The following is a 144,179-nucleotide window of genomic DNA, read 5'->3' as shown; positions in this document are numbered from 1 at the left end:
AAAACAAGAAATGGTAAGTGCATAAAACATAGAGAAAGGAAGAATTGTCAATTAGGCAAAGCAGAGTTTATTCACAAAAAGAAATGTGATTTATAACTCCAAGGACTAAAGCACAAGAGGGGATAACATAGTATTCACCTTCCAGGACTTCTTTAAGGGTTAATTCATGTGAGGAAAGTGCTCTGAAACCAAGGTCATAAGAACCACTTAAATGCAGTCTCACCATGGCCGCCTGCTGCATTGTGTAGCTACTATTTTTAGCCTACATTCATGCTGCTCTGGGTCAGGATGCGGGACATCTGTGGTGAGAGGAATAAATTGCTTGCAGCAAGACAAGTTTTGATGAATAATTACTTTGTTATAATGTGCAGTCAGGGCCAGCTCCATTCCACAGACTGAAAACTAAGACTTCCAGGAAGTAATCATGGGTAGGTCCTTGGTGGCTGTTTACTGCTTCCAGCACTAATGGTACTTGGCAGGGCTGCCAGGATGATCAAGGACTAATTGATTTGTTGTGAATCCTACTAGAGGTTAGCATCACGGCTGATGTTATACAATGCAGTTACATCTTCAAAGCACTTCATAATCATTATTTTTTAGTCCCAGTGTTCCAGGGAAGTAAGTTAAAAATACTTTTCCTTGTAATTCTAATGCTCTTTTCAACTTTATCTCTCTAAACCCTAGATGTTCTACTAAGTGCAAAGGCTCTTTCACAAATTTCATGTTTCAAGAGCTGGAGTAAGTAAAACTTCTCCTCTTTTATTTAGTTAATTTTTTTTATAAAACAGGCACCAGGTTTCTTCCTTCTTCTACTTTCCTATAGCCCAATGGTGCCAGCACCTGATCAGCCTTAACCATAAGTTACTTCACCTTTGAATCTGGATCCAGTTTTAGGGAAGTCAGAGTCACAACTGTCCAATTTTCAAAAAGAATATAGAGAAAATATGAAGTATTCAGTACTTCCTGGGCTAATAAAAAACTGTTCCTCTCTAGACAGCAAAAGACTCAAAGAAATGGCCTCAGAGCAAGGATCAGAGCAAGAGCACTACCAGTAAACCCTGGCTTCAGGATAAAGTTCGTATCTAACGTGTGACTGTGAGACTCTCTGTTGAGACAACAGAAATACTTAAGTTGCCTTATAGACCTTCTCAACTACTCAGAACAGCTTCTAAAAATCTTAAGGATCCTGTCCCATGATACCTTGATTCTCAGCCTAAGGTAGAGAGGCTTCTTACAAAGAATGCCTTTGTCTTATGGATTTAACCTCAATGAGATTCATAGGAAACCCACAATGTTTACAAAAAATGACATCACTGGAAGCACTGTGGGCATGGACTAAAAGGGACACAGACAGTTCAAAATTAAAACATTTCTTGGGGGCTTCCCTGGTGGTGCAGTGGTTGAGAGTCTGCCTGCCGATGTAGGGGACGCAGGTTCATGCCCTGGTGTGGGAAGATCCCACATGCCACGGAGCGGCTAGGCCCGTGAGCCATGGCTGCTGGGCCTGCATGTCCGGAGCTTGTGCTCCGCAACGGGAGAGGCCACAGCACTGAGAGGCCCGTGTACGGCCAAAAAAAAAAAAAAAAGAACACATCTTGGAGAACCCAACCTTACAGGGTAAGAGCTACCCTAGTTAAGTGCAAAGATGTACCAGTTATGGAAAAGGGAGAATGACTCAGAGGATGGAGCTTTGAGAGCATAGGTTAAGAACGAGCATAGGTAAGAGGGTCAAAGAATCATTACCAAGTAGGAGTACTGGGCGTTAATAAAGGACCTGACAACAAGTGTCCATCTGTATTTCAGAATTGCTATGGAATAGTGACCTCTATATATGCATTTATCTATAAAAATATCTTGATACCAACATATATAGGATCCATAATAACATCTGAATCATTAGCAAATCAAGTAACTAGCATAGGCAAATTAATTAACCTCTCACTTCACTTAATTCATCTGTAAAATGAGAATGCTCTGATTTAGTGGTAAGTAAGCACTAGCCCATTGTGCACAGGCCATAAATGCTCTGCTCAATTTAACAGTGGGAATCTCATTTCAGGTTGGAAGATTAGAAAGCTATCTCCATGTGTCCACTTCTCAAAAGCATGTAGAAATTAACATTTTATTCACTAAAGTACAACAAATTTGCAAAGGATACTCTTCTATTCAGTAAAATAGATTACTTGTTATGTAAGAAAATAAAATCCTCCACCACCACTGCCTTGCTAACATGGAACTCAATAAAACAATTTTCATTTGGGAAAGCTTTTCAATTAAAAAAAAAATTTCATTTTATTCACCATGATCTATACAGTTTCCAACTTTCGTTCTATTCTACTATAGGAATGGCAATTCACGACACTCCTCTGACCCTTTTTCTCTCCGGTATCTCTAGCAGATGTCACTAACTGACCATAGTACTATTTTCTACTAGTCCAAACATGGCCTCATGATCTTTCTCAACACAGCATTCCAGGCAGTTTTTGCCTAACAATCAGTTGTCACACATACTGACATTTATTTACCGTTATTTTTCTATGATGTGTGTGTTGTTTGATCTCTGTGATCCACATAACTTAATATCCCAGAGAGCAGAACAAAGTATAGACAGAATTTGAAATCTCAGCTCCACTACTGAAAGAGACAGTAAACCATAGTTTTTGAGATCATGATCCCTGGAGCAGATGATGTTGACTTTTATCATCATTCTGCCACTTAGTAGCTGTGTGACATTGGGCTATTACTCTTTGTATCTCAGAGTCCTCATCTATAAAATAGGGATGGTAACATTATCTACTCTGAAGATTAATTATAATTATTAATTGAAAAGATATATAATGAAGATTAATAAAATATATGTAAAGTACTTAAAATAATGACTGGTACCAAGCTGTGTACCAATGTTAGTTATTATTCCATCTTCATTATTTTTATCTTTATTACTCCTAGCTCCATGACTTTGGCAAATTTCATAGCCCTACTCTGTTTGTGGGTTAGAAGTTATTTGTCTAGCATACATGTCAACATTTAACTACTTATACATGTGCAATTTAACACGACACTTGGGAGTTTAAAATAATTTTTATTGAAATAGAATGTATAGAAAAGTCTAAAGGATGCTACATATTTCACTATCTTGTGAACAGTGTATGCCAAACATTTCAGATTTTCTTTATCTGTCAAGGTCAACAATTAGTGTGCTATAACCAAATATTTTAGAGAATATTAGCTTGCCTTTTCACTACATGATCCACAGGACACAGCAGCATTTCATTTTCTCTGTGCTTTTGGTGTTGACTTGGTGCTTCTCTCAAGGGCTGGCAAGGCGTATTGAACTATTTATTCAATAGCCCAATGTACGTTTTTCGTAGCCCAATGCTACGTTTTTCTTACCTCCCTCTTCTAACCAGATTTCTTCTTGCTATCATTGGTTCTCTGTTTTTAATCTCCCTCTTTCCAATTTTCTCTTAACTTTTCTGAACTTTTGCTCTACTCTCTTACACTTCTTGCCATTCACTAGAATGGAACTCAGCACAGCTCCTTCCCTTCAGGTTAGACTTATAAATCAGACAATGGGAATTACTACGGTTTGCCTATTTTCCACATTCCTCACAGACTGATGAATCTTCATTTGTTGTGCACCTCTTGGTTTATTCCAGCTTACTGATTTTGCCAAAAATCTCTTCTCCCAATAAATTAGCAACATTATTTATAATATGTAACATATGTTATAACTAAAGAATAAACTTAGGTTAAGATTTTTAAAGATACAATGCTGTTCACTACAAACAGAAACTCGTGAGAGGGATTTCCACTTGGATTCTATTCAAAAGTGTTTATTATAGAGATGCCAAAGTAAATTCCTCTTTCAATAGCATAATAAATAATCTTAGGATAAAAACACACTAATATCACACTGTTCCAATATAGTTGTTCTCAAAGTGTGGTTCCAGGATCCTATAGAAATGCAAATTCTCGGGCCCTATCCTAACCTTCAGAAGTTCTAGGGATGAGGCCCACCAATATCCGTTTTGACAAACTCTTCAGATGACACTGATCCACACTCAAGAATCATTATGATGATGTTTGAGCAGATTTGTTAATTAGGGTCCTACTTGCATCTTGCTATCAAGTTTAATTTTCTTGTTTGAATGACAATTTATTACAGGTTTTAATACTTATCATTTCGAAAAACACAAGTTTTGTGGGTTCTTTTTCAACCATAACCTCTTCTCAAGGATCCACATTCTCCTGAAAATGTCACATAGTAGCTACCATAATCAAGACATAGGTTTCATATTAATGAATTTTTCTAGTTCTTAACGGAAGTACAGCAAACAGCTGAGAGCTACCAATAAAAGGAATTAAAAGAGCATTCTGAATAACTGATGGACTGATTCTTCTTCCGTTTGCAATTACTTTTCCTCATATATGGTTTGGAGAAATTATTGGAGATGATTTAATTTACTTGTTATCTGGTGTTTGCATAGTTGGAGAGATGAAACAGAGATGTCATTTGCAATAGCAGGCTTGTCACCTTACACAGGTGGTCCTTACAGGCTGTGTTTTCTTGGTGGAGTAACCTAGTTATAATTCCCAGCTCTGCAATATAAGAAGTAGGAATTTGTCCATATACTTTGGGTTTATCAGTCTCTTGGGGATTGACCAGCTCTAATGAAACCCACAAGAGAACTTGTATTAAATAGAATAGCAAATTATTCATTGATACTGAAGAGATTTCTAAATTCAATCACCACAATATTCAAGTTTGCTCTACAAAGCAGTCTCTCTGACAGCATATCTCTTAGAAACAAAAATACTGACCAAAAATCTCCCTTGTCTTCTTTCTTAGATGGACAAGTGACTTCTGTTCATTGTTAACTAATCTCAGCTATGTGCTGATTTTACAGAGAGGAGTCTTCACCAAAAATCCTTAGAATATCTTACTTTAAAATAAAATTTTAAAATATAACAATGGGAAAGCACACGCTCTCCAGTAAAATCTCAGTGACCATGTTAGAAATGACACCATGTATCAAAATGCCTCATTTCTTACACTTCATAATAAGTCTGGATCAAGAATAGTTCTGAACACAATGAATTAAAAAAAAACTTATTTTGTCAAAAAAAACCCTGTTTTCTTAAATAAATCTAGAAACTGACAAAATACATAATAAGCTTAACATAAAGAAACCCTACTTGCTTTGTGCTTTGGAAGTAGTATAAAAGTAACAAAATTTGTTAGCATTAATAGAGACACATCCTTATCAGCTTTTTCTCCAATGGACAAGAAGTCAGTTACAGAAGTGCTTGAATTTTAATACATCTAATTTCTTGCTGGGGAGCCAGATTCTATTGATTGCTCCCATAGCAATTTAAATCAAGACATACGGTGTCACTTTCCTCAAAAACTAACGAGGTATTTCTGAGACTTTTAGGTTACTAAGTTGAGTATTTGTTGAGTACTTACTGTCTGCAGAATAAAATAAAAAACTTTTTCAATAAAAGCTATTGAGAGACATAAAGACCAGACCTCTGTCACCAAGGGGATAACAAAAACACAGGAGTTCCATGGACACAGTACCATATTTCAACCAGCTTTGTCCAGAAAGACTAATAGTATTTAAATATCTAGAGTTTGTGATCTATTGCAGGTAGCTGACCCAGACTATCTTGCACATACCCATGCAATTAGAATGCTAATGAAGTCTAAAGACCACGTGCAATAAAAGCAAGATTAGAAAGAAGAAAAAGTGTCAGGTAGGGTTTAGGGTGTATAGAAGATTAAAGGTATCAATAAAAGGAAGGAAAACAATGTATTACTGGGGAAGAAAATCTCCATAGTCCTGGAGAGAAGAGAAATACGTGATACTTTTAAGTTTTATTGTTTTAGTGCCACAAACAGAAAAAAAAATTCTCTTTTATGGCTTAGTTGTATTACCTTTCACTGTAGAAAAAGAGGTATCTCTCTCCTCCTTTAAGTAAAATAATACTTTTATTAGTATTCAAATATGTGACTTCCATTGAATTTAGGAAAAAACCCCACTAAGTTAAACTTTGTCCAGATTATACCCCTGAATAAAAGTTCTAGTATGGCTTCCCTGGTGGCGCAGTGGTTGAGAGTCCACCTGCCGATGCGGGGGATACAGGTTCGTGCCCCAGTCCGGGAGGATCCCACATGCCGCGGAGCGGCTGGGCCCGTGAGCCATGGCCGCTGAGCCTGCGCGTCCGGAGCCTGTGCTCCGCAACGGGAGAGGCCACATCAGTGAGAGGCCCACGTACCGCAAAAAAAAAAAAAAAAAAAAAAAAAAAAAAAAAAAAAAAAAAAAAGTTCTACTGGTAGTTAATGAAAGAAGTTTAAAATGCTTAAAGTGTTATAAAGAAACAAAACTGTATGGAATATTTTGTTTTTGGACATTGCAAATTACATATACAATTACAGAAAGATATGCACAGAAACTTCTGATCCAATTATTTTAATCTAATACCTACATAGTGGTGAAAGGAAAAGGTACAAAACAAAATTTAAGAGCAGGGCAAGTTAGACAAGCTGAAAAGAATTACTGGTTTTACCAAACTTGCTTGAATGTACAACTTTCAGAGTCTTATTGTGTGTAGCTCTGAGATGTTGGTTGGCAAATATTAACTCAATGAAACAAAGGTATTGGAAAAATTAATAACATTGAACAAGCACTGTCAAGTGCTGCCCCTTACAGGGACAGCTTTAGCCTTGAGGGTATTATGCTAAGTGAGATAAGCCAGACAGAGAAAGATAAATTCTGTATTATTTTACTCTGTAAACATAATTCTGTATTATGGAAGCTTAAAAAAAAAGAACAAACACAATAAAACAAAAACAAACTCTAAATACAGAGAATAGATTAGTGGTTACCATACGGGAAGGTATTTGGGGGGGAGAATGGGAGAAGGCCATCAAACATATGGTAACAGATGGTAACTAGACTTGTGGTAATCGCTGTGCAGTAGGTACACATGTCCAATTATAACGCTGGATACCTCACACTTACATAACAAAATATAAAATAAAGCGCACTATTTTAAAAAAATGGCTTTACTATTATTTTATACGATGCATAGTGTACACTCCAGTAATGGCTTCCAGTAACAGAGGAACACTTCCTCCTCCACAAAAGGCAAAGTAGTTAGATTACACTGGCAACACACAAGGAGAGGGCAGTAACCATCCACTCTTCCCTGTGCGTTTGTATTAAATATTAATTGGGATTGCATCTATATTTTATTCAGGTTCACGAAAACCTACAGGAGCAGAATAATCACTTTGAGTTCAGAGACTGAATGATATTCAAATAGAAGTGTTCTCACCAAGAGTCCTTTATACGATGTACTATAGGAGCACTAAGTTAGGCTTTGGAGTCAGATCAGGTTATTGCAGTCTCCACTAATCATCCGGCTAACTTTGAAAAATTATCTAACTGCAGAACTTTGGCTGAAAAGTGAGGATTGTCCAATAAATCAGGGGTCCCCAACCCCAGGGCCGCAGCCTGTTAGGAACCGAGCCGCATAGCAGGAGGCGAGTGAGTGAAGCTTCATCTGCTGCTCCCCATAGCTCCCATTTCCCCCTGAACCACACCCACCCCCCATCTGGGGAAAACTCGTCTTCCATGAAACCAGTCCCTGGTGCCAAAAAGATTAGGGACTGCTGCAATAAACCCCTGATGTTGAGACGACGTGTGTAGAGTGCCTAGAAAATGTGTTGTGTATGATATCGCAAAGTAAACAGTAGTAATTATGATATTGAAAGGTATTATTTTATTACTATTGTATCTCAGGATATTAAGGCAAATATTAAACCAATTAAAATATTTATGTAGCTCAAATAGTCACCTATGATTAGCCCGATAAAACTCTTGCTTTGCAATATAAGCAAAAGAAGGTACATGTACAAGAAGACTATCTACTTGGATTTTAGGATTAGAATACCTAAGAAAAAAGGTTTTATGGATTTGATACTTCTGAAGCAGTTCATGGAAATGAAAAGGATTTTCAAAAGGTACTACCATTTATTAGAAGATGAAAATTAAGAGAAATGAAGCATGCTGTAGTTAAGATGTTTAATGTTGGTTCTATTCATCCATCTTTTTTCCTAGCAATGACCTGAAATCACTAGTCAGATTTTATATGTGTTTTGGATTTCTCTTGTTCTATATACTTCATAAGGCCAAGGTATTAGTATAGGGCTTAAGTCCTAACTCTGCTCAACTGCTAAATAACTCTTAGACATTGGGAAGGGTATTTAATCTCTATGAATTTCATTTCCTCATTTCCACCAAAAGAGAGTAATGGTAACTACCTGCATTAGTGGTTGTGGGGATTAAATAAAATAATGTTTGTAAAGTGCTCAACTCATAGTGGGGGCTGAGAAATGTGTTTCCCTTCCCTTCTACTTAACCAGGGGAGAAATATTTATGAACTCAAGAGACCAGGAATGCTTGACTTTGGAAGTTTTGTTTTTGTTTTTGTTTTTTTACTAAAATGGTCCCATACGATTGTATAGAAGGGATACTTAAGAATGAAATTGATTTAATCATTTAAATAATATTTCTTGAGTGGGATTTTGGATGGGAAGGGGGATAGAACTACAAACTAATTTATACAACTTCAAAAAATATTTACTATTTGATATTCATGTAAAACTAAGGAAAGAAAACCTGTTTCAAGAATTTTAGCAATCTTATGAAGGACAAGTGAAGGTTATAAAAAGACAACCTACTCTTTCTTGAATTATAAATAATGATTTCTATTTTTAAGAACCACCAGTGGCTTTAGGAAAATCCATTGTTCCTGGTGCTGTGTTGGATGAAGCTATTAACGGCAAGATGAGGGATATCTCTTCCCTTGTCTTCAGTTCTTCCATAGACTTTCGATGTCAAGAAGTGTTCATTTGGTTTGCCGTTCATTCTCAAGGGAACATTAGCATACCTAAGGCTAGACCATCCAACAAAGGCAATCTGACATTGGTCTAAGGACCTGAGGATTAACGTATATTTTCCAGGGTTTCAGGGTGTGGAAGAGTCCTCCTGAATACTCTGCTATGTGGAAATCACAGTTGTTTCTGACTTTGGGCAACACAGTGCTCTAAGTTGACAGGAAATGAATCCCCTCGTGCTAAAAACACTAGAAATGCTGGACAATGTGCAACAATAAAATTAAATTAATATCTGAACTAGAAAAAAAGAAGAAAATATATGCCTGTGTACCAGGAATATGTTGGGAATTCAACTGAGAGAGGTGGGTTGAATCTGGCATTGCATTGTCCCTTCAATGTATTCAATTGAACAGACACAGGTTATAGAGGCTGGGGCTAGGATTATAATTCCATTGAAGGTGAAATAAAACTTGTGATCCTGGGTGCTAGAAAACTTACTGCCTCTTCCCGGAAAACTCTACCCACTGGCCCCAAAAAACAATGAAAAGTTTTTCTTTTACTCAAGGCTGTAGTTTAAAAGATAAAGTCATTTATGGTAAATCAAGACCCCCAAGCTTTTATCATATACATGGGTAGAATTGCTTATGTGGATGGTGTATAAAACCTAAATTGAGAAATTAGTATAAAAACCAGTTCTGGTCTAGTGAGCCCCTATGCCCCTTTTGTCCTGGCAAAAAATGTTGTATAGATACAATTTCATGGCCTAAGGCACATGGAACCAAGATAGGAAAAATATCCCCTACTTAGGGGGAGTTCACAATCACAAAAGCAGAAGGAGGAAGAGGAGGAGGAGGTGCGGGGGGGGGGAGATATAATAAGGGCAAGATGGAAGTGTGGGAGAACTGAAAGAACTGGAGAGCACACAAGAATCTCAAAGAGAACTATAAATTAGTATTTTAAATGAATTAGAGACTAAAAGAGAAAATGCAAACCATAATGAATTAAAAGGATACAATAAGGGGAAAAAGCAATAAGCAGATTTACAAAAACCAAGTTGAACTTCCAAAAAAGTAACTGATTAGAGCCAGCTAAAGAAATTTATAAATTGAAAAATAAAGTACTTAAATTCATAAAACTCTGTTCAAAGATTCAAGATGTTTCAGAGCATGGAGAATAGGAAGTTAAGATCCATATATGCAGCAGGAATTTTAGAAAGAGAAAAGAGCAAGAATGGCTGTCGTTCAAAAAAATGTCCCAAGGTTGCAAAAAAAACACCAAAGTTATTATAGCATAGACAGGATAATCTGAGCAGGGTAAAAAAAAAGCAGATCTGTACCTATGCCCATCATTGTTAAAGTTAGTAGACAAAAGACAAAAAAATTTAAAACCACTCATTAAAATGGAAAGATTTGACAGCAGGTTTTTCATCAGCAACTGGCTCTTGCCCAAGTTTTCTCTAGCTCATTAAGTGGTTGACAAATTTCCTAAGATGTTTAGGGCCCAAACCTCTGAGTCATGCTTCAGTCCCCTATTTACGATGTTATTCAATCATCAGAATAAGTCTGCTTGTCTACAACTTCTAAATGTCTCCTGAATCTGAACACTTCTGACCACATCCAGTGCCCTTTCCCTAACCCAGTACCTCATCATATTTCATTTAAAGGACTGAAATCAACTTACAACTGATCTCCCAGTGCCGTGCCTAGCCCCTATGATTAAATCATACCACGTACCTGCTGAAAGCATTCGGTGGCTTCCATCTCATTCAAAGTCCAGTCCAGGTTCTTTTCCACAGCATACAAAATGCTACATGACCTTGCACCTTTATCTCTGACTCCTCCCGATTTCCCTCTTGATTAATCATTTCTAGCCATACATTCCAAACTCAATCTCACCCTCAGGGCGACTGCTGTGGCTGTCCTCTCTGCCTGGAATGATACTCATCCACATCGTAACATAGCCTGCTCTTTCATTGTACTTAGATTTATTCTCAAAAATCTCTTCAGAGAAGACTTAACTGACCACTTTCCTTAACAATTCTTTATAATCACCTTTAGCATTTAACACGATGTGACATAATACTATATGTTTATTCATTTGTTTGCCTATCCCTAAACTAGAAAAAAGGTTCCATGAGTACTTGTATGACACTATACTTCCCAGTGCCCGAAACAGTGCCTGGCATATAATAGTTCTTCAATAAGGTATTTCTTAAATAAACTTGTTTCCAGCAAAGAGAAATAGTACACAATGTTTTCAAACACTTGTGGAATTATTTACAAGAATTTGCCTGACAATCAGGCACAAAGGAAATTCAACCAATTCACAATTTATCTCACACTCATGAAGAAGCAATGTATATGCCCATTTAAACCTTTAAGTTACAAAACCAACAAAATTTCTCTTATAAAACAAATGTCTTCTCTCTAACCAAACAGAATCTAGTATAAATCTAACTGCCAAAAAAAATATAATAATCTGAGACTCAGTATGTCACTCATTCAGGAAAGAATTATTCGGTATCTACTGTTTGCCTGGAGGGAATTTTTTTTTAAAAAAACAATTTGTCTAAAGTGACTGAAATTGAGTAAGGGGAATTATATAAAAATATTGCACATAAGATCAAATTTAGTGTTGCAAAGTTTGTAAAGTCAGAAGACCAGTTTGGCTGAAGAAGTGACTCTTGATGTGGGACTTAATCGATGGATACAATTTAGATGGGCAAGGAGAAGAAATTCCAGATGGAGAGGTTGGCAAGTGCTTATCTATGAAATCAGGGAAGTGTACATTTTTAGAGAAATAGCAAGTCATCCAACTTGGTGGAAATATAGACTGTAAGTGGTAAAGCTATACAGAAGGCAAATTCTGGGAGCGTTAGAAGCTGAGCTAATGAATACAGACCTTAATGGGCAGGTGATAAGGAGAAAATAAAACAAATATAAATCATACTTCAGAAAATTTTATTTGGCTGAAGATATTTCTATGCTCAGAACGGGGCCCATGAACAGGAGTTCATGGAACACAGATGGGCAAGTTGTTCTGAAGGAGAAGAGTGAGCACTGTCATGTAATGGGCTACTATAGGAGGACATCAGCTTTAGTTTGTGTGAGGGAGCTGGCCACTGTAGAGGTGGGCATAGATAATGTCACTTATTGGTTGCAGGCAGAGAATGTGGTCACTGAAGCATTCTCTAACCTGAAAAATAAAATTAGAAAAAGAAAAAAAAAATTAGAAAGAGAGAGAGAAGGAGGGAGGGAGGGAGGGAAGGAGAGAGAATATGAGGGAATTGTCTCTTATACAGGCCTTCTGTCTAAAATACATTCCTAAATTCTGATAAAGATAATCCATGTTATGCATTCCTGCCTACATCTCTGTGGCAAAGAGAAAGAAAGTTCAGAGTCCCTTGTGATTGTACTAATTTCCAACCTATTAGAAGAGCTGGAGTGTGGGAACTCTTAGCTTAAAAGTAAAGAGCTCCTGGCTTCCATCACTGAGAAGAAAAAAACTCTTTTCACCGCTGAATGGGAGGTCACTAAGTGAGATGAATAATGCTCTGCAATTACTGAGCCATGCAAGGCATGCTGAGTAATATATTTATGTGCAATTTTCACAACTCCTTAATTAGTTTTAAATATCAAGCTTATCCTAGCTGACGTCTAAGCTTCATTATCTGATTCAAGCTAAGTATGTGGTTTTGAATTTGCTTTGCAAATAGTATGTTCTTCAGGGTTGCTTACGCAGCAATATTCTGATCACAGTTGCTACATGATCTGTCTTAAGAGTTCTGACCCGATAATTCTACTTAGCCACAAAGGTGGAACATAAATCTCTGAATAATGGCTCCAGAATATTCTATTTATCTGACTTTTAAAACTTCTAAATACCATTTCTGGGTTATGATGGCAGGTCAAATAAATATATGTAATTTATCTTCCTCCAGAAAACACACACACTCATTTAAGCTTTTGCAAAGGAAAGTTAAAAACAAAAAAAAAATTTCACAAGGATGAGGTAAACACAGCAGGTGAGCCTGTGCTGACAATGACCACTGTGTATGACAGAGGCTGGGATGAGGGCCAGTGGGATGTAAAATCCAGCTCTTCACTCTATGCTCACCCAGGGAGACCTGTGTATTTTGGAGAAACGCTTTTCTCTAATTCACAAGAATAACTGGCTTAGCACACCCAAGAAGGCCAAAATTAAAGTCGGGAAAACAAAGAACCAACACAATTTGTATTTCAAGAAGCACCATGGCAGCAGCACTAAGTGTGAAAGTGGGTAATAACTTAAAGGACTACAGTGAACACTGTTTGAGAAGTTGGGTCCCTCTCTCATACCACACCTCAGGGGAATTGAACAGAAGTTCACCATCCCCAACAGAAGTCTGCAGGTTTAGTCTCTGGCCCAGAGGAAAAAGAGGGTCTCTGTATTGGGAGCTCCAGGTGGATCTTGGAGGATGTATTTCTGCAACAGGAGGATTAAGTGACCACTGACATTGCAAACATTGAAGGCAAAAACATCCCCATTGCGCCCCCTTCAGTTGGCTGCCAAAACTTCGGAACTCAGAACCCTGAACAATCTCACTGTCCCAACATATTGACCCTAGAGTTTCCTCAGAAAACAACCCACTCAGAAAAGCTTAGAGAGCAACTTAAGTCATATAGGAATTCCGGTCAATTTTTTGCCTCCCACTCTTATCCATGAGCACAATGCCAAGTCTTGACTGACCTTTGAGAGAAGAGATGCCTTTAAAGTGGACTATGATGCTGTGAGCAATCAAATAAGGGACAAAAACAAACGATATCATTCACATATGCACAGATATGAGAAGATATTGCTTAAATTGCTTCAGGTTGCTTTTATAAAATAGACTAGTAAGAATGCTTAGGAAAGGACAGCAAAAAGACAAAGAAATTGTAAGAAAAAAATTAAGAAAATTAGAAGACCAGACCAGGCAGTCTGACATCCAACAGCCTTTTCACATCCTCTTTCTAACATATTTTACTACTGACAGGAAATGACATGTATTCTCTTTTGAAGAATCCTTGAGTAACATATTTTGTTTTGGATAGCAATAATCAAAGTTTGGAGGACCATCAGCCCAGTGAGTTATTCATTAAGGCCAATGCTAGTCTTCACATACACCCTAAATTATTATACACACACTACATCCATTAAAAAAAACAAAACCATCCACACTGCAAACCATCACCTAATCACATATATGAACTTCCTTTCTTCATAAGCACATTATCTGCTGCCAGAGAGCAGGAGCCATCTCTCTCTGATTCACGGCTGTGTTCCCACATACAAGCTTGTATCTACTGGCATACAGTGAACACCTACTAAAATTTTACTGGATAAATGTTGAGGGAATTCCATAAACTTTTATCTAGTAAAGGGGCATGTTTTCCTCTAATATATATAGAGATGGCAAGTGACTCAACGTTGGCAGCTGCAGTTAATTAAATAATTTTTCCCCTCAATGTCTCTGGCGAGGCCATGGCAATGTAGTCACAAAAATAAACAAACAGCAACCATCTTTTATAGAATAAAATTCTGCAACTATCAAGTTGCTCTATGATGAGTGCATTCAGTGTTAAAGAACGTGGAAATGCCACACTGGTCAGTCTCTAATGTGAAACTGTCCCTGGCATTGATGAGGCCTGGAAACTCCTTTAATTACTTAGTTACTGTGTGTTAAAATAATCAAGAGAATCCTGAGGTCTGCAACAAGTTCTTATGTTGACGCTAGGAATAAAGTATTATTGAAATACGTTAGCCCCAGAAGGGACAGCAATTCATCCTTAATGGAGTTGACACCTGTTCTGGATATGACTTTTCCTTCCTGGCTTCTAGTGACTCTAACAACATCAATATGGGACGCTTACAGAATGCTTGGTTTACTAGTATGAGTTCACACATAACATTGCCTCAAAATAAGGGACCCATTTTATAGTAGAGAAGTTGAAAAACTGGACACATGACCAAAGATTCTACCAGTGTTATACTCTGGCAATTTCTGAATAATCAATTGCAAGCAGGGGTAATCTGATGGTATCTCACCTCAACTGTACCACAAGTTGGTCACTTGTCCTCCTGCTTCTCTGCTACTACCACATGGAGGCATGCAAGAACTTGCTGAGCTATTCTGACGCATATACAAGTCAGGAAATTTATACCTTATGAGGGAACACTTGACTGATAGTGGGTGAGAGTTAGTGAATAAACAGTGCTTTATCCCTTAGGCAGTTAATTTTGAGGTGCATTATACACAGGACCTTAAAATGTCTGTAGTGTGGACTTTCAGTTGTTCACAGTTATGATCAGCTCAGTAACACACTCTTGGAATGGCTTTACCTCCTTTCTTCTTCCACTCTTTCCACTCATCCCCTCCAGCTACTTGGAATCTTTGAGCAAAACAAACTACCTTCATGCAAGCCTTTTTCTCTTGCTATGCTTTCTGGGGGCATAAATTAAGACATTAGGACTCCCTGATATATATAACAATTAACCGTAAACCTAAATCATTCCAGATAATTATAGTTCTTTAAAAAGGAAAAATATATTCCGTTTAGAAATAATAAATTCAAAATGAAGGGAGAGTCTATTACCTGATTTGTTCTATCAGTGGTCTTACAGATAATTTTTAGAAGAAAACTAAATTGTCATATTTTGCCAGTAAATTATTAACTGATGGTGGGGCCTAGAGTATTTCTTGGGCTAATTTAACATATTAATAACACACGTTTCTGAACAGTTTAACTGGTTTTTATTTCAATACAAATTCTAACCACTTTTTATTAGTATTATAAATGCTAAATTCCAGAGAAACAATATTGTTGACAGAAATACCTAAAATTTAATAAGTAAACTAATGTGACCAGAAGTAACGGTAAAAATGTTGCAACAATTAAGAATGCTAAATATTTTTTTTAAATTTCTCATGTACACTATTCATCTAATGGGATAATGTCTGTTTTTCTACATGTCTAAAAATGAACTTTTATACTTCTAATTTATATCCCTCCTTATTACTGGAAAATAAATGGAAATAATTTTGCCATTCTTAAATATTCTACAGCAAAATAAGATAACTATGACCATAGGATATTTTTTCTGTCTAAATTGCATAGGTACCAATCATTAAAGATTGTTATTTGAACTTCCCTGGTGGCGCAGTGGTTGAGAGTCTGCCTGCCGATGCAGGGGACATGGGTTTGTGCCCCGGTCCGGGAGGATCCCACATGCCGCAGAGCGGCTGGGCCAGTGGGCCATGGCCGCTGGGCCTGAGCGTCTGGAGCCTGTGCTCCGCGACAGGAGAGGCCGCAGCGGTGAGAGGCCCGCATACCACAAAAAAAAAAAAAGAAAAAAAAAATTGTTATTTAAACATGGAGTAAAAAGGGAAAAATGTGTTTTCAATTGTGAATTATTAGAATGGTAAAAGGGGAAAGAAGTACAATATAATCACATCACACATATTGTTTGATTTTTCCACATGATACAATGGTCATTTGCTACGAAAACACTATTAATATGATGTTTAACCTGAATCTGATTGTGGTAGGCAAGTTCTGAGGTGGCATCCAAGATTGCCACCCCTAAGTGTGCTCCCAGTGTAATACCCCAGTCCTCGAGTGTGGCAGGCACTGAACGTGATGCAATTCACTCCCATGGTAGACAATATGTACAACAAATGAATCATACTAAATCACAAAGGTAAAGGGATTTTTCCGAACAGGTAGGGTCCCAAGTTAGTTACTTTGAGGCAAGCAAAAAGGAGACTACCTTGGGTGGGCTTGACATAGGCAGGTAAGCCTTTAAAAGAGACCCTGCCTTTTCTGAAGGAAGAAATTCAGAGTGAGAAAGATTTTCATGTTGGCCTCCAAGAAGCCAGCTTCCATGCCGAGAGAGGATGGGACCACGCAGCAAGGACTGAGGGCAGTCTCTTATGTTGCTGAGAAAAGTTCCATGGCAAAACTAGCAAGGGAGAGCTTCAGCATATACTTGCAAGGAAATGAATCTGATGATAACATGAATGAGCTTGGAACAGGACTCCAAGCTCCAGATAAGAAGGCAGCCTGGCTGAAACCTTGAATGTAATTCTGTACAACTACAGCAGAGAACTCAGCTACTCTGTGCCCAGACTGCCAATGTTCAAAAACTGAGAAAATAAATGGATATTGTTTTAAGGTACTAAATTTCTGATAATGTGTTACACAGCAATAGAAAATGAATATGATTAACTAGAATGAAATATGTCCTTTTATTTCCAGTTAAATTTCAGCAGCATAGGCTCTAAAACAATAAAACAAAAACACTACTGTCGAGTCTGAAAAAAAACTGAACATAATTTCAGTCTTTGTATTCTCTTAAAACTAAACAATCTAAAACAAACTGACTTGAGTCAATTTATGAAAATAGGCAAGATGAAAAATGTTGCAATGTCCGTTTGAAAGTTTCTTTAAAACAAATATATGAAATGATGTGGAGTGGTGAGTTTATTTTCCCTATTTTGGGAATAAATTTTCTTGCACATGATTTTGATTTTAAAAAGGCTACAGTGGTGTTAGCCTTGGGTGTTAGACATTCAATACCCACTATTGCAAAAGAAAAAATTGAGGATGCTGAGTAAATAAATGTAATCAGTTAAAAAATAATTCTAAATACACCAGGGAAAATAAAGGAAGTAACATTTTTGAGCACTTGTCGTATGCTTGCCACCATGCCACTTGCTTTACATATACTGTCATCTATAGCTTACAAAAATTCTTAAAAAAGTGATATTTTAGATATTCAAGACCTTGAAACACAAAAATTCAAGTAATTTATGCAATGTCATATAGCTCGTAGATGGCTCAGCTAAAATTCTAATCTTTGTCATTCTGAATGGAAAGGTTCCTATCACATTTAGTTTAAATTCAAGTTCTTTGTTTTTTATTCATCCACAAGGTTGAAATCATCACATACTATGGACTACAACTTCCAGATACCTAGTATTTTACGGGACAACTGGAGAACAAAGGCAATATTTTGAAAGATACAGAAGCATGGAACATCAAGGTAAAGACATGTTTATTGACTTATGAGTCCTCTTAGAGTGCAGATTCCCTTTTCAGATAGTTCTGCAATGTATGAAGGAACCTACTGCTCTGACTTGTTAATAAGTGCCTGAGAAAATTCTGAAAATTTGATGAACTTTGAAGATAATCTTAGAGATTGAGAAATATGGCCTAAAATAACCAGAGCACACATCCCATCTGTGAATCTTCATTACACAAAAGTTAGTGTCAACCACGTTTTACGTAGTTGATTGCTCTGTCCCATAGGGGACACTGTCAGCTGAGATCCCCCATCTTCTTCTTCCTAAGCAGGTGTGATCACTCCTGAGTCCTGTGTTGCTTATTATGCTCGATGATCATTTTTTCCTTCCAAAGACCTCATTTAAATTATCAGGCACAAAAAGACATTTCTGAGAGTGCAACAGGACCTTATTCATAACTTTACTGGAATTATCTCAAGCAAACTGGAACAAAAGACAACTCTTCTTTCTGGTCTTTTTACTCTCTCAGTCCTATTGAACACGTTCTCCACTACCATTAATTAAGTACACCTGCTCCTTACCTATTTTCCTAGCTTAATTTCTTTAATGCTTTTCTTGTCTCCCTATTCAGCCTGCATCCCTATGACCAACTAAATCAACCAAACTTTCATGAACACTCTATGACATTTTAACTTCTTTACCTACCCCAGTCGATGCCCCAAACTGAGATGATCTATAATTTATTTTGTTTTCTATTATGTGCAAAATTCTTAGTCCAAAGTTTTTGGTTGCTAATGAACAAAAGACATTAGTAAATTGAGAACGTTTTAAGGTTCATCCCATCCATTTTCACCTTAGTCTTTTCTCCCTTCAAAATCAATTTAGTACCCCACTGCTGTTATTTCAGATTGCCCCCATTTTACTCACATCCAGAAATCCATCCTTTTTGTCTTGTTAGTCAGCAGATGATCTTTCTACCCACTTGTATGAGAAGATGGGTAACAGGTGATTCCCATAACTACTCTCCCAGTACTTGTAGGTTATTCATACAGTTACAAGACATGTTACTTATAGCAAAAGAAAAATTATAAAGACATCACAAAAGATAAATCCTGCCTCTTATTTCATATTTCCTATTCCATTTTCCTGAAGTCACCAATGTTAGTATCCGTCAAACTTCTATGACTTCTTCCACATCTTCTTACCAAAAAAAATTTAAAAATTACTATATACATTTGGAGACTTATTTTTATTTTAACTAAACAGAATCACTTTTAGCAATCTGAACAGCACTCTGAACCTAATTTTCCCTTAAGACCTCTTTCTCTCAAAAGTATTATATGGGGGGCTTCCCTGGGGGCGCAGTGGTTGAGAGTCTGCCTGCCGATGCAGGGGACACGGGTTCGTGCCCCAGTCTGGGAAGATTCCACATGCCGCAGAGCGGCTAGGCCCGTGAGCCATGGCCGCTGAGCCTGCGCGTCCGGAGCCTGTGCTCCGCAACGCGAGAGGCCACAACAGTGAGAGGCCCGCGTACCGCAAAAAAAAAAAAAAAAAAAAAAAAAAAGGATTATATGGGGATTCCCTGGTGGCGCAGTGGTTGAGAGTCCCCCTGTCGATGCAGGGGACACGGGTTCGTGCCCCGGTCCGGGAAGATCCCACACGCGGCGGAGCGGCTGGGCCCGTGAGCCACGGCCGCTGAGCCTGCGCGTCCGTAGCCTGTGCTCCGCAACGGGAAAGGCCACAACAGTGAGAGGCCCGCATACCGCAAAATAAAAGTATTATATGAATACTGTTGGGCTGCACCCCCGCAGGCCTGCAAGCCCTGTACTCGGCCAGCCTCAAGACGACGAATACCTTGAGTAACAGAGACGTCAATGGTTTAATGGATGGGGTAGCTTACTTGTCTGAAGCAAGGGCCCGGAGGGACTTCTCAACGTGCACAGCAGACGAGGAGGAAATGGCGGCAGACTTCACTCGCCCGAGGGAGGCGGGGGAGGTTACCATTTATAGAGGGAATTGACGCCGGGTTGGCTTATTGGTTACCAGGGAAACAAGCAGAGGGTCCCGCCCCTCACCGCCCCTTTGATAAGCTATCAGGTGGAGATGTTCTGAACTCCAGGTTAGAACAAGCATTAGCTGGGGCTGAGGCAAGTATGCAGGAATGTCAGTCAGGTGAGCAGGGTGTAGGTGAAGCAGGCACTGTTCCAGCAGGGGATGTACAGAGAGCAAGAGAATGGGCATCTTGGGTGGCCTGATCATACAAATACACACATACTAATACACACAACAGTAGTTTATAAAGGCAATCACATAAGATGCTGGGAGATTTTAGGGAAATACGTTATTCGTTCAACTTTTTCTTGAATGTCCTTCCATCTTTCACTTTTCTCATTCCTCTCCCTGAATCATCCCCCCACCCTCACCTGATTCATAGTAACCCATGTAAACAACCTAGCAAGCTTATATCAAATTTCATTAACTGTAAATAAACACATGTATATAAAAATGAAATATATATATACACAAAGGTATATTAAAAGATGTTAAACAAAGTTTCCTGTGGGATACCATAATACAATGGACATAAAATTTCAAGTTTAAGGGCATACCTTTTGAGGAAATTTCAAAGAGATGAGAACTAGTAATATGACCTTGAAAATTCACCACAAAGAGGCCATAAAAAATGAAGAGTGTGGAAATAGGGTGAGAGTTTTTTTTTTTTTTTTTTTTTTTTTTTTTTTTTTTTTTTTTGCGGTACGCGGGCCTCTCACTGTTGTAGCCCCTCCCGTTGCGGAGCACAGGCTCCGGACGCGTAGGCTCGGCGGCCATGGTTCACGGGCCAAGCCGTTCCGTGACTGAAGACCATTTCATAACCTTGGGTCTGTCAAGAGAGGCTAAAACACTGCCATATGGCAAGCATAATGTGTTCTCTGAGCTAAGCAATGAAATAACTGGTGTGTGACTCACCTCAAAGAAAACTAAAAGTAGCCTGGGGCAGCAAATAGGGCTGCTTCCGAGAAGACACGGAATCCCCTCCAATGGTGAAAAGGGCACGGTGTGCATGTGAAAGCTACAGAGGAGATGGTAGACTTGGAGTTATTTTGGCTTCTGTCAGAGAGTACAGCTTAAAAAGGCAGTGTTCCCAATATTACCCAGAAAACCAATATAAAACTTGAGGCTAGGAAGACTGCCTCTCCCTTGAAAAATAAGTTGTAGTCTGAGGAACCCCTGAAGAGCCCAAGAAAGTGCCCTAGAAAGAACCAGATTCACACATGGACAGGCTGAGAGAGCACAAAGCTGCATTTGACAGCACCTGTCAAGTGAGAACTTTTTTCTATCCTTCCCTTCACCATCTCCCTTGGTGTTACAACCCTGAACAAATCAGTAAGAACAGCAAGCCAGCACGTAAGAAGCAACCAGCCACAAATGAAGGCTCTGTCCTACAGCTCATTCCTGCTGAGGGAAGTATTTATTACAAATTTAACTCCCTTCTAGCTGCTGTGAGTCCAGGATTGGCCTCTCTCCACCAGCCACTGCCCAGGAGCACTAGCTCCTTGAGAACAGGTCAGCAGCCAGCCTGAGCCCCCAGCGCATCCACCTTGCCCCCCCGCAGAGTATTTTTTGAAATGGTTCAATTGCAGAGGTGGGTATCTGGAGGGCTGGAGGGGTGAAGGAAGAGGTGGTGGAGATGGGAATAAGGTGAAGAAGATTCACCCTCTGTCACTTGTCTGCCTGGCTGTCACCTCATATCTCAGCAGAAAAACCAATGATGGCCATTCGGTCTTATAAAGCGGGTTTTGGTTTCTACAAAAAAAATGTCTTTTAATTGTTTTCTAGAATTAAATATTCATTGTTGAGTTGTTCCTGACACAAATCCAAGGTAATCATGATGTGAATTTAGAGGCAAATAATGGCAATGATGTCACAGAATTATTAAACATGTTCCTTTATCTTCAGTTTGTTCTTCCTGAGCACCAAGCTTTTTTTGGGGGGGGGGGGGGAGTTGCCTGATCCAACAAAGCCATAGATCTGAGGTAGTCAGTGGGATGGATGGTCCATGGGTTTCTCTTTCTGGATTTCAGGTGCATTCATTAAATAATGGCATCCTGGTACCAAAAGCATGAACGGAATTTATCTTCGAAAATGACTAATTTGACCCTAAAAGAACACATTCCAACATGGATTAAATAGTCATTGTCAAGATTATCCTAAAGATGTTTGCATTAACGTGATCTTAGGGGCAGGAATGAGTTTTCATGCAGGGGCAGAGGATGGGCTTCCTAGAATTAATTAATGTTAAGGAGCTATTAAGAGATTAAAATAAAATTGGGTTCTGATTATATCCCAAGAATCATTCTTCTTCATGGTACTTAGATACAATACATATTTAATTAATTAATTTAATGAATATTTATTGACTCATTTAGTACCAGGTGTTCTTCTAAGCTATTGGGATAAATAAATTAGGGAAACCAAATTAAGATCCCTGGCCTTAAGACAGCAAATTCTAATGGGAGGAGAAACATAATAAACATAACAAAATTATAAATTATATAATATTTTATATGGTGGTATTTTACATGGTGATAAGTACTGTGAAAATAGTGTAGGGTAAGGGGGACTGGAAATGTTGTGATGTGAGGGTGGGAATCATTTTTAAATAGGGTCTTCAGGGTGGGCCTCATTTAAAAGAAGGAATCTGAGCAAAGTCTATAAACTAATCATGGAGATAGCCTCCGAGATATCTGAGGGGAGAGTGGTGCTGGTAGAGGAAATGGCCAGGCAAAAGACCCTAAGAAAACATGAATAACAAATCTGAGGAACTGTAAGGAGCCAGTGTCATTGAGAAAACTGAGCAAGGGGAAGAGAAAGAAGTAATGAAGTCAAATGGGTTATTTGGCAAGAGCAACTGAAAGGATGAATTGACATTAAATCAGGTGGGGAAGGGTACACATAGAAACAAGAAGATAACTAGTTTTGTACATATTGATTTGTGATGTGTATTACACACCGAAGTGGAAATGTTAAGTGGGCATTTGGATATCAAGCCTAGATTTAGCCAGAGATAAAAATTTGGGAATCAGTAGTGATTAGATGGGATGAGATCACCAAGACTGTGCATATAGCTGGAGAAGAGGTAGAAGAACTGAACCTGGGGGCAATTCAGGATAAAGTTGTTGGGGAAAGCATAAGGACACAGCAAACGAGACTGTTAAAGAGTAGGGAAGGAGGAGAAGAGTAAGGGAGGAGGAAAACTATATGGTGTCCTAGAAGGCAAGTGAAGAATGATTATCAAGTGAAGAGGGGGATTGCCTGTGTTAAGTGTGACTGAAAGACAGTAAAATGTGGCTGAGAATCGAATGTTGGATTTAGTGACATGGAAATTTGACCAAAAATACTGGTACTCTGGTGGAGTGCAGAAAGTTTGATTCAGTTAAAGTTTAGAAGAGAAAGAATTTCAGAGTATATAAACAAGACTACAACTCACAGGGGAAGTGAAATGAAGATATTTTTAAAAATGGAAAAATATAATAGCATGTTTGGATACTGATGTGAGTGATCCAGTAGATAGTGAAATAGTGGTAATATAGGAGAGAAAGGGAAATTTCTGGAAATATATCATTGAAGAGATAGAGGGGATGTGTCCCAGTGCACAAGTAGAGAGTGCACTTTTAGATATTCAAGACATCATCTACACTAAGAAGTAGGAAGAGAAGTTATGGGACTGCAGATACCCTTTTACTTAGGTTTTGCTCTTTTAGACATAGTGCTCTTTATTTCCATTGTTATGGGTTATGTATTATTTTTCCATGCTATTCATGATTACCTTTCCATTGTTGATGCTTATTTAAAAATACCCTATCAATATGTATGAAAACATATACCAACTATTTCCTCCACCAAAATTCTCTATTCCCCTGGGATATCCCACCCATAAAAGATGAAAACTCTAGAATACTCTTCTCCTTTTCCAGCCCTCCCTCCCCTGCCACCCCCTGTTTTTTCCTTTGACCCCTAGGGGAAACTTTTGGAATCCTTTTACTTCTCTTTTCTTAACATGAGTCTAACCCAACTTTTGAATTTTACTGAAGAAAACTGAGACTTTCAATTCCAAACTGTTATTAGAATCTCCCCACACAATTTGTCCCGTCTATTTCAAGAACCTTTATTAAGGTGTCTTGTAAACTAGCAGGCTTTCAATCACTGCCTCTATCATTGTCCATTCAGATGTAAACAGGCATTGTATGGCTCCTGGCTTACCACTCTTCCTATACTCTTCATCTTTCTCCGTCTTGACTATACTCATTTATCTGCTCTTTGGGTAGATAGCTTCTTTTTCCTGAGATTAGGTAAACAGTGATATATTTTCTAAAAACATATATATCTGCAAATATTATCATTCCTTCGCCTTGGCACACAAATAGGAAATAGGACTGGCTGGGCATAGGATTGGTAGGGCATAGGATTGGCTGGACATAGGATTTATAGATTGCATTCCTTTTTCTCCCAGTAGTGTATAGATCAGATGGCAATGCTAGCTATTTATTAGAAACACCTGGGGAGCTAAACGATCCCAATTCCTTGTTCCACCCCCAGATATTCTGATTTAATTCATCTGTGATGGAGCCTGGTATCAGCATTTTCTGAAGCTCCCCAGCTGATTCTGAACTGCAGCCAGGGTTGCAATCTTGTGGATGCTATTCTACTGCGATTGTTTTCTGCTGTTGACAGTATTGTACTGTGGTCTCTAGCGTGGGAGATGAGAAGCCCAATCCCATTCTGACATGCCTGTCTTTGTAATTTACCTGTTCTTTCTATTTGGAAATCTTAATATGTTCTCTTCATGCCCCAGATTCAGGGATTTTTACCTTGCTTTCTTATAAATTCTGACTAGAACCTGGAAAGTCCTTTAAATTGGGCTTCCTTTAACTCAGGGAAGTTTTTCTGTTATTTAATTAACGTTTTAACATAATCTCCCCTTTTTTTCTTCTTCTGGAATTCCCATTTGTTGACAGTTTCCTAAATGTCACTTAACTCTTCCCTTACAATTTTTATCCCAGTGAATTTTACTCAGTGATATTTCCTGCACTTTTTCTTCTAAGCTACTAATTCAGTAGTCACTTGTAAATATCTTCTCTCTCTATTGACACGCTGAACCTCTAAACTTGAAGATGGTGTTATTGAAGCTCCACTAAGTTGCTTTGGATTGTACTTAAATTTTCTTAAATGCTTTTATCATTTCTACATTGAAATGTCCAGCAGGTGTGCCGTATCAGGAACCTGATTGGAGGCGTTGATCTGTTCTCTTCTCTATTTGATGGGCCCCTGGAGGTGAGTTGTAATTTTCTGGGTTCTGCTCATTGCAGCTAAAATCCAGCTGCTGTGGAACACTAAATGACAGTAGTCCCACAGGAAGTAGACTCTGTACATGTGGGCTGGCCATGTTGCAGGTGCCAGGTTGTCCTCCCTTGCAGCAGGAAGTCTTTCTGTTCCCTGGTGTCCACAGGCCTCTCATCTTCAGGGATAGAAAATACAACCTACAACTCCAACTACTTCTCCACTTGTGAAAACCCAGAGAAACGAAGCACACTCAGGGGGACTCATCTTGGTCTCTTTATCCTCACTCTCACACATACACCCTCATCAAAACAGGATCACGTTAAGCTAAGTAAAGGACTCACAGCCTTCAGATATTCACCATGGGTTCTCTAACTCTGACTTCTGCCTTTTCACCCAACTTGGAGCTGCATCTGTCATGGCTCTGAGAGCCCAAGGCTCCCGCTTTTAGTCTCTACCTGTCCGCTGGTTGCGGCGGCAGCTTGGATGGGTTGGAGTTAGAAGTAGAGGAACCAAGATGCACGAAGTCAGTATATTACCAAGAACCTTGCTCTTCGGGTTCTAAACTTTTAAGAAATTGGCATTTGTTTGGCCTCGTCCCAGGATACTCTGCACCATGGTTCTCAGTTAAGGAGCTGTTGACTGACATAGGACCTGTTTACCGATTTCCTGTAATGCCACAGTAAGTAGGACACTTTCTAAGCAATAATTTGCCATAGTTTTCAGGATATAAATTCATTTATATACATCATCAGATATAATTAATCTGTGGTTTGGCCTGTGCCTTGATATGGTTTTCACAGCTCCCCATGTGGTTCTGATATATAGTCAGGTTTGAGAACCACTGATATAAATGGTGGCTAGACCTTTTAAAACTACTGTTTATAGTAGTGTTTACCAAAGTGAGGTTTGAGAACTGTGGAAATCAGAACACCTAAGGGTGGGCTATTTAAATCAAGTCCCTTAGACTCACATAAATCTAATGAATTCTTGGGTAGACAGCTTAAAATTGGCATTTTTACCAACTATTAAGATGAATCTTATGCATACCAAAAGTTTTGAGAGCCACAATAAAAGATGTGGTTGAATTCCCTGTGAGGATAGAGACCAAGAACATAGGAGGTACTTGTTAGTTACAAGTGAAAAGCTCCTACTCTTTTAAATTTTCCTCAAGGCCAGGTGGTCTAAGATCACCTTAACTGACGTGGCATAGAGAGGTGAGATATTGCCACTAAATAGTTAATCTGGAAGCTCTCTTGTTCTTTAGTTACTAATTTGTATTTGGGGAAGGAAGGGAGAGAATGGAAGACTCAAGAGAAGAGAAGAAGGCAATGTGCTCCAGAGTGCTTTTAGACATGGTCTTGCCTGCCGACTGCTCACACATGCGTTAGACAGCGTAAGCTATGTTACATACAAGTAGCAAATTAACCTCAAGATCTCAAGAGCTTCACAAAATCAGTTGGCATTTCTGGCTCATGGTATATATCCAACATGGGTAGGAGGATGGTTATTCTCTACATATTAGTCAGGAACCCAGAAATAACAGAAGCTCTGCTGTGTTTCCATACAACCATATCAACACAAGTTTTCAGCATTTCCTAGAGAAGGGGAAATAGTGTGGACAATTTACATCTGATCTACCTGCCTCTACCCTGAAGCTATGTATGCTACTTCCTCTCAAAGTCCGCTGGCCAAAATTAACCATATGGACCCAACCTAATTGTGTGGGAAGTTGGATGTCTTCTCATGAGTACAGGAAGGAAAGAATTGGATATGATGAGCTCTAGCGATCTCTGCCACACAACTATTTACTGTGCACATACTATGTGCTAACTACTGGGCCAGAAAATAGGAATTAGCGTTCAGATAAAACAGTTACCTTCCTGCTTTCATGGAGCTCATGAGACAATGAGGAGGAAATACAGATATTCTACTTATATAATAACAAAAGACAGAGTTGTAACTCACATGAAATACAAATTTTACCCAGCATCCAACTTTTCAAATTATTAGAAAGAAATATCAACAAAATATGCTACAGCGATATCTGGCAGACCTAAACCCATCAGATGCAGCCTCTTGTTTTCTGCACTATGATGAGTTTTGGTTTTGGAGTGAAGGGTACTTACTTTGCATGGCTTGAATTAGCAAAGGGAAGCTTCTTAGGGTTTGTGGTCTCACCGCTTATACATATCATCTCACAGTCCAGTTCTAGCCATGTGATTAATTTGTATTCATCAGCACAGCTGCTGTTAATAAATCCATAAATTACAGATACATTTACAACAAACATGCCAGACAGATCCGGTGCATTTTGTTAAAAGCATTCCTAGCTCAGTATTCAAGAGCTAGTAAATTTCATCAGTTAATATTTGCAAGAAGGTGTGGTGGGGTTAAAAGAAAATACTATCTCAGGCGTTTCCAAGGCAGAAAGAATATGTCACAGACCCACTGTTAACATTTTCCTTTTCGGCACATGATCAAACAAGCACATAAAGTAAACCTACCACAGTGGTGAGCACCCCAGGGGAATGTGCATGCTGCTATAAAGGGGGAAATGACACGTCAGGGGAGTCAGAGGTTGACATGAAAAAGTGGTATTTGAACTGAGAATTGAAGGCAGAGTAAGGGTTAACTACGTGACAGAAGGAGAGAGAGAATTCTCCAGGCAGAGGTAATAGCATGTGGGTTGGGAAGGAGCAGGCTTGCTTGAGAAACTGAAATACATTGGTGAGGCTGGACTAGAGGAACAAGATAGAAAACAGGGGGAAAATTATTCCAGAGAGATCTGAAGGGGTCAAACCATGGGCAGAGCAAGATAGATAAGTTATTTTTATTTCAAAACCTGAGAGAAGTGTCGCAATAGTTTTAATGGGGGTGCACAGAGAAAGACAGGAGCATTAGAGGTGAGGAGAGTGCGGAAATACGGGGGTGGGTTAGATAACTACTGGAGACATCTTAGCAGAGAGGTGATGATATGAATTAGGAATGTGTCCTGGAAATAATGGAAAGTGGTTTGATTCAAGAGGTGGTTAGGAGGAAAAGTAACCTGAATTGGTAAACGATTGGATATGGTGATCTCATTCAACATTAATGGGGGATGTAAGATGCATTTGTTTTATTTAATTAGGTGGTTCCTTTAGTAATCAATCACAAAGAAAGTCATAGCTAAGGGAATAAGAAAGAGTAGGAAGGTTTTCCCATGTACTTGTCAAAGCTTTGCCATACCCTCAGTTCTAGTTCCTCAGCTGCCATCTAATAGCTGTGTGATTTGGGGCAAGTTGCTTAATATATGCCTCCATTTTTTCACCTTTAGAATTAATAATAGCTGCCCTACTCACATTAAATGAAATGGTGTATGAAGGTATTTTTTAAACTGTAAAGCAGGTTTATATTTATATATATAGTAATTATATATACCATATAATTATAATATTATATTATTACTGTTAAATATAATTATGAAATCTCGTTTTTCTGAGCCAAAGCCCTGAAGAAGCTGAGGGAATGAATAGTGATGAGGCTCCAGTAGTAAACAGAGAAGGGTAAATTCACGGTGGGAAATCTACATAAGGACAAGCAAGGTAAAGTCAAGACTGACGGTTTGTTTTAGAAGGTTTTACTGTAAGTGTATGTGCAGAAAAACTCAACTTTCAAGCAAATAACAATAATCATATAATTCTCTTGCCAAGAATAAAATCTTAGAGGAGGGGACTTCCAAGTTTTTCCTTCTTTCCCAATTGTAGTTTTTTTTTTTTGTCTTTTTTTTTTTAAGGTGTAAATTCTGGGACAGCATTCAATTTCCCATGAATTGTGCAGAGCAAGTGTGTGATGACCTTTTTCTCTCTCAGATTTTGATCTAGTGGATATTCCCATGGAGTCTGCAGGAATACAGACATCTACAGCTGAGCCTGAGAGTCATGGAAGACGTTAGAGAAAGATGCGTGTGTCGTGAATGTGTGATATAGGTCTTCTAGAAAGGGTGGGGGAAGGGAACTTATGCATGTTCACTCTCATTTCTAAGATGCAAGATTTTTCATTTTTTAATAGTTCTGAAATTGGGATGCAATTTATGACTATTTAATGCAGTATTTATTACACACATACACCCCTCTGTCAATAAAATCTGTTGTTAAATTCTTGCTACATCTGGCACTGAAAACATATTTTTGCAAGGAAATACAATATGTTAACTTAGAGTGGTCACAATTTTTAAACAATCTTGCCAGTAAAAAACAAAACAACAGGGGCTTCCCTGGTGGCGCAGTGGTTGAGAGTCCGCCTGCCGATGCAGGGGACACGGGTTCGTGCCCCAGTCCGGGAAGATCCCACATGCTGCGGAGCGGCTGGGCCCGTGAGCCATGGCCGCTGAGCCTGCGCGTCCGGAGCCTGTGCTCCGCAACGGGAGAGGCCACAACGGTGAGAGGCCCACGTACCGCAAAAAAAAAAGCAAAAAAAACCCCAAAACAACAAATAACTCTTCTGTAGAAATTGTATCGTTTTAGCAGGGATTATTCAATCTTCATTCATTCATTCATTCAAACAACTTTAGTAAATGCCTACTATGTGCTGACCCTATCTCAGAAAAACAAGTCCCTAGATTCTGAGAGGAGAAGGTGAGAAAACCATCGTATGCAGAAAGGCCACTACTCCCAGGTAGCCCTGGATTGCCTCTGTCATGTTCCTCTGCCCAGGAATTTGCCCAGGAGGTACCTCTTTCCATTCCCTTTTATTTTCTCCTCTAGGCCTTTAATTCTTCAGACTTGGCTCATTTTAACACCAGCTACTGAAGATCCTGAAATCTCTTGGAGGAAACTCTTGACCCACTCTTGCCCAAGGTGAGGTGGAGGTCGGTGATTCTGACCCTCCACTCAGGAATCGTGCCCATTAGAGGGTGTCCTTCTGTAGGAATAACAATCTGCATTCCAGAGGATCCCAAACCAACTACGTAGTCATCAGTTGACCCCAATAAGGTGAGGATTAAGTATTCAAGAATGAAATCCATAAAAATTGCCTCAGATATAAGGAATAAAGTTTGGTTTCTTCATCATGGCATTCAGAACTCTAAGAACATAGGGTGAAACAATATTCTCAACTCTTCCTTCCATTTGCCTACTAATCCAGTCTAGTCAAACTGGTTTAATGGTGATGAATTGGGAGATTGGGATTGACATATATACATTAATATGTATAAAATGGATAACTAATAAGGACCTGCTGTATAAAAAAAAACAAACTGGTTTAATGTCTGTTTATTTGCTTATTACTGCCTAAGGCCTTTAATCATCATATTCTTCTAATTTTTAAAAATGAAGAATAAAGTAAATACAGTTCAGTGTACAAACTACTCAGTTTTTATCTAATATATGTAAATGCATGTACTTACCACGCATACCAAGGTACAGAATATTTTCAACACCCCATAAGGCTACCTCATCTGTCTTTCCAGTTATCACCATCCTCAAAGAGAATTATTTTCTGAAGTGTATTACCATAGGTTAGTTTCCTGTATTACAGTTTGACTTAATTATCTAACAAGAGTGAGAAAATGAAAGGGAAGCATATATTAGTTCTTTCTGACTGGTTCCCTCTTTCACTAGCCACTCCACCACATACCAAGAACCATGAGTTGAGCCTGGGTTACCACTTAGCTATTGCAATGTCCCAAATTAATAAATATTGAATCCATAGTTTCACTGTTATCTTCATGTCTTCCATTATTTTCCCAGTAGTGTCTGCAAAATAGGCTGGCCAACATGTGACCCAGGAAAGAAAAGAAGTATCACACTGACTTAGAAAGTATCTTATAAAATGATCTATTTTGTTTCACATAAAGATATGAAGATATAAAAGAATTTTCTACTTTAATAATATATACTGTGCGCTTTTAAACGATGATACAAACAAGTCTCTAGAATGCTGTTCTGATTTGTGTAACTCCAGTAGAGAAGTTTCAGAATGGTGTCTTCCATTGAGCCAGTGATCAAGAGACTGAGAATCTAATTGTTCAGTGAGCTAAAAATCTACCTAACCATGCTATCACTGAGCTCATGTTTCTTTTATTATATTTAAGGATATGACATGACAATTCATTAAAACCAGATGTATTATATCTATGACATCCTCTGACTGCCCCATATAGTAATCCACAAAAAAAAAAAAAAGAAAGAAATGAGATGAGTTTGAAAAAAAACAATGTTCTCACCAATTTCCTACCAAACTTACCTCGTGTCTTTTGACAATACCATTTGGTGACAGCTACGTGTAGGGAACCACACTAAACAAGAAATAGAAAATAATTCCATTCTAAAGTCAATTACAATCTTCGGTAGGGAAGATAAAAATATGAAAATGACTAGAGTCATGTCAAGATGAAGACATATTTCTCTTTGAAGAGAGACTGCAAGTGGAGAGAGTGAAAGTTTAGGACAATTGTGCTGGTGGCCCTCAACAAGAGAAATAGGATGTAAGGCCATTAGCTGGGAGCGTGAGAGGCCAAAGAGAGTCTTTTTGGCAAAGGTACCAGGGAGCTTTAGGTATCCTCAAAACCAAATATCTAGAACTGAAAAGTGTCCAAACCCTTCTATATCTACCATCAAATCTATTATCACTGAAGCTCAGAGAAAATAAGAGGTAATAGCCAATAAACGCTGTCAGAGCCCTGTGTAGAAATACAAGGAGTCTGATCTCTAGGGTCAACAGACATAGCAGGAAATAATATTCCAAATGTTACAAGACCTCTTTTCCCTTTGACCAGGAAAGAATGTTAGAAATAACACAAGTCCTCTTTTCCCTATGGTTGATAGGAAGAAACTTAGAAGTCATCCAATCTCAGTTAATATCAAATCAATCCTTATTAATAGAAAAATCCAACTCAGCATTTCATTTTCATTGGTCTGAAAAATGATGCCCAGCACAATCTGGCTAAAATTTGAGTTCAGCTTCTTTGCTTGTCTCTAGGTTGAACAAATGTTAGTCTTGTGATGTTAAGCAAAATTATAATTAAACACTGAAGAGGTTAATCTACACCTACCCCTGATGTCTTAAATGCACATTTTAAATATATTTTGTAAGTGTTTGTCAAAGAAATCTGCATATACATCCACATATCTCATTTCATCTACTGCATGATAGAATAGTTTGTATTTGCTCAGATGGTTCTTAATTCACAATGGAAGGGGGAAAAAGATTTGCCAGTTTTTTCAACCTATCTTTTTATATATTTGGTGGATATATAACATTTCTAAATGATTCAGACAAAGAAATGGTATTTTTTGCTCATTTTCCTAACTTAGCTGATCATTTTATTTTTAATGTTTGAGCCAGTCATCTTACTTAATCTTAGTCAGTGGAATGGAACTCCCTTGCCTTAACTATTTATTTTACAAGGCACTCCATTTGAATTTTGAGCCACTCATTGTTAGAATTTTACTGTTATGAAGCCCGAACGAAGAAACAAATCACTGGTCCTAATCTGACAGCTGAACCTGAACAGAATTAGTTAAAATGCCCCTTGCATATACAAATTATATTCAAATATATAAATGTTTAGGAAACCTAAATGAGAAGCTTGCTTTTTGTTGTTGTTGTTAGTTTGTTTTGGTTTGATAACAAAAATGTCCAGGGAATACAGTGTTTTCTTTGTAGAGACAGAAATGCCAATCCTCTTCTAGTTTTCCACTGAGTGCTAATGAAAATTTTTTGACTCATATTTCCCATTTGAACATCTATTTCCTCCCAACTCTAGTCTTTACAAATAAATACAAGACAGGATGATTACATTTTAAAAAGTCAATTTAGTTCATCGCTTTTCTAGCAATAAAAGTAGTTCACATATTAGAAAACCGGAAATATCTGATCAGCTAGGAAGAAAAGATGTGTGACTCTATAGGATTTTTGAGCATTTTGTAAAAATTAAGGAAAAAGGCACTTTTCTTTAAATATCTAACTTAAATTTCATGTCCTCTGTGAATCTTTCCCCTCCCTCAGTTTTCTTCAACCTTCAGTTATCATCTATTTACCTTTAATGCTTTACTTGTGTCATGGTCATAGCCCACATTTGTATTTTGGTTCAGGGTGTACAAATCTGTCTCCCAGCTAGATGGTAGGCTACTGGAGGAGAAGAAAATTAGCCATTTATTGTATCTCTTGGGCCTGGAAAACTGTGGGAGATCCATAGATATTAATTGACTTGAATTAGAAGTTGAATTAACACCACTTCCCAAAGACAAGCTGAATAGATTCTATTGATTTGTTCCAAGGTCACAGATGTTGATGGTTTAGAATGAAGCTGATTCAGCTTTCCTTATCTCATTTAGACAGGCTGATTTGGTACACACAATTCATGCATTTCATGAAAATGTGTTCCTAAGAATATCTATCAAGCTTTCATACTCACAATATGTATAACATTTGTATTTTACAACTTATAATATGGAACACACTACGTCTTGTGGATGGCCACACATTATCTCTATGAGTCATTTTTGGCAGAATCCTAGACACAATTATTCATACAACTTTCAGATTCATACAATCTTTAGATTCATACAATTTTTAGTCATACTTTTTGATTGCCTGAATATTTTCTCAGGATTTTTCCTAGTTAGGCAAAGAGACAACTATAAGCTAACTGAAATAAAGCAAGCTGATTCTATTGTACTAGAATGGTTTTATAATAAATCAAAACTGTCATTCTAGGTTGAAAATGAGCAGACTAATAAAAAAATACCCAAAGAGCAAAAGTAGGTATTCCTGGGTTAGATTATACACCAAGCTCACAAAATCGAAAACCTAGAACAAATTCAGAAGATGGCGGTGTGGGAAGATGTGGAGTTAGCGTCTCCCCACAACTAGGGTGCCTGCCGGCCTCTGATGGGGGGCTCTGATGCCCAAGGAGAAGGGAGGAACCCCAAAGTGAACTGGTAGGACATAGGGGGACTGAGGGGGGAGGAGAAGTGGAGGCCAGACAGGATCGATACCCCTGAGGCTGGGGAGATCAGGAGTGGCAGGCAGGAGGAGCCGTCCAGGAGTAGCGGGGGAGGAGCAGAGGGTGATTGCCCCGCCCACTCAGGCAGGGGAGCCTGCTGAGCTCCCAGACCAGTCCCCTGCCCTCCAGAGGCCCCTCCAGGCCACAAAGGTCCTTGGGAGCATAGGAGGGAGGCCAGGGAGATCAGGAGAGGCAGAGTGGAGGGGCCCTCCCAGACCAGAGCAGCAGGAGAGGAGAGGAGGGCATTTGCCCCACCCACTGGGGCCCAGGAAGTTTGCTGGGCTCCCAGGTGAGGTCCCCTGCCCTCTGAGAGCAAGGGTAGAAGGCACACCTGGGCCCCGTCTGTTCCTTGAGCCTAAGCCCCACCCCCCACATCCCCCACGGCCTTTTCCAGCCCTGTGGGTCCTGAGCATTGGCCCCACCTACTGCCCAAACGTCACCCTCCACAGCCAAGACCTTTCCCCCCCTTTTACTGTTTTTCTTTTCCCTCCTCCTCTTTTTTACTATTGTGGTACTGATGTACCTTCTGGTTGTTGACTCATCTATATTTTTATTTTTATATTCTTCTAAGATATCTGTTAGTTTCCTAGTCTAATTTTATTTTTCACTTTTTTTTTCTTTTCTTGCCACCACAGGTGGCTTGTGGGATCTTTGTTCATGAACCCAGGGTCGGGCTGAAGCTCCTGATGTGGTAATTCTGAGTCCGAACCACTGGACTAACAGAGAACCTCAGAATAACCCAGGGAATATTCATCAGAGTGAGGTCTCATGGAGGTCCTCATCTCAGCACCAAGACCCAGCTCTACTCAATAGCCTGCGAACTCCAGTGTTGGAAGCCTCAGGCCAAACAACCAGTAAGACAGGAACACAATCCCATGCCTTAAAAAAAATAAAAAAAGAAGGCAAAAAAATATCTCACAGATGAAGAAGCAAGGTAAAAACCTATAAGACCAAACAAATGAACAGGAAATAGGCAATCTACCTGAAAAAGAATTCAGAGTAATGATAGTAAAGATGATGCAGAATCTCGGAAATAGAATGGAGGCATGGATTGAGAAAGTACAAGAAATGTTTAACAAAGATCTAGAAGAACTAAAGAACAAACAAATAGAGATGAACAACACAATAAGTGAAATGAAAAATACACTAGAAGGAATCAATAACAGAATATCTGAGATAGAAGAATGAATAAGTGAGCTGGAAGACAGAATGGTAGAAATAACTGCTGAGGAGCAGAATAAAGAAAAAATAATGAAAAGAATTGAAGACAATCTCAGAGACCTCTGGGACAACATTAAATGCACCAACATTCGAATTATAGGGATCCTGGAAGAAGAGAAAAAAGAAAGGGTCTGAGAAAATATTTGAAGAGATTGTAGTGGAAAACTTCCCTAACATGGGAAAGGAAATAGTCACCCCAGTCCAGGAAGCACAGAGAGTCTCATACAGGATAAACCCTAGGAAAAACACACCAAGACACATAATAATGAAACTAACAAAAATTAAATTTAAAAAATTATTAAAAGCAGCAAGGGAAAAACAAAAAGTAACAAACAAAGGAATCTCCATAATGTTATCAGCTGATTTATCAGTGGAAACTCTGCAGGCCAGAAGGGAGTGGCAGGATATAATTAAAGTGATGAAAGAGAAAAACCTACAACCAAGATTACTCTACCCAGCAAGGATCTCATTCAGAATCAATAGAGAAGTCAAAAGCTTTTCAGACAAGCAAAAGCTAAGAGAGTTCAGCACCACCAAACCAGCTTTACAACAAATGCTAAAGAAACTTCTCTAAGTGGGAAACACAAGAGAAGAAAAAGACCCACAAAAACAAAACTAAAATAATTAAGAAAATGGTAATAGCAACATACATATCAATAAGAACCTTGAATGTAAATGGATTAAATGTCCCAACCAAAAGACACAGACTGGCTGAATGGATACAAAAACAAGACCCATACATATGCTGTCTACAAGAGACCCACATCAAACCTAGGGACACATACAGACTGAAAGTGAGGGATGAAAAACGATATTCCATGAAAATGGAAATCAAAACAAAGCTGGAGTAGCAATACTCATATCAGATAAAGTAGATTTTAAAATAAAGACTGTTACAAGAAATAAGGAGGGATACTATATAATGATCAAAGTATCAATCCAAGAAGAAGATATAACAATTATAAATGTTTATGCACCCAGCATAGGAACACCTCAATACATAAGGCAACTGCTAACAACCATGAAAGGAGAAATCAAAAGTAACACAATAATAGTAGAGGACTTTAACACCCCACTTACACCAATGGACAGATCATCCAAACAGAAAATAAATAAAGAAACACAAGCTTTAAATGACACAATAGACCAGATAGATTTAATCGATATTTATAGAACACTCCACCCAAAAGTGGCAGAATACACTTTCTTCTCAAGTGCACTTGGAACATTCTCCAGGATAGATCACATCCTGGGTCACAAATCAAGCATCAGAAAATTTAAGAAAACTGAAATCATATCAAGCATCTTTTCTTATGACAACACTATGAGACTGCAAATCAATTACAGGAAAAAAACTGTACAAAACACAAATACATGGAGGCTAAACAGTGTGATACTAAATAACCAAGGATCACTGAAGAAATCAAAGAAGAAATAAAAAAATACATAGAAACAAAAGACAACAAAAACACGATGACCCAAAACCTATGGGATGCAGCAAAAGCAGTTCTAAGAGGGAAATTTATAGGAATACAATCCTACCTCAAGAAACAAGAAACATCTCAAACAATCTAACCCTACACTTAAAACAACTAGAGAAAGAAGAACAAAGAAAACCCAAAGCCGGTAGAAGGAAAGAAAGCATAAAGATAAGAGCAGAAATAAATGAAATAGAAATGAAGAAAAAATAGCAAAGATCAATAAAACTAAAAGCTGGTTCTTTGAGAAGATAAACAAAATTGATAAACCCTTAGCCAGACTCATCAAGAAACACAGGGAGAGGATGCAAATCAATAAAATTAGAAATGAAAAATGAGAAATCACAACCGACACTGCAGAAATACAAAGGATAATAAGAGACTACTACGAACAACTATATGCCAATAAAATGGACAACCATGAAGAAATGGACAAATTCTTAGAAAGGTACAATTTTCCAAGACTGAACCATGAAGAATTAGAAAATATAAACTGACTTATCACAAGTAATGAAATTGAAACCATAATTAAAAATCTTCCAACAAACAAAAGTCCAGGACCAGACGGCTTCACGGGTGAATTCTATCAAATATTTGGATAAGAGCTAATACCAATTCTTCTCAAACTCTTCCAAAAAATTGCACATGGAGAAACACTCCCAAATTCATTTTATGAAGCCACCATCACCCTGTTACAAAAACCAGACAAAGATATCACACACAAAAAAAATTATAGACCAACATTATTGATGAACATAGATGCAAAAGTCCTGAAAAAAATACTACCAGACAGAATCCAACAGCATATTAAAAGGATCATACACCATGATCAAGTGGGATTTATATGAGGAATGCAAGGATTCTTCAATATATGCAAATCAATCAATGTGATATACGACATTAACAAATTAAGGAATAAAAACCATATGATCATCTCAAACGATGCAGAAAAGCTTCTGACAAATTCAACACCTATTTATGATAAAAAATCTCCAGAAAATGGGCATAGAGGGAAACTACCCTAACATAATAAAGGCCATATATGACAAACCCACAGCAAGCATCATACTCAATGGTGAAAAACTGAAAGCATTTCCTCTAAGATCAGGAACAAGACAAGGATGTCCACTCTCACCACTCTTATTCAACAGAGTTTTGGAAGTCCTAGCTACAATGAGATATCACCTCACGCTGGTCAGAATGGCCATTATCAAAAAATCAAAAACAATAAAAGCTGGAAAGGATGTGGTGAAAAGGGAACCCTCTTGCACTGCTGGTGGGAATGTAAATTGATACAACCACTATGGAAAACAGTATGGAGGTTCCTTAAAAAACTAAAAAATAGAAAACCTTCCTTAAAAAACTAAAAAAAGAACTACCGTATGATCCAGCAATCCCACTACTGGGCATATACCCTGAGAAAACCATAATTCATAAAGAGACATGTACCACAATGTTCACTGCAGCACTATTTACAATAGCCAGGACATGGAAGCTACCTAAGTGTCCATCAATAGATGAACGGATAAAGAAGATGTGGCACATATATACAATGGAATATAACTCAGCCCTAAAAAGGAACAAAATGGAGTTATTTGTTGTGAGGTGGATGGACCTAGGGTCTGTCATACAGAGTGAAGTTAAGTCAGAAAGGGAAAAACAAATACCATATGCTAACACATATATATGGAATGTAAAAAAAAAAATGGTACTGATGAACCTAGCTGCAGGGCAGGAATAAAGAGGTAGACATAGAAAATGGACTTGAGGACAAGGGGTGGGAGGACGAAGCTGGTGTGAGGTGAGAGTAGCATCGACATATATACACTAGTGAATGTAAAATAGTTGGCTGATGAGAAGCAGCAGCATAGCACAGGGAGATCAGCTTGGTGCTTTGCGATGACATAGAGGGGTGGGATAGGGAAGGGGGGAGGGAGAATCAAGAGGGAGGGGATATGTATAAGCATGTGGCTGATTTGCTTTGTTGTGCAACAGAAACTAACACAGAATTGTGAAGTAATTATACTCCAATAAAGATCTATTAAAAAATAAAATAAAACCTGGAACATTGCCATAAGACACTGGTACCATTAGGTGATCAAACATATAGCATTTGACTAGCAAAATCCTGAAGTCATCTCAAGAAACACATAAGCAAAAAGATGAGGCACAGACCTGTAGGTCTTGGGCATTTAATCTATGCCTTTCATCCCTCTGTTGATTAGTGGATTCCCACATTCCCTTCCTTTCTGCAGAGAAGTGAAATATGCCTCAGGATGTCCATATAGCTGCTAAGTAGACTCAAGGAAACAATCAATGTAGGAATAGATTCCAGTGGTGTTAAACCGTTTCTATCTTATCGCCCATCACTATTCCTATTGATTTAAGGACTGAGTCCCAAAAGACCAGTTATTTTAAGGGACATTAAATACATGAGAACATGTACTGCATTCTGAAGTATATAAAGCAGGATGCTTTGAAACTCTGTGTCCAACTAAGCAGCCTTTTATATCTTCTGAACTTCAGTTTCCTAATCAGCAAAATTAAAGGATGGAATTCAATGATCTCATCTAGCTCTTTAAATAATAAGCAGATTGGAATCAACTTCATCTATTTAGCTCCTCCTATACTTTTCAAACGATTTTTCCATACCTGAAAACAAAGGGACACAGCTACCAGTGAATGAAACTAAATAATCAGCATCCTTATCTCCATCACCATCACCATCATCATCATGTTTTCATTGTTATTATTGTTACCATGCTCATGACAACATAGTAGAAGGTTTCTCTGAGTTCCATTCTCAGTTTCTTAGAACAGGCAATTTAGCTTACCTGGGGGTTACTGTCTTTGACCAGTACAAAGGAAATAATTCATTCTTATGACCAAATGCTTACATAACTTTAGGTGAAGAGTTACTTGTACATTTATCTTTGCTGTATACTTCTTAAGCAAGCCACCTTCTTAACACCTCTTTTATCACTTAACACTTAAGATAATGATTACTATATATGTATGGTAATAATGATATTTATGATGAAAAAGTTTAATAATTGGTAATTGGCTTTTCATGATATTTCACTCAACTCAACTTTCTACATTTTTTTGCATTCTTTTTCAATTAGAATGCTTTACATGAAGGAGGGCATTCTAGACCTTTCTCCAGACTTTACTGATATATGCCAGATGCCAAAAAACACCAGAGTACTCTGGAACTCTCTAAAGAGGCCATATAGAATATTAGTGATTCTTTTCTCTGTATTCCTTGTAGGAGGTAATCTATCATTGTCACATTTGAGTTTTAACTCAGGTTTTCATAGTTGTATTATATTTTAGATATGAATATGAGGTCATATTATAAAGAAGTGTTAAACACAACCCTCTACCATTATTCCAGCTATTGAATCAAATGCTGCCAACTAATGTAATATCTAATATAAATGTGATTTCCTTAGTCATTTACATCAACATTTTCACAGTGACACAAAAGTAATCTTTCTAAAATGCAAATCTGATTGTGATGCTGCCTTCTCTAAAATACTTCAGAGGCATCTTACACTTCAGTGTTGAAGTTAAAACTCCTTAGCGTGAAATACAAGAACATTTGTTATTTTGCCCCTGCTTATTGCTTCATTCCTTGTCCCTTATTGCCACACCCCACCTTCCTTCTCTTTGTCTTACAGTGGAGGTTGCAGCCTTCCTAAACTACTTGCAGTTTTCAAAACATACCATACTCCCAATACCCATTCTTGCCTCTATTCATGTTGCTTGGGCTGCCTAAATACCCCACCTCCACCTCTTCACTTCCCTAACTGAATCAGAGGTTTCATATTTGTAAATGTCAACCATCCAGAATACTGGGACTACCATCTGGGATGAAATTTAATAGGTCCCCAAATAAGCTAAAATCAATGTTACAAAGACCAAAGAGAGACCTAACTTAGAGCCTGTTAACTCTAAGTTCAGACAAGAACTATTACATGGTTTCTATGGCTATAACAGATTAGAAACAGCAACTTTGAAAAAAGAAGCTGACAGATAAGCCCTGGTTATCAGCAAGAGTTGAAATATAAAAAGCTGGGTAACAGAAAATGAAGAGACCAGGAGAGTTTTTAAACTTTTGTAAAAGGTTAGAATATAGAGCAACCTACACCATTCAGAAATAGTTAAATTAAGGTTAGAGTTTACTTAGTATACATTGGCAGGAAATGTTATAAAATATTTTAGAAAGAATGTGATAAGATGTTTAAAAACCATGAAAGAAATGGTTTATAAAGAACGAGACTTTATTATCTAAACAGATTAAACTTATTTAGAATTGCATAATTCTAGATAAGTATAATATTACTTTATTTGGAAGTCTTGACATAAAAAAAATAAGTTGTTCTATAGTGGAAGATTCCAAATCCCCAAGAAACATATATTTCTTTCTTAATTGTACTGAATTTTGACAATACCTTTTCAAAGGAAAAATAAATATATATGACATTAATAACTTTTATCCTCAGCTATACCAATTCATAATATTTGTATTTAAAGAGAGGCATAGGGTCAGGTATCTATATATGATAACAGTTCTGGTTTGCTTAAGCTATATTCTAAAATCCGTAAATACCTGTACGGCTACTGAGGCAAGAAAATCAGGAAAATGGCGACTTCCTAGGTGCTCTGGTAAACTGGAATCCATGCAGTTGTAAGAATGAATGATAATTAAATTGACTGAAGGAAATGGTGGCTCGAATGAATGATAATTAAATCGACTGAAGGAGATGGTGGTTCAGAAGAACAGTCCATGCCCCATCATAGTTCCCACAAAAGACTTGAGAAAAGGGACGTTTGTTTTCATTAATGCACATTTCTGTTAAAAAAGGATCCACAGAACGTCTTGCATTGTGTCACAAGAAAAGGAGAAAACGTTCTCAGTAATGAAGGGTCACTTTCTCTCTTAGCATTAACTATGATATCACTACTCATTTCCTTCCAAGCTATAACTGGAAAAGCCCTTTTATTTCACTGCCTATTACCTAGTAGGGGGGAAAAGTAAGTTTCTTCTGAATATTTCTGATTCACACTCTCCTTTTTGATTTCTCCGTTGGGGCCTGCTTACATATAACACATTTCTGTGATTTAAGGTTCTTCTTTAGTTCTTTTTTTTAGCATCCCCCCCCAAAAAACACCATTTTGTCTACCTTTTATATACATGATGAAATATACACATTGAAAGAGAGTGAAAATACATATTCTTTGCAGCAACTTACTATTTCTCTTCCTAATATAATGAATCTTTAAAAAAATTAATTGGGCATTAACACAGCAAACATATCTAGTACATGACTAGAGAATTTATAAGTTCAGAAAATAATCTTCTTATAATAAGTCCTCAATCAATAACTTAATATCATGTGTCTTTTCTACTAATCCCTACAACTATCTGATGTTGAAAGAGAGTTGGGAGCCTCATTGCATATGAGAAACACTGAAGTAACTGTAGCTGAGGCAAGGCTGTCCAAAATGGAGCCTGAATCAGGGTGGGGAGTCCCTTTTTCAAAACTATCTTATTCACACAATCCAAACAACATCTGGGAGCAACAGCATCCTTGGACAAATTTCAGCCTTTCGTAAGAACACTCTCCAAATGTGGTTCTGCTTGAGTGAGAATCCAAAGACTCAAGTTTGATTCCAAGGTCTGCCACTTTAATTTTACAAGCTGTGTGACCACGAGCTATTAACTTAACTTCTCTGTTTCAGTGTCCTCCTTGGTAAAGCACATATGATAATAGCACCTGCACCTCATTGGTAGGTACTATGCACATTAAGACACTTCATTTAGTAGAAATGCCTGGCATACAGTTACTGCTTGATAAACTTTCATTATTGAAACATTTCAATCACTAAGGTAAAAAAAAGAAGGCATTGGTAAAAATTGAAAATCCCTTGTGGAATCTATTTCATTACCGTTAACTGATAACCTTAGAGAGTACAAATTATATCCTTACTCTCCTTAGCCATATATGTTTTCATCAGGATCATTTCAGGAAGAGGTCTGGATATTTTTTATTTTTTTAAGCCAAGGATAACAAAAGAAAATACTTGAGTTCCAGAAATGCCGTCACTGATGACAGGCTATCAGATGCTTGGGGCCACTCTCTAGCCATTACTCTTCTGAGACCAATGCCACACTAAGAATACAGACAGAACCATGATGTAAAAATAGAAGTCAATTATCAGTTCTGTGTAGTTTCCTTTCACTCAAAAATAGTACTGTTTGTTCTTCCTTGTAAAAGGCAGCACAAAAGAGGCGATGGAAGCTTTTCAAAGATTTGATTAGTTTTGTGGATTAGTGAGCCAGCTGAAGTGAATAAAATGATTGGTATGGGACTAAAAAGGAAACACTAACTCAGTTTGGATTCTAAATCAGATTTCTGAGATCACCTGACTCAGCTCAGTGAAAACCCTCTTCATTCAAAATCCTTTTACACCAAATAACTTCAGAAATTTGAGTAACTATAAAACAAAACAAAAACTTAGATGTTGGAAGGATATGTCCACAGGTGTTAGCAAAGGGAAGTTGTGATCCTCACAGAAACAAAATGTTAATAAATGTGGACAACAGGGTGGGGTGGGGAAACAAACACCATACCTCTTTAAATTGGCTGGGCTGCATAAAAGAACTGTGTGTGAATCTGTTCTGCTCAGAGCAGTCCTCTCTCTTGACCAGCTAAAGTCTTGGGTTTTTATTTCAATTTTTTGAGATCTGAATTTCCTCTTTATATTTACTAGAGAATAATAGTAAAATATTAAATATCACTATTTTGAAATGCTGCTGTTTATTTTATCAAAAGAGAGGAAAGGGAAAGGTGATGGGAATATGGATATCTTCAATTCTGTGTGCCACACACATAGATGACCCTTTTTGATTATTTTGCTAAGTACTTTACATGAATTATCTTGTTAATCCATACAATAATCCACTGAGGTAGATCTATTTTTTCCTATTTTACAAATAAGAAAATAGTCTCAGAGAAGTTATGTAATTTGCCAAAATAAACTCAGTAGCTTATAGGAGGCAGAGGCCAACTGAGATCCACCTGCCTGTGAACCTTTGCTTATTGCAGTTTACCACATTGTACAGTCAGCTAGAGAGACCCTGCATAAACTCCTCTGGGATCTCATTCCTACAAGGACCTAATGGCTAGCCCTCCAATAGATGCTGCCTTGCTTCTAGAGGGGAAGGCATTGACCATTCTAGACAACAATGGTGGGCAGTAAGCCTCTGCTCCAGGCTTACTTCCTTCTTTTGTGAGGGTTGAATGATTCCTCTGGTTCAACCTAAGAAGCATAAGACCATTGCCTCACTGAGCGGGAGATCAGTAATGAGCATGCAGAAAGATTCCTGGCAGAGAGGATTAAAAAGTAAATAGCATGTTTGGAAAGAGTGTTTGAGCTTTAGAACAGAATGGAATTCATACTTTTAAGTGGAGGAATGTAACATTTTGGCACATAACCTTCTTGCTTAAGAAAGAAGTTATCAATCCGTGCCCCAAGTTGTAAATAATTAAGCGAGATTCTTCCCAGAACCCAGAGCCTTCCGGCGTTGGTGATGAAAGCACTCAGGACTTTGTTATTCCAGTCTGTTAACTAGCACTGACGATAGCTGGGAAAAGACTAAGATAACAAAGGACACCGGGACTTAGCTAAGTTCCCATGTTGTTCATTGAATCATTTTTGTTTCAGCTCAAGCTCCAATGCTGCTGTCTCATCCCCCATCTCCTAGATTAGTTATAAAACTCACCACCTAGCTCTTCATTGACAGAGCTTTATGTGTATTAGTAATTATCCTATGTACTTTGTTTTTTATATCTCAACTGCATGCTAACTCCTCAAGGCCCAGGACCAAGAGCCCAGGTCTCTTCTATCCTGGGATGCAATGAAATAGTGTAAAAGTACTTTATATGCAATAAACCAAAATAAAGCATTTGGTATCATAAGCTTTCACAGCCTACCATGGTTCTGGGCAAATTGAATCAGAGCATTTTATCACAGCTTAAAAAGAGCTAGGCCATCTCACATTTGCAAAGCACTGTTCTAAGGGCTATGCTTGTACTATTTTATTCAGTCCTCACAAGCACCCTGTAAGGAAGGGATGAGAGTCTGCCCCACTCTGACCTCAGAAGCTACTTCCTAAACATTCTGCTGCTTTGCCTCCTACTGAGAGGACCCAGAGCTAGGAAGAATTTCAAGTCTTCAATTTACAGATGAAGAGGTAAGATGCAGAGAAGGTAACTAACTGTCTTGCTTATGGTCGAACTACTATTAAATGGTAGAACTGAGCTAGAACCTAGTTTTCTGGTCCTAAGCTCAGACTTCTTTCACTATAACATACCTCCCTGTATGGGAGGCAATCCATATACTATGTAATTTGTATGCAATTTTAATATTTTCGAGGAAAACTGTAGTGATCTTGAAGTTTCTCAGTCCCTGGTATATTCCGTTCATGGCTTATGAGTTATCCTTTATAAAACAGTAATACATAACAACCAATTGTTTTCAAGGTAGCATCCTTATCACTGTATGTTGAATGAAAGCGTATTTTTCAACTACCAAGTGGAGAGGGTAACCAAGAGTGGTGAGTGATTTGAGATTCCGCTTAGTGAAGCATTTTAAGCAAGATTCTGCTTGATGAGGAATTCTGCTAGGATTTTTCCTAGCAGAAAAATAGGAGTTTAGGCTTTCCTTTGTTTTTGTTTTAAATTTATTTTTACTTATCTAGTATTTCAAACACAGAGTACAGAATATATTGTTCATGCAAGCATCTATATGCAGAACTAGATTAAATGCATGCTAATATGTTGCTACATATGGTTCAAAGCTCCATTTAGAAAAAATTAAAATGTAATAGAAACAGCCAATGCCCCACTATTCATCTGTTTCTTCCTTTCTCTAAATGTGATCGCTCTTCTGAATTTGCCATGCATTCCCCCATGCATGTCTTTTATACTTTTACTACCTATGTACACATGTAATCATAAATAATATATAATTTTATATATTTAAAGTGTATATGAAGGGCTACATACTTTATGAATCCTTTTTTGACTTACATTCTTTTCTCTCTCAACATTATGGGTTTTTTTTTAGCTTTTAGTTAGAAAGCATTGTCTTTAGGTATATAAATTATATACTTAGGTGTTCAGGCATATGAGAAGTATGAGCATAAGATATGATTATAAATTCTTAAAAAAATATTTAAATAGCAGAGCCCCATAAGGCAAAGTCTATTGTATATCTTAAATTATATATTTTGTACTCTTTAATGCAGGTGGTATACTTCTAAAATAAAAGATGAGAAATTAACATAATAAAATTGGAGTGGAGATGTAGCAGTAGCATTATGCAGAGAATCAGCTGTAAAACATCATTAGAGAATCTAGGATAAGGGGGAACCACCAAGAAGTGTAGAAAATTCCAAGTGCTCTCAGATCCCAGTCCTGCTCAGCCCTTAGGCTTATCACCCACTCACTGCCTGTGCCTCTACATTTACTCCTGTTCCCACCTGCCTTCATCTGCTGTGCGTACAAAGCCTCTTTATCTTCCCTTGGCACAGTTCTGAGTTTTAGCCCTGGCAGGAGATGCCAGTGGAAGCTCCTTCTCTTCCTTTCTCTTGAAACCTTGCCACCCAACGAAACCTCCTAACAAGTCCCCCCACCTGCCCAAGAGCTCTCCTGCAAACATCCTCCCTTTAATGACAAATTATTTTACACTTCTTACTTGTTGCCTCATTCATGTTTTTGGTCTGACAAAACTCCTCAAAACACTTTATTCTTTAGGAATGACCTGCCTTTCTGGGTGATGAGCTTTTCAATACTTACACTGTTGAAATAAAATCTGATGATCAAATAGCAGCCTTCTTTCAATTGTAAGTTTTCTGATCCATGCTTCCAATGAGTTATGATATATTTTCTGGGTAAAGCGGTTCTAATAATTATGCCCAATATGAATGTGACTGATATTCACACAAATTGCTCTACCAGTGAATTTATCCAACCCTCTTGGAAATCATGGCATTGATCCAGCACCAGACAAGAAGCATAAAGAGAGAAATTTCAATCTATCATTACTACCAAAAGGAAGACATCATGACAATAACAAGACTTCAAAGTAGGTATTCTATTAGATTTTTTTCATAAAGTGCTATGAACAATAAAAAGTATGCTTTTGTATGGAAAATAAAATTGTTTATATAAATAGCCTATTAAAACATCAAAAATCTATTGTACTACAGATTTCCATTTAAAACTTGCTATAGTATGTAGACAGATGGGAATGGGCTGTCCTATAGTATAATCCTATATAATGTATAAGTTTAGATAATCAATTCATAGATACGCTTTGATAGTCTAAAGTTTTATTTGTTAGAGTGCTTTAGGGAGACATATTACATTGACCCTTCTTGCTCCAGAGATTCTTTCCAAATACCTTATCCAATGTCCCAGAAAGTATTTTTTATATCCCAATCATTAAAATGTTTATTTTTCTTCTAAAGAGAGGAAAAATTGTCAAAGTCACACCTTCACAGTTAATTATAACTGGGCCCTTCCCAAGATCTTTTCCTGTACAAAGTACTTAGTCACAGGATTATTTCTACTTGAGCACTGTTTAGGCAGGGCTACAGTTTTTCCAAATCGTTTTAAACACTGGAATATTTTGGAAATACAGTCTCCCTTATTAATGTAAGAGCCCTGCCCGTAAACTTGAGTTAATTCTGTTGAGTCAGGACTTACATAGATTCCTGAATTTACCCAGAGCTTTAAATGTTGTGTTCCAAGTGCCCTTTGCTCCCAAGGAATCCAGGAGTGCATTAATGTAGCTGTCACTGTAATATTTAATAAGGAACCTTGTGTAAGATTTTAGAAACTTTCCATTTGAAGGTGTTTTTTGCTTCTAAATAATACAGACACTATCAATATACAAATGGGGCTGAGAAGGCAGGAAAGCTGGTGGATTGTACTTATTCTGCATTCTCAGCACATAGAAAAATGGAATTTAAGAAGTAGGTAGTCCAGAGAGAAGTAAAGTCTTCCAAGTCCGCTGTTTTTACTATGTGCAACAGTTGCAATTAACTGTCGAATGAGCTTTGAATCTAGCTAAGTATAAATATAAAAAAGAACAACTTATGGTTAACACAAGCATATCTGTTATTATGCCACAGACCACAGGAGGAGCAACAGGAATGAACTGCAGTAACGATGACAACCAGTCTCGCTACTTTTCACGTTAGTATGTTGTGTAAATACTTTAAGATAGTAAACATTCATTCAAGGGCTTTCTACATGTCACTTCAAGTGTTGACCAACTGTTTTTTTCTGCTATGTCTATAATTATTTGCTTGCATGTCTAGTCCTCCACTAGACAGAAAATGATGTCAGAATACAAAGATTTTCTTTGCTTGTGTTCCATGCCCTGCATAGTACTTTAGACATGATAGACAAGCAATGAACATTGTTTTCTCAGAAGTAGATACTTCATATATTGTTCCAAGAGTAATAGGTCTACTTCTTTTTGACAATGAGAAAAAAAGAATAGGAGGATAAGGAGGAGGAGGAGGAGGAAGAGAATGAAAAATAAGCAGAGGAGACTGATCCTGACAAGACGGTCATAATAAAACAATAAATTCCCATTTAAATTTATTTGGATCATTTCTCACTCATATGGTGCTTGACTTAGCACAAATTAGTGTTCCTTGAATGCTAATTAATAGTTTGGTTGATAACTGTAACCATATGAAGTCATGATCATGTTCTAGGTAACCTTAGAAGGATTTCCAAAAACCTTTGCAAAGATCACAAAGTTAGACACAAAAGCTTTTCAAACCTTCTTCATGTTTTAAACTTAATGTGCAGAAGAAATCAATCAAGATGGCAGAGTAGGAGGACATGGAACTCATCTCTCCCCATGAACACATCAAAAAAGCACCTACATGTGGAACAATCCTCACTGAAAACTAACTGAAGAACACAGAAAGACTTCTGCACAACCAAGACTGTAACTCACCAAAATGGCCAAAACCCTCACCTTAAACACCAACCCAGCCCTACTAAACACTGACTTAGCAACTAAGTACAGTTAAGTAGGAGGATGGAAAGGGGAAGAAGGTCAAGCAGCTGCAGCCATGCTGGGGTGAATTGATCACCTGAGGGCCAAGTTACCTGGGCAACCAACGCCTCACCCTCAGAGGCACAGAGCTGAGGGCAGCAGAAGCCTGCAGAAGTGAAGCTGCTGAGGTTGAAGGCCTACGCTTCCATCCCCACTAGTGGCTCACAGTTGAGCCTGGAAGCTGGACCTTTCAAACAAACCCCCAGGTAGGAAGGGAAGAGAAGTGATCAGGTCAGGACCTGTGCCCCTGGGAGGAGGCTCAGAGGAAAAGGGAGGTTACATGGGCAGAGATCCTCCCTGGGGGGTGAGCTGTTTGAGCCACTTATTGGGTGCCCCGGCCCTGGGGTCCTATACAGGGAAGAAAAGCCCCCTATGCTGGTTGGCTGGGACTAACAGGAGGGTTATCAGAAGGCTGGGCTTTGCTTGTGAGGAGCATGTGCATGCTGTCTTGCTCCTGAGGTAGGACGGACAGGGCAGATTGAAGACAGCTCCAGTGGCTGCTTGGTTTCCAGTGACGACCCTGGCACATGCCCGAGCCTGAGCAGAATGAATGGTCAAGCCCCATCACTCCATGTCCCAGCCCTGCACTGTACCTAGGCTGCCAACACCAGAGAGAGAGCTCGGCTGTGGGATGCAGAGGCGACTTGGACCCAGAACAGTGTCTGGGTGGGGTAGGGGTGGCAACTGCTGGCACATACTTAGGCAGTGCATCAGAAGCAGCCTGGAATTCTGATGGTGGCTGGTCCACCATAACCCACACCCTGATAAATACTGAGACCATGTGGGCCCCACCTGCACTGTGATGAGACTTCACAACAGGGCAGGGACGGTGGAGATTGGAAGGAGTGATCAGCTGTGTGTAATAAAGGGGACTCAAATGTGAGGCTGAGTCTAAACCAGGTGAAGGCAACAATTGCTCATGCCTACACAGGTGGCACATTGCAGGCAGCTTGGACCACTACAGCTGACACACCATAGCCCATGCCCCATCATGAGAGCACTTGCATGGGCCCCTCTGCTTCAGCACCGCTCCCCTCTGAGCCAAGAGTCCCAGTACTTAGAGAGGAGATAGCACATACTTAAAGGGAACAGAGCTAGCTCAGACTAGACCCTCAGGGCTTCTGCTCCAGCAACTTGGGATCTGCCCTGTCCCCAATAGGATGGTTACAGCCACTGAGCAGAGGGGAAGCCCTGCCTCAAAATCAGTTCCAGCTCTAGCCACTGTATCTCCAGCCCCACTGCCTACCAAGGTGATGGGTGTAGGCATAATCTGAGGAAAGACATGACTTGCATCCACATCAAATCTAGCTTTCCAACCAAAGAGACTGGGCACAAGCAGTCTCTATAGGGACACACCTACATAAGAACACCCTTTCAAATCTGCAATGGGTAACCGTTTAACCTAAATTCATAGAGATAGAGAAAGTTAAGCAAAATGAAAAGGCAGAGGGACTGGTCTACAGATTTCAGACTCACCAACCCCCATAGTTGCCTTAGCCACTTCCTTAAAAAAAAAAAAAAAAAAAAAGACCCAATCAGAAATGAAGAATTCAGTAACTAAAATAAAAAACGTACTAGCAGGAATGAATAGCAGACTAAGTAATACGGAAGAATGCATAAGTGATCTGGAATAATGGAAATCACCACCAATCAGAAGAGCAAAAAGAAAAAAAATTAAATGAAAACAGTTTAAGAGATTTTTTGGATAACATCAAGCAAAGCAATATTTGCATTATAGGGGTCCCAGAAGAAGAGAGAAAATTGATGATTGAAAATGTATTTGATGAAATTATGGCTGAAAACTTCTCAAACTTGAAGAAGGAAACAGATATCCAGGTACAGGAAGCACAGAGGGTCCTAAATAAGATGAACCTAAACAGACCCATGCCAAGACAAACCATAATTAAAATGACAAAAGTTAAAGATAAAGAGAGAATTCTAAAGGTATCAAGAGAAAAACACAGTCATATAAAAGGGAACCCCCATAAGGATATCAGCTGATTTTTCTGCAGAATATTTGCAGGCCAGAAGGGAATGTCATGATATATTCAAAGTACTGAAAGGGAAAAAACCTGCTAGTCAGGATAATCTACACAGCAAGACTATCATTTAGAATAGAAGGAGAGAGAAAGAATTTCTCAGACAAGCAAAAACCAAAAGAGTTCATCAATATTTTTATGAGTTCCTCATTTCTTTTAGGGTAAACCTACCCTAAAAGAAATGTTAAAAGATCTTCTCTAAGTGGAAAAGAAGTAAGAATCTATAAGAAAGGGAAAATCCCACTAGGAAAGGCAAGTATAGAGTAAGGCCTGAGGATCAACCATTTAAATAAGCTAGTACGAAGATTAAAAGACAAAAAATTGTAAAAGTAACTATAAGTATAACAAACAGCTAAGGGATAAGCATGAAGATGTACAATATGACATCAAAAACACAAAACATGGGAGAGCAGAATAAACAATGTAGATCTTTTAGCATATGTTTGAACTTAACTGACTACCAGTATAAAACAAGTAGATATTGTTATAGGTCAACACATATGAATCTCATGGTAACCAGTAATCAAAAACCTACAACAGATACACAACAACTAAAAAGAAATGAACACAAGCATACTACTAAAGAAAATCATCCAACCACAAGGGAAGAAACAAGAAAAAATAACAGAGAAGAACTACAAAAACAACTCGAAAACATGCAATAAAATGGTGTAAGTACATACCTATCAATAGTTAATTTAGATGTCAATGAAATAAATGGTCCAATCAGAAGACATAGGGTGGCTGATTGGATAAAAAACATGACAAGACCCATCTATATACTGCCTACAAGAGACTCACTCCAGAGCTAAAGACACACATAGACTGAAAGTGAGATGATGGGAAAAGATATTTCATTCAAATGGAAACAACAAGAAAACAGGAGTGGAAATATTCATACAGACAAAATGGATATGAACATAAAGGCTATAACAAAAGACAAAGAAGGGCATTATATAATGGTTAAGGGACCAATACAAGAAGGGAATATTACACTCATTAACATGTATGCACCTAATACAGGAGCACCTAAATATATAAAGCAAATATTAACAGAAATAAAGGGAGAAATTGACAATAATATAATAATAGTAAAGAATTTTAACACCCCACTTACATCAATGGACAGATCATTCAGAGAGAAAATCAAAAAGGCAACAGTGGTCTCAAATGCCACAATAGACCAGTTGGACTTAATGGATATCTATAGGACATTCCATCCAAAATCAGCAGAATACACATTATTTTCAAATGCACATGGAAAGTGCTCCAGGATAGATCATATGCTAGAACACAAAACAAGTCTTGAAACGTTTAAGAAAATAGAAATTATATCAAGCATTTGTTTCCCAACCACAACAGTATGAAACTAAAAATCACGAAGGCTAAACAACATGCTACTAAAAAAAAAAAATGGGTCAGTGAAGAAATCAAAGAAAAATCAGAAAATACCTTAAGAAAAATTAAAATGGAACCATAACTTTCCAAGATTTATGGGATTCAGGAAAAGCACATCTAAGAGGGAAGTTTATAGCAATACAAACCTTCCTCAAGAAAGAAGAAAAATCTCACATAAACAATCTAACCTACCACCTAAAAGAATTACAAAAAGAAGAACTAACAAAGCCCAAAGTCAGCAGAAGGAAGGAAATGATAAATATCAGAGTGGAAACAAATAAAATAGAGACCAAAAAACAATGGAAAATATCAATGAAATCAAGAGCCGGTTTTTTAAAAGAAAAACAAAATTGATACATCTTTAGCCAGGTTCATCCAGAAGAAAAGTGAGAAGACCCAAATAAACAAAATTAGAAACAAAAAAGGAGAAGTTACAACCAATATCACAGAGATACAAGAGATCATAAGAGACTATTACAAATAGTTACATGCCAACAAATTGGACAACCTCGAAGAAAAGGACAGATTTCTAGAAACATACAACCTGCCAAGACTGAATCAAGAAGAAATAGAAAATTTGAACAGACAGATCATTAGTAGTGAAATTAAATTTGTAATTAAAAAACTCCCAGCAAAGAAAAGTCCAGGACCGAATGGCTTCACAGGGGAATTCTGCCAAACATATAAAGAATAGCTAATACCAATCCTTGTTAAATTACTGCAAAAAACTGAAGGGGATAGAACACTCCCAAATTCATTCTCCAAGGCCACCATCACCCTGATACCAAACCCAGACAAAGATCACAAAAAAAAAAAGAAAAAAATTACAGGCCAATATCTTTGATGAATATAGATGTGAAAATCCTTAACAAAATATTAGTAATCTGTATCTAATAATATATAGAAAGGATCATATATCATGATTAAGTGGGATTTATTCCAGGGTTGCAAGGATGGTTCAATATTCACAAATAATCAATGTGATACAACACATTAACAAAAGGAAGGATAAAAATCACACAATCATCTCTTTAGTCACAGAAAAAGCATTTGACAAAATTCAACATCCATGAAAAGATGCTCAACGTCACTAATTATTAGAGAAATGCAAATCAAAACAACGATATCAACTCACACCTTTCAGGATGACTATCATCAAAATGTCTACAAATATCAAATGCTGGAGAGGGTGTGGAGAAAAGGGAACACTTGTACACTGCTGGTAGGAATGTAAATTGATACAGCCACTATGGAGAACAGTATGGAGCTTCCTCAAGAAACTAAAAATAGAACTACCATAGGATCCAGCAATCCCACTCCTGGGGATATATCTGAAAGAAAAAAAATGAAAACACTAATTCAAAAAGGTATGTGCACTCCAATGTTCATAGCAGCACTACTTACAATGGCCAAGATATGGAAGCAATCCAAATGTCTATCAACAGACAAATGGATAAAGAAGATGTGGCATATATATGCAATGGAATATTACTCAGCCATAAAAAGAATGAAATTCTGCCATTTGCAACAATGTGGATGGACTTATAGAGTATTATTCTTAGTGAAATATGTCAGGCAGAGAAAGACAAATACTGTATGTTATCACTTAATGTGGACTCTAAGAAATAAAACAAATGAATGAATATAGCAAAACAGAAACAGACTCACAGATATATAAAACAAACTAGTGGATGCTGGTGGGGAGAAGGAAGGTGGGATGGCCAAGATAGGGGTATGGGATTAAGAGATACAAACCACTATGTATGAAATAGATAAGCAACAAGGATATATTGTATAGCACAGGGAATTATAGCCATTATTTTGTAATAATTTTAAATGGATTATAATCTATACAAATACAGAATCACTGTACACCTGAAACTAATATATTATAAATCAACTATAATTCAATTAATTAGTTAATTAAATGTGCAAATGATTATGCCTAACACTGGTCTTTATAAACCAAAATAACCACTTTGACAAATACCCTTCCCATAAACTGCTCAGTAAAGTCGCAAATTTTTTTGACCATTGTATCTTTTTGACTGAACTGAGTTAATAATTGGTGTGCTTTGTAGTCAGAGAAACTGATAATTAAGTAATACACTTACAGATAATCATTTCAAAGATTACCCACATCAAAGTGGCATGAGTTTTATCAGGTCTGGTCCTCAGCCAAAACTGTAATTAGCAAGGTTTGCATTCATTATCTCTCCCTATCACCTTCTGCACTGGTACTTACTTTAAGTTTTGCCCTTTTCTCAAGACAGTCTGTCCCCAAGTCAGTGACACATTTTTGGTATTCTGCATGTCTCCCTTCACCTATAAAAATATCCCATGTCCTTCACGAACAAAGGTTTAACTATTGTGATTGTTTGAGCTATGGTGCAAAATGCCTGATAATGATTGAAAGTGATATCCTTCCCAGTTGCCACTTTTATTTTTAGCACTGTCTTTCAGTGTTTTATACCTGGGGTGACCAACTGTTTCAGTTTGCCTGGGACTTTCCTGGTTTCAGCAGTGGAAATTCCAAGTCTCAGGAAACCCCTCAGTTCCAAGCTTATTTACCCTAATTGCCCTGAAAGGACTGGAAAAAATGACAGCTGGGGAAGACTTTTTAGCCTTCTCTCTCAAATGCAGTTCCCAGTTGCAGTTCCCAGTTGCTGCTGCTTCTCTCAGATCTCTCTTCAGTATGATGTACTTGACCCCCTCAGGATATCTTCTCTTTCCTCCCCACCACACTCTTCAAGACAGATTTCCCAGATTTGCTCCTCGTGCTTTCTGGGTGATCTAAGCCTTCCATTATTTTAGTTTGCTCAGTAAAAGACATTCACCTTCCTAGGCATCTCAGTGTTCACAAAAAAAGGGTCCAGATACATGTCATAATCCTTACCCACAACACTCTGCTCTTTGTCTTCACGTTGCCCACCTGTAGAAAGAGCATTCTTTATCTAAAGCACTCAGATCCTATAATAACAACAAAGAAAACCCAAGGGAAACCATCTATGAGTATGTTTATCTACACCAATATTTTTCATTAGTTCTAATAAGCAGAATTTGATGATGTGTCTTGCCTGAAGTAAAAGGGCAATGTAGTGAAAAGGTTCCAGCTGTCTAGGTTTGCCATCTCAATATAATTCTATTCATTCTGTGGCTCTGGAACATCCATCATTTCTCAGGCATCTATGATTTGCCTGTGATAGAGAAGCAAGGAAGAAAAATTTTTTAAAGGCTCATTGTGGGATTGTTTAAAATACATTCAAAGAAAGTAGATGATTTCACTAAATTAAAAAAAATTTGACCATATCATTTCTGTTATGGATTTATGGCTGGATGTGTCCCCCCAAATCCATATGTTGAACTCCTAACCCCCAATGCTTAAGAATGTGATTAGATTTGGTGATAGGGTCTTTCAAAAGGTTATTAAGTTAAAATGAAGTCACTAGGGTAAGGCTTAATCAAATATGAGAAGAGATTAGGACATAGACACATGTACCAAGATAAAACCGCATAAAGACACAGAGAAGATAACCATCTACAAGCCAGGAGACAGGCCTAGAACAGGTCCTTCCCTCATGGCCCTCAGAAGAAACCAACCCTGCCAAAGCTTTGATCTTGGACTTCTAGCCTCCAGAACTGGGAGAAAATAAATTCTTGTTGTTTAAGCCACCCATTTTATGGTACTTTGTTATGGCGGCACTAGCAAACTAATAAAATTTTCTGGTGGATAAATACAGAAATACTAAGTGATCAAAATGAACTCATTAAATACAGATTTAGAACCTTGCTCAAGGCAAGAACCCAGGGCGTATGGATTAATTACTTGTATGGGTTTGTAGCTCTCACATCAGTACTTGGACTGTTATCCCTAGGCACACAGTAAACTTCTCAGCAATCCAAATGGAAATAAATAGAAAGGTTCTCTTAAGAGTATGGATTTTTTTCTTCCAACCTATCAGTGAAACCTCTTGAAAATAGCTTTAGGAATGTAACATCAAGCGCTGTCTCATCTTCTCATGGATAACCTTGATCAATCATCTTTTATTTCACCACAACCCACAGCATTCCACTCCACCTGAAAAACAACAGTATGATAGTCTTTCCTGAAGAGCATTTCTCCACTCAGAGTAAATCATAAGTATAACTGAACACATATTAAACACATATTATACAGGAACTATGTATTAAGAAAGAAAATGTTTATAGGTTCTTAAAAATGGACAGAATGAATTGTATAATATGAGCTTTATCTTAATAAATTTGTTCTGTATATAGAACAAGCAAATAAATACACCACCTTTGTCAGTGTATCCCTTTTGTGTCATTTTGTCCTATTTTTCACCGATGTCTTAGAATCATCTAATTTACTTTGCTGTTCTACTTTCCCCTTGGGCAGCATTTAGAGGTTATTACTGATTCAAAAGTGGAGATAAAGGTCTCCAATGAAAAGTCAGATGGCTGACAAAGATAGAAATACCCCTGACCTTGGACTTCCTTTCATAATTTCATTCAGAGAATGTTCAAAGGATTGTGCTGTGATTTTTTCACGAGCAGGTGATACCTGCCACTCAATCTTTACAATTTTCTCAATCAGGCACTCTGGGAGCTCCTCCTCTATCCCTCTCTCCCAGTCAGCTTCTTTCTGGCAGCAGCTGAGGTGCATTGACTAGGTTACAGGTCCTGCTTGAGACCGAACAATTAGGAGCAATAGGAGATCTACCGCTGGACCTCCTGGGTCAGGTGAATTCACAGTCTTGATGGGGTTTTAGATGGCTCTGTCCTGTCATCAGCAATTTATAAATTGGTATGTAAAGGGTAGATTGCCGGTGAGGTTTCACTTACTTAGCGTTTGATTTAGTGCAGAAGTTTACAGAAGCAGGCCCACTGCCCAGTCTCGTGAGAAGGACTCAGATGACTAGATTCTTGAATTACACTTGAGGGAAAAAGTTTTCCTGGTATAGGAAAAATAGTTCTGAGGTTATCTCACATCACATTTTTAATGGAAAATTGTTGTTGACGTCCCCAACACCAACCTCCTCCCAATTCCAGGAACAGATCTCAATTTCACCTGGTGACCAGTGACTCCCAAACCCAGTGGTTTGAATGAGGGGGGAGGTTGTCAAGGAAGGAGCTTGTGACCCAGGTCTGACCAGTCAAAGGATTGCTGGTTACAGCCCTTAGTGACTGGCTGAGGGAGAAGCACAAAACCTAAACTGGTCTAATCAGAGGCACTCTTCTTCTGGGGTTATAGGGAAATATTCAGTATTGCCCTACCTATCAATCAAAGTTTACTCAGAAAAGCAGGACCATCAGCAATGATATACAATAAGGATTTATTGCAGTGATTTGACCTGACACATATGTGAGAGCTGGTCAAAGTCTTGGCCTGGCGGTTTCTTCTGTCTCTGGTGTGGAGCCAGAAGTCATAGGTCAGGCTGAGGGAAAGAAAAGATGAACACCTGACTGAGGAAGAGCAGGGACAACTAGAATCTGCCTTTGTCAGTTACTCGCACCCTTGTTGGTCCCTCCCTGTCTCCAAGCCCGCAACCTTGCTGCTGTGGATAACCCTCAGGACAGGTGGTGCTCTGGCTGCAGATGCCCACCAACAAGCTGAGTCAGAAGCTGCTATGGAGCCTAATCTACATCCACCTTCCAAGAGTCACAACGGCTATTGCTCCACAGTGACCTTCCAAATCTTCCACAGATTTCTCTTGTAGCTAACCCTACCCAGAAATATTCAGTGAAGAGAATTCTGGGAAACATAGTTTAGTTTAGCCAAGTCGACACATTACAAAGCCACCACAGCCTGAAACTGGAACATGGAGAAATATGAGGTGGGAGCTGCTGCAGTCATCTTGCCCCAGAGAGAGCCCAGAGCTGCTGGGCTGCTTTGTGGAGCCCAAGGATTAAACTAATATAATCAAAGTCAGAGAAGAGTGAAAAACAAATGAGCAACTTGATCACACCCTTCAAGCCCTGAATCCTGGAATGCCTGAAACTACCCCTGGAGTTTTCAGTTGTGAGACAATAAATTCTTTGTGCTTAAGCCAGTTTGAAATAGGTTTTCTGACACTAGCTCCCGAAAGACTGCTAAATTACAATCTTAACGTAGGGCTGCTGTGTTTGCTCTTGCTGAAGTTTCTTAAGAGTTTTAAGGAACAGTCTTTAGCAGCATTAAATCCATCCTGGAGGAAACCAAGCAACAGTTAATTTGTATCTTATTATTAATCAGATAAGGAGAATCAATGGAAGATATTTTCCGTTTTTAAAAAGACCAGCAATAAGAGAGAAAGTTTCCATTGTTCCTTTCATTAGACCACAATCAAATTTTTTCCTATCTCTCCTTCACACTTTCCTTGCTTTCCACCATGATGTAAGGAGACTGAGTGAGCGCTGAGTACATATTTTCTGGAGTAAAAGAGTATATTTTCCTCTTATAATGGATTTTTCTACTATACTAAGAAAGAGTGTGGTAGATAATTCTATTATGCCATTTAACATAATAAGTGTAAGGTCAACATTATACCAAACTTGTCAACCCCAAATTCTGCTTAAATGACTGACTTTGGTAGAACCAGTTTAAGTAAAATGAGTAATATCATCATGGCTAAGTTTGATTTTCGACTACTAATCATATTTATATAAATACGTTAAATGTCTCAGCACATTCCAAGGGCTTAAGTGTCAACTTATATATTAGGAATTTAAATTTAAAATCTGCTTCCAAGCCCAAAAGGAGAGTCTCAAATGTATCTAAGAAGGAAAAAATAAGTCATAAATCCTCCTAGTCACCCAAAGAAGAACAATTAAAAAGAAAATTTTGGCAGAGGATGAGATATGATACATTAATGTCAAAGTGAGGCTGCTCAGCTCATCACCCCTGTCAGAGTCACCATCCCTTTAAATGTGTAATTCCTCATTGGAAAGAGAACATCTCTCTACCTTATTAACAAGTGCCTGTGATCACTCTGTAATTCTACAAAGAAGGTGAGGCATAGAGAGAGTTGTACTGACCACATTAGAAACATTTTTTGTTTCCAATGGGGAAAAATTAATTTAACAAGACATAAGTGATGGGCCAGTAAAAACAAGGCTTTCTCCAAAAATATTTTATAGAAACAGTGCATATATTTTGCAAAATCATCTTAACACACATTAAATGTCTCAAATTATTAACCTATTTTTACTCAAATGTGTTTACATTTTAAACGAGATGTAGAGATGTTAATTATTTTAATTAGTTTTATAATAAAAATTATTCTTCAAGCGTTTAGGAAGTCATTATGAAAAAGTTCACTTTATATATATAAATGGAGCCATTATATAATCTGATTTGCAGGGGTTTTTTTGTTTTACAATTTAAAAACTATTTTTTTGATGGAATGACATAAAAATTTGTTACCTAGAAGTAAGGTTTTCTGGTTTAGCAAAGATTCCTTTATTCTTATAGAGATGAAGGAAATTAATGCTGTGGTACTCAAGTATAGTCCCTGGACCAGCAGCATCTATATTACCTGAGAACTTATCAGAAATGCAAATTCTCAGGCACCACCCTAGACCTGCTGAATCAGAATTCTGGGGTGGAGCCCAGAAGTCTGTGTTCCAACAAGCCCTCTAGATGATTCTGCTGCTGCTAAAGTTGAAGAACCTCTGTAGTAGAGGTTGCTTGGTCTAAGGCCTTTGCAATGAGACTGGAGCATGTCTGACAATGTGCTTTGGGTAGCTCCTAGTAAAACCATTGCTGACCTTCTAACTCAGTCCTCATACTCATATTTGAGTTTGTTTTCAATAGCTGGTGGTTTTCAACTATTCAAAATTGTGCATATTGCATAACCAGTTTCAGTAGGCTACATGAGTAATAAATGAGATACTATCTGTAAAGTGATTAGTGTGCTTATGTGTGCATGCTATGCCTCACACAGAGGGGACCTTATTTTAATGTAAGTAATTGATATTCAAACTATTAGTCTTAGTTCACATTCTTTTCCCTCACAGCAAAATAAATATACAAAACCCACAAAATATCCTACTCATTATACATTCATAGACATTTAAGCCTAAGAGGAATTTCAAGATTACCCAGTTCAAGCCCCTCGTTTTACAGATGAAAAAACTGAAGCCCAGGGAGGCTGAATGACAGGTCAAAAGTCTCTTAGGAAGTAATGGGCAAAGATTAGAAGCCACAGCTTCAACTCCTGGACTAGTATCTTACAGAAGAAGCCATTCAGGTTGTACTCACTACTACAACAGCAGTGCTTACTCTGGAATTTTCTCCTTTGCCCTTACTAATTATTATCCAGTACTAATCTCTCCTTCTGCACTCCCTCATGTATAAACTATTATTCAGAATTGCAAAGCTATTAGATTTAAAGCTTTCTGGCCTACATAAGCCTAGATATACATAAAAACAAAAGGTAAAATATGCATGCAAAAGCCACAAATTTCCATAACATTTAGTGAAATAATAAAATATTGTAGTGTATACATAGTCACTTTTTATTTTGTATTGTGGACTAGTAAATAAGCATGCAAGAAACCAACTTTCAACAATTATGTTATTTTGAAGAATGTCTTTGGGTTGACCCCACCTCTTTAGAACTTTGGAACTCACTAAATTATACAGCAGCACATGAAGGAAACTTCATACAGAAGAGGGGGGAAGAAGTATGCACATATAAAAAGAAAAGAAATCTATTTTAATTAGAAAAGGCTTCAGAGACATACTTTTTATTATTCTCCTTTTCCTTTATAGTGCCTTAAATATTCCTTGGACATTAAAAAATTATGGAAAATATAATTTACAGTAGCACAGTATGAAAATTCATTCTGAAACTTCTAATTATGTATAGCATCGTATGATTTTGAATGTATTTTCTTTATTGTATTTCCTCTTTCTTTCTTTTTTTGTTTATTTATTTTTGGCTGGGTGCACGTGGGCTTTCTCTAGTTGCAGCGACCGGGGGCTACTCTTTGTTGCAGTGCGTGGGCTTCTCATTGTGGTGGCTTCTCTTGTTGCAGAGCATGGGCTCTAGCCACGCAGACTTCATTAGTTGTGGTTCACGGGCTCTAGAGCGCAGGCTTAGTAGTTGTGGCGCACGGGCTTAGTTGCTCCGCGGCATGTGGGATCTTCCCGGACCAGGGCTCGAATTCATGTCCCCTGCCATGGCAGGGGGATTCTCAGCCACTGCACCACCAGGGAAGCCCCTGTATTTTCACATAACATATTCAAAGCTATTTAGTAGCAGCAAAATTTCTTAGACCAACACCATCCATTAATGTAATGCATTCTGTTCCTTCCAGAGACCTGGACATCCCCAAGTTCAAAACTTAATAAGGTATTTTCTACATTACAGGACATGAAAGTGTGCTGTATTCATGACTGGCATGAACAGTTAATGACTCACTATTGCTTGCACCTCATTAATTGGCTTTCATATTAAGGCTTTAACAGAAGGAAGCGGAGGCTCTGTGGCTTACATAGAAAAATTACTACACTGCAAGCTGAGCACTGAACAAAAATCTCATCCTAATGCATCATTAGGGGAAGAGCCTGAAGAACTGAAAGAACCATCTATGCTTTTTCCAGTTTTGAAATGTTTAAAGAAGTTTTATATTAATGGCTTTTGATGCTTTTAATGATGTCAAGGATGGGATTTAAGTGCCTTATTAATTCCCTTGATTTGCCACCAAATCTTAAAAGGCAATTCGTGATTACTGAGCTAATCTTTTCTGATTATGAAAATCCATTATAGGAAGAAAAATATAAAATTCAGAAAAGTGGAAATGATTTATAAAAATGTTAGAATATATTTAAAAGAACAGAATGTTTGGACATGGGTTTAAAATTCCTCTGAAAGGATTTGTTACAAGATTATAAAATATCTTTGTGTATATTAATATTTAAACTGTTGTTTCATCCTTAAATTACACAGATCATGCTGTTCATTTTATAAACTCTTCTTAAACTTCCCAACCACAATCACAACAGATGATGCGATAAACCTGAAGTGATTTATAAAATCTTACTGCCCTAATCAGCTAGCAAAATCTCTGTCATCTCAGATCTCAGAGCCTGGAAAAACCCAGTTATTAATTCTTGATTATCCTTTCCCGAAATTCTCCGGTTTGCTGATGTGCTAATAAGATTCCAAGAATGTTCTAAAAAAAGAAAAATCACTACTAAAAATGATTGTGTTCTGAAGTCACAAATTGTCTTTTTTCTTCTCCCTGAATTCATTTTCAACTAAAATAAATTCTGTCCTTGAATGTGTGTACATAACTCCTTGGGCAGGCTATATTCTCTTATCATCAAATATAAATATTAAAAGTCTTAAAGATCTTAAACCCTAATTCAAATTACCTTTGCCAGCATACCAAATACCCCAGGGTGGGTTTATTAAAAGCTCTAAAAAGATTCTGCTTTTACTTTTTAGCCAAATGGACATGTTTTATTCAGGATCCCTAAATAAAATCCTTATTCAGCTCATCCACATTACCTTTGAGGATACGTCTTTCCTTCCTTCACTCCTTCACCCTTTCCAGCCCTTCATCCTGGCTCCCTGCATCTCCTGGGCTCTCCTCCTGCCTGAGGGCTTCAGTGCATTGAGGAACTGCCTCTTCCAACCTCCCCAGACCAGAAGCAGTGTCTAATCTTCCTTCAGGCTCATCCTTTCTTTACCAGGGAAAACTTATCTGATCTCCCTGATCTATATGATGTCCCCCAATATCTATATCTCTTAGCTTCCCAGCCTTTCCATTGCAGCAGGTATTGCAGATGCCATTTTAGATTTAACTGTGTATTTTTTTTATTATTGTCTCTATCACTTCAGCAGAATTGAAGTCAACGATCATGCTGTTTTTTCCCCATTATTAACCTCAAACATCTATGTGTCTGCCACAGAGTAGGTACACACACTCCATCTGCCAACTGAATGCCAATAAATGAATGACTGTCTAAAACACATAAACACTGGCACGCGGCAGAGGATTGAACATAGGAGTAAGCACAGACTATCTCTTTATCAACTCTCCAACAGTTAGCATTTATACTGGCCCAAATTTCTATATCATCTTTGTCTTCCAAAAGCTTTAGAAAACACTCTGGTGCACACAAACAAACACACACGCACGTGTTTACATGAACACATGAGCATGCACACACACAGTTATCAGTGGTTCTAGTGGTTAAGACTACTGCACTCAGCAGTGATAAATCAGGTTTTTAAAAAATAACTCTTGTTTTTAAAAATCTTTGAGAGTTAAAGAACTACTCTGCACTATGATCCTGAAGAAAAAGTCCAAAACTTAGGCAGGATTAGCTAGGTCTCAAGATGCTGGAGGAAGGTGGTGAAAACTCCAGCTAGTGGGTACAGACAACAGATTTCTGATAAATCATATGTTCCTTCTGGCAGTCTTTCAAGAGATGGTACAAAAGAGCAGTGAGCTCCAATGAAAATGAAAGCATTACCATTTCCCTATAAGTTTTAATATGCATTTTGATTTTTTTAAACTATATTCCTATGTTCTATGTTTTCTTAAAAATCCAGAACCAAGTTCTGCAAACAGAAAACCTCCTTCACACTGGCTGTAGAGCCCTGAGCATCCTCTCCAGTCCTTAGTTTCTTCACATGAAAAATGGGAATAATGCTGGCAAACACCACTGAGAAATAAAAGCGATCAGGCATAGAAAGCCTGTAGCCCTGTCCCTGGCCACAGAGTATTGTTTGCTTCTCCTCTCTCCCTACCTGTCTGCTGGCAAAATTCCAGTGTTCACATTGAGAGTCTCTAGATTACCTACCTGGGTATCTGTGTGATGTAACTATGTTAGTTGTCATTTGTTTTAACCAAAAGAAATTAAAAGTAACTTTGAAAGGGAGAGAGGGCTTTTCTTTCCCTTCTCAGCAACAAAGCATCTTAATGTTTGCATTTGAAACATAGATAAAAATGCATATTTGATTATAAAACACATCCTTGGATTTTGTGTTAGGCTGTGCTTTCACCAGGAAAAAATACTTTTTCAAACATGAAAAAAAGTAATCCTTTTCTGAGTTTCTTTCTCTTTCACACACACACACACACACACACACACACACAACCACACATACACACCCCTTTATTTTCCTTTCTCCCCCTACTCCCTCCTCCAAAACATACTCTTCAATTCTATACTTCCTCAGAAGTGGAGAATGTAGTTGCTCTCAAAACCTCTAAAGAATTTACTAGTATTAAAGCTCCAGTTAAGTCTCGCCTTTGTTTGGTCACAGGGTTTTTCATTCTGTCCAAAGCTGATTGAAGGTCTTGTAACACATCTCTGTAACTATTTCCGTAGTGAGCACTCCAAGTATAGAGAAAATCACAGGCAGGTTTCCACATCATCTATAAAGAAAAAAACATTAAACTGGAGTAGTTTGGAAATAAATCAGAGAGGAAAATAGATGCTTTAAAAAAAGGTTTAAAAGCCTCTTAAAACTTAAGAAGAAAATGGAATACCAATTACATATATACTTATTTAATGTCACAGAAAACATGTTTTAATAACTATCACTCCTCTGTTATATTCCTGTTTCTAAACCTCAAGATTTAAAAAATAATGACCAGAAGTAGGGCTTTTTTTTTTCTTGATTCATGATCTAAACATTGTTCATTGTCTTCGTAGGAATACAAAATTCCTTGTGCAAGTTTTTTATTGTAACAGATGTTATTGCGATAAACTTTTTGCTCTCTGACAGACTTTTAAGGTTGAAATAATAACTCTTTTATTGTTATGTGTCTGTGGAGATCTTTACCATACCACATATAACAAGAAGGAAGTATACAGTATATCTAATGATTTAAGTCATTTTATTTGACAAAGTCTATAAACGAGGAAAAATGTAGCTTCACGATCAAGTCAAAAGGAAAGCAAAAATATAATTCTCTAATTAAAAAATAATTTAATGATACATTTTAATGACCAAAAGAAAGATAGATATTCAATACTTATTATGCTTTCCCTAAGCACCTACCCATACCAATGACCTCATTGTTTCCATAGAAATAAATGTACGCCAAAGAGGAACCTCACATACAAGGGTGTATGTAATGGTAACCAAGGCAACCAGGCTTAGCGAGAATAGAGACAAAGGCCGACCAAATAAGACAAACTGTGGAAAACACACACACACAGACACACACCCAGGTTAAAATACATTTTCTCTAGGAAAACAACAAAACGATCTCTGCACTTGTAACTGGAATATTTGGAATATAAACTTTGTTACTTGCTACTTATTTGGGTTCACTAAACTAATTCATTTGTGATTTTATCACTTTCAAAGTGCAGGAACACAGATTGTTAGCTACATATTATACAGAGTTGCCCTCTTAAAACAGAGACTCAATTAACAGTAATATCACATGATAAAGGGCCTTGGGATATAATCCTTCACCTTCCACTGATACCCCATATACCCTACAATTGAAGTTAAAAGAATGAAAGACCTAAATAAGGAGTTCTGTTATGTTTCAATTCAATCTATATGAAAGGCTATGCATCAGGCTCAAAGGATAATTTGATGTTATTTATCCAATTAGCATTCCTGGGAAGCCATGAACACCCATATTTTCACCTCTCTAGACAAAGCTCGAGTCTTCAAGGTATTGAATGGAAGATAATTATCAAAGTTTAACCCTATCTATGTAGTCATAATGCAGCAACAGAAATCATTCCATATTTCTGTATATAAGCTTTATCCTCACTAAGCTGATTTATAAAGAACTGTGAATGAGGTGTTCTCTCATCTATTTTTCTGAGTATTCACACTGAAACCAAACCTCCCAAAGAGTAAGTCCCACGAATACTCTGCAATGGAAGATGAGGTGAGGCATATTAATAGAGCCTTTTGGCAGATTCAATCTTGCCTATCACTGCTAAGATGCAAAAAAGCACTAAATGAGTAGATTATTCTGTAGTGGGAATAATCCCGTGACCCACTGTAAAAGCTTTGAGACCTGTATTCTATGTTGCATTCATTTAAAATTCCCTGATGCTCAACTAGCTGTTACATTATTTTTCAACTTGTTATATATTGTTTAAAATAATAGTGTTTATAGCTAAAGGCTTCTAAGACTTTATTCTAAGCCCCTTAGTGACTGAGTCTGATAAAAAGATGTATTTGAAGATATTTTATGATAAACAGCAACTGAGAGCATTTCAGTACCAAGATAATGGTACAGTATCACTGAAAACAGATGTCTCTTAAGAATTGCAGATGGTTAATTTACAGGTTGTGCACTACAGTGCAGATTCAAAGTACACATTTTCACTAACTTTCCTGGGTAGAAAAGCTCTGCATCACATATCTTGCTGCAGCACAGTGCATTGCTATGTATAGAAAAGGCCTGAGGCAAACTCAATGACGAAGGAGCCCCTTGCTGCTGTCAGAAGCAGGAAATACACCAAGGTGATATGGGAATTAGAAACTACAGATGCAGAAGTCCAATGATACACTTACCAACTTACTTATGCAGAGGGCCACATAATCTCCTCAAGTCTGGCAATTTGTACTGATAGCAGAACAGTATGGTCAGCTCTTGCAATTCAGAGAAATGTGGAAAGATTGCTGAGTCCTGGACCCTAGTTAGGACCTCTGAAAGTGTAAAAAGACTTTCCAGGAGTCCTCTGAATTAGTCAGAAATACAAGGAGGCATATTGCTCTACACTCATTGGAGATCCCCTGGAGTCTAAACCATAAGCTACCTAGAAATAGGTACAGTGGCTTTGGGCTAAAAATACTATGGCAATGGTAAACTGCATGATTTGTACTAAAATACGAGCACATTTTGCATCCCATTTTTGCTCCTCTTTGTAGCAAATTAAGCCTGAATATTCCTTCAGTGCAAAATTTGTTCTGCTATATATAACATCATTGGTGGCTCTCAATACAGATGACAGAGAAACACCACTGTAGTACACATACAGTGAAAATATTTGAAATACATTGTTGTTCATTAATTAATTATTTCACTTATTAAATCAAAGTTACTGAGTTACTGCTATAAGGAATTTTGTTACAAAAAGGAATAAAATGTTGATATATAGCAGGGCTCTTGTTTTTAGAAGCTTTAAAGCATAGAAGGGAGATACATACTTGCACAAACACTGGCCCAATGTATGAATAGACAGGGTTTTATACTAAATGATGATTAAGAAAAACTCAAAAATTACTTGCACATTCTAATTCAGTGTAAGAAAAAAAAGGATAGTTCCATCAACCGAGAAGCACTATGGTGTAACAGAAAGAAAGATGAGTTTTGATTTCAGAATCCTGGGTTCACATCTGATTTCCATTGGGTATTGGATGGGTCAGTTAGAGTAAATTTATTAACTTATCTGAGCTTTGAATTTTTTAATCTATAAAATATGGATAATAATCTCCATGTCTGTGTCCAAAGTACCTCATGAAGTGTCTGGCATATTGTTTGCATTTAATGCTTTTCAGTAGGATATGGTGGAAAGTGGGTACTTTTTGGGTGAGGGAAAGATAAGCAGTCGGATTTTAGCCTTACTGAGTTTGAAGTAAAAAGGGGCTATCTCTTATTTCCAATAAGAAATTGGAATAGAGAGATGATCTCTAGGGAGTAGGCAAGAGTTTAGCGTCACTTGTGCTAAACTGATGGTGAAAAGCATGAGAGTAGAGGAAAATGCCACGGAGGAAAAAAAAGGGATGAAAAATTTAACCTTTAATTAAGTCTACAGTTAGGGACCACAACTAAGAAAGAGAAGCAATAAAAGGATGGAGAGAAGCCAGTGTCAGAGTAATAGAAAATGAAGCAGATTGCTTCATGTTGCAAAAGTTAAGGGCTGATAGTATCCCCCAAAGGACATTCAGTGGTTTGCTGGAGCTGGCTCACACCAGCGTATTGTTCATATAGTCTCCCAATTCCATGTTCAGTGACATCACATTGTAAGATTAAAATCACCCATGTTGGGAGTTTTTACACCAAGGAAATGGGCAAAAGCTTTAAGTTAGGGCTTTTCCTCCCTTGAAGAACTTGTAAAACATCTACCAGCATGGCACTCACTCAGGACATCTCTTTTCTGTTACGTCTTCTGCTACCTCGAACATCAAGTGATGTGGAAACATGAAAGAAAACTGAGAAAATTCAGGATTTTGGCAATTGATAGGACTTTGGTAACGTTGGAGGAGGCAGTTTCAAGAGAGTGGTGGAAGGCAGACTGCAGGTATGAGCAGGTGCCAAGGAACTGGAAGCCACAGAACAAATGGGTCATGTCTGGAATTTGGAAGTTAAAGGAAGAGAGACAAAGCTAGAAGTAGAAGCAGTGGAGAATGAAAAGTATGTTTAAAAGGAAAAAGGTCTGTATAAAGTAATATTAATTGAAAGGAGCGTTTGGTTTGAATCCTAACTTAGCCAGATGGAGAATTTAGGGTTGTTGAGGACTAGAGAGGTAGCAAACGCAACATACTCAAGGAGAAAAGTTAACTTTCTTTAGACAGAAAAGACATAAACACAGACAAACATTAAAATAATTATGGGGCTTCCCTGGTGGTGCAGTGGTTGAGAGTCTGCCTGCCGATGCAGGGGACATGGGTTCGTGCCCCGGTCCGGGAAGATCCCACATGCCGCGGAGCGGCTGGGCCCGTGAGCCATGGCCGCTGGGCCTGCGCGTCCGGAGTCTGTGCTCCGCAACGGGAGAGGCCACAGCAGTGAGAGGCCCGCGTACCGCAAAAAAAAAAAAAAAAAAAAAAATTATGGAGTTGGGGCATGTAACTAAGGGGGCAAGTATCAAGAAAAATAGAGAAGGAATGGGTTCAAAAGCATATGTTGTAGTTATGTACTTGATACACTGATGAAAAATATTAAGAACTACGTTTTCCCTCAACAAGAAAGTCTCTGCCAGGCAGAGTAAATACAACTTTTTCTATACTGAGATTGCCTTAACAAAGCCTGATAGAAGTCCAGCTTTCATCAATGCAAAAGTCTAATCAGTTGTTTGTCATCCTTTGCGGTATAGATATATGACATTTGGACTCAAGTTCTTAAATACTTACATTTTTCTTCAGCATTTTTTAATTTTCTAAGATCATTCTATTTTCGTACTCAGCAAGTGAACATATGTTATCATAGGCAAAGACACAAAAGGTAACTTCCATACATTAATTAACTACAGACTTTATGAAATTATGTCCAAATATACATACACATTAAGGCCACAAGGATTCTAAACTTTGTAATAAATTAAACGGAAAATGAAATCATTTTCTCTGGAAAAGTTTGAATGAATAAAATGAGTAGAATAAACAATTTTCGTTCCGGAATGATCTAAGTTAAGTCATCTAAAACTGGAAATGAGTTGTGGACTGCCAAGATCTCTTCCAGGTTTACATTATCTTATACCTATTCAGTGGTCTAAAAATAGTTCTTCCTCTCTTGCTCAGTGTTATGATTTAATGGAAGATATGCAGAAATGCTGCACTAATGCTTTGACTAATCAGAAGGAAAGCATGCTCTTCAGGGTTTGTTTTTCTTGAATTATTCCTGATCACAAAACAACTTCCATCAGGCTTCTCATCTTTATCACAAATATCTGACACACAAGCATCATTCTTGCCCCTTTACTCTTAGCTTTTTGATGTTAACTTCATGGTGTTTATGGATTCATCTCTGAATAAGAAGCACGAGGCTAATAAAAGCAGAGTGTTATTAATTTCTCATCTATGTGCTTTGATCTCTTTATATAAAGGGCAGCAGCATCAGTAGGCATTTAATCTACCAAAGCTGAGCAGTTTCTAAGCTCCCAGAATTTGTATAGTAAGAATATGTCTTTGGTTTATCTTCCAGATACTAGAAGACAAATAAGAAGGTAAAGGAGCAATGAAAAAGTAATAAGTGGGATGCCAAAAGAAATGAAATGGAATAGAGATTAAAAAAAAAAAAGTTTTCTAAATTTAGAGTGCTTGTTTCCAAAAGCCAATCAGACTCACTAGATAACGAAATGCAACATGAACAAAAGCAATTCAAATTTGAGCAAAGCACTCTATGTCTTTTTTTAGCTCATAAAATATGAGTAGTATAAAGAATGCAAGTGGTTTTAACTACCTTTGGATAATTACATTTTGCCACATTAAAGGATTAATAATCCACCTACTTTCCTCATAAAACGATTGGAGCAACATTTCAAGTACAATTATCTGAAGAAGTATCAAGGGAAATTTGTCTCATTAATGATTATTATATGCATTTTATCTTCAGTGCATCATTTACAATATCGAGGTGGGCCTTCCATCACCTTTAATTGGTAACTACATAAATATTATTGAAATGAGGTTGCCGTTATCTTTAGAAAAGAAGGGAGACTAACATATCTGGGGTCCCTATTTCCTTAGAAAGGAGACGGTACTGGACTTGGTTAAAACTTGACCTAAGATTTTCTTGGAAAAGTCTCTTTGGGCACAGCCAGCTGTGTTTGCTCTAGAAATAACCACTTGAAATTTCAGGGGTTAAGCATGAGCCACAGGAAGACAGAGGACATATTCCTTACTACTGCATCAAAATAGTCTAACATCTTAGGAGAACCTGCTGGCTAAGCTATTCCAACCAATTCTTAATTAGGAAGAGACTACAGGTCACCTGGTTATAAATCCGAGGCCATCTCACTATTGTATTGCAACAAATTTATTTCAGTAGTAAACAGTTTTAATAAAAGCTAATTTAAGTCTTATAATTAGCTGGGCTTTGGTTTTCTGAAATTTCCTATTGTTTGTGATCCCTAACAATAAATCTTAATAAAGAAAAATCTAAAATCGAATTCAAATATTAGTGTCTCTAAATACATTTTTAAATACCTTTGTAATATTTAACCTAATATGATTATTACTTCTATTTGATTTTCAGTGTGGTAATCAGATATATAATGCAGAATTAAACCAAAGATCATAGGAATACAATGTGTTACCCCAATGTATTACACTGTGATATCCTTTTTTCTTTATTCCATCGTCTCAAAAAATGGAGTATGTTTTCGGAATTAAAGATTATAGCACAAAGCATTATAGTACTGTACAAAATAAACAATGATAATCTAAATATTATGTCACTGTGCCAAATCTCTAATACAAACAATGAAGATTTGAGAAATTATTCTATACATTTTACCAATGGTAGATGAATTTCCATATAATACTCTCCCCTTTTTAAAGAAATTATAAATATACTTCTTACTGTAAAAGAACAGCAAATCATAAATTTAAGTACTAAGGCTAGAACTGAGCCAGGCCCAGATACAGAACCAGACAATGCCACATCCCTGTAAGCAGAATCCAGGCATTGCAGTGTGAGTCGGAAAATCAGAAAACCATAAGACTTGAAGGACATTCCTTTTACCTTTTGCAAGAGATATTTTCCAAGGAAAATTAAATGTTGTTAAGCCAGTAAGAAAAAGCTGGTCAGCCAGGATTTTTTTTTCTCATTTTTTCCATGCATTACTATTCTGCCAGTTTCTCAGAAGAGAGGGCTCAAAATCACTGCTGACTTTCCCCTTACCTACATTCTTTCTATTGTTACTCTCCACCATATTACTAAAAAATTAGTATACTTTATTCCCTTTTCCAAAATCACTCAGTGTCACACAGTTGTCAAATTTACCTCTTCCTCTTAGACAAAATAAATAATAATAATATTTAGCTATTACAATGTGCAAAGCATTTTCCCAAATATTTCACATATATTATCTCACTTAATCCTCCAAACATCTGATGAATACGACAGTATTATTACTATCATTTTACAAAAAATGATTTTACAAAAAAAATGATTTTTTTACAGAAAAAAAAAAGATTCCTAAAAAAGTCAAATGACTTGTCCAAGGTCTTAGGGCTAATAGATGGTAGAGCTGAAACAGAAATCCAGACAAGGAATCTTAACCTCTGCTCTGGCAGTCATTCAAGACTCTCCAAAATATATATATCTAACCATGTCTCCCCATAATTAATAAGATGCACTCTCTCCTCAAGCACACATATTCTCCTCAGTGGTCTCTAGAAGTCATTGTATCCAGAAGCACTGAACTCCCCTTCTAGTCCTCTCCAATTATTCAAATGTTACCCATCCTTCAGGACTAGGATGTGCCCTCTGACAGCTCCTGCCTCTTTGATCTTCTTTCATTTAGTTAACTCTGAAAGAATTTATCATCAGCAGAGCAAGAGAATAACTGTGTGTAAAACAAACCTGGATTTAAATCCTAGTTCTGTCACTTAACAGCCATGTAATTCTGGATAGCTTACACAAATGCATTCACTCTCAGTTTGCATATCTGTAAAAAGAGGATGGTTCTAATGTCTTCCTTACAAACTCTGTTAAAGTACATGAGATATTACAAAGAAAATGATCATAATGATTAGATGACACACAGTAAATATGCAATAAATTGCAACAACTATTATCATTCTCATTATTAGTTACATTTACTTATTTCAGCATCTAATCATATACTTGTTTAAAATATAAAAATTCAAATATTAACAGCTTATCCCAATTCCCATGCCAAATGAAACTTGGCTTTAGAGAAAAAAATTCATATTTTTCATTCTGTTTGTGTTTGTTGTAGCTCCCAGGGATGCTGAGAACTGATAATGCAGAGAACTGATAATCCCAGAAAACATATTAATTGTACGGATTAATTTAATACTGAAAGCAAGGATACAGAGGCAAGATTCTAAAAAAGTAGGAAGAACTCCATATAGAATTTTTATTCACCTATAAAAGTACTAATAAAATTAGCTGTTTGAGGATTACCTACTTTCCCATTTTTAATCTAGACTTAGAATAAAGTGCTCTAAACACTACAGCTGTCAGAGAATGAGGAGGGAAAAGATTGTAGCTAGAAGATAGAACAGAGAATTAGATCCTCACTGATTAAGTACAGATGGCAAGAAGACATAAATATATCTTGCTGGTTACAGCTGTCTATAGGTGAGTGGTTTCTGAGATGAAAACATTACAATTAGGAATGTTCACTTCATTGGGCTTTCATAGGGAGGATGGCCCATTCTGATAAGTCAAATAAGAAATCAGCCTCAACAGGTTTATTGGAGCCCAGTGGGCACTGGTAGTAGGTAATTTAAAAGGGGAAGCGAACCCTTAGTGTCCTTAGTGAATAAATGTCCATATTGAATAAGAGGGAAAGAGCATAACCTTTATTGTTAGGCAGGGAACCAAGGTGAGAGAGTTGCTAGGGAAGTTATTATCATATATGGTAATAATCTCCAGAAGGTTAAATAAAGAGTACCTAATTTAGACCTGTGAATATCTTGGTCCTGAAATCCCCAGCATTTCCACTTGTAAAATACAACTGTTTTTAAAATGCGCTATTTTTCTAGCATTTTATTGATATCTATTTTTTTAAATTAAAGCTCAGAAAAATTCCAATGCATTTTTACTAACTTTCACAGGAAAACCTTGGCAAGAGTTAAACGTCTTCGTATAAGTATAAATAGGTTTTTTTCCCAAAAGAAATACTCTGAAAAACATGTTTTGTTTATAATCATATTCCAAGTTTTATAATTTTGCTTTCACGTAGGAATTACAATGTCATTAGAAAATTTCTTAAAATTTTCTTAAAATTTTACTTAGGGAGACGGTTAATTTAAAAGTGTTGTTCTCAGAAGTCTCCAGAGAGAGACTTTTTTCATCTTAGAAAAGAATAAGGGAAAGCGGCGTGGGGGGTGGTGGGGCGTGGGGGGTGGTGGTGTGATGAATTGGGCGATTGGGATTGACATGTATACACTGATGTGTATTAAAATTGATGACTAATAAGGACCTGCTGTATAAAAAATTAAATTAAATTAAATTAAAAAATTAAAAAAAAGAAAAGAATAAGAAGTGGTCAGAAGTACTGAAGAAAAATCTGACACACTATTAATAATCCATTCTTTAATTGGCTGAGGCTTGATGAAGATGTTGAGGCAAATTTTGATAGTATCCTATCATAGCTTGAAAAAAGAAAAAGTGGAATTAGTTGCTTAAACTCTCCATCCTAACCGTAACTCCCAGCTCTGCCACTCAGCCACTATATTGGATTTGGACTGGATGGTCAGAGTGTAATGGTTAAAGTGCAAGGACCCCAAAGTCAAGGTTTGTGCTCCAAAACTCGTTCCATGACTTCCTAGCTATGCATGTTTGAGCAAGTTACTTAGCCTCCCTACAGCTTAGATAACATTAGTATCTGCCCCACAAGTTTTTGTTGAAAGAATTAAATAAGTTAATTTTTGAAATGTTACTGGAATAGTGGCTGGCACAGAGTAAGTGCCACATAACTATTAGATAAAATAAAAATAGAACAAAGGAAAAAGGGAGAAGTTGAAAAGCAAGGAAAGTGAGTGAAAAGAACATGATTGTAGACATTGGCACACATAGGAGGAAATTCTCTAAATTTGTGCCCACTGAGGAAGTGAGATAAAGGAAATAAAAGCAGCATGGGAACCACAAGAACTTGTTATCTCCCTGCCCCAATTTCAATTCCCTCCCTCTGTACACCCTACCCAGAACTAATATAAGTATGTTTTGAAATCAACTGCTTAACTTGTAAATTGATCATATTTAAGAATCATCTCCTTCCTAGGAGAAAAATATTGTACAACTATATTTTTTTCAGAGAGATGGAAATCAGCATATATTTACCCTTACTTTACATGGCCTAAAAGGTAAAGATTCTCATAGATTATTTGGAATAGCTTCAGGCCAATATGCCGTGAATTATTTTCTAAACATTTAACAATATGCATCAAAGTGATGATTGTTAGTGTTAATCCCAATAGATTGAACAATAGCCCCTAGAAAGACACATAGGGGCTTTCCTTTCTGCTTCTGAGTGTTTATCAGCCTCAGGCGTAGACTTAGTCATTTGTGATTTGGGCTGTGCAAAAGTAAATAAAGGAAAAGTAGCCTGTTTGTTGGCCTCCATGAAGATTCTGGGGAGGACAAACTGTAAACAACCACAATCAGAGAGAAGTTGGATACTTAACAAAAAACTCTTTGATAAATAGCACTCTGATAAACAACTCTAAATAAAACCTTTTTAAAAACAGAGCTTATTAAGAAAAAAATAAGTCCTGATTTCAATGAGACAACGTTTTTTAAAAGATTTTTTTTTTAGAGCCATTTTAGGTTCACAGCAAAATTGAGAGGAAGGTATAGAGATTTCCTGTTTATGCCCTGCCCCCCCCCCCACATGCACAGCCTCCCCATTATCAACATCCTTCACCATAGTGGTATATTTGGTACAACTGATGAATCTACATTAATATATCATAATCACTCAAAGTCCATAGTTTACTGTAGGGTTGACTCCCAGTGTTGTACATTCTATGGGTTTGAACAAATATAAAATGTTATGTATCCATCATTATGGTATCATACTGAGTACTTTCACTGCCCTAAAAATCCTCTGTGCTCTGCTTATTTATCCTTCCCTCTCAACCCCTGACAACCGCTGATCTTTTCACTGTCTCCATAGTTTTGACTTTTCCAGAATGTCATATATTTGGACTCGTACAGTATATAGCCTTTTCAGATTGGGTTCTTTTGCTTAGTAATGTGCTCTTAAGGTTCCTCCATGTCTTTTCATGGCTTCATAGCTCATTTCTTTTTAGTGTTGAATAATATTCCATTATCACACAATATTCCATTGTACCACAGTTTATTTATCCATTCACCTACTGAAGGACCTCTTGGTTTCTTCCACGTTTAGTAATTACGAATGAAGTTGCTATAAACATTCATGTGCAGGTTTTTGTGTGGACAAAAGTTTTTAATTCCTTTGGATAAATACTAAGGAGCATGACTGATGGATCACATACCAAGAGTATGTTTCATTTGCCAGAAACAGCCAAGGTGCTCCAAAGTGATTGTATATTCCCGCCAGCAATGAGTGAGGGTTCCTGCTACTCCATATCCTCAACAGTATTTGGTGTGGTCAGTGTTCTGAATTTTGGCCACTCTAATAGGTATGTAGTGGTATCTCAATTACACAATTTTTTAGTCAGTTAACTAAAATATCAGAGTAGCATATCACGTACAGTACTGTTGCTTTTTTATTTCCTAAAGATTTCTCATTTTTGGCTCATTCAGTAAAAACTGATCTGTAGGTTGTAATGCCCTTCTTAGTATATAGAGATAAATGTAACCTATGCAAAGGAAATATGGCTTCAGCCTTTGGCTAGTCGTGGCTAAAGAATCTTGTTTAGAGAGTCAGGTTTCAGGAAACCAGAAGCCAGACTGCTGAGACATCCACTGTAGCTGCTAGAATTCAACTAACTTGATTTGACTCTTGACCCTTCAAGGAAAAGCTTGTCTTGTCCTGCACACCCAGCTGACATAGTTACTTCAAAGTAAGAAAATTTTCTCAAGAAATTAATACCCAGTTCTATGCTCATAAAGGAAGTAGCGAATACAGCTTTTGCCTCCTGTCAAGTCATCATCTAACTAGAGAGATAATCTTTCCTTAACTGAAATATCTTGAAAATGTTTACACTCATGTAAGAGAAAGATACAGAAAATTTTATATGTGCTCATCACTGGAATATTTTTATTTAAGTCAATAAACACTGATTCACATTTCTTTATGGTATTAAATAGAGAAAATATTTATCTAACTTACACCTAATAGTATACCTTTGTTTTAATATTAATAAAAATTTGCATTTTAAATATTTACTTAGTTCTACATGCTGTCATTCTGTATTTGATGTCTATAGTTATTGTATGCAAAACTGTAAAGGAGATAATGCTCGTAGATATCTCTAGCTATCATTACCAATGAACCCCACACCATCTACTCTCTTAATGCTTTTTGTCACCAAACATTATTTACCACCAATGACTAAGTCTGTGCCTGAGGCTGATAAATATTAATTACTATGTCCTTTTTCCTTGTCATGACTGGGTCCCAACTCTTCCCTTCAAAGTTTATCTGTTCTCTGCCTCAAGTTATTATAGCCCTACATACTAACTGCCTATTTAATTTGGTCAATTTATTTGATAAAAGGCCATGGAGATATGCAATCCAATAGGAGAAACATCAGTATATTTTAAAGGTTCTTAATACCTTTAAAGAGTGATGTGTGTATATTTCAGATAATATCAGTGGTTATAGGGGCAGTGACTTCAGTTAGTGGATCCTCCAGAACACTCAATCAATCCACGTATGCAGGGCACTCTTGATTGCATTTGATTTACCTGGTCTGCAGTTTTTCACTATTTAGACAAATAGAAATCTTACCTCTACAGCAACATCTCCAGCTTTTCCTTGGTGAGGAATTTCATATGCCTCCATTTGTCGCTTTGTGAGTCATACTAATTTTTCAGCTAGTTTCCTCCAGCCTTTTCCAAGCTTGACAGCTGAAGTCAGACTAGCAGCCTCTTGGACGAGATGTGCTACTAACCCCTGGCAATCAGTCTTCAGCAGAGCCTGCAGCAACAATTGCATGTCATAATTAAAAGCAACTAATTTGAGCTTTTTTCTATAAATTAAATTTGTCATTACATATTCTGGAAACTGGCATCCTTTTTCTCACCACACATATATTTGAATTTTCTAAAATTCAAAGAGCTGATTTACTTTTTAAGCAAATCCAACAAGCAAAGTACAGAGACCACAACTAGACCAGAATTAGGGGAGATTTAGGACTAACTCATTAACTAATTATAGGGGCTTGTGTAAACCACTGAACTAATATATTTCTTAATATCCTTAATTACAAAAGGAAGAAGTTGAATTAGCCACTTCCAAAGATACCCTGAGGTTCTAGCAGTCAATAATTTATCAACCCAGGGATGATTATTTACTATATGAACAGTAATTACTTTCCTTACCAGAGGACTGGCTACAGGATTTCTATAGAGGGAGCACACAGTTGCTGGTACATTATTCTATTTTTTTAATCAAAATATGATTTAAAACTTCCCAGAGTCATGTGTATTGAATAAAAAATGAAACACTCCGACAACCTTGAACAAAGCTATTGATATTTATGACTTAAAAAAAATTTACTCTCTCCATTCACCACCAGTGTAGTTTTGCTAAATTTAAATCTCAAGGTATCAAATATAAAACACTGAGGTTTCAACAATGCATACTGGAAAACCTTCAGACTCTTTCTTCCTTAATTAAGCATCTGAGATTTGTCAGTCACCATGCATGTTTTAAAACAAGTCTATGACTTTCTCTTTTGCCTTGAATATATTTTTAAAATACGAGATTAGATTTATTTATCTCTTTTCTGTTCAGATAAAGATGTTTGGTAGCCCTTCATCATTTAATGGCACTTAAAAGCTTTATCATTATGAAACAATAAGTAAAAATGAATTACCAAGTAAGTACACTTACTATGCAAATGAAGTTTCAAGGGGTAGCCTCTATACAATATGCTTCATTGTCTTCTGGTCAGATAGCCAGGCCTTAGCTCTTTCCATTCAGAAATTCTGAAGCCTCCACTGAGGCAAAATATAAAATTTTAGGAACTACTCCCTTGAATGAGCTCTCCAGCACTGTCTAGTTAGTCACCAAAGCTACTCAGTTATCACACACCAACACAGAGCAGGTGTAACCAGGCTTAAACTTTCAGATCATTTGGCCACTATAACCTTTTTTGCCACTAAGAGAAACAAGAAAGCAATTTTCAATTCAGACTTTCATGGCTCCATGCTGAACATGAGCTATGAGAGGTAATGAGCTATTGTAAAATGCATGTGCAGCTTCAACCAGGTAGATCAGCCAATGACTGTAAATGGCCTGGGTTAAGTGAGAATGCAGCACACCATCATAAAACCACCTATTTAACAATCAGATATTGGACTTTAAAAATTCACCCCTCACAGTATCACTGTAGAAACATAAAAATAACAGAAGGAGAGGGATTGTTTTATATATATAGTTCTTTATTATATAAATTATTGTTAACATCACAGAATAAATTTCTCTCCAAAAATTTCTCTCCTCCTTTTGCACTTTGGTTAAAACTTTGCTCCTCTACATGAACCTGCCTCATCTATGTGAAGATCTACATCTCTTACACAGCACAAGCTTTGCACAGTTATAGTGATATTTACTACACACCAACATACGTACTCAAACAAATATTTTTACACACACGCATGCATTGTTAATACCTTTGTTTCAGGAAGACATAGTGGTTTTATGTGTGGCTTTGGAACCAAAAAGATTTCAAATCCCATCTCTGATACTAACCAACTGTCAGAACTTGGGCAAGTTGCCCAACCGCCCAAGACTCAGTTTCCTCTATTTGAAGATGAAGATACTAACTAGACTTACCCTGTAGAGTGGTTAAAATGACTAAATGAGAGAGCATGTATAGAATGTTGGGAACAGTGCCAAACACATAGAGAACCCTAGAGAAGTGGTATATATCATTATTATTATTTATACAGTCACACTTTAGCCATTTTTAGAAATAATGCTCTTGATTTTTTTTTTTTTTTACTTTTATAAAATACTGAATTTCTACATTTAAGGCAAAATAGTTCTTCATCTTTTTTATAGATCTCTGCTGAGCCTTACACTAGGGTGAATGCTATGTTAAAAAAAAAAAGAATCCTAACAGTCCTATTAAAACATGAAGATTAAGAAGGGAATTAGCAATATCATTTTTGGATTGTGATGCATTGCATACAAAGGATGAATATTAAATTGCTAAAGTTAAAGACATTGGTGATATGTCTAAAAAACACTAAAAAGTGAACCTATACCAATGGCCAAGTTAACTAGCTTTGTTTCAGTTTGTTCTTATTTACTTTCATGTAATTGGAGCTTCTCTGATATTTTAAGAGCTATCTAAATATTTGAAAAAGGAAAAGAAGGGATCTCTTAACTGTTATGCTCTAGCACAAACAGAATCTTTAATCTTCCATTAAAGGATGATCCTTGGGGGCCTAGTTTCTGGGAAAATCACAATTGAATGTCAAATCTAAGAAACCAGTTATATGATCTTGTAGGCAAAGCTCTATATTTGCTGTAAAGTGACTTCAATTTACTTGAGACTGCTGAGAATTTTTTAACTACTCTCATATGTTTACTTATAAATATTGCCAATAAAGTTCTCTATGGTAAATAAATCACTGTGATCAAGCAATACTCACCACAGTAAGTTCATAAAGAAACTTCCTGGTATTTCTATCTGCATGAAAATCTTCCTTTAACTTCTTTACAACATAAGAAACTTTTTCTGATTCTTTGTCTGCTTGTATTTGATCAAAATCTTCCAGTGCCAGATGTGAGTAACCTAGGACATCAGCTAAAACTTTCCACTCATAAACTTTTTCTGAAACCAAGGTCAATACAACTGAGTAGATGTAAGTCAGTTTTTTAAGAGGCAGGGTAATTTGTTCAAGAAGATTCCTGGTTTTGAAGACATTATCTGACATAGACATTACTTGTTCCTTTGCAATCACCTTGACATTTTTGCAATGTAAAAGTCCAATCCTACCTCTCAGGACTCCCACTTACCATTCTTTCACTTTGGACCATCCAATGGCTTTTACTTTACCTTTTCCAAGAAGAGCTACTGTGTCCCCTTTGAAATATTCAAGTAAGTAGTCAATCTTGCTTTGTCTTAGCACTGTCTTCAGGGTTACCCCATAGTTGGCAAAGTTCAAATTTTTGTTTTGAAATGTAGGATATTTAACACGCACTGTTGGTAATAAAGGAGCAGACTTGATTTCCTTCTCCTTCTGCAAATCACCTGGCAGATTTGAGAGGCTTTTTAGGTTTGGGGCTGGATCAGGTGCAGTAATAAAGAACTGTGTAACTGGCCTACCATTGGGAGGCTCCACTTGAACACGGAAAACAAACAAGTGCATTTCTCTGGAGTCAACTAAGGAGAATAAAAATTGTTGATGAACTACTTGACCTGATTGCAACTGCTTTTGTTTAATTTCTTTCCCTTTTCCTTCTACCTTTACTTCAAAATCAGGATCACATGAAAAGACAGAAATACTTAAATCTTGTGGCTTTTCAAGTAAGAAGGAATGCTTCCAGAGCTGAAACACAACTGGAGATGTGCTGTTTCCCACCCTTCTTTTTTTTTTTTTTTTTTTTTTGCGGCTCAGCGGCCATGGCTTACGGACCCAGCCGCTCCGCAGCATGTGGGATCTTCCCGGACCAGGGCACAAACCCGTGTCCCCTGTATCGGCAGGCGGACTCTCAACCACTGCGCCACCAGGGAAGCACCTCACCCTTCTTAATATCAGAGATTGTAAGCCTTCCTGGCATATAACTATGTCCACAAACCGTGAAAATAGCAGTGAAACTGGGATGGATATATTTATGCCCATAAGTTCCAACTGAGATGGTTTTGTGGATATAATCCCAAATGGTGGCAGCTGGTGACTGAGTACCTTTAGTTTGTGCAGCAACCACTAGATACATTGCCTGACTCAAGTCTACTAGCTTGACTTGGATGGTGTCTTTATAAATGTAGCAATTGTTTAATACTTTAAAAGGGCCTTCTTTACCCAGGCTGTGAAAACACACCACTTCTGTCATGACTTGGCTGAAAGGATCCTCTTTCACTTCAGCTCCAATTTTCATCTCTAGCAAAATGGCTTCCATTGTGTTAAGGTTACCTAACATGATTTCCAACAGTGGGCTTACAGTGCATGAAAGATCATGGTTTAGCATCTGTGGAGGATCTAGAAAAGCCCTTCAAGATACCTGTTGGTATTCTCCCACAGCTACATGGCCTTGGGGCACATGAACAGTGATATGTGATTCAGGTAATTGTACTGACCCTCCCTGGTAGTTTAATTTGCAAACTACTGTGGTCTCTGCAACTTGTGTTTGGGCCCATCCAGGACTCTGATTAATTGTATTCAAATCTAGGCAGGAGCAGGCCAGGTGATGTTGACTTAACCAAGCCATTTTATCATTTTGAAGCCATTCTAAGTCTTGTTCTAAGATCTGGTCAGAGTTATGTATATTCTGATGGGCAAGTGCTGTGTCATCTAAAATGTCCAAAAGTTCTGAAACAATTAGATCTTTCAGATTTCCTTGAGGAAGACTGCCTAAGCAACTGATGCACGTCAAGTTCATCACCAGAAGAACCAAAAGAATTTCCAGTTTCTACTTCTCTAAAAAAAAGAAAAGGATCTTCCTTCAAGTTGGAAATATTATCTCTCTGCTGGTTATTTCTTAGCTAAATTATGTCATCCAAAAATGGGTTAGATGCAGACAGTTCATTCCAGAATGGATTCATAGCACTGGAAGCACTATTGCCATGAAGTGTGAAATCATCGGGCCAATTGAGAGGCAAACCTAGGTCTGGTTGTTATTTAAACAAAAACAAAGAAAAACAAAGATGAAGTGGCATTCTGAGATATAACCTAGATTAATTTTTATTATAGCTAAAAAATTGAAGAGTTTTTATTTGCTTTTTGATCTCCAGTCTAATGAATACTACAAAATTAATGTTAAATTTGGTCAAATTTTCATGTTGTGAGGAAAGAGATATTGTTTGACCAGATTATTTGACCATATGTAATGTTACTTTATCTTAAGACATTATGATTTATAAACAAATGTATAGCAATTTAGATAATAATCATTTAATACATCTTCTTGAAAATGATCCAGACTACAAACATTTATGCCTTGGTTTTTTTTTTTTTTACATCTTTATTGGAGTATAATTGCTTTACAATGGTATGTTAGTTTCTGCCTTATAACAAAGTGAATCAGCTATACATATACATATGTTCCAATATCTCTTCCCTCTTGCGTCTCCCTCCTTCCCACCCTCCCTATCCCACCCCTCTAGGTGGTCACAAAGCACTGAGCTGATCTCCCTGTGCTATGCGGCTGCTTCCCACTAGCTATCTGTTTTACATTTGGTAGTGTATATATGTCCATGCCACTCTCTCACTTTGTCCCAGCTTACCCTTCCCCTCCCCATATCCTCAGGTCCATTCTCTAGTAGGTCTGTGTCTTTATTCCTGTCTTACCCCTAGGTTCTTCATGACATTTTTTTTCCTTAGATTCCACATATATGTGTTAGCATACGGTATTTGTCTTTTCTCTTTCTGACTTACTTCACTCTGTATGACACACTCTAGGTCCATCCACCTCACTACAAATAACTCAAATTCGTTTCTTTTTATGGCTGAGTAATATTCCATTGTATATATGTGCCACATCTTCTTTATCCATTCATCCGATGATGGATACTTAGGTTGTTTCCATCTCCAGGCTATTGTAAATAGAGCTTCAATGAACATTGTGGTACATAACTCTTTTTTTTTTTTTTTAACATGACTCTTTTTGAATTATGGTTTTCTCAAGGTATAGGCCCAGAAGTGGGATTGCTGGGTCATATGGTAGTTCTATTTGTAGTTTTTTAAGGAACCTCCATACTGTTCTCCATAGTGGCTGTACCAATTCACATTCCCACCAGCAGTGAAAGACTGTTCCCTTTACTCCACACCCTCTCCAGCATTTATTGTTTCTAGATTTTTTGATGATGGCCATTCTGACTGGTGTGAGATGATATCCCATTGTAGTTTTGATTTACATTTCTCTAATGATTAATGATGCTGAGCATTCCTTCATGTGTTTGTTGGCAGTCTGTATATCTTCTTTGGAGAAATGTCTATTTAGGTCTTCTGCCCATTTTTGGATCAGGTTGTACATTTTTTTGTTATTCAGCTGCGTGAGCTGCTTGTAAATCTTGGAGATTAATCCTTTGTCAGTTGCTTCATTTGCAGATATTTTCTCCCATTCTGAGGGTTGTCTTTTGGTCTTGTTTATGGTTTCCTTTGCTGTGGAAAAGCTCTAAAGTTTCATTAGGTCCCATTTGTTTACTTTTGTTTTTATTTTCATTTCTCTAGGAGGTGGGTCAAAAAGGATCTTGCTGTGATTTATGTCATAGAGTGTTCTGCCTATGTTTTCCTCTAAGAGTTTGATAGTTACTGGCCTTACATTTAGGTCTTTAATCCATTTTGAGCTTATTTTTGTGTATGGTGTTAGGGAGTGTTCTAATCTCATACTTCTACATGGTACCTGTCCAGTTTTCCCAGCACCACTTATTGAAGAGGCTGTCCTTTCTCCTTGTACATTCCTGCCTCCTTTATCAAAGATAAGGTGACCATATGTGCGTGGGTTTATCTCTGGGCTTTCTATCCTGTTCCATTGATCTATCTTTCTGTTTTTGTGCCAGTACCATACTGTCTTGATTACTGTAGCTTTGTAGTATAGTCTGAAGTCAGGGAGCCTGTTTCCTCCGCTCCGTTTTTCGTTCTCAAGATTGCTTTGGCTATTCGGGGTCTTTTGTGTTTCCATACAAATTGTGAAATTTTTTGTTCTAGTTCTGTGAAAAATGCCAGTGGTAGATTGATAGGGATTGCATTGAATCTGTAGATTGCTTTGGGTAGTAGAGTCATTTTCACAATGTTGATTCTTCCAATCCAAGAACATGGTCTATCTCTCCATCTATTTGTATCATCTTTAATGTCTTTCATCAGTGTCTTATAATTTTCTGCATACAGGTCTTTTGTCTCCTTAGGTAAGTTTATTCCTAGGTATTTTATTCTTTTTGTTGCAGTGGTAAATGGGAGTGTTTTCTTGATTTCACTTTCAGATTTTTCATCATTAGTGTATAGGAATGCCAGAGATTTCTGTGCATTAATTTTGTATCCTGCTACTTTACCAAATTCATTGATTAGCTCTAGTAGTTTTCTGGTAGCATCTTTAGGGTTCTCTACGTATAGTATCATGTCATCTGCAAACAGTGACAGCTTTACTTCTTCTTTTCCGATTTGGATTCCTTTTATTTCCTTTTCTTCTCTGATTGCTGTGGCTAAAACTTCCAAAACTATGTTGAATAAGAGTGGTGAGAGTGGGCAACCTTGTCTTGTTCCTGATCTTAGTGGAAATGCTTTCAGTTTTTCACCAATGAGGATGATGTTGACTGTGGGTTTGTCATATATGGCCTTCATTATGTTGAGGAAAGTTCCCTCTATGCCTACTTTCTGGAGGGTTTTTTATCGTAAATGGGTGTTGAATTTTGTCAAAAGCTTTCTCTGCATCTATTGAGATGACTATATGGTTTTTCTCCTTCAATTTGTTAATATGGTGTATCACATTGATTGATTTGCATATATTGAAGAATCCTTGCATTCCTGGAATAAACCCCACTTGATCATGGTGTATGATCCGTTTAATGTGCTGCTGGATTCTGTTTGCTAGTATTTTGTTGAGGATTTTTGCATGTATGTTCATCAGTGATATTGGCCTGTAATTTTCTTTCTTTGTGACATTCTTGTCTGGTTTTGGTATCAGGGTGATGGTTGCCTCGTAGAATGAGTTTGGGAGTGTTCCTCCCTCTGCTATATTTTGGAAGAGTTTGAGAAGGATAGGTGTTAGCTCTTCTCTAAATGTTTGATAGAATTCTCCTGTGAAGCTATCTGGTCCTGGGCTTTTGTTTTTTGGAAGATTTTTAAACACAGTTTCAATTTCAGTGCTTGTGATTGGTCTGTTCATATTTTCTATTTCTTCCTGATTCAGTCTTGGCAGGTTGTGCATTTCTAAGAATTTGTCCATTTCTTCCAGGTTGTCCATTTTATTGGCATAGAGTTGCTTGTAGTAATCTCTCATGATATTTTCTATTTCTGCAGTGTCAGTTGTTACTTCTCCTTTTTCATTTCTAATTCTATTGATTTGAGTCTTGTTCCTTTTTTTCTTAAGGAGTCTGGCTAATGGTTTATCAATTTTGTGTATCTTCTCAAAGAACCAGCTTTTAGTTTTATTGATCGTTGTTATCGTTTCCTTCATTTCTTTTTCATTTATTTCTGATTTGATCTTTATGATTTCTTTCCTTCTGCTAACTTTAGGTCTTTTTTGTTCTTCTTTCTCTAATTGCTTTAGGTGCAATATTAGGTTGTTTATTCGAAGTGTTTCCTGTTTCTTAAGGTAAGATTGTATTGCTATAAACTTCCCTCTTAGAACTGTTTTTGCTGCATCCCATAGGTTTTGGGTTTTCGTGTCTCCATTGTCATTTGTTTCTAGGTATTTTTTGATTTCCTCTTTGATTTCTTCAGTGATCACTTCGTTATTAAGTAGTGTATTGTTTAGCCTCCAAGTGTTTGTATTTTTCACAGATCTTTTTCTGTAATTGATATCTAGTCTCATAGCGTTGTGGTCGGAAAAGATACTTGATATAATTTCAATTTTCTTAAATTTACCAAGGCTTGATTTGTGACCCAAGATATGATATATCCTGGAGAATGTTCCATGAGCACTTGAGAAAAATGTGTATTCCGTTGTTTTTGCATGGACTGTCCTATAAATATCAATTAAGTCCATCTTATTTAATGTATCATTTAAAGCTTGTGTTTCCTTATTTATTTTCTGTTTGGATGATCTGTCCATTGGTGAAAGTGGGCTGTTAAAGTCCCCTACTATGAATGTGTTACTGTCGACTTCCCCTTTTATGGTTGTTACTATTTGCCTTATGTATTGAGGTGCTCCTATGTTGGGTGCATAAATATTTACAATTGTTATATCTTCTTCTTGGATTGATCCCTTGATCATTATGTAGTATCCTTCTTTGTCTCTTCTAATAATCTTTATTTTAAAGTCTATTTTGTCTGATATGAGAATTGCTACTCCAGTTTTCTTCTGGTTTCCATTTGCATGGAATATCTTTTTCCATCCCCTCACTTTCGGTCTGTATGTGTCTCTAGGTCTGAAGTGGGTCTCTTGCAGACAGCATATATATGGGTCTTGTTTTTGTATCCATTCAGGCGTCTGTGTCTTTGGTGGGACCATTTAATCCACTTACATTTAAGGTAATTATCGATATGTATGTTCTTATGACCATTTTCTGAATTGTTTTGGGTTTTTTATTGTAGGTCTTTTCCTTCTCTTGTGTTTCTTGCCTAGAGAAAATCCTTTAGCAGTTGTTGTAAAGCTGGTTTGGTGGTGCTGAGCTCTATCAGCTTTTGCTTGTCTGTAAAGGTTTTAATTTCTCCATCAAATCTGAATAAGATCCTCGCTGGGTAGAGTAATCTTGGTTGTAGGTTTTTCTCCTTCATCACTTTAAATATGTCCTGCCAGTCCCTTCTGGCTTGCAGAGTTTCTGCTGAAAGATCAGCTGTTAAACTTATGCAGATTCCCTTGTGTGTTATTTGTTGTTTTTCCCTTGCTGCTTTTAATATGTTTTCTTTGTATTTAATTTTTGACAGTTTGATTAATATGTGTCTTGGTGTGTTTCTCTTTGGATTTATCCTGTATGGGACTCTCTGTGCTTCCTGGACTTGATTAACTATTTCCTTTCCCAAATTAGGGAAGTTTTCAACTATAATCTCTTCAAATATTTTCTCAGTCCCCTTTCTTTTTCTCTTCTTCTTTTGGGACCCCAATAATTCGAATGTTGGTGTGTTTAATGTTGTCCCAGAGGTCTCTGAGACTGTCCTCAGTTCTTTTCATTCTTTTCTCTTTATTCTGCTCTGCAGTAGTTATTTCCACTATTTTATCTTCCAGGTCACTTATTCGTTCTTCTGCCTCAGTTATTCTGCTATTGATCCCTTCTAGAGTAGTTTTATTTTCATTTATTGTGTTGTTCATCGTTGCTTGTTTCATCTTTAGTTCTTCTAGGTCCTTGTTAAATGTTTCTTGCATTTTCTCTATTCTATTTCCAAAATTTTGGATCATTTTTACTATCATTATTCTGAATTCTTTTTCAGGTAGACTGCCTATTTCCTCTTCATTTGTTAGGTCTGGTGGGTTTTTATCTTGCTCCTTCATCTGCTGTGTGTTTTTCTGTCTTTTCATTTTGCTTATCTTACTGTGTTTGGGGTCTCCTTTTTGCAGGCTGCAGGTTCGTAGTTCCCGTTGTTTTTGGTGTCTGTCCCCAGTGGCTAAAGTTAACTCAGAGGGCTGTGTAGGCTTCCTGGTGGAGGGGACTAGTGCCTGTGTTCTGGTGGATGGGGCTGGATCTTGTCTTTCTGGTGGTCAGGTCCATGTCTGGTCGTGTGTTTTGGGGCGTCTTTGGACTTATTATGACTTTAGGCAGCCTCTCTGCTAATGGGTGGTGTTGTGTTCCTGTCTTGCTAGTTGTCTGGCATAGGGTGTCCAGCACTGTAGCTTGCTGGTCATTGAGTGAAGCTGGGTCTTGGTGTTGAGATGGAGATCTCTGGGAGATTTTCGCTGTTTGATATTATGTGGAGCTGGGAGGTCTCTTGTGGACCAGTGTCCTAAAGTTGGCTCTCCCACCTCAGAGGCACAGCACTGACTCCTGGCTGCAGCACCAAGAGCCTTTCATCCACATGGCTCAGAATAAAAGGGAGAAAAAGTAGAAAGAAAGAAAGCAAGGAAGGAAGGAAGGAAGGAAGAAAGGAAGAAAGAAAGAAAGAAAGAGTATAAAATAAAATAAAGATAAAATAAAGTCAAGTTATTAAAATAAAAATAATTATTAAGAAAAAAGAATTTTTTTAAGTAAGAAAAAAGCAAAAAAAGACCCCCCAAATCGGATGGATAGAACCCTAGGACAAATGCTGAAAGCAAAGCTATACAGACAAAATCTCACACAGAAGCATACACATACACACTCACAAAAAGAGGAAAAGGGGAAAGAAATCATAAATCTTGCTCTCAAAGTCCACCTCCTCAATTTGGGATGATTTGTTGTCTATTCAGGTATTCCACAGATGCAGGGTACATCAAGTTGATTGTGGAGATTTAATCTGCTGCTCCTGAGGCTGCTGGGAGAGATTTCCCTTTCTCTTCTTCGTTCGCACAGCTCCCGGGGCTCAGCTTTGGATTTGGCCCCACCTCTGCGTGTAGGAGGGCTTCTGTTCTTCGCTCAGACAGGACGGGGTTAAAGAAGCCGCTAATTCGGCCGCTCTGGCTCACTCAGGCCACAGGGAGGGAGGGGTACAGAGTGCGGAGCGAGCCTGTGGCGACGGCAGAAGCCGGCGTGACGTTGCACCAGCCTGAGGCGTGCCATGCATTCTCCCGGGGAAGTTGTCCCTGGATCCCGGGACCCTGGCAGTGGCAGGCTAATCAGACTCCCCGGAAGGGAGGTGTGGAGAGTGACCTGTGCTCGCACACAGGCTTCTTGGTGGCAGCAGCAGCAGCCTTAGCATCTCACGCCCGTCTCTGTGGTCTGCACTGTTAGCGGCGGCTCGTGCCTGTCTCTGGAGTTCCTTTAAGCTCTTAATCCCTTCTCCTCGCGCACCCGGAAACAAAGAGGGAAGGAAAGGTCTCTTGCCTCTTCGGCAAGTCTAGACTTTTCCCCGGACTCCCTCCTGGCTAGCCGTGGAGCACTAGCCCCCTGCAGGCTGTGTTCACGCTGCCAACCTCAGTCCTCTCCCTGTGGTCTGACCGAAACCCGAGCCTCAGCTCCCAGCCCCACCCGCCCCAGCGGGTGAGCAGACAAGCCTCTCGGGGTGGTGAGTGCCAGTAGGCACTGATCCTCTGTGCGGGAATCTCTCCGCTTTGCCCTCCGCACCCCTGTGGCTGTACTCTCCTCCGTGGCTCCGAAGCTTTCCCCCTCTGCCACCCGCAGTCTCCGCACGCAAAGGGGCTTCCTAGTGTGTGGAACCCTTTCCTCCTTCACAGCTCCCTCCCACTGGTGCGGGTCCCGTCCCTATTCTTTTGTCTCTGTTTATTCTTTTTTCTTTTGCCCTACCCAGGTACATGGGGGAGTTTCTTGCCTTTTGGGACGTCTGAGGTCTTCTGCCAGCGTTCAGTAGGTGTTCTGTAGGAGTTGTTCCACGTGTAGATGTATTTCTGATGTATCTGTGGGGAGGAAGGTGATCTCCGTGTCTTACTCTTCCGCCATCTTCCCCCTCTCTCCTATGCGTTGTTTTATATTTCATTTTCATGAAAGAATACCTCTGAACAAACAGAATAATTGGTCAATTATCCAGATTTTTCTAAACATTGAATGGTTCGTCTCATTACATCTAAATTATTCATTTAATGTTTTTCTTTTCTGATAATAGTCAATATGTAAAAAAAAATCAAATACGTCTGTGAACAGCTTAAATAATTTGTTAAAAAATAATATGCTGAACTAGACAATCATGCATTTCTTAGATTATTTTCTGATAACTTCATAATGATAAATTTTAATAACACTGAATTTTTTCATGAAAAACGAACATTTCATGAAAATAAACGTTGAAAAAATAGACCACCATTAGATTTACTACCTGAAGGGATTCCCTGAAATTTTTCAAGTTTAAAAGGGCAAAGAACATGCTTATTACCACCGTAAAATGGAAACACGTTACTTTGGAAAGTGGGTATTTTAAGCATCAGCAACACATTAAAATACTTATATATCAACTATAATGAATTTCTATATATCTCAAAAATCTTGAATTTTTTTATGTTTAGAGCAACTTATACTTGGCCGTTTTGCAAAATATTGATAATGATTCTGTGGACTTTGTGAAGCTGGTGCTGCTTTAGAGAAAATGAAAGCTAAAGTAGAAAAATGAGTTCAATAAGCTTTCAGACTTTTTTGTTTAGTATATATAGAACTATACATTGATTGAAATGAGCTTTAAGTGTCATATATTAAAAATCAGAAGATGTGTTTTGAAAAATAAATGTTGCATTTCTTTTATTTTTACACTTTTCTTCAAACCCAGTTCCATCGGACTCTCTTAAAACTTACTTTTTCTCTGAGAATCTGTTCAATTCTTTTATACTGTATTTATTAGCCCACTCCAACATACAGAGATCTCTTTAACCCCAAAATTCATTATATTTACTGCAATATACCACTCATTTAATAGTTTTTGTCTCCTCATAATATTTATTATATGTTGTTTGACTATTTTATTTTCCTCATCTTTTTAATGATAGTTTAAGTATTTCCACGGTAAACTTTAGATTTTACCATTCTTTTAATCTTCTGTAGCACTTTTCAGAGGTAGTTCTCCAATAATTAGTGGTGGTAGAGGAAAAAATTACAATAATTATAAATTCTTGTACCTGTAATATTGCAATTTTTTGAGGGTTGTTGGGCTTCCATGTCAAACAAATTTCCTTCAGACGTACTTCGTGAAATTCCTCCTGACCAAAAATGGGCTTTTTCACTGGTTAACATTATTCCACCTACAAAGTAAATATAATATATATGTGTACATATATATATATATATATATATATATTTCTTGTAAGAATACATAAACAGGTTGGCATAGAAACCAAACTCAAAGTAATCTACATATTTAAATAGAAAACTGCATATAAAAACACTCTGCATAGGTCCTCTACTTCTGATAGGATGCTGGACTAGGTATCCTGAAATAGGTATTATTACTCCATTGAAAAACCCTCAGATCCTGGATTAATACCAACAAGCAAACCTAGAAATACATTAGTGATCCTATAAAGAAAAGTAATAATGAAAATCCCAAGGATAACAAAAAGAATAGTAAGTTGAAACTTCAATAAATAGGCATTCCTTGTTTGGTGACTGGAAGTCTAAAAATCACAAAACAAAATTTTCCCCAAATCCTTCTATACATTTAATGCAGTTCAAGAAAAATCATATATTATGTATATGTGTTTGTAACTTAGGCTTTTTAAAAATTATGTAGAAAAGCAAAGACAAACCAGAAAAAGAACACGATAGAAGTTATATGTGCCGCCAGATATCAGTATTTATTATAATTTGTGCTAAGTAAGACAATGTGGATTTGGAACAGAAATAGACTAAGGACACACAGTACCCCTAGAAATAGACCCACCCTCACATGAAAACTGAATATATGGCAGAGGTAGCCAGGCAGAGCAGTGTGGAAATAGATTATTCAATAAACAGTGATGGTACAATTGGTTGTCCATGCTGAAAAAACTTACATTGATCATACACAGAAATCTGTTCTAAGAGATTTAAAGACTGAAAAACAAAACTTTAAAACTTAAAAATAGAGTCTAAGGAATTATCTTTATGCTTTCTGGAAATGGAGAATTTCTTAAGCAGAGCACACACACAAAATGCAAACCATAAAAAAAAAAAGAGAAATCCTACATATCAAAGGACATTGTTTACAAAAAGTAAAAACACAAGCTCAAAACTGGGAGAAGATATTTGCATTACATATGACTGAAGAAGAAAAAAGGATTGTATCCTAAAATACATCAAAGACTCCTACAAATTAATAAGCAAAATAAAAACAACATTACAGAAAAATTTGAAAAGAGATCTGAATAAGCATTTCTTATAAAAAGTAAACACAAATGATCCCTAAGTATATTAAAATATGCTCAATTTATCAGTAATCAGGGAAATGCTAAATGATACCACATGAGATACAATTATCAACCATCAAATTTGCAAAAGTTTTAAAATCTGGCAACACTAATTATTGGCAAAGATGAGGAGCAAAGGGAGCTTTTATACACTACTAGTGGAACTGTCAATAAGTACAACCACTTAGAAATCAATCTGGTATTATCTAGGAAAGGTGCTTACAGCCCAGTACTCAGCAATTTCAATTCCAGTTATTTGTTCTAGTAAAACCTTCCATATGTGCATCAGAAGATATATACAAGAATGTTCATTACATATTTTAAAAAATGGGAATCAATCAAAATATCCTTTGCCATATGAATGGATAAATTGTGGTGTTTTAATACACTGGAGTACCATGCAACTATGAAAACAGATGGATTACCAGTAAAAGTATCCATATGTACTAACTGTAGATATGGCATTGCTGAGCTTCAGTCTTCTTTACATATATGTTTTCTCTGAGCCCTATGACAACACTGAAAAATGCGTATGTTAAATCAGATTTCATAGAGTACAAAAATGAATCTCAACAATATGACGTAAGTAACCTACAAGGTCAAATAGCTGGTGAGTGACTGACCAGCCATAATTACTCATGCACATTACAGCTACACCATATAGCCCATAATCAGGTTGCCATATACCCCTTCTCAGACTCAAGGTTCCCAGGAGTACATTCTGAGACTATCCCACCTTCCATTTCCAGTTTCCAGTCATGCTGAACCTTATTTCTTGTCGTCCTTCATCTGTTAATCATACCTCCTTCACCTTTGACTTGTCTTTTTAGCCATACATTTCTTTCAAGTTCTTGACATTTTATTTCAAAGCAGTTTATTTTTTTAGAGAAATCAAAAGCCTTTTCTGGTATAAAAAAAGAAAGAACAAATTGAAGAGGAGAGGGGAGGAGAAGGGAGGAAGGAAAAGAAAAAGAAAGAGAAAGAAAGGAACGGAAAAAGGGGTAATGTTTTCCAAACATGGTGGATAAACAAATGCAAAAATTATCTCATAAAAAAAAGTCAAATACTGCAATAGCAACTTTTTTCTCTGATAGGTGAAACTACATGGAAAGTTCGGATGAAAAGTAGAGCTTTGCACTATGCATTTTACACTGAACCTCAAGTTTCCTGGCAGATCCTCAAAATTATGTGGTTGATTTTACCATATGTAATGTCCAAAACTAAAGTCTTTAGCACAGAGTAGGTAGCCAAAACTTTGAAATAGGAAAACTAAGTTCACATCCTTCTGCAAAATTAAGCAGATTAAATTAAAATGAGAAAAAATATTTAAATAAAAACGTACTTTTCAAAAAGATAAAGTACACTTTAAATGGAAAACCAATTTAGACAGAAGTCTACCTAAACTCTTTAATTTCTTGTGGAGAAAAGAGCAGAAAGGAACAATTTATACCTAGGATTCTTTTGAGGCAAATAATCCTTAATATAAAAAATAGTAATTACCCAGTGGAATACAGTGAGAATGTCTCAAACATAAGAACCAGGAATGATGCCTTATGAAGTTATGCTCCTGGAGAATTATAACATTTCAGAAACAGAGGGACAAGGTGGTTGCTAGCTGGAATTCTTTATGGAGTAGTCCTCTTCTCCAGTCACCCAAGCAGATCTTCACTGTCATTTAAGCCAGTAGTTCTAAAATTCAACCCTACCAGAATGACCTGGAGGGTTTGAACAAACACAATACAAAACAGTTTGCTGGAGCCACCGCAGTGTTTCAGATCTAGAAGGTCTGGGGTTGCACCTGAGAATTTGCATTTCTAAGAAAGTGGAAAAGTGATGTAATGCAGTGGTTCTGAGGGGTACATTTTGAGAATCACATTCTAAAAACCACCATGCTAATTTCTTTCCCAAATAGACTTCTCCCTATTCTCTGGTTCTTCCCACTATCCCCCAATGAATCCTTCTTCTCCCAATCTTTTTGTGTATACACACACACACACACCTCACTGGACTTTGTCCTAAACCTGGAGTTTTTTTTTTTTTTTTTCTGTGAATACAGGGAAAGGTGGTATAAGAGAAAATCCCTTGACTGGAAGGACTGTGATTCTGACATACAGAGGGCAGCGCATGTTTACACAGGTGCAAATAGCACTAGGCACATTTATCTTTTCCTTGTGTTTTCTTCCAATTAAACTTTATACTCAATTGCAATTGCTGTCTGAAACGGGAATTTTTTAAACCTCATCTAAAGAAGCATGAGTCAGTCTTTGTTGGAATGACTAAGTGGGAAAAGAGCAGTTTACTACCCACTTAACTGGGGACATGTTCTTGCTTTTTAGAACACAATTATTCTGATTCTACATGATCCACTATTTTTTTTCTTAAAGAACCAATGAATAAAGTTTTGATCTTCATTTATTTTACTGTTTAAACTAGGCCTTAAGTGACTGGGAATATTTACCAACTGTATAACTTAGCAAAAGATCCCAGATTCTTTCTGAAGGGGGGTGGTGTTTGCAAGAGTAACCAGGCAAGCAATACCATTCTAAAGAATTATCCCTTTAAAATGTGTTCATTTGAAGTCATTATGGTAGTCATTATACAGTGAAGATTGCTATTTTTAGCCACCCAGTAGGTTCAAAGTATTTTCCAACTAGTCCTTGAATACCTCAGATCTCCGTTATGTTTCTATGATCTGTACTGCATTTAATTCTCGACCTATGTGATATTAAAAATGCTTCCAGGGGCTTCTCTGGTGGCGCAGTGGTTGAGGGTCCGCCTGCCGATGCAGGGGACACAGGTTCGTGCCCCGGTCCGGGAAGATGTCACATGCCGCGGAGCGGCTGGGCCTGTGAGCCATGGCCGCTGAGCCTGCACGTCCGGAGCCTGTGCTCTGCAACGGGAGAGGCCACAACAGTGAGAGGCCCGCGTACCGCAAAAAAAAAAAAAAAAAAAAAAAAAGTAACAATGGCTTAGATTTTAAGACTTTGAGGCAAAAATGATAAGAAGCTTAACTCAATGAGAGTGAAATAAAGTGGTCCCCAGCCTCACGCACCATACCTCCTCCAAACAAGGACTTTTTAGATAGGACATTTGGCCAAGGCAAAAGAAAACCAAGTCCTTGGCAAGGTTGGTTCTACTCATCCTGACCTTACCTCATTCTTGCAACATCTTGCCTTCACCTCAGAGAGCAGAACTATGTAATCAACATTCAAAAAATGGTAAGAAATCTTTCAAAAGTTCAGAGGCTATTCCATGGAGATAGAAGTGTTTAAGAGAATATTATAGACTTCTGATAAATATTCATAGTAAATCACCAATCTTTTAATATTGACCTAAGCACATATAACTGATGATCAATAGACATTTGTTTTATTAATTTGAAGTCCCTTCAGTATGTTCATTTTAAAGATGGATTTCTTTTGTGTGTGGATGCATACAAACACACACACACATAAACTCTTCTTTGGTTTAAAAAAGAATTTGAAAATGCTTACAAATACTCAAACTATGCATTTAACCAACAAGTAAGTGTATGTTATTCCTCAGTAAAAAGTAAAACAAAACAAATAAGTAAATAAATTAGGGTGATACTTGCAGAAAGTTGGTAGGAAAATAAAAATAAATGATTTTACAAACATCATGCTTTAAGTTCCAGTATATTACTAGCAATAGACCAAAAGTTTGGCTCTCCACTTTCTCAGAGACCACAACAAGGAAAACATTACTAGTTACAAGCTACACAGTGAGCATATGATACAAACAAACCACTTAACAGAAGCACCAACATCACCCGGAGTGGTGAGGAAGGACTGCTGGGAAGGACATCCTTACCCCACCCTTTATCATATGTTCAACAGTGAGTCTCTGTCACAGAACTCTTTCTTAATATGCGCTGATGGCATCTCACCCAGGGGCAATTCTGTCAAATTGGATAGAGAGCAGTGGGTCCGGCTAAGCAGCTGTTTTCCTATCCTAACAGAAGAAAACACGTTAGGTTACAAAAGGACAGCATAGATCATCAGGGCCAGTAAAGCCCACCCTACTTAGTTTCTCTCAACTGAGTTTCTGTTTCCACATTTCAACCCACGTGGATTTATATGTTCTAGCTTTTGATGAGGAACCAAAGAATCACTTTCTCTTGATCCAAACAATGAGCTAAGCTAAAGATGGGAGTCACTCTCTCTTGGGAAATTAAGAGGAGTAGCTAAATCGTAGACCTGAACAGAAGATCACTTTACTTCTGCATGTTGCAGTTAGGACATGGGCTGAAACTTTCCTGAGATCACAGTGGTATTAATGCTTCCCCATAGAAGCATATAGGTACTAACTTTCTAAGCCATAGAGCAAGGTTAGTACTTTCACTGTGGAAAACGTTTAATGAAGGTGTTATCAAATGCCTGCTGTTGCCACGGTATATTCCTAGTGATATGTCTCTCAAGTTTAACTTTAAGCAATATATGTTCCTAGCAAAACTTAGAAGATGAATTAGCTACAAAACTTTTTTTAATGTGCACATGCACACACACATACACACACACACACACACTCCTTCTTGGTTTACAAAGAATTTGAGAATGCTTACAAATACTCAAACAACACAATGCACTTAAACAGCAAGTAAGTGTACATCATTCTTCAGTAAAAAAGTTAGAAAACAAAAGAAGTAAGTGAATAAATTAGGGTGACACTTGCAGAGAGCTGGTAGGTAACTGAACAAGTTTAATTATTGCACGAGTTGCTGGATATGACTTTGGCTATATAATAGTGACCTTAAGCCATTTTTTTTTTCTTTTTTTGCGTTGTTAAATGCAAGAGAAGTCTCTTGGCTTGTATTTTTCAAAAGGTACAGAGGTCAAGTACTGATTCAGAAGGAGTGGAGCCAGAGTCGGATTTACAATGTGACTAAGGAAGCTGAACCTGTAGGTCTCTGACTTGCATGGCCCTTTCCAGGGCCCTGTGTCTAATTCTGTACTTGTTTTCTTATAAGATTTATACCCTGAAAAACTCCACTACTTTATAGAATACTTGACATCATGAGATCTCACTGGTTTTCCACTATTGGCAGTATTCACTTGTTTGTTTTTCCTTATGTGTAAATGCATTTTGGCAAAGTACAAAGAAATTAGGCTTTGGAATTAGAATTCTCTTGTTTCGGACCCCTGGGTATAAACTTGGGAAAGTTACTAAACATTCTGTGATTCCGCTTATCATCTGTAAAAAATTAATAATAATAATAACTATTATTATTGTTGCTGTTGTTGTTGCCATTGTTCTTCATGAGCCTGCATTCTTCATAGTGCTGCTTTAACAGTCAAATGAAGTACTGTATAAAAAGTGGCAGGACCAGGTGATTCCCTTTCTCCCTCTTGTCCCTCCTTCCTATTATTCCTGTGCATATAGAAATAATTTCTCCAACTGGGCCCATTCCAGAAGCTTCTCCTATCACTCAGATGGCTTGAGACCCTGACCTCACTCCCTAAGGGAAAAAATGATTGCTGACCAGTTGTGTCTTGGGACCCTATCTCCTATGCATCATTCTTCATAGAATATTTTAATAGGTATCTGTATTACTCCTGCCAAAAAGAGTGGTAGGCTCGTGACAACAGAGGAACTGGGGTGCAGTAGAAAGAATGCAGGCCTTGAAATTAGACAGCTTTGTGTTCCAAGCAAAGTTTACAAATGAATTCACTGATCTGAGCATCACTTTCTCAACAATAGAGTATAAAAATATTTATTTTAAATAGTTGTTTTAATGGTATGTGAACTATATATCAATAAAGCTGTTTTTTTAAACAAAAAGTTGCTATAAAGATTAAATTAAATAACATAAATCCCCAATTAACACCAATCACTGCTGAAAATGAGAGTTCTTGTTTTATTTTTTCACATCTGTGCCAGTTCTGTTGGGGGCTTGCTCACCTTTCTGTCACACCAGCTGCACTGATCTGAACATTCTCCCTTAGTACACATTTTATCCGTATCTGCGAATGACTAGTAGTAACACAGCTCCTCCAGTATCACTCAGGGTCCAGTAAGGAAAACAGAAACTATATGAGGTCTTTCAAGCAGAGGGGAGTAGAAGTGTGAAAGAGCAAAAACGTGGAATGTGAACTAATCTAAATATTGACACCTGCAGGAAGGAGCTACTATCCCCAGGGCCAAGGAAACAAAAGGGAGGATGAGGTGGTGGAATCCAGGTGCCCACTTGCTAATGCACTTGTGTGGTGCCTCAAGAGATCTTGGAAACACCAAGCAGGGACCCCTGTGTCAGTACTTGGACCACGAATACGGTGCTGGAGAGAGGTGGGTGGCTGGAAATATAACTGGGCCCTGTGTAAGTGGTGCTGGAACTGCTGAGGAAGTACCACTGAGCTGGAGCCAAGGTTACCAAGGGTCTCTGTTGCACATCCTGGTGCTGGTATAGCCAAGGAGTGAGGCAAAAGGCAAGTGTTGCAATCAAGGAAGAATTTTGTACTATGGTGCTGAAACGGCCAGAGGATGCTTGGAGTTCATAGCTTTTTGTTGCTGCAGATGGAGGCCTAAAAGCTGAAAACAGGAAGTGAGTCACTTTCCCCCTCCTTCATTTCTCAGTTTCTTGCCGGGACCTCTCATTGGCAAGACCTAACTGGAATCTTGCTGGCAATAAAAACCTGGAAAGGCTATCTGTGGGGTATCAGAAACCTACAATACATAGCAGAGCAGAAAAGGACAGAAATGGAGGCTAAGGGCAAACAGGCAAATGGCTCATATGTCCTATATTCTACGCCAATTTTTCTGTAGTATTTATTTAACATGACTATACCTAAAATTGCTAATGACAATCTGGCATTTATTTTTATCATCTTACTAAAGGAATAAAATAAATAAGAAAGAAAGAAATGGAAGACAAGGATATAATATATATAAAACATGTAATATATAACTGTAAACTCGTGACCTTATTTAAGCCAGCTATTGAAATAATTCTGAGTTTTCAACTTTATTAAAGGCATATTTAATAGATTTAGCAAATTACAAAATATCTCTTTCCTGACTGTAATAAAGCCACGTTAATGTTCTACTTAAACCTTCATAATTCTGTTGACATTCCAATATATGATGTTATTAAGCAGGTAATTTATATAAGAACACAATCAATAAAAATTTATTACCCTGTGGTAGATTAAAGATGATCTCCAATTCCATTATTTGCTATCCTCTCACTGAGATTCCACTTGAATCCAGACAGGCCTTAGTGATTTGCTTGACTAATAGAGTGTGAGAAAAGCAATCTTGTGAGATTTCCAAGCTCATAAAAAGTCATGGAGGCTCTGTCCAATTCTCTTTGAAAACTTGCTCTGGGTGAAACCAGCTGCCATGTCAGAAGTCTGACTGCCCTGAGGCCATATCATGCTGGAGAGATTACATATAGGTGCTCTGGTCAACAGTCCCAGCTGAGCCCCAACTTCTACTCATATGTGCAAAGTATCAGACGAGAATATGAAGCCATCATGAACCCTCCAGACCAGCCCACCTGCAAGCCTACAGCCACAACCTATACTATGAAGGGTAGAAGACTGCCGAGCCAATCCTACCTAAACGTCTCGCTATCAAATTGTAAAATATAACAAAACGCATGTTTTGAGCCACTAAGTTTTGGGGTAGTTTGTTATACAGCAAGAGATGATGAAACATGGTCTTTCTAATAAGCAAAACGATGTACACTAAAGCAAATTATCCATGTTAAATGTAGCCAGGTTATTAAAATACTAAAGTAATTAAATTACAAAACACAGTACTCTTGAAATTTCAGGGATGAAGTATTTCACATATTACTGATGAAATTGAATTATTACAGTATTTGAGGGAACCACTTTGATAATGTTAAGCTGTTACAAGTTGAGCTTATGGCCTCTCACTGTGATGAGTCCCTTCACGGCACTGGGAGGGACCCTAACAAGTTATGTTTATAATTCTGTATTCTTTTTCCCAAAGATCCCCTTTCTCCAAGTTATATAAATTTCAGGCCCCATAAAATAGAGTCTGTCTTTGGGGAAGACACATCAATAATTCTTCTAATAGTCCTTCTAAGTAATTTGTATTTTCCCCAAGAAAATAATTCAGAAGGAAGATGGACAGCTATGTTTATAAAACTCTCTTTCACAGCATTATATAAAATAGAAAAATAAACTGAAAATAACCCAAATGTTCTTTAACAGATGAATAATTGAATACATTATAAGCTATCAACTTAGAGCACGATGTCCTCTGTTCACAAAATAGTTGCAGAGTCTCTAACAACATGAGAAATTGTTTATAGTATAAGTGAAAAAGCTGATCTTGAAAGTTTATATGAATTATGGTTGCAAGTATTAAAAATGTATATATTACAGATAAAAACTGGAAAGAAATTTGGAGAGGTGAAAAAACAGTTATGTTGAGGTAATGGTCATAAAATGCAACTTTGTCTTCAATTTCTTTTTTAAAAAAATATTTATTTGGCTGCGCCAGGTCTTAGCTGCAGCATGCCGGATCTTTTTTAGTTGCTGCACGGGGGATCTTTTTTAGTTGTGGCATGCAGGAACTAGTTCCCTGACCAGGGATCGAACCTGGGCCCCCTGCATTAGAAGCGCAGAGTCTTAGCCACCGGACCACCATATCTTCAAAGGGAAGTCCATATCTTCAATTTCTTTTTTTGCCATTTACCTTCTAAGTTGCATCCCATCACAGTCATTGGTAAGTGATGCAAGCTCTCTCAGAAATCAGCTTCTGAGGTTTTATGAGATATCTTGTAAAATATGCAGCTAAACTAAGGGAATTACTGTAATGCCCAAAGCTAGGGAAAGCAGGCCAGGTTGTGGAAGGCCACTTCTCACTTCTTTGCAAAGTGTAATGTGGAAAAATAAACATGTCGTTAAGAAGGTAAACTCAAAAAAAAAAAAAAAAAAACTCAAAAAAAAAAAAAAAAGAAGGTAAACTCAGACTCTTGGGAAAGTTTGACTTCTTTCCACTCCCTTTTCGCCTCATGAACAGCAAAGTAAAACCACCAGGAGCCAGAAATCAAAAAGCCAACACTGAGGGCTTCCCTGGTGGCGCAGTGGTTGAGAGTCCACTTGACGATGCAGGGGACACGGGTTCATGCCCCGGTCCGGGAAGATCCCACATGCTGCGGAGCGGCTGGGCCCGTGAGCCATGGCCGCTGAGCCTGCACGTCCGGAGCCTGTGCTCCGCAACCGGAGAGGCCACGACAGTGAGAGGCCCGCATACCGCAAAAACAAACAAACAAAAAAAGCCAACACTGTTCTCCATCCCTGTATCTGCCATCTTTACACAAATAGGGATGCACCTGCACACAAAACATATATAGAAACACATACACACACACACACCCCTTCAAGTAGATATATTTAAAGAAAACATTGGCTATTGTAATAATTTTTTGGATACTGTGGAGTGGTAGAACAGAAAGAGCAAGATCTGGAGGCCAGTTCTGGGTTTGTGCCCAGTTGGTGCTATGACCTGCAGTGACTCCTTGCTTGCTGAGAGCCTCATGTCTCTGTCTGAAAAATGAGGGGATCCTCATGATGTGATCATCAAGATCTCATCTCCTGTCACCATCATCTGACTCTGTTCACAAATGAAATGGGATCCATTTTAAAACCAGGGAACTTGTGAAGCCATGCTGCTCCGAGGGGTTTTATCTCTTTTTTACAACATAATTTTAGATCATAGAATTTTAGACGATACAATTTTAGGTGATGGAAAGAAATTAAAAGGAAGCCAGGTTCTAACACACAGCTCAGTGGTGACAGAGGCAAGGAACCCAGCTTTTCTTCTCTTCTCCAAACTTAGAAAACAGCACAGCCAAGTGATGGCCCCCTTCCAAGTTCTTTCTTTTCAGTTTTCATTAGAGATAAACACAAGGAGAAACATTTTAATCTGGCCCCGTGGCAGAGGTATAAAGAGCCCCTAAGTAGTCCTCACTCCTTTTACTGTACCCTTAGAAGCTCACACCTGAGTCACTCAGGTGGTGGCTGAACGCCAGCTCAACTTGTGTGGTCCTGTGGCTGAGGTCCAGCAGACAACTATAAAAGCAAGATCATGTCAGGAGCTTTATTTCCACACAAAACATCATTTTGCTGTATTCACAAACAATAAGGAAAGTCTGCCTTCTGGATATGGTCTCACAATGTGAATTTAAAATGGCCTACCATGTAGTTTCCATCAAAAGCCATGCCAATCCTAGAACAGGGCATATGAACTATTCACAGCACACAATTCTTCTAGGCTTATCCCTAGATCAATTCCAATCAGAAGGCAGCTTTAAAAGTAAAGCATATTATTCCAGCCTGTTATCAAAATGGTCTTTACAGAATGATGGCTTAGCACTACTTCCTTGGTTTTTACTCCTGGTAAAGACGAGGTGTGACCATATATGAAATTTCTCTATATTTTTGTAAAAGTGTAATCAGGGAACTTGCCCAGTATGTTTCACATAAGGCCATGTGTGACAAACTATTCTCAGATTTGGGGGGTAGGAAACGTTTCTTCCTCCAAATTGTAATCTTTTCTCTTAAAGACTAGTATCCCCTCATGCTTTGGGTTTTACCTTGGCTACTAGGGAAAGTTAGACTGGGTTTTAGTGCATTTAAAATAGCTTCCCATATCCCTGGTTTTTGTTTGTTTGTTTGTTTAATATAATTAATCTCTTCACCCAACCCACTATACCTTTTCATTATTATATGACGCTTAGTTTTTATTGTTAAGGGTTTTCAATTTTATTATATATGTATTTTTTATGATTAGGTTGGGTAAAGGTAGTATATACATATAGAACAATGTGTGTTGGTATATGTATATGTGTGCTGTATATAATATATATTAATTGTCATAGAAAACACATCTTTATAAATGAAGGACCTTAGCAATAATTTAATTGACTGGTTTCAAACATAATTCTCTCATGCATTGAGGACCAATTTCTTCAAATGAAATAGTATGCAAAACTTAAAGAAATATACTTGGAAAGTAAACAATAAAAGCAGAGTTCATCTGGTTGAAACGTAAGGGGAGAATAGCCCACCACCCTCACTTGCTAGCCACCATTTTCACTGCAGTGGGGGGCTCTGGAGTCACTCCACAGAACTTACAGTTTCCCATGGTACATATTTGAAAACTCTCAATCAAATTCAATTGTCTCCTTTTATAAATATGGAAACTGAGGCTTTGAAATTGTGATTTATCTAAAAACACTTACCAAGGTGGTGATGAGGTCAACATCAGTTCTCAGGTTAGGTTCCCTGATTGCCAGATGTTTATTTTTGTTACAACAGAAAGGTCAATCCCAATATGGGCTTAACATTAAAATTGTGTTATTTGAAAAGGATTGAGTAGTTTTGAATTTTGTTAAAAATTAAAGAGAGTCTAAGATTTTCTTAAACTCAACAAGGCAGCAAACATTATTTTCTTTCTTTTTTCCTCCTTCTAGGCCCACCCAGCGGGGGATAGGCCTCTCTTCTTTTCAGGTTTGCTTTCAACTGGTTCTGTGCGTTGCCTATTCCCTATGCGAAACTAACAGATCTAAATTTTTTGACCCTCTGAGTAAAAATCATATGGCTTTGCATTTTTTCTGTATTAAATAAGCATAGCTAAGATAAAGATTCTGTGGAATCTTAGTGACAACTTATTTTTCTTTCTTGGACATTTTAAAATGTTGACCCAATTCTGATTTTTCACATAATACATATCCAATTCTTTTGTCTGTTAGTAAAATCTGTACATGTCCTCGTGTAACCACTATCAATAAACTGAGGACTGAATAAACTTGGGAGCATGGTTTATTTTACAAATGCCTCCAGACGAAAACTAAGAAAATAGAATGTAATTGCATGATGCACAAAGATTTTAGACAAACTTTAAATAAATCATGTAAAGTTTTAAAAAGCCATATTTGAGCTACAAAGTTCAAAGTCATTATTCTTCACACTCAACTTCAGATGGAACAGAAAAGTTTGAACCAAATTTTGATCATCTAATAGTAGACTTAACATTATGGCTTTTAGGAGAAATGCTTCCAAAGCTATCATTTATTGTTTTCATTTTTATTCCTTACAGTATACAGGCTTACTTTGTCCACTAGAATATATGGGTAAGTTCACTTATAGAAATATTTATTTAAAAAACCATTTCAACATAAACAATTTCAAGGATCATAGGCAGAAAATACCACTCTCTAGTGGTGAAACCCTGAAACACCAAAGTCATGAGGGCAGACTGCCTTCCAGTTACTGCACTGACTCATCCAGGTAGAGAAGGAAATAATAGGAAGTTCTGAAGTTTGGTTATTAGCAAAGAAACCTCAAGAAGACTACATGCATCTGGATGTCCTGGAGAGCACAGGACACCTGGGGCATGGAGGAAAGTGGTGGAAAGAGAAGCAAGCCATTGCCAAAAAGATATAGATCAAAGCAATGCCTGATCTCCTTCTATGAGTGATGGGAAAAACCTGCCACTAATTAAACTAGTGCCTGGGTAAAGTCCCAGGGACTTTTCTGAACCAGAATTAAGCACTGGATCCAAAGGCAGCATGGGAGATCAAGAGGGATAAAGAGCCAACTGTATCCTGCTAGTTCAGGGTATAAACAATGAACAAAGCTGGGTAGCCAAGGAATCAGTTTAATGGATGTTGGGCTCCTATTGGGCCAGAGGGGATGAAAGGGAATCAACTGGCCAAGGTAAACATTTAAGGCTTAACCAGACAAGTGAACATTTGTCCAGGCTCCGCCCTTTGATTATTCAATCATGACTTGATAAGCTCCTGAAGTCTGTCCCTGGTCTAAGCCTTCATTCTGGAGTTCTCCATTCAGGTCTCAGCCTCATTTTTAGTCTCTCCAGTTCCTTTCTAATGAAGCAATATTTTTATAAGCGTTGCCAATTTATAAGTCAAATTATATTTGTATTATCCAAATTATTCAATCAGAGGAATAAATCCCATACACCCCAAGCAGCCTTGACATAGAACAAATCCTTCGAGAGACAAAATAGGATTCAAAAAATAATAATCTGAATTGGCAAAACAATGAAGAGTTCATGAAAAAGATCTACAGAAATCCTTTGTCCATAGACGTATGAGGCTGAGACTGTGCAGAGAGAGGCTTTTCTAAATTATTAAAGATTATAAGATATTGTAAAAACTGCAAAGCCCTTTATAAATACTAGATCCTGTGTGATCTAATATTCTGGTGGCAGTAAAAAGGGAGGATGGTAAGAATAGTAATTTGAATTTATGGAGGGCCTATCATCTTAGACACTTGTGCATTTGAAAGTCAGTTCATTAATCCTCAGGACTATCTTAGCAGAAAAGTAGCCAGTGTTATTAGCTCCTTTTGCAGATAAGAAATTGAGACACAGACAGATTATGTGGCTTATACAATGCTTGTGCAAGGAAGCTGGGAGTAGACAGGAAAAACATTAGCTACAAAGGTGGGAATGTGGTCCACAGATAAAGAGTTGGCAGATTTCACTTTCTCCTGTTCAGGCACATTAAAAAAAAAAAAAAAAAGGCACCATCCCAGCCAAAGCTATTGGGGCGAAAGGGAATTACACAGGGACCTGGGAGCATGGGGCAGAGGGCTGGAGGCAGCAGCTCAACCCAGGACATACCAGTGCAGTTACTGGTGAAGCGCCTGGCCTCCCTTGCTCAGCACAACGGACACCCTGGCATCCTCTTCACCCGTGCTCTAGCACCATCCTCCGCCATCACACCCTCCCACACCAGGAAGATCATCGCATAAACATGAGTAAACAATTACTTCAGAACCATGCTCTGAAATAAGAATTAGCATGAAGGAATAAGTACAATTGCTCAAATTAAATGAGAAGCACACAGCAACAACAAAGAACTTATTAACATGAGAATTAAACACCAAAAATAAATGAAGAGGAACTCACAGAGGTGAGTCAAGAGTACATAAAGTGTCATTCAAAAATAATACTAAGGAATCCACTTTCAATTCTCACCACCTTCTTTTAATAAAAAATAGACTATTTTTATTTTAAAATAATTTTAATTTATTTTTAAATTAAAAATGATTAAAATAAATAGAAAAATAAATAAACCTAAATGCTCTATAAAATTAATCAGTAAGAAAATTGTGAATTAAACATATTTTCATAGAGGAAAAAAGGCCTTGTGAATAGTTTTAAAGCAGCTGTGAGTTAACTATATCCTACAATTATTAGCATTATAGAGAATAAAGGAAAATAAGTGGTTATATAATTTTATATGCATACACACACACTCATTTAGATTATTACTAGATTACTCATTTAGATTACTAGAAACAGAGAGCTACAGATAAACATAAAAATGTCTCTTCCAGTAACAAACACTAATTTATATTTCAAAATAATAATAATAAAAACTGAAGAAAATCATGACATCCAAGAAAAAAACAGGTTACTGAGGGAACTCCGGTATCAACATTCTCAACCAACTTACTGATCATAACAACAAATCCTGGAAGAGAAAGTAAATTGCTGTCAAATTGCAACAGGCAGGAGTGCATAGGTTAATTATAGGCAATTTCAACTTCAGAAAACAGCCAACTCAACTCAAGACATGCGAGATCAAGCAATGTATCAGTCATTACATAAGAGGAGAGTGGAAGCAATGCTCTCAACCATCAGTACCTAATTTCCTTTTTGCTTGAACCAAGGGAAATATCCTCATAGTTAGGCTCCTAAGACATCCCTTGCCATCCTAGACTAGAAACATGGGTGTTACCCAATAATGGAAGTTTATAAAAGCCAGGCAATATTTTCATGCCTATCCACTGCTTCCAGGCAGAGTGGATATTCAGTGAGAACACCAGGTACTATAGGCTGACCAGCATCCATTCTGATAGGTCAGTCCATGCCATGTCCATTGTTGAGTATTTTTCACATTATTCTGCATCTAGGAAAGTGTCAACCTAAGTCTACTCAGGTAGTTGTTCATCTCTTTTTTAAAGTCTTCAAAGATGACTGCGTATTATTTGGCAGGATGAATTTCTACTTTTATGTTTCTTTATTAAAAAATATACCTTGTAAAGGGAAAGTAGTGACACTATATCATCTGAATTGATGAATCAAATATAAAGACAACCTTAATGGCTGCTGGTGAGACCCAGAGGAAGGTGGACGCAGTCTGCAGTTATAACAGGGAGGGCAGAGAGGGATGAAAGTAACAGCTGGGATCATGAAATACAAGAGGACAGGAGAAGTCCTTCATCCTGTGTGCCTCATGGTATCATGCAGTGTTTATGAAATGGGTTCTGGAGGCTGAGCTATCTGGCTTCACAAGCCAGCTCCACAATGGAGTTTGTAGGGAGAAGAAGGGTAAAGAGTGCTTCAGCTAAAAGGAATATGATACACAGGACGTGGAAACAAGAGTGAGCATGGCTCATTCAGGAAGCAACAAGTAGTTCAGGAAGGCTGGGCTGTAGCAGTGGGGTAGGGACAGAGGTAGGAAGACTGGGGAAGTGGCAAGAGGAAAGGATGCAGAGACCTGCCTGGTCCTGAGTGGCCTTGTGAGACACCCTGAGGAACTTGAACTTTAGCCTAAAAGAAAGAAGACACAGAGGAATTTAAAATAAGGGAATGATGTGATCCAATTTATGATTTACATTTTAGAAAGATAGAAAGCAAAAGGTGGAGCAGAATTAGAGACAAGGACAGGTGGCAGTGGCCTGAACTAGGAAAGCAGTCTGGTCATGAGAATGGAGAGAAGTGGACAGAGCCCAACTCATTCCTTGTCTTCCATTCCTGAGCTGCCTAAGGATTCCAAGTCATCCCTTGAGTTTTTGCACTCAGGACCTCCTTATATCCCATTTATGGGCTTCAGCCTCTGAGGATGCAAGACTTGGAGGAAACCCCTTAGTCCATGTTCCAGTTGGACCTCTCTAGCCTCCTATAATGGAAGGGGGGGGGTGTTCATACCTCACTTACTGCTAATTATCTTTTTTTTTCAATTTGCTCCTGTATTTTCTTTCTCCAATGAAAGAGTCATACCCACACACCATTAGATGTTTAGCGTGAAGCAACAGTTTTATTATGAATTTCATATACCTTATTTGTAAGAACAATAGAAAGTAAATCTGGTCTGAAAACAATCTATGCATAACCAAGTCACTGAGTAGTTTCTTAGAGAACCATACAAAAGCGAAGGGAAATATAGATAAGTGCAGTTATTTAGTACTTTGCTATTGCTACTAAAACCTTTTTCATTCATTAAAACAGTCTTTTAGTTGAATCTACATCTGTGAATAAATTCATGGATTGTAAAATAGAAGCAAGAAACAAGACTGTTTCCCACCCATCCAGTAATGATATAGAGATGAGCAAAGCTTTCTTCCCTTAGGGATTTCTAGATTTTAGAATATTCCCCGTTGTATTTTGAAAGTAGAGTGAAGCTGATTTTATATTTTCTTGTCTTGAGGGTCAACCAATGTGGTTTAGAGGAAAGAACATGGGACCTGGAATCAAAGAACTTGATCAAGATTCTAAACCTCTCTGATCTTGGATTTTCATACCTATTAAGTGTGAATAGTAATTATACCTTTTCCCCATGTTTTGTGAGAATCAAATGATTTAATGTCTGTGACAGGGACCAAATATTCTGTGATTTGGGGGATGTTCTATATCTGCTTTGTCAAATCAGGTAGTCAATAGTTACATGTAGCTTCTGAACACTTGAAATAAGGCTAGTGCAACTGAGAGACTAAATCTTTTCATTTTAGCTAATTTTAATTAATTTAAATTTTGAAAGACACCAGATTACCATACTGGATTATCATACTGGAAATGTTCTCCATATTCTCTCTCCAGTAGAGTTTTAGTTTCAGTTATTCTTACGGCAAGTTAATTAACTCTATACTCTGCTCTGGAAATTCACAGATATATTGTCCTTGTTTAAGAATGCGAGTTTCCCTTACATATAGGCAAAGATATATATGTAACCATTTTAAACAATTTGTGAGATGAATCAGAATGCAATTGTATTTTTGTCCACCACTTTCCTTTTAAAAATGTATTCATTGGGGGGAGTTTTTCCCAATACCACTGATGAAAATTCCCCAGTTGGCCCCGTGTACCTTCTGGTCACTCTTAGATTTAAAGAAAATTCTGTGGTTATTTAAAGTTGCAAAATGCAGTTCTGATTCGTGAGTTAGAATGCCCCATCCAATATTTCCATCAAGCACACCAACATTCCAGTGTAAGACCGATCTCCCTGCCCTCGTGCCCTACATGTTTACAGCCTTCTGGGAGTGGGGTGCTGTGCACGTCTTCCCTTTATCTGCCTCACCTCCTCTATCACCCAATTTGCAAGCTCCTCTTACTGAAGCCTCCAAAACTGGAGAAGAGGGAAGAAAAGGGAGAAATAAGACAGAACATTTTTACTCTACTGGTATGATTGAAAGCTGGCTTTGCCTCTGCAATGTTATTACTGATACTGTGTATGTCGGGGTGTGCACATGTACACGGGTGAGCTTCAGGGAATCCTCAGAAGTCTATGACTGCACTGCCTGTGAAGTGAGCAATGCATCCAATTCTTCTGTTAGCTATGCCTCCCTCAGCTCTGGTTTTCTAGCAGGAAAACACATCAAGCTTTCCAAGAGTACACAACAAAGCCACTTCCTCTAAGTTTGAGGTAAAAAAAAGGACCATCCCTCATGTCTACCTTTCTACACTGGGTTAGCCCTTCAAAAATCATTCTCACAAAATCCTCTCAGTATTTTTTCTCCCTTTATTTTTCTTTATAACCTGGAGGTGGATGAGGAGTCAAGAATTGTGAAAATATTCCCAATTTGGGATTTTAGTCAGATATCTCTTTTTGATATCTGAAAACAGTTATCTTAGAGTCTTGGCCAACTTTTCTAATTTAACATCCTTGATCACTGCAGCTGTGGTAATAGTAGCCAAAGACAAGAAATTATATAAAAATCATCAATAATAGACCAATAAAAATCTTTGGCTTACCCATAACCATTGTTGTAAAAAAATAATGTGGTCTCTTCATATGCAAAGATACGGGTCAATCACTGAAATATATTGAATAAAAAAACGAAGGGCACTAGACATTCCATGTTTAGAATATTTCTTACTGGAAAGAGTCAGGAGAAACTGAAAGCTGTCATGCTGTACTTCTGAGGAGAGGATTAGCAGACCAAAAATCTGAAACCTGGAGTTTCAGCTTACTTTACATTCTATATGATTTTATATTATTTGAATTTTTTATTGTGGTAAAACTTACTGTACATTTTTTCTTTAATATCTTTGTAAATATATTTGGATACATATTAAGGCCTCTATTCATTGTTTAATTTTTTAAACATTATTTTCAAGTCTTTCTATTTGGCACAAAGTCTCCAACATCTTTTTTTTCAGCCCTGACATCCTGACACAGTTGTGTGTCTATATTCAAGTGAAATACCCTTCCCAAATAATTGACCAGGTCATTTATAACATTTGGAAACTTGAATGAAACACCACACACAGTATAAATGAGTCTATAAGTAGGTGAGCTCTAACAAACATGCTTTCTTTTTTTTCCCATGAGAATACAGAAACATAGGCTGGATTACAGGCATAACATAAAAATACATTCATACTTTAAGTTTGTAATCTACATGTAAATACTGAGGAATTAACCTTTACAACTGGAAAATGATGTTTAATTCTTGATATTCAAAAACAAGTAATATTTTACTGAATATTCAGTTTATTAAAATCATCCAAAAAAGAGAATGATCTAGTAAGCAAAGACTGTTCACTCTGCTTGAGACCTGCTATTTTTCAAGTAGCAAAGGATAAAGAGGCTCCTCTCGGCACCCTAGTCTTAGGGTCTAGAATAATATTTATGCTATAGGTATCAAGGAGAAAGTTTCAGAAAAAGAAGTTTGATATATGAAATGATATGTAAATTAACAAAATTTATTTTCTTTTGAGTGGCAGAAAGTGGGAAGGGAAACCCACCTAAAGTTTTATTCTGATAAATTTTCATGAGGTCAAACTGGCTAGTTTCTAGTAATGTTAAGTTTTGTTATAAAATATTTCCTGTAACTTCAGTCAGGAGGAGAAATTGAAAGCTATGATATAGAATTAAACAAAGGTAAGTATTTAGCTCCATACAAAAGAAAAAAGAAATTAAGAAGGAAAAATAATCTACAGGACAACATATACCACAGTATAAAATGTTATTTTATAAAAGACTAAACTCCAATGTAAAATTTCTCCAAGCAGTTTCCTTTATCCCCCAAAGCATCTTAAGGAATCTCCCACCGTGGTCCCCCTCTTCTCACCACTCTCTCCAGCCTGGGTTAGGCTTCTCTATCTTGTGTAACCCCCTGCCTTATTTCTCACATAGTATTATCAATTTTATATACATACTTGTCACTCCCTCTATCCCTATATCCCTAGCACTAAGCAAAGCACAGGTAGAATGTTTACTGAATAAATAAAAGAATAATGCCACTCATCTCACAGTGATTCACACTGATTCCTCACTGCCTTCAGAATAAAGTACACAATCCTTAGGCTGATATTTGAAAATCCTTCATAATTAGAGGTAACCTATCTTTCCAATCGTATTCCTTTCATATTTTCCCCCCAGTTCCCCAAATACTACATCATCAAGCACACCCATCTATGGGGAGAGATGGTGTCTTTCTTGTTGACTGCTGTGTCCCACAATTTAGCTCACAGTGCCTCTCATATAACAGATATTCAGAAATTATTTGTTGAGTTAATGACTGGATAAAGTAACTTTACCAAATCTATCTTGTACTTTCCACTGCCTTATATTTTCTAAACAGCTACTCCCTTTATTTTTGCTGCTTTAACTTCCTTTCTCTCATCTCCAAGGCTCAGTAAAGTTTGATCACCTATGAGAATCATTGCCAATTTTCCTAGACAAAATTAAATTCTCCCCAATACAAATACAGACTTATGCTCTTTTGATGTTATTAAATATTAACTAGATTTTAAACTTTTGGAAGTTAAGGAGTATGGTACTTTGATGTCTCTTTTCCCAGTCTGTTCCCACCTAACCTTTATCACTTGTCTTAGCTGAAATAGACTGATTAGATATGAATTCCACTATCTCTACTTACTGTTGACATGCTATTTCTGTGAATCAGTTTCTTCACCTCTAAAATTGGCATAATCTCATTATCTTACCCCAAAATTAATTAAATAAGATATTTTAATTAAAGGGCTTAGGACAGTACTTGGTACATGGTAAGCAGTCAATTGGTGTTAACAGGTGTTATCAATACCATTATCACTATTATTATTAATACAAAAGTAATGTCTGTTAAATGGAAAAGTTAGTCAATCTCTCACACCATAGGTTGAGAAACAAGGAAGTTGATTTGAGATCAAATTTTGCACTATATTTTACAGATTACAGTGCTACAAACATATCTGAGTCTGCAAGATGCCACAAGTGTCTGGTTTTCAGTTACATCTGGAAAGATTATTTCATTAGAACATTTAAGATAAACAAGAGTCTTGAGATTATGGGAGAAACAGGAACTCAGATCCATTTTGTCTATGAATAAAATATGGCATAAATTTTTTTTTTTTTTTTTTTTTTTTGCGGTACGCGGGCCTCTCACTGTTGTGGCCTCTCCCGTTGCGGAGCACAGGCTCTGGACGCGCAGGCTCAGTGGCCATGGCTCACGGGCCCAGACACTCCACGGCATGTGGGATCTTCCCGGACCGGGGCACGAACCCATGTCCCCTGCATCGGCAGGCGGACTCTCAACCACTGCGCCACCAGGGAAGCCCTAGCATAAATATTTTAGAAGACAAATTTTCAGTATCTCATAAATTTGAAGATACATAGCCTACGGCTCAGCAAATCTATGAAATATTCACTAGAATAATTCTTACATTTGTACACAAGTGGCATGTATAAGAATATCATTTATAATGCTACTTATAAATAATGTAAGTAGCATCATACCATACAGCTATGAAAACTAATAAGTGGTGCTAAAATAATCAACATGGATTAACCTCAGAAGTACAAGGTTGAAAGAAAAGAGCAAGTTGCAGATGAACACTGTAACTCTAATGTTTATATAACATTTTGAAACATTAAAACAATGTTACATAGTATTTATGGATATGTTCACATAGCAGTGGAAAGAATAAAATATAAAAATAAAAGCAGAAGAAAGAATAAAAGCATACAGTGGAGAGAAAATCTACAAAGACAAGAAGGTAGTGACTGCTGAGGTGGGAGAGGGAGAAACAGAATCAGGTAGAGCACTTCATTTTTTAAAATTTCTAAAATTTTATTTGTTAAGCTGGAAGGTGAGTGTGCAAGTCTTTGCAATATCTATCTTTAAACAGAAATCTACTATGTATTGTATTTTTTAGGAAAATTTCCAAATTAAGCGCTCTTCCCAGTGGAAATATAAGACACACAAAACTCCCCTCTACCATTCCTGGAAAGTAACCCTAGTGGCCATTCTCCTGGCTAGAGATGAAGATGTTTTTGTTTATTCCCAGGGAGGACCCTACAAAGAAATGTCATCTCTGAGCAAGGTGGCAGCTATAGTAATCAAGAGGGAACACCCAGGACAAAATAAAATATCGAAAGCAAACAGTCAACTCTTCCTTCGCCTTTCCATCCCTAGATAATTGGAGATTCTCTTTCTTCAGCATTCCTCTATGAGTTAGGCAGGAGGAAGAACAGAACTAAGTTTCATTTTAAGGAGGGAGGTGCTTGCTTGCTGTCTCTATTTCTCTGGCCAACTCTGATGGCTCTCCAGAATTCCAATTCCACGTGATTAGCAACGCAGTTCCCCTTTCCACTGGAAGGTCAACTCAGCTCAATTTCAAACTGCCTGAAGTACAAAGGATCATTCCCCCCAACACACAAGAACTAGCTCCCTCTCTTTTGCCTCAGTGTTACTGTTATTCTCTCAGGCCACCAAGCTTAAAAATTCAAAAGCATCTTGTCTGTCATCATTCATTATTATTATTTTCTTTGTTATTGAATGACTTCCCCATCCCTCTCTTCCATTTTCATTCCCAGCACCTGTTATTTATTCATGCTCAGATCATTAAAACCTATTTCCAAAGTGCTCTCTTTGCATTCATGTTCCCTGTGCTCCAACCTACCCATATGCCATTCCTTGTGTGATCTTCCTAAGCACAGATTTCAACACGTTGTCCCTGGGTCAGGACCCTTGTGGAGCTCCACCATCTAGAAGCTGATGTGCAAATCCCTTCAAATCTTCCACAATCAAACTTATTCCAGCATCATCACACAAAGCCTCCTAGGTTACCCTCCATAGAATGCTCAATATCCCTCCTTTCCAGATATACATAAAACCAGCCTATTCAATTGCACTTCCTGATTTTTTTGTACGTGGCATTGCCCATACTTCAGTGTTTCACAAACTTCAGGCATTCTGGTACCTCTTCATGATTCTTCCATTACCATCTGAACTATTTTTTATTTAATATTTTCTTTAAATCCACTCTCATTTTAGTTCAGATAAGTCTTTTAAAAGCACATTTCTATCAGTACCATAAGTGAAAAAAAGCAGTATCTATTGGAATAAATAGGCAATAGCTATAAAAATAACTGTTATCCTAAAAGTTATTAAGTTATAACGTTTTTTGCCTGCTAAAATCATTGAATGTGTTACTTATTCTATTGTTGTTATAAAGGATTAAACAAGTGTTAAAAGAATTTTAAAGTCATATCTACAACAATAAGACTTTGTCCTTGAAGAACTGAAAGTAATTTTAAACATATAGTAACTTTCTCACTGTGTAACCCAATGTTATTGACTGCCCAGTCCACATATTGCCTAGAATCATATTATCCATATAAAGTTTGGGAAATGCTGCTATAGATGAGATATTTTCTTCAACTTTTTCTGATGATTTCAACTCTGTACATCCTTCCAGGTCTGGCTAAAAATAAAGCTCTACCACTTCCCAGAGTACCCACCTGGTATCCAGTACACTATGACCTCTCTTTCCTCTGGCATTCTGGGTATGCGTTTCTTCCAAGTTTTGGGAAGTCACTCCACTTTGTTTTTGACTGACTCACATATAAGTTTTCAAATTTATTTTTTTCAGGTCTCCAATGATTACAGTTCAAGCAAAAATTTATGGAAGCTTCTTTAATCTCATGATACTGGGCATCATATACTCTAAGCAGTAGGAATTAACCAACAGTGAGGCCAGGAATGACTTGAGTGATTGATGAATTAGCACTTTCTCCCTTTAGCTATTTATGAGTACATATCTCCTCTAGTAGACCAGGATCCCCTCAAGGGCTATGCCTCAGTCACTCTTTAACCCCAAAGCCCAACCCAGTGGGAGGACATTGTAGGATTGCTAGAAGTAATTGTTAAGTGAATAAATGACACTTCCTAGAGAGAGTAGACTATAGATGGCATTCAACAGCAAAAACAATGCTGCCCTTTTAGATAGTATACTATATTTATCAACTGCTTCTGTAGCTTTCCTTCTCCTTTGTTTTCATTCTAATGCTACCCTGGACTTCCTGACACAGTTCCTGAGAGAGTTTACATTTAAATGGTATATCACGCGCAAAACTTTGCATACTTGTCACAAATACTAGTTGCTATCACCAAATATCACAGGGGACACTTAGTTTTAATAGACAGCTAGGCATTTGTGTGGTTTTTCAAGAAAAGATTTTCCAAAAATTCAACAATGACACGCTTTCAAGTTTAAAATCAATTTAATTCCAAATTGTCTTTGTCCTCCAAATTAGCTAATGTATTTTAAGATAGGATAGTGTTTAACAGATCCTGTCTTAATAGTCTTTATTATCTCTAAGACAGACACATAAAATTATCTGTTTATAAATTAGCTCCAGGGAAGGTGAGAACACCAAAATAAATAATACATTTAAGCTGTATCTAAAGTTTTCAAGTAAGTTATAACCAAATTATGACTTCACAATTCCTATATTCTGTACCGTAACTATGAAATTATATTAAAAATCACTATTATTATTATTTTTTTTTTTTGCGGTACGCGGGCCTCTCACTGCTGTGGCCTCTCCCGTTGCGGAGCACAGGCTCTGGACGTGCAGGCTCAGCAGCCATGGCTCACGGGCCTAGCCGCTGCACGGCATATGGAATCTTCCTGGACCGGGGCACGAACCCGTATCCCCTGCATTGGCAAGCGGACTCTCAACCACTGCGCCACCGGGGAAGCCCTAAAAATCACTATTATGAATTAGAGATAATCACATAATTAATTCATGGAGGGTATACAAGGATCTCCACAAAAGTGGAGATAACTTTAAGGGTATACCAAAAATTGGACTTCCCTGGTGGCACAGTGGTTAAGAATCCACCTGCCAATGCAGGGGACATGGGTTTGAGCCCTGGTCCGGGAACATCCCACATGTCACGGGGTAATAGAGCCCGTGAGCCACAGTTACTGAGCCTGCATGCCACAACTACTGAAGCCTGCGTGCCACAACTATTGAAGCCCGTGTGCCACAACTATTGAAGCCCGCATGCCTAGAGCCCGTGCTCCGCAACAAGAGAAGCCACTGCAATGAGAAGCCCGCGCACCACAAAGAAGAGTAGCCCCTGCAAGCCACAAATAGAGAAAGCATGTGCGCAGCAGGGAAGAGCCAATGCAGCCAAAAAAATCAATCAATCAATTTATAAAAGAAAAGAATATACCCAAAATGTATTATCCTCTCCACTAATTATTATGTAAGAACCAGACACTAACATAGGTGATCCAATATCGATCCTACAGTTAGACCCACTGAAAATGGAATTAGACATCTTTTAAGGAGTCAGAGACACCTTAGTAAATGGGAGGCACCAGAATTTTCACTACATGCTCTTTGATCTGTTTTTTTAATTGTGGTAAAAACACATAATGTAAAATTTACCATCTTAACAATTTGTAAATGTACAGTAGTGTTAAGTATATTTACCTTGTTGTACAACCAATCTTTAGAACATTTTCAAATTGCAAAACTGAAACTCTTTACCCACTAAACATTTCCTGTTTCCCCCTTTCCCCAGCCCCTGGCAACCACCATTCTACTTTCTGTTTCTATGAATTTGACTACTCTTAATACCTCATATAAGTGGAATCCTACAACAAATTATCTCTTTAATCTGTTTTTGAAGCTTAATTGAAACTTAATTAGGAAGAAGCCAAGTTCCTCCTCCAGCAGCTATTATCTAAGCATCTATTTACTATTATGCATTATGCTAATTTCATTCTACTAATCCAGTGAGGTAGGTTTTATACCCACTTTATAAGTGTAGAAACAGGGTCTTGACAAGGTGAACTATTTTGCCAAAGTCCACACGTCTAATAAGAAGTGGAGTCGGGCTTCCCTGGTGGCACAGTGGTTGAGAGTCCGCCTGCCGATGCAGGGGATATGGGTTCGTGCCCCGGTCCGGTAGGATCCCACATGCCACGGAGCGGCTGGGCCCGTGAGCTGTGGCCGCTGAGCCTGCGCGTCCGGAGCCTGTGCTCCGCGGCAGGAGAGGCCACAGCGGTGAGAGGCCCGCGTACCACAAAAAAAAAAAAAAAAAAAAAAAAAGAAGTGGAGCCACTGAATCCAACTTTATCTGACTTCAATGCCCACACTCTTTTCAAGACACCTGCTGCCTTTTGAAATACTTAAAAGTTTCAGAGGATTTCAACCGTCTACATATTTGAAGCAAGTCAAAGTGGGGTTCTGTTGTTTACATTTGACTTTGAATGTTTCATGTCTTACTCTTCTTTTTATACATCATTTCATTCTATGCCATCTCTCAAGGTATTAGTCTATTATATGTGTTAAAATTTATTTTAAACCATGTCCCACAAACCCACAGGATATCAATTACCTTCCCTTTTTCCTTCCCAAGGAGGGCTTGGGAAGGGAGAAACATTTAGTTTGGTCAATTGTTCTGGAAATGACACAATTTCCTATTTGTACCATATATCAACAGTGAAAAGGATATTAATTTTTAAAAACAACACTTACAGTTGTGGAAATGAACCCCAGTCTCTTCAGTTCAGGAACATTATTTGGTAGAAAGAATCGAAGTCGTTCTACCAAAACCAAGGACTCTGCAAACGTGCCTCACTCTGAATGTGGCGCCTGAACTACTGCTTACCCAGCCACCTGGGACTAGGGGTCCTCCTGGTATGGCTCCAGGCTGCCTAACCGGAAACCCTAAAAGGCAGAAGAACTACAATACGCACAATTCAAATTCCTCACCTGAAACCAGGAGAAGAGGGTGGGTGGCTGCAGTTTCACCCTAGGAAGATCGAAAAGCAAAGCAAAAAATAAACATGTATGTATCAGGTGTGCATATCTAAGAACAATTTGTAAATATGAAACTATTTTTATAAAAGAAAACAAAAAAGTTTGATGTTTGCCAAGGAGTAAGAAGGCGCCCTCAGTGTTGCCAAGAACTAAAAAATCGTTACACAAACAAATCCTCATGCAGCCGAGGAAACTGCATCACCAGTTTCTCTTTCAGTGATTCAGAGCTGAGGATGCCTCACTACCTGGTGGAACAGGTGAATGAGGACTTCCCAGGTGAGGCCTAAAAGCTTCTAGTTCCTCCTGCATCAGCATTGTGATTGTCATTCACAGGTGCTAAGGATATAATGGAGACATTTTACCCTTCATTTTCCAAATGGCCTGGATTTCTTTAATTATGCTGTTAAAAATGTGAGCAAGATGAAACTTTTGTTGATATTTTCTCCCATTTTCCTTTCCATTCCCTGATGTTGTGTTTTCCTTCTGTACATTCCAGGATTACTTCTGACTGCTCAAAATTCAAGAGCAAAAAAATTGGAAGGAAAAATAGAAAAAAGAAATTTTAAAACGGGTAAAATTAAAGGCGCTATTGTTTCGCTTCTTTGCCACATTGGGAACAGAAAGTGATAAATACAAACAAAAACTAAGAAATGTGTATTCTCCATTTGTTACATACAGCATCTGTCTCCTTTATTTCTCATTAGAAACAACCCATAAAATGGAAATAGACAAGTCCTGGTATGAACCCAAGAACCTAATGTAAGGATTCAGCTAAAGTAAGCAGATGGCAGAATGGTGACAAGAGAAATTTCTTTTCCATTTTCTGCACTTTCTCTCTCTCCTCCCTAAATGCTGCCCCCCCCCCCACCAAGGAACACAGGCTTCATGTGGCCCAACCTACTTGACCTACCCAGAGCTGTTCTGAAGTTCCCTCTTGGGTCATTCCAGAATTCAAACTGAGTCATTCTATTTTTCTTTGTCACAGGTACCACAGTTTCCTGACCAGAACCTCACCTGCCCTTATGTCATTTATATTACTTCCAAAACAAACCGCTCGCCATTTCCCTAAACCCTATAGATTTTGTTCTCCATGCTGTTTCTTCTCTCTGAAATATTATTTGCCCACCCTTAAAAGTTCAGATCCTTCCTTTCTTTCAAAGCCCAATGAAAAAACATTCTTCTCCAAGAAGCCCTCCCCAGTCTGCCCTAATCTGAATTATTCTCTCTCTCCTAACAAATTCCATATATTATCTAGTCCTCTCATAGCAGATTTTATACTTCGTTTCATTGGTGTGTGTGTGTGTGTGTGTGTGTGTGTGTGTACGTGGTTTTACCTTCTAATCTGAAGGCAAGACCTTATTTTATTCCCACTCACTAACTCAGTAATTTACATGTAAATGTTTCTGATAAACAACCAATGAATGAAATAACTGAGATATTAACTCTAAACTAGATGTTAATACTATCTTTATGTCTCCCAGAAATATCTGCATTTAAAGAACTTTCTAAATACCTAGAAAGAATACTGTTATCAGAATGCTCCTGTAGTCTAGTCTGGTGTAGCTTCCACAACCGTTATTTGCAGGATGATAAGGTACTAGGTCTATCAATTTAACCCCTGTCAATACCTGAAATGAATGCTTTCCTGGATCAGAACTAATTGTTTTACCAGCTCTGCCTCACGCTGCGCACTTGGCTTGCTAACAGCCTCCCAAGGACTGGCCCCAGTCCTAATGACTGTATCTTGGAGACCTGGTCCTGCCGCCATCTACAATTTTTGATCATCATCTCCAGCACTTCTGGCTCCCTTCCCCTACAATCTAATCTCCTGTTTCTGAAGTCAAAACTCTGACCTTTAGACTTTGAATAATTCTTAATCACTGATCTCTCCCACCCAGGAAGGGAATTCTCTCAGTAGTTGTTAGTTCCTCACATGTCTGCTTCTATGGGATTCTCCCAGTCCTCCCACAGTCTGCTCTGTCATCTATCTGTCAGCCACTGTGGAGGAAGTGAACCTTCTAGATACTGCTGACACACAATGAAATTTCTGCCATCAGACGCGAAGGCAGGCTAATGAAGTTGATTGTTGTCAGGGAAGTCTTCCCAACTCTCCTCTAACATATCGTAAGGACAGCTAGCCCCTTATCTAAGCTATCTAACATTGGGCAGGGAGTTCATCCTCAACACACAGTTCAGGGTTGCTTCCTTAAGAAAGTCTTTTCTGACCCCTCTACCTTAACAACCCTTACATGTTTCTTGTACTGATTTACACAAATGTCTGACTGGGTTGATATTCTGTTCACGCTAAACCAAGATGTTTTCATATCTCCTCTGAAATCATGATCACTTGTAGCCATGAGATTTATTGTACGTAAAAAATAAGTAGAACATGGACATCTGTTATTTCCTGACAGATAGCAAAAGGGTATGGAAAGCCAGCCCTTCCTACCCCAGTGTGTGGGAAGAAGAAACCCAGAGGGTGAGTGGAAGTTTAAGGGGGCTTCAGTTGAAACATACTAGTAGGTACTGAAAAGTGAAATATATCAGGTGCAGGGCCTCCATGTTCAATCACACAACTGACACCCTTGTATTATTTGCCCAGTTAGGAGAGCTAATCAGGGAGTAACTATTTTCACATTCTTCATGTGGGAGTGTGAAGGTGTCGAGGGGGCAAGTGGACCTGCAGATGCTAGCGATTAGGACAAAGAGGCTATATTATGCTTTTGTGACCTGAGAAAAATGGTAAGAACCATACATCAATGGATGTAATGCTTTTACAACATCCCCAAAAGACCTGTTGGTCAAGCACCAGAGTCAAAGCAAACTCCTCCATAGCAAGTGACTACCTAGGATCCAGATAGCATCAGACTCCCTTCTTTTCCCCATACCATAATATTATGTCTGTCCTCCTACGTACACTTAGGTACCACCTAAAACTGGAGAAGGAGGAGGAGAAACTGCAAGACTGAGAATAATAAAAAAGTCACCCAAGAGATTTTTCAAGCTAAAAGAGACTGTGATGTACTAAACTGTGAGTTTAAAATCTGCTGTGCTCCATCCATACTCTAATGGTGACAACCAACATTGAAGCTAAAATGCCAGTGACTCACTGTCCCAGCCAGCCTGGTAGATAAGGGAGAAGCAAAGCACTTACAGTGGCTAATCAGATACAGTTATCTGGGACCTGGAATTAGGAACTGGCGACACAAAGCAGCAGAGACAGAGGAGAATCCACTCTTGAAGTGAACAGAGGCAGCTGTGCAAACAATGTCCTGCTTTGGATGTGTCCGCTGGAGCTGTGGAGAGTAGAGCCGAGGACTCTTGGTAATAGTCCTGCAAACTGTGGTTTCTAGGACTTAGCAGAAACAACTAATTTATCCAGCAGCATTATCTTGGCTGCTGCTTTGGCTTCACAAGCCATGTGCCTGATTCTCTAGCCCTCTCAGCAATTGTGGGACTGGAGTTTGGTGTGTTGCGCTTCAATTTAGATCAGCCAAAGTCATTTGCTAATACTTGGAACAAAGAACACTGACTGATATATATATCTAATGCAGTTCTTACCTCACTGTAACAGATATCACCTCTGCCTACCCCACTTTATTTAGACTCCATCCGATCAAGGACTGGATCTTATTTAATCCCTAAATATCCAAAAGCTCCACAGTGCCTGGCAATGGTACATATTTGTTGACCTAAATTGAACTGACCAGTAAAATGAGGAAGGCTTGCTTAAAGTTCTTCTAACTTAAAAATTTTCTGACCACATGGAAGCTGTCAATTGCTCATTAATGCAGAGGTAATTTTTTTCTCCTAATGCTACATCTGATTTACAATTTAGACCTTACCCCCTCTCTTTATCTGGTAGGGAGCAGAGGTGGTGACTCCCTGCACCCATAGGGGGAAATCAAACAGAAAAAGTGGTTTGAATATGCCCAGGGTGTTGCTTAATAATTAAAAGGGGACTTTCTTGGTATCCTTTAATGACCTATGTTAAATGTCACTCATGTTTGGTCCCTATAGTACAAATATACCAGAAAGACTGATAGGAAGCCGCCATATTCCCCACAAGATCAGATTTTTCCCCATGTGAGGCTATCTTGGAAAGAGAAAGGCCACATTTGCAAGCTTATAAGAAAGTTCCCCCTGGAGTTTTTTCTCTGTCCTGTATCAGTATGCATTCACTCTTAGACCCCTGGGCTGCCTATGACATGTTTTCTGGGTCACTTTGTCCCTGAGTCATGATCATACTGTAACTTGCTAAAAACAGTTAATACTGTGCCATTTACCAGTTAATTTCAGTGAGTATCTCAAGTCAGAGTGTTAATTCATCTGTTAATTTAGGTTAGATTGACCCTAAATTCCCTAGATTAAGAAAGGGAGCCAAGTTGTTCTTACAATTTCATATTTTCCTTCATTAGATCTTTCTCGTTCCTTACTCAGCCGTAAGATGAATCATCCATAAATTGACCCCCGCCAAGATGTAGTTTAGAATTTCACTGCTGTTTTCTTTCACTTGCTGCTTTCAGAATAGCACGTAAGGGAATATGTGCCAACTCGCCTGTTCATAAGATGTTTCCATGCTGCCCTTTTGCTACTAATCAACAACAAAGAACCCTCTGTTTAGTTTTTGCTGGAATGTCTATGGATTACTTGCCTCAGAACAGTAACCTAAAGAGTTGTCCGTTTGTTGACTCCTCTGTATTTTTATTGGTACAATTGCCATTTTCATACCAAGATCACTCTGGAAAAATCTTCAGCTGTCTTTACATCAACTTCCCTGGAACTTAAATGATTTTCCAGAAAATTTCCAAGGTATATATTTGTCATTAAGTCCTAGAAAAGTGTAGAATTTTGTGTCCCTTGATTAAAATAGTGATTTTTTCATTCCATTAACAGATGTCTTTATGTGTATGTGTGCGTGTGTACGTGTGTGTGTCTGTGTCTGTGTGTGTGTGTACAAGCATACTGATTACCTCACCCACTTTAGGGGAAAAGAAGAGTTTACTCTGAGTCCCTGATATACCAGAATGTAAGTAATTTGAGAGTAAAATATCAACTTTTAATTGTATTCTATAAAGTTCACAATCTATAAGCCAAGACAAAGGGGAATGGCAAATATTCCTAATTTATCTGCCAATATAGTTTAGATAATATGCTTCACTATACATATATATGTTTCTTGAACATTTTAAAATTTTTGCACAAGAAGACACAAAATATTTTTTAATGTTAACATCCATTCACAGACTGCTATGTGCTATGGACACCATTACTGGAATTTTTCAGCAGTAATTTTTCTGTAGATTTGAATCTCTATAAGAAAGTAGCAGTATTTATCCTGCCTCTTATTTTGTACATTCCTGATACATTTTCAACCACAGCAAGCTCTATTCTCTAACTTGAGGTTAACAGAGTGAACTCCTTAGAGACAGATAGGTTTACCTTCAAAATACAAAATCCCGGTGTTCTCTTGCATAGAAGAAAAGCAGTGCCTTATGTCACCAATCCACTACCCTGTAAGGATCCCCTTTGGGATGTCAGAACCTATGAGTTGGCTGCTTTTATATCCACACATTCTCCTGGTACTGACAAATTCATTCTGAGTGTATTCATTTTCAATTGCTGCTGTAACGAAGTACCCAGAAATGTAGTGGCTTAAACCACAAAAATTTATTATCGTACAGTTCTGGAAGTCAGGAAGCTGACATGGGTCTCACTGGGCTAAAACCAAGGTGTCAGTAGAAGCACATGCCTTTTGGGACACTCTGGGGAGAGTCCTGCCTTTTTCAACTTTTATAGACCATCCCCATTCCTTACCTCAGATCCCCTTCCTCCATCTTCAAAGTCAGCAACAGCAGGTGGAATCCTCTGAAGTCACATCTTTCTGATCCTGTCATCACATCTCGTCCCTCAATCCCTGCCTGTATCAGAGAGACCATATGAAGTACCTCTCACACCCACATGAAAAAGGAGTGCCCCTCCCTTCTCATGAAAGAACCTAGCCACAGATATAATTTTTCATGCCTTGTAACATGACTCTACTGCCGTGGCTGACCACAGATGATTGATCCCAGACTGGATTAAAAATTGATGTCCAAACAAAAGTTGGCCATATGCAACCTAGACCAGGTTTTTTCATACTATGTTTGACCTGTTTGTGGGCCATGAATAAACTCATCAACATTTTTAACTGAAAGAGAATAAATGGAGATGGAACAGAACAGAATGGATGGAATGGAATGAATAAAATAAGATAGACTACACTAGAATATAAAGTATCAGAGTACATTCAAAGGGTCGGTTCTGTTTCATGAAGTATTCATTTCAGTGTGTATGTGAATGTGTGTATGTGTGTTTGTTGTCTGTGTGTATGTTCAGGTGTTAGGTCAAATGGAAAATGTTTTCCTTTATGTGGGCAAATTTGAAAGCTACAGATTTAAATAGTGGTCTTATGAGGTGTTCTGACAAGACAGCTATGCCCTATCAGGTTTTTTAAACATATATACTGAGTAGTAAATAACTAACTAACAAATCAAATCATCTCTCTTATGGTATGAAAATGAAAAACTTGAAATAGGGTTACAGGCTCTGGAGTGTTGCAAAACCGAGATAAACACCTTGACAAGATGGAAAACAGAAACCACAAATTATTAGTCAAAAGCTTGAGTAATATGCAGAGACCGTGGGAGTAAGAGAGCAGCAGGGTGGAGGGCTGGTGATTGGCAGTGACGGTAGAAACAGACAGAGAAAGAAGCAGAGTGAGATAAAGGCAGGAATGGCAGAATCCGAGTTCAGAAGTATTAGCCATTTATAAGGGCAAGGCAAGGTGTTAGTCATCCTCACATTCAACAAATACTTACTGAGTGCTTACTATGCACCATGGACTATTCTAAGACCTGGCGATACTGATAAGGTCTACTTAGAGAAGAAAATAAACACAAATCCATGCCTTCACAGACCCTACATTCTAGTGGATATGTACTCAGAGTTACATCCTAAACAATGTTTGAGTTCTTCCTGATTGTACAAATGTCACAGTGACCTCCTGTGCTTCTTCACTTTATTCTCTATCCTTTCAGCACACCCTCTTCATTGTATTTTTTGCAACATGAAAGAGCTTAATTGATATGGCCTGAATTAAAAGTTAATTACTTAGCGTTTTGCTTAGGACTGGTTCTAAATGTACACAAGTCTCATTCCAAAGGGGTGAGGTAAGAGCTGTCTCTTCTTGTGGGGTGGGGGGGGAGCGGGGTGGTGGTGTGATGAATTGGGAGATTGGGATTGACATATACACACTAATATGTATAAAATAGATAACTAATAAGAACCTGCTGTATAAAAAATAAATAAAATAAAATTCAAAGAAAAAGAGCTGTCTCTTCTTGCAGATAACATTGGGACCAGAAAAGAATGAGGTAAATTAAATATAAAGGTTTCATCATTGTTTCTTGTTTACTCATTACAGAATTATTTATGTATTTATTCATTCATTCATTTTTGTTCCAATAAATGATTCTTTTTCTAAAGAGCCAAGAATTACTTGTTAGTCAAAATTTGCCTAACTCTGTTGGTAGTTCTCAAGGCACTTCCCTCCTACCTTTTCAAGAAATTTTCAACATCAATCACCTCTTATTTTCTTTTGTATTTTCTTTCATATTCTACCTCTTTCTCTCATCAGAATCCTTCCTATCCATATATCTCTCAAAACTCCCCCATTTTATAAAAACCACAAATTTTTACATCTCTCTCAAGGACCCATGATAACCTTTCCTTCCCATCACTGATATCCTTTCAACAATCTCTCTATATAAACTTACTGTCAATTTCCTTATCTTCTCAGTCCTCAACCCTTTGTAATCTGACTTCTGCCTCCATTAAGCTCGCTTATGGCCATTTTTCTAAATCCAATGGATTCTTTTAACTCTTCAAGTTTCTTGATCTTTCAGCAGATTTTAACACTCGTATCATTCAGAATGGTCTATGTGATGCTGCAGTAAAAAACCAACTCTAATCCCTCAGCCTCACCATAACAAAGATCTCTTTCTTGCTCACTCTGCCTGTCCATTGAGGGTTAGCTGGAGGGCTTTGCTCAACTGAATCACTCAGGGACTTAGACCCTCAGAGCAGTCTCTAATCTGAACACTGCCTGTTATCCTGGTAGAGGGAGACCTCTGGTGAACTACATACAGGCAATTATAGACTGTGCCCAGAATCAACACACATTCTTTTTGCTCATAACTCTTCAGCCAAAACTAAATGCATAGCCACACCCACCCACAATTGAGCCAGGAAGGAGAGCCATCTACCATGTTCCCGTAGACAGAGAGCTGGAAAAATTTGATGAGTTGGATACAATTCCTACAGTGAGGTTCACTGATCCCTCCTTGCAACGTACTCTCCCTTGGCATCTGACAGACTGAACTCTTTGGATGGTTTTCCTCTTTCTAGCTGCTCTATTTCTGTCTCTGCAGACTCACTCTCCTCTACTCAGCTTGTCCTAGCAGCTTATCTCTTTCTCCAGGCAATCTCATCTTTGCCACTGTTTCTATTACCTTCTATACATTAACAGTTTTAAATTTATATCAGTGTTCCCCTCTGAGCCCTAAACTCAGATATCCAGCTCTTCATTCTTCTTCATTTCTACCCATACATTTCAATCCAAAACAAAAGCATAAATTTGCCCCCAAATGGTTTCTTTGCCTGTGTTTCCTACCTCAGGAAGCGGCACCATGAGCAGTCCAATTTTGAAGGCCAAAATCCCAAGACAGATCCCCTGTTTCATTCACTCCATATCTACTTCATCAGCAGCCCTTGTCAGGTGTACCTCCTAAAGGTAATTCATCCCATATACCTCTTTCCATGTTCATTGTCACTACCCTACTCCAACCTACCTACTTCCCTTGCCTAGAATACAATAGCCTAATTGGCCTCTTTTAATCCACCTTCGATGTTCTTCAATCCATTCTTCATATTGAAAATGGAATTGTTTTTCCAAAATGTAAATACAATGCTCCCACCTTAAAATTAGATAGCTTTCCCTTCCTCTCAAGGTAAAGCTAAAATCCCTATTTGGCCAGTAAGGCCCTCTCCATGGTCTCTAAGTCCCTTCCTATCTGTCCACTCTCACAATATATTACTCTTAATGATTTGCTCTACTCCAAAGGAGATTTCTTTTAATTCCTAGATTTTCCAAGTTTTCTTCCATCAAACGGTCTTGCACATTTCCTCTAACTGGAATACTCTCCTCCCTCTTTCCCTTTAGATCTTGGCTATCCACAGGAAAGCCTTCTTTTGAGCATTTATGTAAAGTTTTAAATTCCATGACAATTTTTGTAAATAATTCTTGTCCATTGTTCAGATAACCTCCATGAGGCCAAGGCCTGTGTTTTTGTTTCTTCACCATTATTTTCCCAGCTGCTAGCATGGTGTCTGGGATATAGATGTTTGCTAAACATAGTTTGAATGTATGACTGAATGGAAAATTTTATATTCCTTTTGTATACTAGAGTTTAGTGGAAACAAAATTTGTACCTTTGTTTAAAGTTGCTCCAAAAAAGAAAGAGAGTGAGTTAGGTCCTTATCACTAGGGAAACTTATAAAGAAATATTTTTTAGAACTGGATGAGGCTTTTGCTAAAATGTACTGGTTTACAAGATTATTAGTGATAACCTCATTAACAAAAGAAGCACAGTTGCCCATCTTTTCCCAATTATATCTCATGGACATTCTCCTAACACGATACTTAGGGTAGAGACTACATACATATCCAGATGGCATTGCTAAACAAGAACAACTAACTGGAACACTGTTACAGTGATCTCCCCTCTTTTCATTTCAGAAGAAATTTATAAATTTCCAAAGCCACAGTTTAAAGTCATGGATGCCATATTAAATAAATACAGGCCTAAGATTTCACTGAATATCTGGGAAATGAAATTAGCCCCCCACACAAGTGATAAGGCAATGTGTCACCCTAAATTCCAAGCTGATAATTTTAGGTAGCTATCCTAAGTACCAATGTTGTCAGTAAGAAGGAAATCATTTATCTCAGTTTGGACAAACACTAACTCTTTTAAGTTACTAAGGCTCCTCTGGTGGAATTTTTTTTTTTTTTTTTTTTTTTTTTTTGCGGTACATGGGCCTCTCACTGTTGTGTTGTGGCCTCTCCCATTGCGGAGCACAAGCTTCGGACACGCAGGCTCAACGGCCATGGTTCACGGGCCCAGCCACTCCGCGGCATGTGGGATCTTCCCGGATCGGGGCACGAACCCGTGTCCCCTGCATCGGCAGGCGGACTCTCAACCACTGCGCCACCAGGAAAGCCCCCTCTGGTGGAATTTTAAATGCTGTTCAACAAATATGTTTCATCTCACCCAAAGGGTATAATTTGCATTTGAAATAAAGTAAGGAACTTCTCAGTAATAGACTAGGCACCAGAAATTTTACATTTTTAAGATTCAAATCCGTATTTAAAGTCCATGTGTAATCAACAGACATTTAAAAATGAGCATGATTAAAAGAATATCAGTATATGTAAGAAAAATGAGTATCAAATATGTATGAGACTAAAATCAGAGGGCTATTATTTACATTAATTACTGTGAGCAATTAAATTATTCTGAACTTACCTTAGCACTTAGAGCATTAATTTCTTGGAGATACCTAATTAGTGAATTTTGGTGCTATTATAAGAACATTATCTGCTTCTATTATCTATACCTATAAAATAGATATTATCTAAATTTATAAAATAGATTTGCTCCTATTCCATTTAACTTTGTAGAAGAATAACAGTTTACTAATTATCTGGGAAAGGCCTGCTGAACAAGATTTTAATGATGCTTAAGTCATTCATGGGTATAATGAAAGTTATTAGAAAGACAGGAGGGTAGAGTCTAAAAAGAGATTCTTACCATCGAAGAGTTACTTAGAATTTTTCAAGTTCAAGACTACCTTTATTTTGAAAATTCATACAACATTATTTATTCATACAACACACAACAATGTACCAGGCACTACAACAAACTGAGAATCAAAAGATTTAAGGGAATCCTTTTAGTGGATGAACCAGGATGGACCCTGGGTCTCTGAGCTCTTTATTCAGTGTTCTTTCCACTTTACCAAGATGACATTTAAGATAATCTTCTTTCTGGAATCATCAATGTTCCAACACTCTGGAAACATAATACTGCATAGTTTAAAATAAATATCTTGTATAAGTGGTTGAAAGTAACCATTTCTTAAAAGGGAAAGAATGATTTTCAAAAAAGTATTTGAGGATCAAAAATACATTAGGAAAATGCTTTAGGATTCCAAAGAAGAAATTAAACAGAGAAAAGTCCCTTTCTTATCCACTGATGAATAGATGAATGTAAAAGTTCTGAAATATGAAAGAGCTCTGGGATTCACTTAGATACATTTGCTTGTATTTCCAAAAGGTAAACCACATAATATAAAAGAATGTTTCTGGCCAATTTAACAGGCTTAGGAGGATAGTTTGTGGTGACACCACACAACTTCCTTTTATATTCATGCTGCTGATATTGATTTGCCTATCGGTCTCTCTCCTGGCCAACTTTTCCAACATCTTTGCGGATGTAAGAGTATCGGAGAAATATAGATTTGAAAGCGATTTCCAAAGAATCTTTCTACACATAATCTCTTTTTTGGGAGGTATAGGGGTGGCACTGGGGAGTTGACAGATCACTGCCTGCATACACTAAAAGTCTTGCTTTTTTTTTTTTTTTTTTTTCGGAAACGCGGGCCTCTCTCTGTTGTGGCCTCTCCCGTTGCGGAGCACAGGCTCCAGACGCACAGGCTCAGCGGCCATGGCTCAGGGGCACAGTCGCTCCGCGGCATGTGGGATCTTCCCGGACCGGGGCACGAACCCGTGTCCCCTGCATCGGCAGGCAGACTCTCAACCACTGCGCCACCAGGGAAGCCCAGTCTTGCTATTTTTTAACAATTAAAAACCGTAGAGAATATGACTATTGTCTCACACAAAAGTCAGAAACATTTATGCTAATTCTGTCATGAGCTTGTTCCAGAAGAATGAAAATGCAGACCTTCCCTGATTAAAGAATGGCCTGTTGGGTGATGGAGTGATCCTTCTCTATAATCACTCTCCATCTTTCCTTTCCCAACTGAACACTGATCCCAGGGCTTTCACATTGCCCTAGAAAGGTAACTCTCCTTATGTAAAATCAGAAAAATTAACACGTCCTTAGTAGCTAGTGGCTTCCTTTAACATTGTATTTCCATGCCCCTAAATGTTAAGGGGGCATGGAACTATTTTGAACATTGCTTCTTTGAGAAGCTGCATTCCATTTCAAAAAATTGACCCACAGGGCTTCCCTGGTGGTCCAGTGGTTAAGACTTTGCATTCCCAATGCAGGGGGCCCGAGTTCGATCCCTGGTCAGGGAACTAGATCCCACATGCATGCTGCAACTAAGAGTTCGCATGCTGCAACTAGGAAGTCTGCATGCTGTAACAAAAAGATCCCGCATGCCGCAGCTAAAGATCCCACGTGCCGCGACGAAGATCCCATGTGCCGCAACCAAGACCTGGTACAGCCAAAATAACTAAATGAATGGATGAATGAATGAATAAATAAATATTTTTAAAAAATCGATTCACATATAGTTGATATGGATTTTTAAAGTGTACATGACTTAAGCCCTAGAATGATATAAATAATAACAATGAAGTACGAGGGTGATTTGAGGGACTGAGTAACATTTCCAACCATTCTTCAAAAGGTTGTGGGATTTTGCAATTCTGTTACACTAGATAAAACACTGACATGGGAATCTAAAAACCTACATTCATGTCCCAGCTCTTCCATTTACTATGTTGTACGACTTTGATCCAAGACACTTAACCTGAGTCACATTTCCTCAGCTGGAAATGGGTGTAATTTCTGTTCCACCACATCTCAGGGTTGTGAGGCAGCATAGAGCAGTTGCATGACATGGACTTCAAAGTAAGACAAATGTTGGTTTGGATTTTACCTCTACCACTTACCCTTTTAGAAAATTTCTCTGAGACTCAGTGTCTTACCTTTCAGGATTTGGGGGAGGATTCAAAATAATATGTGCCTAATAAATTCTGGGCCAATGAATAATTGCAATGATCATAAGAGATGTGGAAGGTGCTTGGAAACTATGGAGTGTTGTCTAATATAAAGTATTATATTGTTAAACATATGAGTACGTATAGCCGTTATGCAATTTAGATCACAACTTGAAATCATAATGTATACGGAACTTGATGCTTGTCATCTGTCTTCCCGACTAGAATGATTAGGCCATGTGAAGTTAGGGGTTTTGTCTAACCTAATTATGACTTTATTCGCAGTCCCTGAAATAGTGTCTGGCACATAGCAGGCACTCAGTAATATACTAACACTAATGTAGCACCCATGTGCCAGGCATCTCATATTCATAACAACCATGTGATCTAGATATTATTATTAACCACAAGGGAACTGTGGCATTGGTCACTCTCATAGCCTCTTTCCCAAGGACCACCAGAACCCAAGGAAGCCGCTGGAGCTATTGCCAAATCTAGGAATTAAAAATCACACTTCATAGGTTGTATTTTGTCTTCACCATGCTATGGGTTCACTCACTTTTGGATTTTTTATTTTCTCTACTCAGATAGCCTTGATAGCCTCTGCCCTCAAAGTCAGTTTATGACTAGAAGAGCTGTGAAACAGCTGTGTAGCCTTATAGAATACCAACCTTCTCAGTCTCAATTTCCTTAATAATTAATACTCGTCTTTTCTAATTTATAGGTCTGCTTTGTGTCAGTATGAAATAATGCATGAAGAATTATCAATTGCTATGTAAATGTTAAGCACTGTCTTTGCTCTTCTGACACTACTAGGGAGTTGACATGGCACAGTGGTTAAAGGCGGAGTGCTGGCACAGCATGGTCTGGTTTGAATCCTGGCTCATGACCCATGTGATCTATGAGCTTCCTGTGCTCTCATCTCAAAAGTTATGGCAATAGTACCTATATCATTAGGATTTTGCAAGGGTTAACTTTAACACATGTAAACTTCCTACAACAATGTCTGACATGTGATGACAATATCTTAATGTCAGTCATTATTATTTCTGAAAATTGACAATTTAGATTATTGAAATATAAATATATGCAAGGTTTTCTTCCCTCCCTAATAAATCTTTTCATTCTGAAAACTCCTCCTGGTCTATTTTGCCTTTATTCATCACCTGAGTACGAATGTCTTTTACATGTACAAATAACTCTTAATAGTCCCAAATTTGAATATTCATGAAGGACTCTAAAGGGTCTCAAAGGCATAATAATTTGTCATTTCTCTGAGTCCTGTATCTGGATCCTGTGTTCTATAAAGTACCCAGATGCTCAGGTGAGAGTGAATCTAATGGCCTAGTGAGTTTTCATCTCAATCCAGTTCTTTGTTTTCTGCCACTCTTCACACAACTCATCATCCTCATTCAAACTTAATAAAGCTTTCCATAGCAGTTTAATGTATTTGGTGTGTGTGGTGGAGTGGGGGAAGGATAGACACTTGGATTACATGCTAAATTGATATTTTTAAATTTGATTTTTCTATAAAACCTTGGAGTCTGTTACTAGTGAGTGTCAGAAGTCAACTTTAGAGTGACAACATATTTTAGGTCTAGATTTGTATTTCCAACTACTAGGAATTTTACCTAGATGTTTATTGGGAAATGTAGCAACATTATTATAAACTTAACTTTTTCCTCAAAAATGTGTCCTCCTTTCCATCTTCCATCTTGGTAAATGATATCATCATTCACTCTGCTCTGTGGCTAGCATCTGAGCATCAACATCAACTCCTCTTCTCACTCCACATGCAAAGTGTTTCCAGTCCTCTTGATTCTGTCCCCAAAATATATCTGGTATTTATCCTTCACTTTCCAGTCTCTCTCTTACTTAGATTAGGTTCCTACGGCCACATGTGGATTGTTGCAATTAGTCACCTAAGCAGGCTCCCTGCCTCCAACATCCTACGATCTGATTATATCACCTCCCTGCTCGGAACCTTTGAAAGCTCCCTTCATCCTAGAGTATAATACCAAAGTTCCTCCTTAGCATGGCATCCAGGGACCTTCACAATCTGAATCCGCGTATACTTCCAGCTCATCTATACCATCCCCTCCACGCATTTCCCACTCCAGTCATATGGGACCCTTTATTCCTTGAATGCAAGTTTGCATTTGTCCATATACCTTTGCCTTCTCTTAATTTGTTCTTTCTTGCCCATCTTTATTTATCCTTCAAAAAATCTATCTGTCCTTCAAAAAATCTCCTTCTCAGGAAGCCTGCCTGACATTTCTTTCTTTCCTTTTTAAGGACTACATTCCTGGATCTTCTGTGTTTCCACGGCAATAGAAGAAGCATTATACATTGTTTTAAAGTTACTGATAAAGTATTTATATTTTTTAAGCTAAATTATCAGCTTATTATTTTAAAAAATTGTATTTCTTGCCTCTAGTCCCTAGATCCCTAGAAAACAGTACCTAAGGCAACGCTAAGCTACTAACATTTTATTGGGGAATATAATCCCAGGAAAGCAAGAGAGGAGAAGAAAGTGAAGTGATGTAGGAAAAGAGTGAAGCAAATGCTAGGTGATTTGCTGCTGAACTGACCACATGGAACCACAGTACCTCAGACCAGGCCAACTAGAAAAGAAAAGTGAGCAACTTATCAATTTATTCTCCCCTTCTTCTTTCTTTGATTAACCAAGTGTCACCCCACAGGGAATTAACTCCTGTATCTCCAAAGTGTGTTGCCCAGCCCCTTTGGGCAGCCAGTAGACAAAACTGAGCCTCCATGGGACCAGTAAGATTGGATCTAGGTACTGGAGATGAGCTATAATAGTTCACTTCAGTCCAGTTCTTCTCTCATCTCAAGAGAGGCAGAGATAACTCATGTTGATCAGAAATGAGGTGATGACTGTGATGGCCTTGATGACTATAGTAAAGGTGTAAGCCATAAGGAGACAGGTGATGCCAAGCAAATCTAGGTGGTGGAGATGCATAAACTGCGTTCAGTGCACTTTTTGTGTCCTGGTGCACAGCATGGTTAATGTGTAATGTGTTTCCTCTAAGGGAAATAGCATGGTCATCATCTTCACCATTATCAAATGTAACCTGAGGCAAAGCCAGCTTTCTTCCCTTTCACCTGGGAGTACAACAGCAAGACAGTAACATGTACTGGGTGCCACCAAGTGCCAAATACCACATGAAGCCCTTCACCTTCTTCATGTGAATCTGTTATTTTGATCCTCTCAATATCCTATAAGACAGGTATTTCTTACATCTTTATTTTATAGGTGAAGAAACTGAGCCAGTGAATTTCTCATCCAAGGTCACACAACTAATAAGTTATAGAGTCAAGATTCTATCCTAGGTAGCCTAACTCCAGAGTCTCAGCTTTCCCACATGTGCTGCACAGCTTTCCCAAATATTTTGAAGAAGAAAGGCAGAACTAAAGTTGAAGATGAGCATAGCTTCCATCATTGTTTACTTCAAAAATACACAATTACCGGGACTTCCCTGGCAGTCCAGTGGTTAAGACACCGCACTTCCATGGCAGGGGGCACAGGTTCGATCCCTGGTAGGGGGACTAAGATCCCACATGCCACAAGACGCTGCCAAAAATTAAAACACATGCACGCACACACACAATTACCCTAGCAACCTCCTCTACAATGCCCACAACAACGCAGAACTTCACAACCACCCTCAAATCCATTGTGGTGCATACATGCTGAGACATTTACAGTCACAAGAATTCACCACTACCGAGTTCAACTATTCTTCACTCTCAGATTAAGAGGGGACAAACAGCTGATCAAAGCTACTTCTTCAGAAATCAGAAGTTCTGGATTGTCTGTGGGTTGACTCGCTGTTGAAGTCACAATTGGCTGTTTACCTCTTCCTGAGAAGGAGGGTGGAATCTACTCTGCTTGTGAGTTGGTTTGTCACTTATAATTTCTATAGTGATCACGTATAGCCTAACTGCCTTTCTCCTCACAGGATGGCCACTGTGATGCCCCAACATAAGCCCCTGAGCTGTCTGCAGGGGAGGAAAATATGAAGTTGCTCACCAAGTATTTACTCAGCCAAGGAACATGACTGCTGTCACATTTTAGGGGAAGCATATTTAATCTGAAAAACATTGTCTAGAAGAAGCCATTTGGTATATCTGAAACCTGACTATATCATTGTTTGATTTACAGAATGTACCTCTCTTAGCAGTCTTAGTGAATTCCAATTTCCACCACTTAAATTATATAGTAAAAAAACTTGCCAAGCCACTATATGAGTCCTGGTCTTGCCGTTTCCAGTAGTACAAATGTTTCAGTGTATGTAAGAAACACAAAGTGTTGTAGATGGATTCAGGAATAAAAATTTTAAAATACTTAGTTGCTTGTTTCTGGAACAAAACAAGATAGTAAAGGGCTGCATACAAATCCCAGTTACTAAATGACTGCATATATTTAAGACCTATTGCATTCCTGGCTTGCCTTGAAAGATAGACATAGAATGATAAATTCAGGAGGCACAGAATTTTCATAAAATGCTTAATGTTTAAGCCACATCCTATGTGTCCTCTTGGACTATTGGTTGAATGCTGAATCAGACAGATGTGAGTTAGAATCCAGACTTCAGCCTTGACTGGTAGCTGTGAGCAAATTCACAATCTCTCTAAGCCTCATTTGACCCATCTGTAAAATGGAAGTAATAAACTTCCCTACTTTATAGGACCTTTGTGAAGGTTAAATGACTAGTACTTATAAAGCACTTAGCATGTCTGACTCAAAGCTATTTGACAATTGTTACACATATAGCTATCAGGGATTCCTTGAAAATACACATTGACTTTGATTTTTATGCCTACTACAATATCTCTGTATTTTTCTTCTCGCAGTAGTATTTAAGATCTTAACGACAGGAACTGAATATCAACTGAATGAATATGAATAAAGAATTTTTAAAGAAAACACTAACATCTTATTGAAAATAAAATTTTTTAAATCAACACAGAAATGGCTGTTGAAGTTCTGAAAATTCAAGGGATTTCTGAACTAGAAAGCTGTTAAGTCTTCAGCCCTAGAAAATCCTAAAGACATGATGGGGAGGAGAAAGAGAAAGAAAAGCCCACTAAGAAGAAAAATAAGGAAGTCTCAGAGTTTTTGAAAAGAATTAGAAGACAGTGGTATGGGGATTTGAAGAGATGAGAGATTTTCAAAAGAAAGTTTCCTTCATCCATTTACATAGATATTCATTGAATGTGTAATAGATGCAAGACTCTAGAAAAACAAGGTGATAAAACATGCCTCTGCTGTTAAGTGAAGCTCAATACCATAACAGGGTTATTATAGTAGAAATTCATGCCAGGAAAGGGGAGTGTGAGGAGAGAGCACCTCCATCTGCTTGGTAAGGAGATAGCAGTCAAAGCAGCCTCAACAAAGGAGGTAGGTAACAGGCTCTTGGTGGCTGCTTCTCTTTTCGTCTCTGGCTCCATCCAGCACCACCAGGGGATTCTCACAGAATTGTGTGAACACATAGCCCATAGGAGCAAGCTTTGTCCACACCCTTCAAAGAAATCTTCCCCTGGTCACCGCCTACACCAAGTACACACAAGTGCAAAATGCAAAATGCACTTTAGGAGACAGCTCAGGAAGTGCACAAGCACCCTTCTTTCTGCACAAGCCTTAGAAGCAGGCTTGGGGTCAGCTGGACAAGGAATTCCAGAGTCCTGGGGTCCTGGATAAGGGGGTGTCATGGGTTCTACCTGGTCCATCCCTATGGCCTTGGAGATTCTATGGCCCATAGGATGAAGCATGGCTGGAAGATGACCAGAACATGGGGGCCAGGGCAGAAGACACTTCTACCTGAGTCTAAAGGCAGGATGGATTGCAGGAGAAACTCCAGAATTTGTATCTTGTCATCTTGAAACCCTATAGAAATAAAAGAAAGAAATCTCCCTCCCCATTAACTCATTGTGGACAAAAATCACCTTAGCCAGGAGGAATGTGATCTACTATTTAACCTAACCTGGTTGTATGCTGCATCCTGGGGGAGGGGTGTGAACCCCATGGTCTGAGAATGGAGAAGTGGAGGATGAAAGGCGAAAGGATGATGAGAGGCAATGACTCTTACATGTGTACTATAGATGGACATGAAGCCAGGTTCCAGAGTGTTATGGAGGGGAAAGCAAGAAGGAATTGGAATATATGAAGGAGCACGTGGAAGTCTGGCCATGAAAGAAGTGAAAAATATAACTATTGCAAAGAAACAGGGGTAAGGTCTAATGATAGCTTTTCCAGACAAGAAAACCTGTGCATGTGTGAATGTAGAAGAGAGCTTCAAAGTTTAATGTACATAAAAGGCTTGCTGTTAAAATGCACATTCTGATTCAGCAGATCTGGGGGTAAGGCTTGAAATTCTGCCTTTCAAACAAGCTTCCCCATGATGCTGCAAGTTTGTGGACTTCACCTTGAGAAGCAACAATACAGAGAATTAGGCATCAGGAAAGGAATGAGGTTAAAGGTGTGGCAAAAAAAGAAAAGATGAAAACTAGAGATTCCCAGACAGTGCTCCTCTTTGGCCCCCTATATTAAGCCACGTTCCCAGCAGAGAGGCACAAGGCAGTATTGTGGAGTAATTTGGGGACATTCCAACAATCTTTTAAGAATACTTGAAGAATATTCTAACCAGAGGCTCATCTAGTGTAAGAATGAAGCAGGAAAGTCGAGTCTGTTACCCTCTTGTCCTTCCTACACCCATGCTCAATAAAAACGTGGCATTCATGTGTATGTATGTGTGTGTGTGTGTGTGTGTGTGTGTGTGTGTACGCATGTGTGTGTGTGCGTGCGGGCATGGGTGCTCACATTGTGTGTGTATGTTGGATTCTTTTGACATCCTAGTCACTGACCACAAAGTTTCAGTCACATTGTTAGTAGTTCCTTCCTGACTGAATTTTTCATCAGTCATATCAATAATGAAACTTAGTCAATTAGGGCTTCACAATGTCTTCCTTCTATAACTCAGAGATCTGGAAAACATATAAATTTGCCAAGTAATGAGGTGTCAGTCCCTTAGGGTGACAATACTAAAAAGTACCTCGTTAAAATAAGGAAGTAATCATTAGTGAAAATTTATTTCTTCAATTTTTGACCTCAAACAAAAATTGTCATTTTTTTCCATAGATACTGATCTCAGCAATGACTAAACATCAAGTGGGGTGTTGTCATGACAAACAGTTTCAATAAAGCCTTTTGAATAAAGTTTTAAAATGCTTTTTTATAACAATCTACCATCCTCATTGTCTCAATTTACTGTTGGAAAATAACATATTTTTGCAAGTATAGAATGTGGATCCTAGGATTTTACCTTGATATATTATTCTATGGAGAGTTATTAATTCTCTGGAAATATAATTTGTCCCTTAATATCTTGAAGATCTGCTAAAATTTGAGCAGAATTTTTTTCCTTTGGCCTCCTCATGGCTCTTTATTCCATTTAATGCTCATCTCACTGTATTAGAAACAGGAAAGTATAACAGAAATCATAAGAATAAGTCTGAAAAACTGGTTTTCTTGGCTCTGCAAATACCAAGGTTTTTCTTAATCTATATTAAGTCACTAAATCCCCCTCCTCCTATTTCTCTTACTTCCCATATTAAGCCTTTCATTTCCTTGCCTGGACTTCTTTCTGACTGGCTTTTTCCATGATTGCCTCCACCTCAACTTTCCATCCCAGTTAATCTCCCCTCCAGAAAGTAGGACATTCTGTTATTTCTCTCTCACAGCACCCTGCTTAATCCCTTCATAACAGTAATCACAATTTGTCTGTATTTGTTTACTTGATTATATTCTGTCTCCCCTTTAGAATACCTAGTGCTTAAGCTCTGGGAGATATTCTCCTTTGTTTTGGATTGTAAGTCAGAACCAAGCAGTATATTGCATAGTTTACTCTCATAATTTGTATTAAATCATTATAGGAAAGAAAGAAGGAACAGTCCACAAGTTCTTTTAAAGCAGAAATTCTCTCTTTAATTGCCATAAATCTCACCCTCATAGCTCCATGCTTGACATAGAATAGGTGCTCCACAAATACTGGTTAAGCAAACACTGGTGCTCAGAGAAGTGTCTGCAAAAGTGAATAATTTCACTCTTAGTAACCACAGGAGACAGAAGCAGCAGCAGGGACCAGAAAGTCATGCTATAAAGCCTGTGTAGCCACCAACCACAAGTACCCTTTTGATTCTGGTTGATATTTGTAAGGCTTTTCCCTGGTCTTTCCAAACTTACCCTACAAATGCCTCACCAAGAGTACTTGGCTAAAAAACTTCTACAGTGAAAAAATTATCTAATTTTCTCTAAGGTTTCTGTTTGTATCAACATGTGCTATTATGCTTAACAACTTCCCTGTTGTGCTCATGGGGATCACCCTCAGGAAGAGTAGACAGATACTTAGAAAAACCATGATCTTTCACCACACTGGATTACTTTCCTTCTGATTGTGACCAATGACCACCCTCAGACATTTTGTGCCTCATGCCATGTAACTCATTTTTTTCCACTTTTCACTTAGAACCTGATCCATGTGTTTATTTAACAGACTAAAAGACTCACACAGATGGCTTGTGTTTTAGACTTGAGGCCATAAGTCCAGTTGTTAGGGTCCCTGTCTAACTCCCCTGATAACATGTGTGACCTTGAGTAAGATGTTTAACCTCTTGTAAACTCCTACCCATAACATGAACGTAATAATGCTTAATTCATAGGATATTTCTTTTCAATAATGAAATAATTCATGTAAAGTGCTTTGTATATGTACTGTACCAGGAATTTATTAGTGACTAGTACTTTTTAGTGCCTGGAATATACTAAGGGCTTGATTTTAGCTGGATATTAGTTATTATCTTTATCAACTTGATATTTGTTTTTCAACTGTAGAGGAAACCTCTCAGAGATTTGAAAAAAGTAGAGAGGGGAAACAAATTTTCCACTTGCCTCACAACCACTCAAGAGCTATAAATACCATCATTACTCTTTCCTGATAAAATAGGGTGAGATGGAGCCTAAGACCTTTCTTTGCCACAACACACTGAAATTCTCCAGGAATGGGAAAAGCTTCCTCATAGAAGTACTGAGGACAGACCAGTGTGTTTTCTGTTTTGCGAAGTCATTCTATTGTATTTTTTTCTCTCTCTCTTGTTCTTGCAAATTTTGCATCAACATTTCAATATGTTAACACTGTTAGATGACATTGTCATTGAAATAAATTGGAGTAAGTGACAATGGCAACACAATGAAAAGAGATGAGTCTGAATTTAAAATAGCATTTTAACAATTTTTCATCAGAAAAGCCATTGTTGTGTGAATCTTACTAACACACTGTGTGTGTTTGTTCATGAATGTGTGAATATAATAAATAAAGTCCAAAAGCCAAGATGGATAAAAGCATACTTTCCGTTAATATCTCCCCCAAAATGTCTCAATTCCATCTTCACTTGAAAAAATAATACAGCCACACAATGCATTTATGAAGTTACTTCCAAAATACTCTATCTCCGTACCCTGATTTGAATATCTATTATTATATTATAGATCTGTCAGTTTATTTACTGCCTATCTCCCTTACTAGAATTTAAGCCCTAAGGAAGGCATGGAATTTGTCTGTCTCATTCATAGTTATATCTTTAGCACATAGTAGTTGCTCAATAAATATTTGTGGAATGAATGAATATCCCTTAAATTCTGTAAAATATTGAGGCAATATATTTATATGCACAGCACAGACTCTAGACAAATCACTGGTTGAACTCAGTATAAGCAACAGTATGGTGTGGTATAAATATCAGCCTGGAAATTTAGATGTTTAGACTTGGTTCTGCCACCAAATGTGAGAATTCAGGCAAAGAGAGTATGGCTTTCACATATGCCAAATGACATAGATGAGAAGCGAAGCCTCTTCTCTGCTGTGCTTGGTTCAGTTCACTAAACATGCCTTCTTAATGCTTCTTAACAGACTCAGATAGTTTATTTGGGGGGTTAGGGTTATGGGGGCACGGGAAGGTGATGGCTAGTAGGGGAAGACAGTATCTTCAGATGAGTCTTTACATTCAGCAAGTTATACTGACTAGCAGAGAGAACAGGATAAGCACTGATGTAATTTTGTCATCCTATTACTACCTACAAATACGAGTTTCCTCTTTTGATTCTCTGTTCTGCAAAATAAAAGAATTCATAAGAATTCAAAGCAAAATCTAATTGAAATTATAGAACATAATAAAGTTGTTTATAGTACAAGTATTCCAAATATTCGGTTATTAATTTATAGTTCGAATTTAGGCTTTTTATTAAAGCTTATGGAAACATAAAAGTAAGCACATTAAAATATAGCCTTAATTCCTCCATTCTTTATTCCATTAATTCAGATTACAATTTGTTTTAATAATGGGCTTCCTTTAATTCCTTTAATTTCCTGAAAGTGCAATGAAAAGCACAAGCTGCATCTGTCTTATTCTTTGCTTGCCTAAGAAAATCTGTGGCCGTCTTACTCCCATGACAGATGCGCAGTATTATAGTAAGTCTGTGAATAAGTACTAATGAAGTATATTTAGTTGTATCTGAGTATTTGGAAATCCAACCTTATTTAATATGATCCAGAAAGAAATAGTGGAAATCAGGGTAACAGACACATCTTTTAAAATTTTTACACAGTATTCCACTGTTGAAATGCCAATTACAATGTATTTTAATGTTTTGAAATAAAATTATAATATAAATTCCAAATTCAGTAAAAAACTATTAAACTTCACATCAGTTACAGGCCTGAATATATTCTGCTCTAGAACTGACTTCCCCTATAGCAATCTCATATTTGGACAGCAAATCTCTTTCCATGATATATAAAAACTGAATTACAATGTACTATAACAATGTAAAAGAACGTGAGATTTCTGAAAGTCTTAGTAACAACAAAACACATAATAATTTAAAAGAACACAAAATCAGAAGGATAAGTTTGTGTCAGGGTCAATTAAGGCAGAAAAAGGGATTGTTCATTCCATATCCCTTTTATACAATAAGAAAAACACATGTTTGTTATAATGACAGCCAAAATAATTTTTTAAGTTGTAATTTCCTGTTAGTAGACCTATAGGTCCTGTACTTTACATTATGAAAACAATTCTAACAAGCTTCACAGCCTTAGGAAAGAATTAGAAAGAGCTATAGATAGTGAAAAGTGAATCACAGTTACATACAGATAGAATGTGCCAATGAGACAAATAGCAACAGGAAGGTCAGGCCTGAAGTGTTATCATCTTAAAATGATATATTTTAGCCCATTTTCTTGGTTAATACTATTCACTCTTGACCTTGAACAGTTGTGACTAAGGTAACATTGCATAAGGAAAGAATATGGATAAACACTGGAGTGCCGAGTTCTAAATTAGACTCTGCCAATTTCTAGTGAGCAATCTGAGACAGATTACTTCACTTCCCTTGAGATCCATTCTCCACATTAGCAAAAATAGAAGTAATACCTCTTGCTCCAAGGTTTGCTGGGAGGATTAAAGACAAAACATCTGGCACCATCCTAGTACATTCAATAACCATTAGTTTCCCTTTTTCCTTTACTAAAAATACAGAGCAGTCTAAGGAAAGCCAAGTGTTTTCCATGTTTACTGAATAAAAATTTGAACATTTTAAGTAATAAATAGCTTGAGTTTGGCAGCCATGAGTGATCTTTAATCAGAGGGTTTAAAAAAAATCAACTCAGCACTTTTTACATAAATAATGATAATAATCACTTTTTAATTCCTTGTTTAATGACCTTCAGCCACATAAACTACCCCACCAAAATAGATAATAATGATTTTGTTTATATACATAAATAACATATATGAAATACTGAAATCCAAAGGAACCCTCACAGCTACCTTAACATAAAGAAGACATCATAGAATTTTTAGACGTAAA

At 37.7% G+C, this 144,179-nt stretch overlaps 1 protein-coding gene across 1 annotated transcript; it reads right to left on the bottom strand.

Annotated features, from left to right (window-relative positions):
- Positions 1-64,732: 64,732 nt before the first annotated feature.
- On the bottom strand, positions 64,733-82,878 carry MACC1 (MET transcriptional regulator MACC1). Its single transcript, XM_060019870.1, is given in 4 exon segments — positions 64,733-64,945; positions 77,847-78,035; positions 80,723-81,656; positions 81,802-82,878. Coding segments are annotated over 4 exon segments (2,208 nt in total). The 5' UTR covers positions 82,674-82,878.
- Positions 82,879-144,179: the final 61,301 nt, after the last annotated feature.

Source organism: Delphinus delphis, chromosome 9, assembly GCF_949987515.2.
Source record: "Delphinus delphis chromosome 9, mDelDel1.2, whole genome shotgun sequence".
Taxonomy (NCBI): Eukaryota; Metazoa; Chordata; class Mammalia; order Artiodactyla; family Delphinidae; genus Delphinus; species Delphinus delphis.
Note: the sequence above shows the minus strand (reverse complement) of the source record. Positions and strands in the feature narration are given on the sequence as shown.